Genomic DNA, 109,286 nt, shown 5'->3' with positions numbered 1-109,286 from the left:
CTGAAAATGTGTAGAATTAAGCACTGCTATATATTAGGGGTGTAACTAACGGCCAATATAGTTTTTGGTTAAGCGTATTCATTCATTCATTCCTAACCCCAACCCTAACCCTTTCTGAACCGCTTCATCCTCACAAGGGTTGTGGGGTGTGCTGGAGACTATCCCAGCTGACTTTGGGCCAGAGGCGGGGGCACCCGGAATCTGTGGCTAGCCGATCGCAAGGAGACAAACAACCATTCACACTCACACTCATACCTAGGGGCAATTTACAGTGTCCAATCAGCCTACCGTGCATGTTTTTAGAATGTTGGAGGAAACCGGAGTACCCGGAGAAAACCAACACAGGCCCAGGGAGAACATGCAAAATGTACACAGGTGAACCAACCTGGATTTGAACCCAGGACTCCAGAGCTGTGAAGCTGACGTACTAACCACTTGCTGTGTTGTTTAAGTTGTACAAGATATTTTTGTGTTCGCTTTATGGAAACAATCTTACATTCCATCTCTTCCTCTTGGCACCATACCATCTTTCTCACTATTCTGATCCCGCCCACTCAGAAACATATTCTTTTTTCCGCACCTTGCACACTCCGACTTAATTGTCCTTTCAGACACATCTGTGCTTTCCTCACCTCCTCCGCCTTCAGTAAATGAATCTAAAAATAAACTGTAACCACAGAAGCTCCTTTATTGCAGGACTGTGGACTTTCCAGTGCTGCTAAGCAAGGCATGTTCCTCTTTAGAAAACAGAATAAATCCAGAACATTTACCTCCACCATCATGAATTTGGTGACACTCGAGCGGTGTGGTCACTTCTGCACTATACTTGAGGCACAATAAGATATGTGTCTCATTCTGTGAGCTCCTCAACTTCGACACCCTTAATCTCCTCAATCCATCAGCAATGGGAGGTGGTGGAAAGTGCAGCAATCGATGCAAGTGTGTCATGCATGATATAGGATACACCCCCACAATAGTGCTCAAATGCCCTCAAATCAAAAAATCCATCACTGTAGGGGTTCTTCATCTTTAATCCAACGAGGTTTAGTACTCCCTGATTTTGAATTTTGTTTTTCATTGGGAGACCTCAAATCAACCAATTCTATTACCACATACAGAAGAACACATCATAAAATGTAATTTATACGGTGGTGTGCCGTGATGGTCATCAAGACCTTCTCTGCTGGCCTAAGAAATATCTGCATCACAGACTGATGTTAATTATATTTTGTCCATTAATACTTAGTAAATAATTCAAAATTGTCTATTAGCTTCCTTTCATTGCTTTTCCCACTGGTTGCACTGCTTCCAGGTGTGTTTTCATATTGAAGCATTTAACCAATCATATTTCAGCACAATCAGTTCTGCAGGCTTTAAACAAGCAATAAGACTGTTGCTTTAACCAATCCGAATTTGACTTGGTGACACTAAGGCCTTCTCGCAGGCGTAGGGATACGTCATTGCCTTCTTGCAAGCGTAGGGATACATCATCGCTTTCACCAACTATGATTGGCTAGTGATAGAGTGGACTAGCCAGAGCTACCAAACTGTATCTGAAGCGAGCTGCACAAGCAAACATATTGTTGTGTTGATTTAATAGCGGTTTTGTCGACCCGCAATGGGGGAAATTGATTTATTTGCAGATTTACTGTCTGTCGTTTTCAAGACAGACTCTTCAAGAAAAAAAAAAGCTGGACATCATTAAGAAAAGTCTGACAACTCTAAAGCAAGCAAGCCTATAACAACCGGGAACAAACATTATCATCACTAAATTGAATAAAAACGTATGTCAGATATACGACAGGATAGGTTCGACTTTCAGCATTAGCTTGGATGGCGATAGAAAAGAAGGAAGGAAGGAGGATGGATATTGTGTACAGTTAAGGAAATGCACGGACCGCCACTGAATTTATATGTTCTTAAAATACATAAGTCGACAAGCACCGATGCTGGCTATTTTTTTCTCCCGCTCTGAGCTGATAGAAAGGCAACAGTAACTTGGAGAATAACTTGTTATAAGATAACCAGAAGAGCATCTCTGCACTCAGAACATGTCAAATCTTGAGGAAGGTGGGGTACAGTAACAAAAGATCACACAAGGCATTTTTGACGACCTAAGTGACGTGTCTCTTTTTCAGACCATGAGCATTAAACCAAAGAGATGATTGTGCATGGCAATCCCAGGAGATTAGCAGTTTCCTAATTACTCAAACCAACCCGTTTGGCACCAGCAATCATTTTTGGATTGCACACCATCTTGACTATGGTTGACCTTTATACCATGTGATTGGCTGATTAGAAATTTCCAGCATCAAGCAGATGGAAAAATCTAATTGTTGCACATAAATATTCACAAAAGACAACAAAGATAATACTAATGAAATAAACCTCGCTTAATTTTACAGCATTGTGTTAATAGGGATGTTTTCAAGCTTTTGCTAATTTAAATTGATTTTGCCTAAACTATGCCAAACTTGGTATGCCAACTGGCTGAGGGAAAAATCAGGGAACTGATAATTGATAACATGATCTGACCTTTGTTGACAGTCTTTGCATCGTTTAAAATCAAGTTTTTTTTCATGGTTGGATTAATGCAAAACCCCGCGAGAGGAATTTACTCGAAAACTGCACCGAATATATTGTAATGAAAGAGTTGTGAAAATTTGCAATCATGTTGACCCAACAACAATTATGAATTTAATCAATGCTAAAGACTAGATTGAGCAACAACAATCTTAAAAAAAAATGTGACCTTGTGTGAGACATACATTTTATGTCCATGTGGGCACCCAGCAAACTCTGAGAAGACCTTATTTCGGCAGCAGAATGCCAATTTTTGTCACGTGACTTGCCACCCGATCCTACCAACTAATCCTGACTAAATCCCAGCAGGTCCCTGTGAACCACCATGGACAGGACACAAAGCCAGTGACACAGAAGGGAGCGCTTGTGTTGCTTCAGCTGCCTTGTCACAAGATGAAACTTGGACTTGAACTTGGAATTAATTAGAAAGTAATCCACTTAAAAATAACATTTAGAGAATGTCAATTCAGCAGGTATACAGTATCTCTAAGAAAAAAAAGTGAACATTGCTGTATAAATTTCTAGAAAATAACTACTAACATGTATTAGAGGTGTCAATTTCAAATTCCCTGAACATTTACCTTGATTTCTGTTCTGAATTACTATGAAAAAAAGGTTAAAATGCTGAGTAAATGATCAGTCCGTAACACAGTTTAATTCTTCGAGCTCAAAGATTTCTTGTTAGCCATAAGTTTAAGATAAATAATTAAAACCAAGTTAAATTATAAACTGTGACACAACATCAATTAGAGCTATAAACTAAGTGACAGCCAGATATACTATGTAACCTGAGTTTAAAAACCAATCTTGACTACCATTCAGCATTCTGTTCCTCATAAACGTACAGTGGCTCATTAGTAAATGAAATACACATTAAGAACAGGACCAAACAATTTCTCACTTTGATGCTTCCGGCTCCTTGTTCCAGTGTTTCCTTCCTTCGTACACCTCAATGCCTTGCGAGCGTCAAGCAGTTCCCTCTTCAGCATGCCCTTCCACCAACATACAAACAGCAAATCCACAAGAACTTACCCTTTGAGTCCAGAATGAGCATAAAACTCTGTATCTCTGCTCAGCCCATGACCTGTTCCTGTGCTCTCATTGCCCACCTAAACTTTGATTCCAGCTGTCTAAAGTTGCACTGGACTTTCCCTCCGCACCCCCAATAAAGGATAACTACCCCCCTCCTTTTCCGTCAAGACATGAGACACATTGCGACCTCTGCCGTCCTCCAATGGCTCATTCTGCTTTGACCCAAACTACGTACTTAGGACAGCCATCTTGTGAAACGTTACAGTGTGCAGTATGTCGCTGTACTTTGTAAAAGTACAGCTCTCTGCTGAATCTGCCGCTCACACAACATCATCTCCAATTACATCGGTTACCTCAACTTTGTGGAGTTCAGAACTTAAGATATTACATATTAGATCCCTGATCGATGTTACTGAAATGAACACATACGATTAAGTGAATAATTCTTCTGTCTAGAAGGAGAAATCCGAGCTAGTCAAAGGAACAGCGTCCTTTTATTCATAACGAGCTTGTGTAAAATGGCTCTCAATTACTAGTTAACTTAATTCATCAGCCAGCACTTGCTGATCAGCAAAATTCAATCCACTTCATCCAAATACTTCTAACTGACTTAATATGACCCAAACCAGAGCCTCTTTTTGAAGTAGAAATACAATTTGCTTGGTTAGGCCCCCTTAACACGTTTTAGATTAGCTATGGCCAGGGCCTTAGTCAACTTAACTTTCTTGCTTTAGGATTGGATATCTGTCTTATGCTCCCTGGGCTCGCACAGACCAAGCAGAGTTTTTTTGAGAACTGGATTGATGCAAAAAAAAAAAAAGTATTGGGAGGAACAAAGTAGACGTCAGGAGATGCTCTTCACCCACTGTGGCAATGTGTATCAATTTATCTGGCACCTCAACAACACACAACTGCAGGGGTGGCCAAGTCCAGTCCTTGAGAGCGCCTATCCAGTCTGTTTTCCATTTCTCCCTCATCTAAAACACCTGAATCAAATGATCAACTCATCAGCAAGCTGTCCAGAAGCCTCATACCAATCCCAATTATTAGATTCAGGTGTGTTGGTGGAGGGAGACATGGAAAACAGAATGGATAGGGGCTCTCTAGGACTGGAGTTTGCCATCCTTGCTCTATTGGATATAGAGTCTCTTGATTGGTTCTTAATAACAGAGAAAACATCAAGAGGAAGATCCAGCAACAGATCAGGAGGCCAAAAACCAACATATTTAAGTAATGCCAGACTTTCCTTTCAGTCTGCAAGCCCAATTATATTTTGGAAACAGTTGGACAACATACATCTCATCTCATCTCATGTCATTTACTGAACCACTTTATCCTTATTAGGGCCACTGAGGGTTCTGGAGCCTATCCCAGCTGATTAGAGCCAGAGGTGGGGGACACCCTGAATCGGTGGCCAGCCAATCGCAGGGCACAAGGAGACAGACAACCATGCACATTCACACTCATACATAGGGGAAAGTGTCCCATCAGCCTAACGTGTGTTTTTTTTGTATGTGGGAGGAAAGCAAAGTACCCAGAGGAAACCCACACAGGCATACAAACAGGAACCCAGAGCTAACCACTCGTCACACCGGGCCGCCCCCCAACATACATATAAAATGTAAAATTAATTAACCCATATATCTGTTTGTGTTTATCCTGATTAGATGATTTTTTTTTTATTGGAAGAAAATTGAGTTTTAGGTTGGCAAAAAAATTAAAAATAAAAGAGACACCCTATTTTGCACAAATAATTAAAATTATGCACAAAGTGAAAATTAAGGTCATGAGTAGCTTGCTAATTGAATCTGCTGCATAATTTTTGTTAAAGCTGTAAAAAGAAATAATAATAAAATAACTGAGGAAAACTACATACACTCAAAATTTAGTATAAAAAATAATTTTATATCCAAATGTTTTCCGATGTTGTGAATAAAAGTAGAACAACATTTCCTAAGTAGGGCTCAGTTATTTGAGTACTTTGCTATTACCCACCACTTCTTAAGATTTAAAGCGTTGCTGGTCTACTGCAAGAGCAGCCATTAAAATTCACCGCACACATAACAGACTCACATATAACTACACGTTTAGAGGCCCTTCACCTTGCTTTCAGGGCGCTGAACGTGATTGAGTGTGACAGCATCACTTCTTGACCGCGGGGATGCTATAATTATCTATGATGTCTGCTGGTGCAATTGGAGACGCATGCACACATCAGAGCTCTGAGACCCCCCAAGTCAGCAAAGCACATACCGTGCTGGAAATAACCCGGCAGAGAGGAGTGAAGGGCTGTTGAAAAAAAATGTATAAGCGATAATGGCAAAGTCAAAAATTAGGACTTGGATAAAACATTTTCTTTACAAAGAATGGATCTGATAAGCGAGTGTTATATTCAGATTTCATCAGCTCTCATGATCTCTCAGCAAGCCAGAAAACAGACTGTGAGCAGAGTGCACAAACCCAGGATCATTTATCTCTCACATGCTTGTGAATTCTCACCAACTAATTTTAGTGATTCAACTAGGCCACAGTCACACTCTTACAAGCACAAATTAAAACCTATAGACTCAATGTTAATGCTTTCATTGAGAAGAAAAACAATCAAGAGAAACTAGTATGTTGCAAACGTAAACACTGTTTGTAATTATTTCCTCCCTTTCTAAGGCACCTGGTCCAGCTGGAGGAAAACAAACCTAAAGCCTGATGTTTCTATCAACACACTTCCCTGAAGGTAGTGTTCTTTTGGCAATGAGCAGGATTATTTCCAAATTTATTCTATATTTTTTAAAGGAATACATTAAAAAATAAATAACAGTATTGGTCATTTGTCATGGAGCATGTTAAGATATGTATGTACATGTATCAACAAAAATATACAGTGGTACATCTACTGATGAAATTAATTCATCCTAGAAGTGGTTTCGTAACTTGGATTTTTCTTAAGTAGAGACATAATTTTACCAATTAGGCTTTTCATGAACTCAATGCTTCGTAGGTAGAGAGACATTCTTAAGCTATACGTACATACAAATCTTCAAAGCAGGCATGTCAAAACACTATCACCATTTAAGGTGTTAAAAAAGTTTCTTTTGAAATATTCCTCCTAGAGTCGGACAATGAGAGAGAAAAAGAAAAAAAATTACCTTCTCCAAGATCCATTATGGCAAGGACGGCACTGCAGCTGGCCTCTCCCAGTTCATTGGCAGCCACGCAGGTGTATAAACCAGCGTCCCGTGTTTGGCAGTCCCGTATCCACAATCCTCCCGGGTCCTTGGTTTCCGTGAGTGGCAATAGGATATGGTTATGGTACCAGGTGAGTGATGGCTTTGGAAAACCTGCCAATGACACTCTAAGGCGGATGTCACAGCCTGTTCCCACCGCAGCTTTGCGGAGTTTGCGAACAAATACTGGTGGCTTTGGATCCTGATCAGGATCAAGGTGGTCTTTCATGTTACAAAATGTAACCCTGTTTCGTGAGTGGTTTGGACTGGGACTGGATTCTGAACTTTCAGTCATCTTGATTTTTCCATATAAACTACGTCAGAAACTTTATATCTGGATGGCACTTACTGCAGGCCGCTTGCCAAAAACTCCTTCAGCGCTCATACCTTTGGACTGGCAAGGCACGATGATGACCCGGTAGGAGACTGAAACACATATGTTACTATTATACCTCACAGTCTAATATTTAAATGAACAGTTTTGTATTTTTACACCCCAGGAAATTCATGCTGAAGATTCCTTTTTAAAATTACAGCTGTGATAAATTCCAAATTTACAAAGGGGAAGTGTGGTGGGAGAAGGTTATGTATGTTTACTCCATTAAAAAATAAATAAAATGTACATACATAATGCAGTGTTTTACTTCCCCATGTAACACACAAAAGATTCTGTTCAAGCTGTCATTTGATCCCTTTCAAATATACCTGAATCTTAGCACTTGAGCATTAAAAGGAATTTCATGCACAATATTGCATAGTACGAATACCTATTAGTAGTTTTGATGTGAAAAAAAAAAACATTTTCCACAATTCTACACACCTGACTTTGCCTTCAAAGCCACGAGAAATTCTTTTGAGCATCCTCGCAAAGCCCGGGTTAAAGTAATGAGATCCATGGTGGGAAATAGTACATCTCTGCGTGTCCTTCTGCAGGTGTAAGTCCAGCCTGGATCATGGAGCATTAGCGGCCATCACCATGGTCCTTTTTCAAGACTTAGACTCCCCCCTCTGTCAGGTGACAGAGAGGGAGTGAGAGAATCCGAGCTGGAATGTTTGAGAACTGCAACCTCCTTTTTATGAAGAAAGCACCATTTGAAAACTTCTTGGAACCTCTAAGCTGAACGTTTCGTCCGCCTTCTCTGCTAGTCCCCTGTTTAAATGCTGAGCACTGGACCTACAGCTGCCACCCCCAATGAGTCACATACCTCCGCCTGCTGCCACACAAACACAGACACACACTCACACACGCGAATGCAGACACACATATAGCTCTTTAGATAATGTTATCTAGTGTTGAAAGTTTACATCAATTACTATGGATAGACAGTCTAAGAATAAAGGTGGCAGACAAAGAATACAGTACTGTGACTATAACAGTCAGGGGGGGTTGAGAATACTTTCTCAGGGCCCTGAAAATGTATGGGTCAGCGTCTTTGTGTGTGTGTGTGTGTGTACCTGAAAGATGCATTAACAAATGTGACCTAGGCCCTTCTGGAAGACTATGTGTGCTCATCATAGTAACTGCTCTCCTCACCAACGGCAGTCAGAACGATGCAGAAGATGATGAGCACCGTCAGCCAGATGTTCCCCACAAGGATGGAGTGGCTTGAAATCCAGGAAAGGGGTCAGGAAAGTCCAACTCACGGTAGGTAGCAAGGGAAAGAAGCATGGAGCTAAAGTGGCTTTTCAGGAGAAAACAAGTAATTTGTTAATGTTTTGGACATGTTTCAATTTACTAAAATATTCCCCATCCAATCTCATTACAACTGAGATTGTTTATAAATAAAGTTGTTTTGTTTGTATATGTATTGTTTGAATATTTCTGTTTATTGTACTTAAATGTTTGAACAAATTCTGAATATATAGACTATTCTCTTGTCATCAGTATTTATACATTTGCTATTCCTTGTCACATCTTTAAAGTTACAGCTATTTTGGTCTCAAATGAAACATGGGACGGATATTCATTTGCATTCTACATTAAAAATCCTACCTTTACTAATACATAGACTATTTAGTCATAAATTAACTGACATGCATGTTTAGGGAATCTGGAATGAAGCTGAAAAACCTGGAGAAAAATGACAAGCACAGGTAGAAAATTCTCCCCACTCAATAGCAATGGATAAAACTAACCTCAGAGCTGTCAGACAGTCTCATTGTACTCTGTAATTGAAACCCCGTTTATGGTTGCCAGGCAAATGCAGGGCACAATGAAACACACTCGCAATCACACCGAGTGGGAATGGAAGCCAGACTGCCTGCACCAAAGTCAGGCAGAAGAACCACTGCACAATCTGCACCAAAGTTTGGTTTGTGCAAATTATTTTGAGAAGTTTGCATTTTCATCCCAGCCATGCGTGGGTTTTCCCCAGTTAACCTTCCTCCCACATTTAAAAAAACATGCAGGGTAAGCTGGTTGAACACTCTAAATTGCCCCTAGGTATGAGTGAGAGTTTAAATTATTGTCCGTCTCCTCGTGCCCTGCGATTGGTTGGCCACCAATTTAGGGTATCACCCGCTTTGTGCTCGATGTCAGGTGGCATAAGCTCCAGCACCCCCCGCGATCCATGTGAGGATAAGGGGTTCAGAAAATGAACAAATGAATGAATAACATTTTCACCAAAATTACCTCCCATGCAGACCTTTGTTCACCGCGTGGGGGACATTGTCCTCTAACACCAAACATTCAGTTCCAATTTCAAACGTTAGATGGCGATGATGCTCTGTGAATTTCTTACCAACCACACGTTTAAAAAGATACCCACAAATAGGACAGGTCCATTTATTTTCTGTTCAAATATATTTACTCTCAAAAAATATCTACATCTAGAAAAAACACAATGTTTGCAGCGGCATTCTTTGTAATGTACCGTAAGTATTGAAAAGCAGAAGTGAGAAACAATGAAATATTTGTGAGATTCCATCTCATCTAACCAGTTACAAAAAAAACATTGAAATCCTCAATGAAACGCGAGAGTTAGCTGAGTCTTTGGTGATTTTGGATGTGAATATCTGTGTTGGAGCATGAACACAGAGCATACATGTTAGAGAAAGAAAAATCACATCTCACTCAAGAGGAATGTATTAAAGTAGAGTAATGTCGGCGCCACTGTTTTCTACACGGTTCATTGATATACAACTCAGCGGAGAGAGAAAAAACATTAAGTGGTCAATTTGAATTCAAGCCCTCAATGATTAAATGCCTCGTGTGAGTCCAGAAAGGTCCTCACAGTAAACAAAACGTTAAGAAATGTATTGAAAACAGTTTACAAAAGTTCCACAGAATAAAGAATTCAAGCATTTCCCAGGTCAACATTTGGCCCAAAAAAGGTAAGATACTGGCCTTGGAATCACAATACTTAGCACTGATTCAGAAACATCTACCCAAGATAACCTACAAAAAATCAAAACCCCAAAAAGTACCATTTCTTTTGTGAGCAGAAGAAAGAAAAATAACTTGGCCAAGCTCAAGTGGTAGAAACGGACACGGAATTAAGGATCAAAAAGCGACAGAGGAAGCAAGCCTGAACGAAAGTGAATCAATCTGCTTTGGGCACTTTGGCTGAACATGAACTGACGATGTGATGGCCATTAAAAGGTGAATCAGCTTTCCTTTTCATAGACATAATACTGAAGGGAACATTCTTTTTCTTTCACACTTAATCATGTTCACGCACACTTAGGCGCCAAACAATAATCGTCTCTCAGAGGTCCAACTGGTAAACAGACGCACACCTCCGCCCAAAATGATAAAGGCTGGTAGAAATGACGAGACCAAGTATCGTGCCAGGATTCAGGTTCAGGCGTGTATTCCTGAAAAAGGGGGGAAAATATTAAGTAAATTGCATGTAATTAAGACATTCAAACCAGATATGAGGTGTGCTGCCAAATACCTTTTGGGGTTTGCTTCTCTTGGGCAAAATTGAGGCGGTTCTGCTCAGCTGGCGTCTGCGCCACAGTGTGGACCTCGGGGCTGCTGCTACGTGAATGACCGCCCTCCTCTAAGTGGTTTGCCTGGTCCAGGTGCTGCTGGGCCAGCTTCAAGTGCTTACGCAATCGTTCTAGGTCATGGGACGCGTTGCCCCCGTGGCCAAAAGCATCCATGCCAGGGGTACCCCTTGGTGAGAGCGTCAAGTCCCCCTTGACACCTTTTTTCACAGCGGTGTGATACCCTGGTGGAGCGCAAGCTATGGCATGCAAAGAATTGGAGTGCGCATGCGATCTGAGCGAGGCCCGTTTGCGGAATGAGTCACGGATGCTGCCGATGCCCAAATGCCCCATTTCAAAGATGGTGAGGATCAGGCAGAGGAAAGACACCACGTACATGATCAGCAAGAAGATGGTCTTCTCAGTAGGCCGAGACACAAAGCAGTCCACCCTGTGCGGGCATGGTGAGCGACTGCACTCGTACGTGGGGATAACATCAAAGCCATACAGGATGTACTGGCCACAAAGGAAGGCCACTTCAAAGGCTGCGCGCCACAGCAGTTGAAGTATGTAGACTTTCATGAGACCGTCTCGCAAGATCCGACGCCGTCCGTCATGTTTTTTCTCTGGTAAGCCTGAAAAGAAGAACATATTTATTAAACCCAAAATACTAAAATCACTTGGATCGGTCACAAACTCCCCACACTGTATTTGCATGCCTCTGCTTTTTGTAAAAATAATAATAATAATAATAAATTGAAAAAAAATTAAAAAAATCGAACCCATGCTCTTTTACATCATTGCTGGTTTCCACAAATCTTGTGAGCGAGAGCTTTTTTTCTGTAACTAAGAAATTATACTTCCAACTCCAACTCGTTTGACGTGCTTGCTAACTTTTTCCTTTCGGAAAACAACGCAAACCGGATATTCGAGTAACTTTCAGTTACGGGGTATACATATTCATAAAGAGTATCTTATTTTGAATAGATTTATAATTTGTACTTGGTTAAGACAGGCTTGTCAATTATTTTAACCTCCACATATTACAAAAATGATAGCGGAACCCCAAAGCAATTTGAACATTGGGGGGTTGGTAATTCTTTCAATCAAGTTATAAAACATAAGTTGCGGTTATTCTCAACTACAGTACATTTCAAAGTCTGACAGGCGGACTTAATACTTTGACTTTTTAATGACGTGTTTCCTTAAGTAGAGCACACGTACGTTTTCCAGCTTGGAGAGCGAATGAGAGTCACAGTGCCGGCCAGCACTTTATTTGGTGCTCAAGAATGTTTTTCAGACCTTGAAAAGCCAACAACATATTACAACCCTCCAAGCAGGATTTGAGAAACCTCAGAGAGGCCAGGCTTTAAAATGGAATCATTTCACGCACATTACCAGATCTAAAAAAGCTATGCAATACAGAACTAACGAGTGATCTTTTCATTCATTTATCAGCCGTAATGCGTATCCTCACAAGGTTTGCTGGAGTCTATTTCAGCTGACTATGGGCAAAAAGTAGACTACTGGTCGTCAGTCAATCATCAAGCACACAGAGAGAGAGACAACCATCCATCCGCACTAGCAATCATATGGCCACCAAGTGGGAATTGCTCACATGCTTACCCTCGCTAAAGTCAGGCGAGTTAATGCCACATCATCTAGTGGCTAGGGTTTTGTTTCCAATAATAAATTCAACCCCAAATATTTTCAAGTTTCATTGTTACTAAAGAGAGACGTCGTGGATATGATGTATTTATACAAGATTGACAATTAAAAATGTTGCAATCCGCAAACCAACCTACAATGGTACCTCCACTTACGAATGCTTCAACATAAAAATGTATTAGGTTTGATGTGTAAATTATTCTTCTAAGATACTATTATCTGCCCAAGTTACAAAATATCAAATGAGGCATGAACAGAGCTGCAAAATATAGCAAGCACCATGTGTGGAATGAGGGAGAGAGCGAAAATAAGTGACCAAGAAAGAGAGAATTGAGATTTGAGCTAGATCAACCTTCAGCAATTAATTGCATGCCTCAACTGAGATGATTATGGTTTTGTCTTAGTTTGGTTTGGTAGTATGGCATAATTTGAAATGGCTAAATAAATAGATTTCTTATACTTTTGCTCTTTTTGCACACAGACATACATTTCCATACCCTTTTCATGCAAAATTGGTGTATTTTTATTCTTCTACAGGGTTTATAGTATGTAGTCTTCAAGACGGTGAAAGGGATTATTCTAATTTATTTTAAAATATGCCTTTTTTGCCTTTTTTATTTTGTACGTTGATGTTCTACTGTATAAAAAATCTGTTTGCCTACTTTTTTCTGCCTTGTCTGGATTCTCCTGTTCCATCTCCTCAGCAACCATAGGGTCTTCTTCACCGTTGTCCTCTGCCTCCTCATAATTCTGCATGGTACCGCGGGTAATGAGGGGCATTCTCTTCTTCTTGTGAAGCGGTCGATAGTCAGTGTCGTCCATGCGGGCAATCTTGTGTAGGGCGAATCCCAGGTAAATGATAGTTGGAGTGGTGATCATGATTACCTGCAGGAGACATGAATTCAGCTGATTCCCACGCTTAATCGTATGCTTATAGAAGAATTGGGCACTTACCTGAAAGATCCAAAATCGAACATGTGAGAGCGGTGCATAAGCATCGTAGCACACATTCTCACAACCCGGCTGGTTCGTGTTGCAGACAAACTTGCTCTGCTCATCGTAGTAGATGCTCTCCCCGCCAACGGCAGTTAGAACAATGCGGAAGATGATGAGCACTGTCAGCCAGATCTTCCCCACAAAGGTGGAGTGGTTTGAAATCTCATCCAGGAGACGGGTCAGGAAACTCCAACTCATGGTGACGAGGGAACCGTGGAGCTAAACAGGCTTTAGAGAAGATAACAATTCATTCATTAATGATTTGGACACATCTCAAGTTACTACAATCATCTCTATGTACCTCATTGCAGCTGATATTGTTTATAAATAAAGTTGTTCAGTTTGTATTATGTTGTTTCGTTTGTTTTTATACTTCGTTTTGAGTCTGATGTTCGATTTAAGTCTCAATTCACACTTCACTATTTTCTTGTCATCACCATTTATACATTTGAAATTTTTAACCTCATTAAAGTCACAGCTATTTTGGTCTAAAGGCAGGAAACGGGACTGGTAGCCAGTCAATCGGTTACATCAACATCCTACCTCTATAAATACCTAAGAACTATTTAGTCATAAATGAATCAAACACGCATGTTTTAGGAACCTGGAATGAAGCTGAAGTACATCGAGACAAATTACACAAGCACAGATAGAAAATGCTCCTCACTCTACAGCACAAAACTGTCAGAAAGAATGAACTATACATTTTTCTGTTGTTGCTATGAATCCAATTTATCCATCACCAACTGTACAACCTAATTTTGCTTTTAAAATTAAGTTTGGAGCCCAATTCAGTGTGTCCCCTGCCTGTGGCCCAAAGTCAGCTGGGATAGGCTCCAGCACCCTCCGAGCCTCCACGGCACTAGTCAGGATAAAACAGTTAATAAAATGAAATGAGAATTAAGTTTGGATTTTATACAAGTAGACTTTTTTTAAGCAAGTATATGATACTTGTTCCCCAAATTTATCTCCACAGCAGACATTTGCTAAAAAAAAAAAATATATATATATATTTTATGATTTTAATCCATTCAGGGTGACCTGGAAGGTGCCCCTTTTCTCCAAGAAATTTCTTTGTAGTACTTTTTTTTTTTAAATGATGATAAGAAGCAACAATGAAGTAGTATCAAAACGTTGCTGCTGGGTGACATCTGTTTTCACCCCACAATTACCAACCCTAAACTTAACAACAGCGCACAGCAGAAGTAGACAATGAGGGAACAATTTGAGAGCTGCTGTGGAATTGTGTGCTCAGAGCAGATGTATACACACACGCAGGAAACTGTCAATTTAAACGCTACTTAACAACTCTGATGCGATTTGCAGCTGTGACAGAAAGTCAAGACAAATTAAAAGCTGCTCGGTCCAGTGCCTCTTTGACAACCAATGCTCACAAAAAGTACTTTTTGATCTCACTGTTAATGACAAGCACCATTTGAACAATAATTCTAGAATATATTAGGTGGAGTATAAAGCACAGTATCATTAGAAACGTAAAAATATAAGAGAAATTTCAGCTTTGCTGTGTTAAAGTGTGAACCTGGTTGGATTTGCAGCTTTCCCTTGACCACCAATGCCAACAAAATATAGTTGTGGTCCCACTATAAACTACAAACACCATAAAAAATGTTGAAAATAATGAGGGAATGATACACATCAGTAGAATATATACAAAATAATTAAAAATAAAATAAACCTAAAAGTATTTTTGAGTTTCTCTTTTTTGGGGGCGGCATATCTTACTCTTTTACTAAAGATAAAAATGAAGTTTTAACTGGAAAGTGACTGATTTGAATAAAGGGAATAAACCAATCAAAGGACATGACAAAAGCTCAAAGAGATTTAGGTTTGATTTAAAAATTCAAAAATTAATTAATAAATTAAAAAAAGGATTAATTAAAGAAGACATTCAAACATGCATTAAGATGACCAGAATTACTCATTTTAAAACCCAGTGTTGCGATTAAGGAAAAGAAATGTTTGCCTTCTCTGGAAAGTAAGTGTAAGGAATTCGCACAAAGCAGTCGAGTTTTAGCAGAAAACTGGATTTTTTGGGGGATATAAGAGCTGACATGCAGGCCGTCGTCAAAGCCACAGTGGAAGATTATCTGCCTTTTAAATGGAAAATACTACGTTCAAAATGACAAGAATTTTAGTGGCGCACAAGAAGTCGACATTTGGCTCAATGCGCTCGGCCGGCTTTCGCTGATTAAAACGCAATCTGTCAAATTCCAAAGTCACCGTGTGAGAAGCGCAGATTTCTATTACCGTCTCACTTTATCTCCTCCACCAGCAAACCACCTTTCGGAATCCACTCGATGGATAAAAAGCACACTTTTAAAAGTCGACGTGCTGCACGAACAAGTAACTAAAGCTCCATTGGATCAGTGAAAAGTTAATGCGCCTCCAAACACACGCACTCACCTTGTGCGCTCCAAGCGCTTAATTGTGCCACCAGGTTTTCCTAATTAGCTTGCGGTCAAGTCGGCGTCTTTAACTACGTGTCCATTCAAGCCACCGTGACCCCCGCGTGTCGGGGTCCTCCAAACAAATTAAAAGTCGACTTCTGTAAGGAGATCCTGGCTCCTCTTCCTCCTCCTCTTCGTCTTATTGCGTAGTGACAAACGCTCACCTCCCACACATGAAATCTGAGAACAGTCCTGACACGTATTTACTTCATTTTTTGTCAAGGTTACAACACTGTTTGGTTGTTGTTGTTTTTTCTCCGTTTTTTTTCCGAGGTCGTTGCAATGACGTCATTAAACTGTCTGCTGCAATATTGCCAACGTGGCATTCTGGATTGATTTCATAGAAATAAAACTAACAAAATCAATCAAGGCTTTTAATGATTGTTGTGGCAGGATCAGGATCAGAAAAGACAATGGTTGGAGAAACTACTTTTAACTTAAAGAGTGCCAACAAGAGAAATAATATCACACACACAACATGGTGAATGCAATTTGTACCTTTGAGGCTTTGCCAGGCTTGTCTGTGATGCATTCAGATCCTTGACCTCTAAACATTTTTCCTTTGGTCAGATCATTAATGGTTTACATATTTTATGTTAAACTCTGTAGTCACTCTAATGAAGCCTACATTGGAGTTTTGTCTTTGAAACAAATCCAAATCAAATGCCTTTATTGTCATCATATACAGCTGCATATAACAATATTGGTGGTGCTGCTTCAAAAAGTGTGCTTTCCCAGTAAAGAAATAAATAAGTAATATAAAGATATAAAAAGTCACCACTGGGCAAGGTAAATTCTAAAATATTGCACAATCTAAGATATTATTGCACGCCCCAAAGTTATTGCACAGAAGGGATTGTGTGTTGCGCCAACGCCAGTTCAAAGCCTTGATGGCTGTGTGTGTGTGTGTGGGGGGGGGGGGGGGGGGGGACTGTTCTTAAGTCTATTTGTCCATGCTTTGTGAGACCTGTAACGTCTGCCAGATGGCAGGAGCTGGAACAGGTAGTGACCAGGGTGGTATGGGTCCCTAACAATGTTCCCGGCTCTGCTGAGGTAGCAAGGGCTGGAAATTTCATCCAGTGAGGGCAGAGAGTCGATGATTTTCAGGGCGGTGTTGATCACTCCCTGCATGGCTTTTCTGCCTGCTGCCATGCCTCCAGCGTACCACAATGTAAGGCAGTATGCCAGGATGCTCTCCACAGTGGCTCTATAGAAGGTTACCAGAAGCTAAGTGTCTAAATTGGTTCTCCTGAGTACCCTCAGGAAATTGAGTCATTTCTGAGCTTTCTTTACCACTGCTGTGGTGTTGGTAGACCAGGAGAACTTGTTCGTGACGTGGACCCCCAGGAATTTGAAGGACTGGACCTTGTCTACGCATACTCCATTTATGAGGGGTGGACATTCTGACACTTTTAATATACTTAACCTTTACAAATGTTGTCAAGGCCCTTTTTCTACCAAGAAGAGTTTGTCAGCCATTTACTTCAATACTCCAGTATTTTCAGGGAGCTACACCACTACCTTTCATCTCCCACAGGCAGACTGCCGTTTGTTAAATTATCAATTCAAAAACAATCAATTCTTAAATTTAGATATGGTGTTTTGGATTGTACAGGTTCAGCAGACGGTAATTTGTGTCTTTTACAATCATGTGCACAGCACATGTGGTGCACTGGTGGAAAGAAAAAATATTTACACAGTGGAGTTGGGTAGTGCAGTGTTCACAAGACTCACACAGGATGCATAACTTCATTGGAGCAGCATGTGGTCAAACAGGCTGCAAGTATCGAAAACAAACACGTCTATATAAAGTACATGGCTTTTCATACTAAATGCCAGGAGCCCTTTTTAAAAACCCATTGTCCATTTTTGGCGGCCACGTCATAGAATAAAAATAACAATTGACATGACGTATTATTTTCCTGTATTATATTTGGCAACTCTTACTTTCTACAGTGGGTGGCAAGGAAGGAGAAAGTATGGAAAAATATGCATTAGTGTTATCATGGCCGCCATTTTATTTCTGTGTCAGTGTAGTGCAGTGTTCTGATTTTTTTGACTATCTGGAGGGGAGACTGGCAACTCCTTTGCTTTGTTTTTGTACTTGGAAAGGATATTAACTAAAATTGATATTCCATACTTCATGGAGGTATAAAAATTATATTTCTTCGATTAATCATTAGACAGTATGCATGCTATTTAGTTGTTTTAGGTATGTCTCTGGGCTGTTGAAATGTTTAAGGCAGGGGTGGCCAAGTCCAGTCCTCGAGAGCCCCTATCCAGTCTGTTTTCTATGTCTCCCTCCACCGACAGACCTCAATCAAATAATCGGGATCGGTATGAAGCTTCTGGACAGCTTGCTGATGAGTTGCTCATTTGATTCAGGTGTGGTAGAGGAAAGAGATATGGGAAACAGACCCCAAAAAGTGTTGTGGAACATCAGGCTTTAGAGTGAAAAAACTACAATATAATTTGTTTAAGTAAAAAAAAGTATTCAGTATGTCTGTATTTAAATTATTTTAGGGGGTGTCAATAGCAGTGGTCTACTGTAATCAATAAAACCAATGAAGAGCAATTGTTGCAACTCCTTTACTATACACATTGTTAACAAACATGTTTGCTCTCTTAGAAAAAATAAAAAGGCAAGAGCAAAGCTATAAATTATTACTTCACTCAAAGCTGCAGGACGCTGGGACTCAAATGACCCGTTGTGGGGAAGAATTCCCACATACTGTATGCTTGATGACAGCTTTGCATGTTCGCGAGGACACGTTCATGCTGTGAATTTCACGACTCAATCGAGAAAAAAGAAGAAAAAAAAAAACTTTACAATTTTCCTCCCCAGCATAATTTTACCGAAAGACAAATTTCAGTGAACTCAACAATACAACCAGCAGATGGACTTCGGCCTATCTGACGCATTGGAGGTATATGATAGAAAACAATCACATTTCTCATCATTTGTTATGTTTCTTTGCCTTGCACAGTTGTGTGTAACCTGACGCCAAACATGGCCTCCCACTGTGTTCGGACCCATGCCAGCAGGTCCTGTAGTAGTTCTGAACTTTCTGAGCGTACTTGCCAGGTCTTCTCCTCCTTCTCCGTCTTTAAGGTGAAATTGAGAACCGTTTATCAACACGCTTGCAGTTAGAAAATGTAAAAATGAATGTGGCTCACCTCGTCGTACAGCTTGACATCCATCTGGCACTGCTCATTGGGCCATAGGTGGACTGAGCTTACGCAGCTGATGGACAGTGTTTCAAGAAGAGAGAAGCTACCGCTGCTCGGCTCCGGGTTGTCGTTGAGTGTCGTTGGGTTATTTGCTCCCTTCCTCCACTGGTGATCCTCGTTCAGCAGGTAAAGGGTCTCTCGGGTTGCCAGCACAGTCATCGGAACCCACACGTTTTCTGGGATAGAGAAATTAAATTTATTTTCCAGCATTTTTTTTCATTAATTTCATTTCAACAGTCAGATGGTGAAAGTCAAAAGCATGGACATGTCATTGTGGGCATTTTTCTTTAAGTTTCTACCACAATTTAAACATAATAATGGTGTTCAAAATGCTTATCCGAAAAAAATACCCTATATTTAGGGTCGCAGTATTAGTAAAACAGGAATTCCAAAATTGTTAATTCCTGGGTTAAAATACCTTGGACAGCAACAATATAGACTGCAACAGTTGTAGCCCTCAAGGTCTTTTAAATTGCCTTAAATGTCCCCCAAAAATGCTACTTATACTCCAGTGGCACTTATATGTCTTTTCCTTCTTCATTATGCATTTTTGGGCAAGTGCGATTTACGGTATTTCTTATTATGTACGGGGCTATGTCATAAATAAACATATCCAGTCATAATTGAGTGAAAGGTTGAACATCCGCTTAACAGATCTGTACATGCTGAAACAGTAGTATACCAAATTCCTGTGATAGGTGCATGTGTGCGTAAAATCCCCCGAGGAAGGTTTTAGACAGGGCGGCACCCCATGTTTCCAGGACACGGGAATGCCTCTTACTACACCTGTGATCTCAAACGCATCAACCTGTAGTTGGCACCTAACAGAGACTTATAAACATCATGTTGCATTTGTAATGATGAGTGAAGTGATATGGGTATCTAACCTTGCAGGAAAAAGGCCAGAACATAGCAAAACTGGAGTTGGCCATCCTCCATGTCTGTCTGGATCTCTTCGCACACAAGAGGCCTGTCAGAGGAAAAGAACACAACATAAACGGAACACGAAAATAACATCATACAAGTGTGTTCTATTTTTTTTAATTGACAGCAGCTTCTGCAAAGGTGTTTTATTGCTCTATTGGCATTCAATACAGTAATCCCTCGAATATTGCGGTTAATGTAGACCAGACATGCCCGCGATAATTGAAAAATCGCAAAGGAAGGTTCCCGTATTATAACAATTTTGTTTTTTTCGGTGCCAAGTCCTAGTACCAAGTGGAAGACAGGGGAGTGGCTTGCGCGTGTAATTTTCAGTGTAGATTTTCACATTTTATGAACTTAAAAAGAAAATAATAATAAATAGTAGAAAAAAATCGCGAAGACATGAATTTGTGAAGTCGCGATAATCGAGGGAAGACTGTATAAGTTTGAAATTTGCATCGGTGACTTTGGTGATCGATTTTTTGTACTGGAAATTGTAACTAAGTTAATTGTAAAACCCATAAAAAAAGATAACTTGAAAAAGTTGAACTACAATGTATTACGTTTAGCTGGGCAAGCCTGAAATAAAACTGTTTCAAATGATCCCATAAAATCACAATACAGCATTCAGTAATGTCATGCTTTCATGTTAAGTGTTCTATTCCAGAGTAGAGGTCTGCTAATGACTGCAGAAAATATCGAAATAAAAGGTGGATAACAAGAAATTTCACAAAGTCAGTGCAGGTCTTGCTAAATAATGCATGGTCCAAATTAAGGTGCGGTTTACCAGCTAATTTAAGAGCGACATACTAGATGAAAGTCTTTACCAAATAGTATGACTTAATTGAGAGATGTGAATCCAGTAAAAATGTGCACAACACTTGTCTCACTGCATATGTCTAAGTTAGTACCAGAGATGGTGTTGAGGATTAAGTCTGGTGGTTGAGATTGACCTCAGTTTGCTGTCAGACCGGTGTGCCATCTCACGTACAATTCCTAGGGAGAGATGACATGAAACCAAAGGGTCAAATATAGCAATATAACTTTCTGTAAAAAGGACCTGAGGAATTTTCAGTGAATACCATCTAACATAAGGCAAAACATGAAACCACTGAATGACAAGCTTGCAAAAAGATGCACCCAAACCTTCATGGAAAAAGAGGTCGGGAGTCAATTTGAGCCCATTGTTGCCACAGCCTGTCTCTGCTTTTAGGTGTACTGTTACAACATTATAGTGGGGATGGCTGAGAAAACTGTCAACAGTTATGCTGAATAGCAGAGTATCAGCCTACTTGTCAGCTATAGGAGGGGAGTTTCAGAAGTAAAGCTTCATCGTTTGAATGCACACACTTCACAGAGGCATTTAAACATGTACTAGTTGAAGGAGGAATTTTGTATTCCAATGATTTTTGGCCCCAAATTAAATATTGCAACGACAAATTTTCTTCTCAGCCAATGACCCTAGAGTATTGAATGGAAGGGGATTCATGCCCACGAGAAGAATCCGTTTCCTTGTATATGTCGTTTCCCCCTGAATGTGTTAAACTGAGTCTGTAATTAAGTGCAGACTTAGGTGGTGTTTATGTATGCCCATCAAAACGAGATGTTTTCCATCAGACTCAGAGAGGCTATAAATTATTCCATTCCATTATATGTCAGACTTTCCAGGGGCCTGATCAAGAGATTTTCCTCCTGGCTGCTGGTCAACATCAGCAGATGATACAGACTGGGACAGTAGAAAATAGTAGAATAGTTTTAGTGGGTTTCTGTGGCGAGAAGACCATGTTTTTCGGCTGAAGGGAGCCGAACTAGCGAGTGGCGGGGAAGGGTCATTGAGTTTCTTTCTCACACATAATGAGTTTTATTTTATATGTTTTTCCACATGTTTAACAGGAAGTCTTTTCTTTTTGTGTTTGGCCCAAACTTTTTCTTACCTGTCAGCAGGCCAAAGAAGCGTTTGCAGCGTAAACTGTCTCGCACCAGGAGGGTGTAAGCCACGCCACTTGCTGCCCTATCCTCAAATGCCATGTGAATGCTCTGAGAGCCAAATCCCACCTCCAGGTAACTGAGTGCTAATATCGGGTAAAAGTCACGCTTGTGGAGCCAATCAGAGAGTTGCCCTTTCCTGAGGGGAGGGAAACACAGAGGTGGTGGTTAGCACTGGCAAAAAATCCCCCAAAACATAGTTAAGAAATTAGACTTTAAAATATGAAGTACTTTGATACTGGCTTTTAACAGCACATTTAATAGTACAACACCTTTTCTAGCTATAACTTAACAATGGAATGATCCTAAGACACTCACCTCGCCCCAGTTGTCACATCTAAGATGTAGATTCTTTTGTCAGACACCACCACCAAAGATGGAAACTCTTGTGGCTCCCCAAATTTTACAAGAGATGTCTGAAAGCAAAATGGACATGTAATCATATAATAGAAATAGCGAGGTCCCAATCACATATTTTCGCATCTGACTCAGAGTTGCCAGCAGTCAAAATGGACTGAATGTCTGTCGCCACCAATGCCAGCTAATGAGTAAATACCTAAAAATGTAGTGCAATACATTAAAAAAATCCTAACTATTTTACTTGATTCTGATCCCCTGAAAAAGATGCAAATTTACGACAAATTCTAATCTATGGACAAATAGTCTTCAGGACAGTTTTCCCCACAGCCTTCAGGACTCTGAACTTGCGGTGGCACGACACACAATCCCTTCTGTGTCATAACTTTGGGGTGAGTAACATCAAGGAGGTTGGGTGGTGATCTGCCTCCTACTGGCTGACTGAAGTTAAGTGAGGAGACCGTGAGCGGTAAGTGATCCGTTTTTTTCTTTGTTGGCATCTACGAGGCAAACTTTTTCTGCAGTGGCCGGGATTTGGTTGCGCCACAGCAGAATGCCAACGAGTCTGAAATTATCACTTATTTGGGCCTTTTGCCGGTAAAGCGCACCTTGTGGAGAAGCACTATCAATTTCGTCATACGCAGTTGGGTATGATGACAATTAGGCTTTTGTCGAGTCACTGATGATGACAAAGCCTATGTCCGATTATGATTATTATACGATTCTTGATGGGGACATCCCAAAATAGAAATGTCAATAATCCAAACACAGGTTGCACACCTGTAGGAAACAACTGAGCTCCTCTTCTTCTTCAAAGACATCAACATCCAAGAAAAGCTTCAGCCGATGGTCCACTGCCTCAAAGGCCTCAGTCAGCAAGTCCAAGTTACCTTGGAAGGGGAGGGTTAGGGTCATGTTAGATAAATCTTAATAGATTTGATGATTGAAGCTTCTGTCTCATTAGAAATCCACACATTGAGAAATACTGACCTAAGCGAATCACCAATCAGCCATTTTTTAACGAACAAAAACGTACAAGCCATGAGGAGGCCAGTTTAAGTGATTTTCTGGTATACTATACTTGTCGGTTCTATATGCTAAAGCATCCCTTTTTAATTGTGCCTTAAGACTCTTCAAAAAAGCAAGAACACACCAGTTAAGTTTGCGCTTCCAAAAGGCTGGATACTGGGTGGTGTGGAGGTGTAGCTGTAACTGCCAGCCAGATCGTCTTTGCTTTGACTGTCCGGATTGTAAGACAGGGAGAACGAGTTTGTCCCGCCCTCGCCAATATGGAACGAGATGTCCGGTGTGTTGATGTCCTCAGTTGGTAAAGTAGTGGCAGCTTCTTCCAGACTACTGCTAATAGCAGGGATCATCTGGTGGAGAGTGTGGCATTGCAGTCAATGACGGTACTTTAGCAATTTTTATGTGTTACAAAAGACACAATTTTCCACTGATGAAGCAAACCTTTTTGTGTTCAATGCCTCTCTTTGTTGGGTATTGAATTGGTGTACTGCTGAGAGGAAATGACTGGCCTTGTAGCTGGATCAAGTGGTCACTCCCACATTCTGGACAGTTATCACAGCTTTCTGCAAGAAAATGTACAGATATGATCGGTCGGGTGCATGGGAATTTTAAACCAACCATTTCTTATCTTAATCGTTAGTGTACTGTGACAGAGACTGACACAAATAGGGACCCATTCTTACAAACACATGTAATTCTGGTCAAATGAGTCAACCCAATTTACATGACTTTGACTGTGGTAGGAAGCCACAATAACTGGAGAGAATCCAAAAGAGCGCAAAGAGAAGAAGTGAATTCCTTACAGAGTCTTGAAAGCAATTATGTTGGTGTAAAAGAAGTAAAACGGAAGAATCGTCTATTCCCTCTGTGACGTGCATTCTTCAGGTGTTTTTAATATAAAATATATTGCCTGGAAACAAGATTATTTTATCCACCCACTCTTGTCCATGGGTTCAAAAAAAAGAGCCAAACCCAGTTGACATTGGGCAAGATTTGCGTTACACCCTAAAATTGTACCCACGCAAGGTATACAAGGACAAACAACCATTTAAATTACTTCAGGCAGTAAATACTGTGTTTTTAAAAGAACTTGTCCTGGCTGGTGCTGAGCAATTTCAAAACAACCTAAGAACAAATTGAAGTCTGCGTGCCAGTGCAGGTCTTTTACGTCAGCCTCGGTCAAATCCCAGGAAGGTGGGTGCTTGCAGAATGTTATCCGACTTATGTTTGTTATAAACAAATGCCTACATCAAAACAAGAAGATTGAGGTTGAGGAGATAACTGGTAGTTGGGATCATGCATGTCTTTGTTAAAGGAAAAATATACCCTCAAATGTAGCACAACAGTGTCTTGAACAAACATGCCTTGATTTCCATCTTTTACTGGAACTACACGGGAGGAACAAGGTATTCATTTCGAAAGAACTTAAGGACGCTTTCAAGAGCCGAATCCCTGACTTAACGTGATCTAGCTTGCTCCTTTGCCCTTTCATCTCATTCACCTTTGTCCCCCTCGTCACATTCCATCATCTCTTTGCCATTTTGCTCATCTTGCCGCTCCGACAACTTCATAGGTTTTGTACTCTTGTGTCGAACTCCAGCCTGCATGAACTCTGATCCACAACGAAGGCATTGCAGATAGACACTGACTGGAAAGAGCCCAGTGTCACAATCGCGTTTGGCCTCCACCACAGCTGACAGCACATCAACAAGATCCTAGTCAAAAAAGTGATGGTAACACAAATCAAACATACTCTGGGTGAGGCCATATCTTAAATTGTTTGTAATAAATCCAATTAACCTTAAGTGCCTGTTGTGGATCATCATCCAAAAGGACATAGCATCTCCGCTTCTTTTCCTTCATGATATAGTCAAACTGGATTTCCACAGCTGGAAACATTGCTTTATTCTCCTGAGAAAAATAATTATTTTCTAGTGAAGAAATGCATCACAAAAGTAGAATCAAAACCATGTGTACTATGTACTATAATCTAACCTTTTGTGTCCAAGGTGCTTGTGTGGCATCAACCCTGGTCAGACAGTCTAGCCCGAGGCGACATCTCTCTTGGCCTGATTGCACGTCCACCTCAAGCAAATGGCCCTGTTTGACACGTAGAAACACCTCCTTGCTGCTCTCTTTCCAACTCTTTTCATCTTCCTCTTCCTTGTCAGATAACACCCCCACCAGAAGCGGCAGACACTGGTCCACTGGACTCGGAAAGAGTAAATAATGGCTTTTGATCACAACATAAAGCATGTTTCTAGTGTGTTGTTTTGTCATAACTACCTCCCAGGTCTTTGTCATCTTCTCCCTCTTTGAAATCTCCACTGACCTTTCTCGCCGAGTTGTGAGAGCCCAAATTCAGTTGGGATGAAGGGACCTGTGCGTCCACCTGGTCATCTACAGCAGTGTCTTCGAGAGTGGAATCAATGGGCTGAGAGGTCTGACTGGGCCACTGCAATGTGGAGTCTGTGTCTTGCTCTGCCTCGACCTCAGGGGTCTGCACCTTTGGCTCAGATGACGATAGTGGAGGTGGAAGAACCTCTGGGAAAAGGCTCAGGGAGGTGTCAAGGCTGTTGGCGAAGGTTTCCTGGCCTTGGACAATAATGACAGGTGGCTGTGCTGCTTCAGTGTCTAGATGGTGCTGGTACCGCAGCCAGTCTTCACCTAACTGATCCCTGAAACTTGACATGCGCTCGATTTCTTCTTTGTGTGGAAGAACAATGTCTAAAGAAAAAAACATTCTGCAGTCAACAATTCCTCAAAAATATCCACCTCCCTAGTTTCAAGTGCCCCTATCGCATGGGAGGATACTGTACAGATTTTTTTTGATAATTTGACTTTACTGAGTCACTACGGATAGTCATTTTCTTTTATCATATAAACCAAAAAAGGAACAAAAAAAAACAGTTTCAAAAGCATTTCACTATTGGCAAGAATACTACAGTACCACAACCGGATCACATAACCAGCAGGGGGCTCTTCGCAAATACATCCCCATCCATTCAGCTTCACTAATGCTGTGGCCAGCGTTTTAGTTGCCCCACACGCCACCTCCCATACGCCAAGAAATTCATTGGTTTTATCGGAAAATGGTTAAAAATTGTTGAGTAGGCGATATAAGCCTCTATTTTTATACTGGTGTTAGATAGTTAGCATCCAATGTTACGTATATTTTTTGTACAATTTTAATAGTTATGGCCTTGTGTGTCGTGATCGCTTATTCTTTAATAATCTGACAGAATTCTATCATTTAATCGGTGTGTAAAAATCTGTGAAAGTAGGACTTTAATAGACTTTAGTTTGATCGAGTAGAAGAAGAAAATAGTTGTCAAACAGATATTAATAACCTACCCTGTGATGAGGACACTGCTTGGTAGTCTGTATCACTGGGCTCAGAGATACTCGCGCGCCGCACTTTCACCTTTGTCTGCAAAGAATATTCAGTTCATGCGTACAACATATCGCAGCGTCAAACTCCACCACTGGATGAAAATCCTCCATCTTACCCTGGACTTCTTCTTCTGAATGCGTGAAGCTTTCACCTCCCCCACTGACAAGCTGTCGCTGAGATCTCCAGCTCCACTTGACAAATCTGCAAGACTTTGTTCTAACACCGTCGGAGGAGATAACTGGATCCGGACATTCATTTGTCCAGCTTTTGGAAGAGCCTGGAAAAGGAAAAAAGATTTTGCCTTTGTGGATCTTAAAAAACATTTTACACACTGAAGAAAACTTACGGATAACTCAGAGAAGGAGAGCCGGGTGCCATCAAGTTTAAGCTGTTAGAAACCAATACATATGTATGGGATTGAAAAGTTCTCAGTTATGTCACAAATATTTTTTTCACCCACTCTTTGTCCCACAGCTTTTGGCGACAGGTGTCGGACAGTGCATCTCCGGTGCGTCTTCTGGAAGTACAGCGGGTTGCCCTCCAGGTTCAACTTCATGAAATGACAAAGGTTTGCGTACATCACTTTCTGCTCCATGTATGCCACATGCATGCATCATCCTTACTATGTTAAGGCCATGAAGCATGGAGAGAGGAGCCAGTTGAGAATGCTCCAGTAGAAGATTGTAGGCCAAGTCCAAATGTTGGAGTGATGACAACTGCTCAACACCTGTTGAGGATTAACAAAAAAATGGGTCAACAGAAACACAGCTAAAGTGCACGAGCATGTAAATGTGAGTTTAGGTAGTACTTGTACTCTGCACCATTTATCGTCTCCAATTCATTGTTTCTCAGAATCAGCGTGAGCAGTTTCACCCTGGCGCTCAGGTTAAGTGTTGGCGCCCTCTGTAGGCAATTGTAGCCCAGATTCAAATGTTCCAATTCACTCAAAGGCTGTAAGGAAAGGGAAAATTACTGTTTAAAAAGCTCTCTAAATGCATCTTAGCAGCAAAAAGAGAAGAAACAAAAATATCCCACCATTAGAAATTCTGCACACTCCTGTATCTTGTTGTGGCTTAAATCCAAAGATTTGAGGACATTCAAAAGACTCTAAATGAGGAAAGATCATTTAGGCTTCTGTCAATCTAAAACTAAGATAAAAGGTTACATTTCCCCTCTGGCTTTTCCCACCAAAGACTGGTCAAGGCACAGGATGAAGTTGTAGCTGAAATTAAGGGTGTGCAGCTCTAGCCACGGCAGTGCAGAGCTGAGATCACCACCGCATAAGGAGAGCAGTTCCTGCATAAAGATGTCACACGCAGGCTATCACATGGGCTCGAATTATCAGCCGCAATGATAAAACACATTCAGTGCACCTCCAGGGAGCTGAGGCTCTTTGAGCAGATGAAGACCTCTAACTGGGAATAAACTCCTCTGAGCCCCTCAAGACAGTGTGGTGGGATATTCTTTAACTGCCAAGAGAAAAATATATATAAAGACATTTTAAAAAAATGTACAGAGTGAGAAATATATTATGTGAAATAGTACCTCTAAACACTTTAAAGATTTAAAAGGGAATATCTTGATGGCAGACTTCGGGCTTGTGCTTGATGCATTGATGAGCTGCGTAACACACCCGCATTTGCATTAATAATAATAAAAACAATCAGTTGGCATCTTAAAATTACAAATTTGGCTCCAAGGAAGATGGGAAATTATACAAACAATATGAAATGATGTGTAAGAGACACATTTCTGAATTCTTATCCAGAGTAAAACAGATGACAGTAGGACAATTGAAACTGAGAAAAATTAATAATTTTAAGGGTATTTTCTTTCCCTTGTGACAGCAACTCAAGGGCTACATTCACCACTGTGAGGCACCCCCTCTTCTTAAAACGTCTGTGATGGAGGAGACAGGTTTCTCAGGTTTAAAGATTGGAATGTGGTTCCATTATTATCAAATACGGGCCTCAACGGTTGCGTTTTAAACCACAGGCTAAAGTGACCTTATTCCAATTTGTTCACCTTCTGGTTTGTACCTTACCTTAAGAGAAATTGTCTTTTGTAGGACGTCAAAGAGGAACTGCAGCTGCAGCAAGGATGCAGTGTCAGCAGGATGGGATGGTAGGGCCAAGAAGCCATGTTGTTGACTCCTGGATAACAAGTGCTGCTCAAACAATCGGTTCAGCTGCTGCAAGCTTGTCGCTGACAGGGTCAATGTGCTGCTGCCTCCGAGCACTGACTCGCCTGAAGAAGGAGGAGGGTTCAATTCAGCTGTCAATAATACATAATGCATCAATCGGAATATAGTCTCCCCTGATCTTATTTTCTGAACTGCTTTATCCTCATTAGGTGTGTTGAAGCCTATCCCAGCTGACTCCAGGTTAGAGGCGAAGGACAGCCAATCACAGCGCACAAGGAGACAAACAACTATTCATGCTCACACTCATACCTAGAGGCAATTTAGAGAGTCCAATCAGCCTACTATGCATGTCTTTGGATTGTGGGAGAAAACCAGAGTACCTGGAGAAAACCCACGCAGGCCCAGGGAAAACATTCAAACTTCACACAGTTGGACCAAACTGGATTTGAACCCAGAACCACAGATTTGTGAGACCGACGCGCTAATCACTCGCCTCACTGGGCTGGCTATATATAGTGGAGTCATTATTATGGATATTATTTTATAAATGTAGAGGGTGTAAAAATATAGGGCTGGAAAAATAGAACAGTAGCGTGAAGAAAAGAAGTTGAAATATGATAATTATATATTCTAAATATGTATTTCTGTACAGGTTTTCAAGTGATCTTGTGGAACAGATGATATTTCTTACACTATTATCATTCATTTGAATACAACCGTTCGTCAATTTCTATTGAGTAGTAACAAAAATAAGGGCTCTTTAGCAATGGGTTTGGAATCGATGGGGATTAAAAACTCACCATTATTTCGGAGGAGTGTTGCCAGGCTATTGACAAGCGAAGACTGACCACTAGAAGTACGAGACATCTTTGGTCAGCGTTGGAAGCAACGAGATGCTTTAGACAATGATAAGCCTCCGGGTTTAAATACACAAACATTACAACCCCGACAAACAACAAGTCGTGTCATCGGAGACAGATAACCAAAACTGTCATTCCAGACGTCGCTGGAGTTAGCTAGCTAGCTAGTTAGCTAGCTAGACCCAGTCTCAACCCGGACATGGTGAAATACTGCGCAATTTCAATCAGGCCAGATGGCAATGAACATTATGCATTGTCTAAAAAATATCATAATTTTACGACATTTAACCAGTGTTATTCGTGTTGTTATTTCATAATTGTACGAGATTTTACTAGTGGTATTCGTGCTGTTATTGACGACAGTCACGTGAGGGGAGGGAGGGCGATGACAGTGGCTGTGACGTCAAACCATTTATATGTGTATTTATCATTATTTTTAAAGTTTGAAAATCATATTATTTAGAATTACTTCACACAGTGATTTTTTTTTATTTATAACGTCTATTTTTCATCTCTTCAAATGACAATATCACGTTTTAAAAACATTGCAAGATAATATATATATATTATTTATACATATATTGCAACTTAATAAATGCAATGTTCTTGCAAATCAAGGGTGTCCAGAGAGTGCAATATTTTATGAGGGAAAATATTTTCCCTTCATATTCTATTTACTCCCATCAGCACATGTAACAAATCGTCAACAATAGATGATTAGAAGTGAACTTAGAGTGCCAAAATGAATCCGGCTCTTTGCTTATCATCATATTTTGTATATATGTGGCTCTTTGCCTCCTCTGTTTCTCTTCTTCTTCTCTCTTGAAACACTCATACTCACCTGGGCCGATTAAAAACAAATAATAAGTAAGGGTAAGAAAGTGTTATGGTGAATAATATGGTTTCAAATGTGTTTTTGTGTGTGTCTGTCTGCTTTGGCAGGTGACCGCGTGGTGACTCTCACACTTTCCTCTTTTCCTTTTTGTGTCTAATCACTGGCTTATTGTATACACAATCGCAAAACTTTTTGGAACTGCAATTATAAATAGACCTGGCGATCCCATCCTCACTGACGGAATCCTAGAACTAATTTGAGCATTGTAGGACCCAGCAGACCACCATTCTCCCTTCTTCACCTGTTCGCTTGAGCGCCGCTCATGCCCACTCCCTCCCTCCCTCTTTTTTTTTAAACTTGGAAATGCATTTCTCCGGCCCCCGACAAAGACACAAACCTCAAGGCAATTAACAATGCTCAAGCTCCACTACCTGCTGCTCATCACCCTCGCCGGCGCCTCGCTCACGCTGGCCGAGATGGTGTTCCGTTGCCCGGCTTGCACGGCGGAGCACCAAGCTTTCTGCCCGCTCCTTAGCGAGCCTTGCGCGGAGATCGTCCGCGAGCCGGGCTGCGGGTGCTGCCCGGTGTGCGCCCGGCAGGAGGGCGAGACGTGCGGCGTGTATACCCCGAGGTGTGCAGCTGGCTTGCGATGCTACCCGACGCCCGGTTCGGAGATTCCTCTGGAACAACTGATGCAGGGCGATGGCCTGTGCCAACACACGGTCGACACTGACCCAACCAGCCTGGAGCCCCGGGAGCAGACCAGCGGTCAGTCCTTCCTTTGTCGGTCCATTCTCTCAGGGTTGTCTAAAATACCATAATAATCATCTTTAAAAAATATCAATTGAACTTTTTCTTCTTTTTCTTGTATTTAAAATACTTGTTCTGCTCTCTTTTAAGGAGAGTATTGATTCAATTTATGGTTTAAAAATATGAAAATTGTTCATTAGTAGCTCACACCGCCTTGTGGTGTAGAGGTTCACCTGCCTGACTTCGGTGTGGGCAGGCACGGGCTCAATTCCCTCTGGTTGGCAGTATGATTGGGAATGCAGATGGTTGTTTGTCACTCTGCGTGCCCTACGATTGACTGGCGGCCAATCTAGGGGGTAGTCTGCCTTTCGCCCTAAGACAGTTGGGTCAGGCTCCAGCAACCCCCGCAACTCTTTCGAGGATGGACGGTATGGAAGATGAATGAATAATTGGTAGCTCTTGTGACCCTAGTGAGAATAAAGCGGTTCAGAAAATGGAATTTTAAAAAATGGTAGCTGCCCTGCGATTTCCTGTCCACCAGTAGTCAGCTGAGATTGGCTCCAGCACCCTGCGTGACCATTTTGTGGATAAGCGGTTCAGAAAATGAATTAATAAATGATAGCCTTCCCTTTAACTTTTTTTCTGAATCATTTGTCGTGTGGTCCTTCCCTCATATACCTTGTTTAAGTGTTCATGGGGATGAAGAAGACAAAATAAAAAGTCCCTGCTCTCATTTTTTTTAAATCCGTGGAAATCTGCCTGGAAAGCAGCAAGATAAGGTGGCCAGAATTCTCACAGGCTGCACTCCTCAGACGGCATTAGAAAAAAAAAATCCCAATGTTGATGTTGACGATTCCTTAAGGGAGTGGAGAGAGTTGGGAGACAGCGGGAGGAATGTTGCATTGTTTGGAAAAGCTGGACTTTAGGCTTTGACCTGCAGTATGCATACACTGTGGTCTACCTAGAAACTGGGCCGACTGTGTGCGCAGGAGGACTCCTGTGAGGCTCATGTGCTTTGTGTTTGTACAAGGATGGGTCACAGTGAAGAGGAAAAGTAAACAATCACATTATTTGGCTGAATTTGAGGCCCTCATTGAAGCTGGTCGAGTATAGTCGTTTTGAACACTGCACCAAAATTAAAATGACATACGTGTTTTATTGTGGAGCTCGTGCACTGGAAGATTATTTGTTCTTTGTTATCCGCCATTCTCATGGTTCAGAGTATGCCACCTGAAACAAAAAACAGGATCAATGTTACTTGTATAAAGGTTTCACATTTGTCACTTCTGGTTGTTAGACATGAAAGTTACCATGGGATCTCTTTGGAGAATACTAGATCCCTGCTACTAATGATTTATGCTGTGCAAAATCCCAAATCCAATGATGTGTACATAAAACAGAATACAATGATTTGCACATCCATTTTATCAATAGAAAAAAGGGGAAATTCAAGGTGTCAAATGTTTTTTTTGCAAACACAGGACACACTGGCATGTTGGATTACTAGCCCAGACATTGTCATTTTTTTTATAATAGTGTTGACATAAAATTAAGCAGAATTTGTGTTTTTTTGTAAAGCCACCAGAGCTACAATGAGTGTGCCCATGATTGTTTGTCACTATTTGGCTGGCGACCATTAAAGAGTGTAGCAGTTTACAGGGATAGGCTCAACATCTACCGCACTATAGCCCTAATGTGGAAGAGTACTGTGTGTCTGGGAATAGACTACTAATGACTCTGAAACATTGTTTAAAATAATATAGGATGGCCAAATACTTATATCCTGCAGTGGTGTATTCACCTGACTTCGTTGAGGATGAGGTCCATTTCCACTCAGTGACGATGTGATTATGGGCATGAAAGGCTTTCTGTTCCTCTGTGTGCCTTACGACTGTGTGGCGAGATCTTTAGGTTGTGATTCCACTTTTTCTCAGAGGTGATCCGGGATAGGCTTCAGCATCCTTTATTGCTGACAAGGATAAGCAATGTTGAAAATGGATGGAAGTATTAATTGCCGAGGCAGCACAGTAAAATAAAGGTTAGCCAGTGCGCCCCATAGTTCTGAGATTGCGGGTTCAATCTCTGGTGTGTTCAGACTATCTTGTGTGGTTTTTGGTTGCAAGTTCTTCCCATGGCTTCCCGTGTTTTCTTCGAGTACTCTATCCTTACCCCTCATCCTTAAGACATGTTGGAAGTCCGAGTGATCACTCCAAATTGTCCCGACGAGTGTGTGCGTGTATGATTGGTTTTCTTGTGCCCTGTGATTGGTTGCCAACTAATTTAGGGTGTACCACGCCCCCATGCTCATTCTTGGCTGAGATAGGAAAATGAATGAATATTTTTATCCATACAAACAAATGAAGCAACATTTGGACTGTAACGGATGATCATTAAATGTCAGTATGCTTCACACAACATATAACACACACCCAAATTACACTTATTTGAATGGGGGAGGTAACAATGTCGAGTACATCAGATCTTATGGAAGTTAGAGCCAAAGAGGCATTCCTGTCCATTTGAAGCCTTCCAGACTGAAATAGCCTAGAGATAATCTCCCCCAACCATGCACACACACACACACACACACACACACACACACACACACACACACACACACATACACACAAATCCTCCAATCGACACAAGTGGACCTCCCCACTGTACTCCTCAAAATTTGCACACACCCACTGCCCCATCTTCTCCAACTCGGGGTCCCCCTTTTAATGTAGTTGTGTGTACTAACTAACATGTTTTAGTGCAACCAGTGAAGTGTTTTGTTTTTTCTTTAATGTGTTATTTAGGAGGCCAAAAATAATAACTTTCTGAGTGGCCACCGCACAAAATGCATTGCCTAAAATTCAATGACATTTACAAAGTTCTTGTTATGGTGAAAAAACATCTATCATTGACAACTACAATGGTGGAAAAATCGGTCGTGTTTATGGTACAGAGCCAACAGAGGCCCTGATATTACTTCAACAATTTAATATACATATTTGCTCTTCTTTTGCCCTTGTAAACATACATATATGTGCATATAGAGAATATATTATACACTGATGCATGATGCATTTATATGTGTGCACAAGATAGTAAAGAGACTGTGTGTCTGGGGGTGTAGGTGCAAGCGTGCCAGAACATGTCCAAACTGCTCTCAGATGAAAGTCTATAGACAACTGCCTCCTGCAATTGTTTTCAAAACCAGTTCCACATAGTCCTTAAAAATCAAAACAGAAAATTGTTTGTTTCTCATACGCTTGCTTAAATCCCAATTTGGGATTTAATATTATGATTGCACATTAATTTGGTTTGGTCTTTTTACAAGCCATTTTTGCATTAGCAGGCATCCGAATGTGACTAAAGACTATTTCTATCCATGCAGATGAGTGACTAAGCCAGCATTCATTCTGCTGACCCAAATCTTGACGTGACACCTCTGGCCTTTGTGTATTCTGGGAATCTGTCATGGATCAGATGTAGTAAGGAACTCATTGTGTGGGGCTTAATTCAAGCAGTAGACTGGACACATGTCCTGCTCCTCTCTTCAAACTGCTTATCCGAGCCCACTGAGGCCTAACTGCTGGTAAAGAGAAAGAGAACACTGGTGGGGTGGTCCTCATTGCTAGGGTGCATAGACATGCAGTTGAAAAGATTGTGGTCTTTGCCCTTTACAAATGCCGTGTTCATGTGTAGGGCTGCCTAGACTTTAGACTCATGTAGCTTTTATCAGGAGGAGTTGTAAAAATTAGGTAACGGGTCAAGTACAGTAAACAGTTTTAAGCATCAAACGGTTAAGAGTCTAAAACACAAACATTTAAAGAAAGTTTACAGTGTGTCATACATTTAATCCGTTATAATTTTATTCAACGACACTTTTTTCTTTCTGCAATTGCATTAATGGGGCTCATTTGTCTGTTTAAAAATTCACATAGAAATGGTGTTACTACTAGTACGGTAAAGTCCATTAAAATAACCTTATTTTCTTCAGTGTGGTTCTCTCAAATCTAACACAGAGTTGATCTCTAACTCCTAGTCCTCCTATAGGTGAAGTCATAGAACTGCTGTCCGATGTTAGCCTGAGTGATGTCCGCATTCCTAGTAAGGACACCACCTGGATGGGACCGAAGGTGAATGCTGTACGACAACATCGTCAAGATATGCTGACAAAGATGAAGACCAATAAGGTGGAAGAGCTCAAACCTACACGACCAAAACAGGTGGGGGTATATGCCTGGAAGTGATGTGTTGTTTCCGACCACGTTTGCCACAAGTTAATCTTAAATGTAAACAAGCAACTAAATTGTCGGTATTGTGAAAGAACACCTAAACACGCTGGAGTAACTTTAAAAACGGTAATGGACACCCTGAATTGATCACTAGCCAATTGCAGGGCACAAGGGTCTCCATTCACCCTCACACCCATACCTTGGGGGTATTTATAGTGTTCAACAAGCCTACGCTGCATGTTTTTGGGATGTGGGAGGAAACCGTACTACTCGGACAAAACCCACGCGATAACAAGCAATCTCCACACAGTGAGAACCGACTTTGCATCGAACACTCAACAGCCCACCTTTCACTATTTAGATATCTCCAATATACCATTACATTTCATTTATATTACCAAATTCTTATTTTAATATAACCTATTCAAAAAAGACCACAGCAGAGGAAGTATGAACCTTTTTTTTTTTCTTCCTGAAATAAACCATGCTCAGTCTTCTTTCCATTCAGTTGTCTGTTAAAATATTGGTGACAAAGTCAATTTCTATTTTTGCACTACATTTTATTTTAGAGTGTACTATTTTATCCTTTTTTTCATTCATTCATTCACTGGAACGCTTTATCCTCAATAGGGTCGCAGGAGGTTCTGGAGCCTATCCTAGCTGATTTTGAGACAGTGGCGGGGGACACCCTGAATTGGTGGCCAGCCAATCGCAGGGCACAAGCAGACAAACAACCATTCATGCACACAATCTTACCGAGGGGCAATTTAGAGTTTCCAATCAGCCTACCATGCATGTATTTGAAAAGTGGGAGAAAGCCGGTGTACTTGGAAAAAAAACCCATGCAGGCCCAGGGAGAACATGCAAACTCCACAAAGGTGGACCACCCTAGATTTGAACTCAGGACCCCAGAGCTGTGAGACCGACACGCTAACCACTCATAAACCGGGTCGCCTATATATAGTGGAGTCATTATTATTACACACATTTGGTGTGATTGGAAAAAAAGTGAGTAAATATATATAAAATAAAAAGTAGTGTATGACTTTGAGTCATATGTACCATAACTATCAATTATACATATGTTGCCCGAGTTGTCGCAAAGATGCAGTACTTTGCTGTTGAGCGATCAAGGGTTCAAGTTTCAATATGTGTATGTTTGCCAAAACTAAACCTCCAGCCAAAACCTGCTGACTGTGTGCCTTGTTTCGTGTATCAGACACCATGTCAGCAGGAGCTGGACCAGGTGCTGGAAAGGATCTCCAAGATGCCCTTCAGAGATAATCGAGGTCCTCTGGAGGACCTTTATGCCCTGCATATCCCCAACTGCGACAGGAGGGGACAGTATAATCTCAAACAAGTGAGCAAACCACTTCTTAATACAGTCATACCTCTACTTACGAGTGCTTCTAGGTACGGAATTTTCAGGTTACAAAATTCTTAATATGCAAATGACTGACTCGAGATAAGAAAAATATCCAAGTTACGAAATCCTCCATAAAGTAAATACATTTCCTAATCAGTTATTTTATTTCGAAAATATTGTCGCGGATGCATTGATTCTCACTTTAGAACATCGCTACCCTCTACTGGGCTCTCATTTCATTGCTCTCATTCTATCTCATATAATGACAATAAAAGCATTCAATTCAATTCAATTGGCTGTCTCACAACAACCACTGTCCATGTTTCAAGATTCTCTCTTACATACCTGTCCACCTCAGCTAAATGCTCCCCTAATTAATGATTAAAATTCCCCTTATTAAGCGATTAAATACCGTCCAAATCCAACGCAGCACATATTTTCACCCCCACACATGTACACACTCCCTCACACACACGAACACACACAAACACACACACACACACGCACGCACACGCACGCACACTCAGGCACACACACACACACACAACACTACAAAGTGGACTGCTTTTAGCCCTGGTAGAAGGGCTCTTGCCGCCATCTGGCGGAAAAACACTAGTATTACTTCTCCCAATATAATAGCTATGGAGGGAAATATTTCAGCGGTGGAGGGCACATTTTTCACAGGGATTATGGCCATTATATTCATTTTAAGACATTGATAAATCATTTCCTTATAATTTTCTCTCATTTTTGCGTGTTGCCTCACATCTTTCATACAAAATTGGGACACATTGACATAATTCAAAGGGTTCAGTTGCTAGTTGTGTGATGGAACGAATTAAATAATTTACATATAAAGTACACTTCTACTTACAAACATTTCAGGTTAGGAATAAAGTTCTGGAACCAATTTATTTCGTAAGTAGAGGTACAAATGTATTAATATTAATAATAATATTTTACCAATTTCCTCATACGCAGCTGGGTATGATGACAATTAGGTTTTTGTCGATTCAATGATTACGACAAAGCCCATGTTCGATTATTATCCGATTATTATGTAACCATGGTATTTTAGCAACATGGATGTGATTGACTATTGCTGACCTTAAATGATAACAAATCCCATCATTTTCAGAATTACAGAACAAGTTATGAAGGGAGGGGGCGGGGTTTCTACTTATCTCGAATGAATACTTAATATTGTTAAAATTGCTACTGACAAAAAAAAATACTTTTCAGTGCAAGATGTCGCTCTATGGCCAGAGGGGCGAGTGCTGGTGTGTAAGCCCCTACACTGGCAGACCCATCCCAGCAGCTCCCACTGTGCGGGGCAATCCCAACTGCAGCCAGTACCTTTCAGACCTGGAGCTGGACCTAGAGATAGCCAACATGGATCAGATATAATTGTTTATTTTTTTTTGTTTGTTTGTTTTTTTAAGGAACTGAATAGAGGATGAACAACAAGAATTAATAGGTTAGGTCAATTAGCAATATGGCACAGCCTTAGAGGAACAATATGTTACCGTTAACATGGTATTAAAAAAAGAGCTGTAGATGAAATTTGCTGTTTGATTTGTTTTGGCTGAAACCACTTTCACATCAAAATACACATCAGTAATCATCTTTCGCCGCTTTATGCCCGTTTTTGCATGGCAACACGCTCATTTCATAACATAAACAATTTAAATTAACTTGGATTATGATGCAGACACACTCAAAAATAAATGTTATCTAACCTTACACTAAACCTAATTCTAATTTTGTATTAAAGTTTGATACTTTTCTTCTCCCGGGTTGGCTCTATTTGCCCCGCCTCCACCCTGACTTTCACTATCGATGGGCTGTTTGCCTTTGTATTCCTTTCAAAATATTCCGAAAATGATGCACACAGATATCCTCACAATAGGATAACGCACGACCACTTGCCAACAAGAAATAATATATACTCCTCGTATTAGCGATCATTCCGCCATTTGCGCTGTGTGACGGGGAAAAAAAAACACTGAAAAAAATGCAACGTTCCGCCCAGTGCTCGTAGATATCTGTTATACACGAAATAAATGCGGCAAAAAAGACAGTCCCCTGAAGCCTCTAATGTCTTGACCACCTGGCTTTCATGTATCTCAAAATTTGTCTCATATCTAGAGATAATTTTTTTGCTCTAAATTTTACACGTATCTTGAATTGCTCATATGTCAGGGCGCTCTTATGTTGAGGTACCACCGTAATGGCTAGAAATATCGTGTGAAGAATTAAACCGTTTTTGCCACATTTTCTGCTCCTTGGTCATCTAAGGCTTGTATAAAGCAGACGCACAGGTATAGATGGAGCCAACCTATTATTTGCAGATTGTAAAGAATATGTCTGGGTATTGTTATACAATATTGCAATAGTACAAATGCCACAGCATCGTTCATGTTGCAAATTCAGTTTTCGAAGCACTTACGCTATTCTTTACCCTATATATTGGCAGAAAGATAAAACAGATTTATAAAGCAAATGATGCAAAACATAGATGCTTTAAAAATTCAGTGATTTCTCTTTTTTCTTTTTAAATTGAGCGTAAATTAGATAACAGTAACAGTAATTATCAAGTTTACTTTGATGAAGCGACCTTCTTTTTCAAATGTAATTATTGTATATATTGATGAGTTGTTTATATTTCCCGTTTAATAATGTTGTTTTTTCAACTTAAGGCTAATGAATATCATTTAATGGCTTTAAATGTTAGAAACAAGAGCTCAAATTCAACCAATAAATATCATTTAATGGCTTTAAATGTTAGAAACAAGAGCTCAAATTCAACCATTTAGTGCTTTTCCAAAGTATGGGATCTTTATTTAAATAATGATTGGTGTTACAAAAAACTGAGTACGATGCATGATAAATACTTTACGAGATTGTACACAACATAATCATTGTATTTTGAATCACAATCTGTCCTGGGAGAGTAACACGTTAATTAACCCAGTTTACTCACTTGTGTAACTTTGCTTTAAAATAAACAGGAAGATGGTCACGGTGGAAAAGGCGCTGATCAAAATTTTCAGAGGTTTTTTTAGCATCCACCTTGGACTCATCCACCAGTAGGACCATTCAAAAGCATGCAAATTGCAATTCAAATTGGCATTGGCCAAAGGCACTTGGATTTCTCTATGAAGTCATCAGCCATTCCTGTGCCAGCCAGTCACACTAGTGGATTATCCTGCACTCTGATAGATGAATATACTATGTCTTTACGTCGATTTTTTCGTTCAAGTCCCAAAAGATATGGGTAAGCTCTTCTGCAAGGGCATTGCATTGCACAAACAAACACACGCACACATACAGACTATGTTATCAGGTTCATGAACACATTCTGGACATGGAATTAATGGAAAGTTAAAAATGTATTCAATAACCTTTCAATCAACAATGACGTACATTAAACTATGGAGGGTTGTCGTTATAGGTAATTAATTTGGCATTTTCACTTGGCAATTGCATCTCTATATTTTATTGGGATTTTAGATGAAACTGCAATTCAGAATTACTTGGCAGTACTGAGCATAGTGTCAGCTCCCCTCCTGGGAACATATGAACAAGTACAATTAAAAAAAATTAGAATCCCAAAAATAACAACATAATGGAATCGGTCCCTCTTACCTTTTCTCATAGAAAACCCAGCAGTAGCTGCCCAATGCTCCCCCAGAATCACAAAAAAATATGCCACAAATACTCTCACAGGAGCAGAAGCTGCTATACTTAGTTCAACGTCAGATTTAAATTTGCTATATAAAACAAACTAAATGCCCAATATGTATTTGGTAGGTGTATCTCAATATATTTCAATAGGGCAGACATTTAAATTTTATATATGTTTTCAACCATTTCATTCTACAGTCTGCTGACACTTTCGGGTGAGACTGATATAATTCACCAGGAACCCTGGAAGGGTTGGACCCATCCAGCAGTTCCTAAATTACAAGAGCTGTTTAAATTACTTCGCTGTGCTTGGTTGCTCGGCAGAGTCACCAAAACTCGATCCCCTAGACTAGAGAATGTACTGCAGTAAGGGCAAGTTTAGTCACACCTTCGCTGAAGTCAGTTATCAAAATAACCCGTGATTCCATCAATAGCATATCGCCATAATTGCATTGTAGGCAGAAATACAGCATGTCTTTACTGTCTAAGCCCATTTTCTCCCCATGGAAACACTGGTTTCTGTCCTAGAATTTGGATTTTTGTCATATGTAAGCTTTATTTTCTGAGAGCAAACACAATCTTGAAAGAGAACAAATTTTAAAAATTTAATTAATAAAACAAGTCAATTTAGTTAATAAAACAATCTAATCTATTGAGATGTATCATAAAGCACTGGAGAGAAAATAGGGGACCACTGCGAATGACTGATTTCTGCGATGTTAGTATGTATGGGTAGGTTTGTGCAAAATAAAAATGTCGGGTGCGTTCCATAAACTACTGACAACACACCTACCCAATTATAAAAATAAAGTTGTCATTTCTTTGTAGAAAATCCAAAAAACAAAAAATGTCCAGTGGCCTTTTGGTGTTTTGTTTTTTCCAGAGCTAATATATGAAGATAATGTATAATCTATTTCATGTTAAAGGTGCTATGAAATAGGACAGCAAATTTATTGGGCACAATTCCATCCTAAAAAAAAAAAAGCTAAATAATAGGTTTAATAATGAAATGATCCAAACTAGTCTATTTTTTGCAGCTGCCTTAACCCAGACCACAAAAAAACACTCAAAACAGAATGATTTTAAGATTTTTACAATCCGCAGATGCACAATTTTGGATTGAGAACTAACCAACTACACTAACTAAAAATAGCTTTCAGTGCCAAATTAGTTTTTTCTATATGTAAGATTACAATAGTATATTTTCATTTATGACACGGCCACCATTTCATAGCACCTTTAAGTGAATGAACACAGCCCATTTAGAACTGTACAGTATAACCCTTGAGCAAGCATTTCAGCTTCCCTTTTAAAACTTTTTTTAGAACAGTTCACAATGAGCACATGGTGACAAATCAGACTACTGATCGGCACTCATCAAATACAGTATGAGTAATACCACTGGCGTAGTTTATGCCAGGAACCTTGGCACCAAAGCGATCCACACACCAGCAGATCCCCCTCCTTCGTCCACGTGATGGCTTGCACTGCAAGCGGAAAGGTGATGGGTTCAGCTTATTGTTTGCAGCATAAGTCATAAAATAAGAAGGGTGCCATTCTACCTGTTTGCGCTTGAAGAAACCTTTTTTGTCACAGTTAGGGATATACAAAGAGAGAGCCAAGACCCGGGATGTGTCCTTCATGCTCTGAATGAGTTGATCCAAGCGTCTCCGGCAAGGTCCCTAAATGCACACATAGGAGAAGACATGGTTGCTTTTTTTAGCAATCTTATTTATTCAAAATGTTGAAAAGTCTAAAGTCATTTTCCATTATTTCTTGCTGTTTGATTCATGAGATAAGTCATAAAGGATTGTGATCTATGTGGATTGTGACAGATATATACTGTAAAAAAAAAATGCTGTCCATATTTATGCGTTTGCCAAGGGTTATTATAATAATTTTGTCCCATGACAAATTTTTAGGAAATATTAATTTACTTGGAAGAACTAAAATTAAATAAGACGTTGCTCATTATTGCAAAGAAGGAGTCAAGACTTAATTGGAGCCCTCCATTGATTTAGCTTGAAAGTTGCTTACAATAATTCTTTATTGTGATTTAGTGTCTGTATTAACCAAAATTGATGTTATTTGAGAAGAAACAAAGCCTGAAGCATAGTGGTTAGTGTGTGCTGATCACATACAAGCTCCAATTTCTCCAGTCCGTGCAGAGGGAAGTCCAAATGGCTGCTGGGTCCGACCCTGGCAAGCTGCTTTTTGCGGTCCTTTGCCTGCTTCATCGCCTGCGCCTTTCGACTGCTAATGTGGTCCCGTCCGTATATGGGCACCTTAGTTAGGGGCATCATGCTGTCTGGTGGCAGGGAGAAAACCATCATCATTAGATCAAATGTCACAGTTGGATAGCAGCTCAGACTTTATAATAATACTATTAATCACTATGCATTTTACTTAGCAGGAAAAATGCAGACTGAATCGAAACTTCCAACACCAGACATGTCAGGCAATTGTAATAACCACAAGTCCACCATGACGTGAAACCAGATGAGATTCAGATTCACTTTTGCAGTCAATGAGAAAGCAAGCTAATGCGTGCATCAGAAGGGACAAACCCCCCACTGCTATCAAACGTGAGAAGTGACTCAGTCCCAGTCTCCTTTTCCATCCAATCTTCATAGCGCTGCATATGACATGGGTGGCTAAGAGCCTATAGAAACCAATGTCTCACTCCTTTAAGCCACTCCTGGCCCATTTCTCTTGCTATGTCATGCATCGTGGTTATTCCTCCATCTTAGTGGTACAGGGCCTGCGTGAGTGCACGCTAAGCTACTAAGCTAACAGGGTTGTAAAACAAGGTCAGCCATCGTAACTGTCCACCCCCTCCAAAGCTCCCACCCTGCCAATGCCATTAGTATAGATCACAGTCATGTTATCAATTACATATAATGAAGTCTTGGAAAACAGGTTTTCTGCTGACACATTAATTCTCTCTCCCAGGAAGAAAAAAAAGAGGCACGATCTGCATTATATCTATAAAGTCTTTGCTTGCTAATCCTCACTCAATCTGCTCGGTGCTGACTAATCATGTTCTTGCAAACTTTTATATGGAACTACTTGTATTTGAATTGACAAGGTTGGTTGCACATGATGTGTATGTACCTTCAATAGAGCAAAATGTTTCACATGCTACCTTTATTACCATACAGATCATCATTTTCACTTTGTATGGTAATTTCACATTTTCAGTTGAAATCAGGAAGTTGAAAGACTATATAATATCTATGCTGACAGTGCAGGCAAGTGCAGTTGTAGTGGAAAAAAAAGTGTAATGTCTGCAAGGTTACATTAAATACCTGGCATTGAATCCTGCAGAATATATTTCTGTGCTTCGAGCAAATTTTATCTCGCCATAGTGTAGGCCCTATACTATAGGGCCTATATGAAGGAAGCATGCTTGTTTAAAAAAAAACAAAGAAAATGGAGAAGCGTAATAGAGAACAGCAATACGTGATACGGATGGTAACATGTCGCAAAAAAGAGATGCCATACCAGGGAGAAAATAAAGGCAAGAAATTGTAGAAGGCAGGATAAAATATTACTTGAGACAATGTAGAGCAAGACAAAGCTTGAGAGGGTGCTCCCTGACAGAAAAAAATGACTCAAAGTATTGTCTCCAAGTCAGCTTGACAAGGTTCCACCTGTACTTTTCTCCTTTGTTTTGCCTTTTAGGTGTAAGATGAGAGATTGATTGGCAGCCATTGTCGAGTTCACTTGGCCTGAGCTTGTTAGCTGCAATAGGGGCAATTGTCTATTTAGAGCTTCTTAGTCATGTGCGCTGGTAATGATGTAAGACTATTTAAATTTTGATGAAGACTCAACTCGTCAGCCTCACTGGCTCCAAAAAGGTCAACTCAAATTTGTATCTTCGACTCACCTGAATACACTGAAAGCATAGATTAGGAACACCACAAGAAGCCATTACAACAGGATGTAGTATAAAAACCATAGGAGGAAGCTGAACAAGGCCAGGATAAGCTATTTGAATATTTTTTTTAAAATGCTTTTTGACAAAGAATACTAGCCACGGTGAATACTAAATCATTAGGCCATCTAAAATAAATTGGTCATAAATTACAAATGCATGTAAGTCAATGACAAGTACAACAATGCTCTTAAACTCAATTCCTTGTTCGTATTTTATTTTGTTTACTGTAAATGGATAACTCATCATCATGCTAGTCTCCATTTTTTTTAATCTGCAATCTTATTTGGATGAAACATGTGTAATTAAAAAAAAAAAATATATATATATATATATATATATATATTTTTTTTTTTATTATATATATATATATATATATATATATATATATATATATATATATATATATATATATATATATATATATATATATATATATATATATATATATATATATATATATATATATATATATATATATATATATATATATATATATATATATATATATATATATATATATATATATATATATATATATATATATGTATATGTATATATGTATATATCCAAGCATGCCTTTATTTGCTCAAGGAGCAACACATAATCTTAATGCGGCTTTTTGCTTTTTGACCTCCAAGACAAGACAGCGGGCCTACCTTTCGAAGGATGCGGCAGTTTGTACAACTTCTCATTTCTACACACCCCCCGACCGTGCAGGAGGGCGTGCAGGGGCTTCTCCTCGCCGCTCTTGGGAAGGCATCGCAGACCGCGCGCGCACGGTCCCGTGTACACGCCGCATGATTGTCCGTCCACAAAGGCGCATGTCAGGCAACAGCCGCAGCCGGGCTCCTTGACCGCCTGGCAGCCGACCGGCATCGGGGGGCACATGGAACGAGCCTTCTGGTCACACGGCTCGCAAGGCACGAAAGACGCAGCACAGCTGGTGACGCACAGCACGGGGACTAGCAAGAGGGGCAAGCTCAGTAGCATGATGCGCGAGATAATGATCAGCTGAAGAACCCTATGTGGAGCAAAGATTGGAGTCCAATCATCAAGCGGGTGTTTGCCGTATCCACAGGTGTGCCAAGGTGTCACCGCAACTGATGGACAACCACGGAAATTGAGCTTCTCGCACCTTCTTCTTAATTTTGCGGTTGGAAAATGGGGAATCTGCACGCATATATCCAGTCGTGGCGTGGCGTTTGACTCTCCTCCTCTTCGTCCTCCTCTCCTTAGTCCGCTTCTGCCAGTCGCCGATTACGCGTGATAGCTGTCGTCTGCGCAGGAGAACAGCAGTGTGTGTCCCCCCACCCCTTGAGTCGCTCCCCTCTTGCCTTCGTCCCTGCGTGCGTGAGAGCAGAATGTGTAATCTGCGGTTGACGTTGAGCTGGCCTTAAAAAATAAATAAATCCAGAGGCGAAGCCTGTAACGATGGGTATGTCAAACAAGGCACGGAGGGGGAGGCGCACTTGTCAAGCGTGCACACTCTGATGCTGATTCTGCAGGGCGGGTGTTGGCATGCCTTCAGATGGGAGACGGTGATGTGACTGAAGTCTACTCAGTGGGACCACTACACCCACTGACCAAGTTAAACAGGCAATGCAAATACTATGTTTAAGAAAAGGCTATTCGTTTTTTTTCTGCTGAATCACAATTCTTTTTTTCTTCTCCTTCGGGGCAGCCTTACACGACAATCCCATTAAAATCATCCATGTCCCACATTTTGCCGCCCCCATTGCACACGCACTAGCTATCTAATCTTCAAATCCAGTTATTTCCAGAATGGCTGGTGAGATATGAGCTTTTGGCGACTCCTTCGAAACAGAAAGTGACCTTTAAAGCTTTTATTCCTCAGCACATGCGGGTCAGGTTTCACATTGACACTAGCAGTCTCCCCATGTCATAGTTTTAACATTTGTAAAAGTGACGTAAGTGGGAAATAAGTTATTTCCAAGTTCATCATTTAAATCTTATATTTGATCATATGTAACACAAATTGCTTCATGAATCTATGGAACTTTTATAATAATACTATTATAGTAAAGTTAATGTGGATAATACACCTCAATGGCTATACAATAGTCATTGAGGTGTATTAGCTTTCCTACTTTATCAGTAGGGCTGTCACCTTGCTTCTCATCACAATACCAATTGGAAAAGTGAATCATGGCTTTTCTGATGAAGTAAATATGTGGGCCATTTGTAGAAATTGCATGACACTGCGGCAAACGAACAGTGCCCATCAATGTAATTAAAAAATGTATTGTGTTTGTTACCACAGGACTGCTCAGTCTGCAAGACTGCTTTGGTAGCATTATATGGGGAAAAAAGGAAGGGACTGCACTTAATCTAGACCCATTTCTGTCATAACATGTCTGTAAGGCTGGACCAAGTTTTCAAACTCAAAACCATGACCTTTTTAGTAAATGAACTTGAACAGAAGGGTGATGACAAAGGAAATCAAAGGGCACCATAGAAAACCAACAGAGCCTTCAAAATACCTCTCATGTCTTTCTTTCCCTTTATGCTCATTATATCTGTCACACTGTGTTTTTCAACCGCTAAGTTTTGTACCACAATGATTACAAAGGAAATCCAATTTCTTGAATTAACAGACATCTTTCAAGTACACCTGGAGTTATCCTTAAAGCCTTTACAATAAGGTTCTAGAAGCAATTTGTTCATACAGCTCTAACCGAGGATTTGCTACTATTGTTTGCTGTATCTATCTGCAGCTCAGCTTTCACATTCTGACCTACTTTACTACACGCCAAAGGACGCTGCAGCTGCAGAGGGTGGGTGCTTGTGGAGGAACTCCTCAAAAAAGGTGTAAGAATGATAAAGCGGGATGCTGAATTGTTCCGAGGGTTATGATCGGAAGGACTTTTCAAATCGCGAATGAGATCCTTCCATAGCTGAAACAAATGAAAGAGCACTGACCACACGCAATATTGATCTTGGCCTTTGCTATTGTTCAAAATATGTCATGGCCTAACATGGCCTTTGGCGTCCATAATGTGGTGCAGCATCCGCACGTCACATGGCCCAGCTTACTGTCAATGACGCAAAAGCCTTGCTGGATGCTTGATGAGTGTAATCAATGTGAAATCCAAGTTGGGTGTTAAGTGCAGATGGCTCATAAGCGATTGCTTCCCACAGAGCATGTTAGCATAAAATTCACAAGGAATCAAATAAACGTTGCACCTGCTTGGCATGACTAATGCTGGTTTAAGAGAGTTTTGCTCAGACTTTTCGTTCTGCAAAAAATAAAGCTTTGGATTTCCAAGAACAGCTGTGGCTATGTTTTGTGGGTGAAGTCCACACTGGTAATGATTCCAATAAAAAGAATGGCAAGATTGTAAATATGCTTTTGTGCTGTTGGCATTTAAGTCACATTCTTGCAGAGTGCTAGACACATTCCCAAATCTGCAGCAGACACCATGTAGAATGTCGGAAATCTTTTCTGCACATCTGCATTGACACAAGTGGCTTGTTAGATCCAGATGTCTCACAGTGTTTTTCAAACAAGCCATGGTAGCAAATGAATTTGAAGAATCACAATATACAGTATATCGACATATCTGAAAATCATTCCTCTAAGACAACTAACTCATTCCAATATGGAATAATTTGGCAGGGAGCTCATTCAGAGAAGATTATCCATAAGACATTTAAACGCAGTCTTTCTCACAGGCGATGGACCATGAACTTAAAAATCAGTGACATTTTGATGAATCTATGACTAATTGTCATAAAAAAATGTGCCCATCTTGAATATTCCTACTTAAGTCTTTTAAAAAATACCCTGATTGGTACTTGCATGGCAAGGCTAATAAGCAGTGTGGTCCTACAGACTGATACAGTTGGCAGGTACCCACTTCTTACCATTGAGATATTTGTGAGGTTAAAATGGGTATACGTAGATTTATCGTCCCAGTCTCGGTAGCCCATCCCACTACTACCACATAAATGTTTTTCCAATCCCTGTTTCACTCTGGGCGGCATAATGAAGTGGTTATCCAGTCCATCTCACAGTTCGGAAATCAGCGGTTCAATCCCGGGCCTTCCTGTGTGGAGTTTCCATGTACTCTCACTACCTACTTGTTTTTTTCTAGTTTTTTCACTATTTCTCCCATATCACAAAAAAACGACTTGTTCCTATGTCTGATGTTTGTCTCATTGTGCCTGTTACTTGTCGGTGTGTGGTTGGGACCCAAATGCAGGGAGGCATGGGGGTCTGAGGGTGGACTAACGTAACTTTAATAACACAAAAACAACAAAGCCGTAAATTCAAAAAAATGGGCAAACTGCCAAACTAACAACCAAGAGCAAAGAACCAAACCTTACAATGGAAAACACGGGGAATGAGGATCACTGGACGTGAACGTGGATCAGGTCCATGACCGAACAAAGCTGGGTAGAAACAGGGATGAACAGTAGACGATCTAACAAGAACTGACGAATACACAGGACTTAAATGGACAGAAAGGGATTCACGAGTCATTTACAAACACCTGGGTGGCACAAGAGACTCAAGGGCTAGGGAAACAACAGGTGAGCTCAATTGGAAATCACAAGGACTTGTCACAGGAGGAAAAACATTAAAAAAAATAGGACAAAACCAACACGTAAAAATGTCCTGTGATTAACTGGCAAACCCAGGTCCTTTCCTATAGTTAGCTAGGATAGATTCCTGACTGAATAGGTAGATGCTCAAACTCACACTGGGAATTCATTTCAGCACCACAAAATAGCCATTATTTTTCACCAGCCTGATCATGCTGTGTCAAATCGTGCCAGTGAATGCTTGCCCTCAACAACAAGTTAGACTGCTTGTTGATTGACTATTGGCAATTGTCTAACCTCCTCCTGTCTTCAGATTTGGGAGCAAACCTCCCATTCGTGAATTATTTGTGCACCCGCATCACAGATTCCCAACATTAGGAGACAAATTCTACAATGTTTCCAAATGTAACATGAGGAACAGTAGGCGATTTGGGAACAAGACCATATTAATTTGTAATTTGCAACAAAATTGATTAATAATGAAAATTAATGCCAATTAAATTTTCTTAGCAAAAAAACAACCATATATATATATATATATATATATATATATATATATATATATATATATATATATATATATATATATATATATATATATATATATATATATATATATATATATATATATATATATATATATATATATATATATATATATATATATATATATATATATATATATATATATATATATATATATATATATATATATATATATATATATATATATAATGCGTTAATATTAACCCGTTAATTAAAAAAAAAGCCCATAGAAATCATTACAACCAATTTGTCATTTCCTTATGGATTGTAACAAAAGTACTTTCAATCAAATGTAAGTCCTGCAATTTGTTTCTATTCTATGTACAAAACTGTGTTGAAAATGATTGAATGAAAATCTCAACTGAATAATGACATTAAAGTCAACGTACCTACTGAACTGTGATTTTAGTTTGTTACTAAATTCCAGCAGCCTAAAATGTGTACAGTGGCTTTCTAATAACAGCTTTGGAGCCTTTTTGGGCCTATGTGTAAACTAGTAAATCTAGGAATTTTTTTTCTGTCCCCCATGAAAAGTTATTTTCAAAATCTCTGTTTCTAATTATCCGCAGCATAATGTTTGGCCAACAAACAATCCCCAAGGAATGATTCCAATATTTTGCTGTGACCTTATTCTCGCCTGAAGTTTTCCTAACAAAATGTGCTGAGTGATGATTATGCTTTCCCACATTCCCGTTCCACCTGCAAATCACATGAGGAAGTGTAGTCGTCTTGAACTTTTCTTGGTAAAAAATGAACAAAGAAGTATTACACCACGTGACATGTTGCATTGCCTTGAAGAATTGTTTGTCAAAATTTGCTGACAAAGCAGAGTTGGCAGTGTGCAATGCGGCAACCACCAATTATATAGTCAATGTGTCAAGTCTGATGTCTGTAAAAGCACAATATGTTATTTAATCTCCTGGCACCTGGAACATACTTGACAATGCTCAGCAGAAGAAAATGTGTCTTAAATAGATACAATCTGAACCCTGCCATATCTGCATGCACTCAATCACCCCCAATTGCTTTGTCATTTTATCCCCCCAAGAAAAAGGAAATAGCCTTTAGAGGATTGGAAATAATATTCATCCCCATATGTGTGTGGCCTTGTCTGAAAACCGATCATTGTCATTTTACAATCTGATAACAATAACACATCTTTTGGTTGAAGACGAGTAAAGCTCATCTCAGTGATTGAGAGGTTCTTTTGACCAATTCGTCCTTGAGGCTCCAACGTATCAACACAAAACAAATGGCCATCATTTAGCTGCACGGGATTTTTTTTCCCTGAACGTTGCAGATCCTTGTTTTAGATCGTTGTTGCAGATCCTTATCAGATATGCTGAGCTTGTACGCTCCAGATTCTTGGAGGCAGCCATGCTGATATTCTGTACGCATGAGAATTTTCGTGATCTGTAAGGTGGACCGGGGCGCTTTTCCTTCTTGGCATTGAACCAGCGCTACTCCTCTCCCCTCAATTTGTCACATTTCAGATCCGATTCAGTTGGATGAAACAACGTATTCCTATACTATATACCAGTGATTTTCAACCACTGTGCCGTGGCACACTAGTGTGCCGTGAGAGATCGTCAGGTGTGCCGTGAGAAATTATCCAATATCATTTTTTTTTTTAAATTAACATTTATTAATAGTTTTCTGCAAATATGATGTCATTGTCCAGTGTCCGTGCTGTAGTAAATATACTATACAGAGTGTCATTTTGTAAAATTTTTGGTTAGTGGTGTGCCACAAATTTTTCCAATGTAAAAAATGTGCCGTGGCTCAAAAAAGGTTGAAAAACACTGCTATATACTACCAGCCAGAGCTATAATAGATGTTCCCAAGAAATACAATACCAAAACAAGAGCAAATCACCAGCTGGGGGTTATCAAAAAAGACATTAGAAGACACTATAACTCCATAGGCTGGTATGATCAGATTTTGAATAATGGTTCCTAGAACTGCCAGCCTCCAAAACGAAAGAAATTTCTCCAAGAGCTCAATTTAGTTTTTACATGGCAGGTGCTTAAAAGCTTTTACTTAAATGTCTGTGACACATTTGAACACCCACTACATGATTTAAGATCTCCCTGACTCACCAGGATGATGTTAAGGAAGGATAATGGACGCCCCTCAGAAGGATTCAACTTCTTGCTTTTTCAGAGAAGAAGAGACAAACGGATCGGCAGAGATGGCAAAAATATTTCCTGTGTACATAAGGAGATAATATTTAATGCAAAAACATTATTTGAAATAAGTTAAGTATGTTCTTAACATATCCAACTCTCAAGTTGATAGACAATATGAACAATTGTGCTACATTTTCTTTTATATTTCTTTTTTTCAAGTTAGAGAGATACAGGAAAGATGTTAAATAATTGGATGATGTTTTATATTAAGGAAAAATAAATAAACAAAAACTTGATATCCACTTGGGGTGTGACTATTATTCAGTGAAATGCTAAATAATGCCTGCAAATGATGTACTAAAAATAGTTATGCGTTATCTGTTTCATCACCATTAATCATTTTCCCATGTGTATAAAATCATCACGTGCATGCCAGATCATGTTAAGCACTGCTGCAATACTGTAAAAGTCTTTTGGCTGTATATAGTTTGGATAATATTTACATTATATTGTGAGTCTGGTGGTTTGTACAGTAAGTAGTGTAACATGAATCAAATGTCGTCTGAGTTGGTGCAAAGAAAACATCTGCCGTTAGTATTCAAGGTTTAATTTAATTAACAATCTTGTAAAAAAATAATAAAAATAAAAAACTTCATACAAAAATCAGGAAAAACTAACAAAGAGCAAAACAAAATAACTGGAGAGAACATGAGGGCACGAGGACAATACGGTGACAATAAACTGAGTCAACGTAAAAAGATTTAAATAGACAAAGAAGGGTTGACAAGACCATGAGGAACAGTTGAGAGGCAACGGGAGAGACACAAGGGGCGCGCAACAACAGGTGAAATCACTGGATAGTCACCCAGACAATTTAAACAAAGGCAAAATGATCAAAAACCCCGACAAGCCCCAAACGAACCTAACTCTAACATCTAGAACTAGAATCAATGGCATTTCTACAGAATGGAAGGTCTTCTCTTTCGAGGACCAGACTTGGCCACTTTTGATTTAAATGCATAAAACATTTTGAAGAGGGTTGATATGGGTGCGAAATTGGGAGGAGGCTGGTGGCCTTTTTCTTGGGAGAACAGCTGCAGCATTTAAGAGGCTGGTGGATGTCTGTCTCTTTCCTGCCCAACATGTGGATATTAGGACAAACTAAGTGTAGCGTTTCCACCACGCAATTAGCCACCAAAGCAACCGTGAAGAAATCCTCAGGAACAAGGATAGTAGATAAGCATTTGCCAGCAAATGTGATCGCTCGGAAAAACACAGTAAAATCAGTTTTGGAGTTATTTTTCTCTTTGCCACTAGCAATTTGATAGCATAAACACCACTCATGGTTGGTAGTACATTTTGTGTAACCTGCAGGTCTGAGTATAAAGAATGGACCGAGGAGGTTGTGTGCAAACCAAAACAAAGAGCTTGATTTTTCCATTTGATAAGAGCTGAGTGGGAACCTTCCTCTTTGTTTGAATATTTACAATACGGCAGCATGTTCAAGTGTGAGGTCAGCTTTTTCCAACATATGGGCAGGTCATAAGTTTCCACCTTGCAAGTTGTTTCAATGTGTTTCATTAGTTTTTTAAAAGATCATTAAAGATCACTGAAGGAATATATATATATATATATATATATATATATATATATATATATATATATATATATATATATATATATATATATATATATATATATATATATATATATATATATATATATATATATATATATATATATATATATATATATATATATATATATATATATATATATATATATATATATATATATATATATATATATATATATATATATATACATGTAAACTCCACGCAGAAAGGCGCATAACTGAGGCGCACATGTTAACCACTCTTCACTGTACCGCGGGCCTATAAATAGATTTCTCTCTCTCTATATATATATATATATATATATATATATATATATATATATATATATATATATATATATATATATATATATATATATATATATATATATATATATATATATATATATATATATATATATATATATATATATATATATATATATATATATATATATATATATATATATATATATATATATATATATATATATATATATATATATATATATATATATATATATATATATATATATATATATATATATACATATACATATACATATATATATATATATATATATATATATATATATATATATATATATATATATATATATATATATATATATATATATATATATATATATATATATATATATATATATATATATATATATATATATATATATATATATATATATATATATATATATATATATATATATATATATACATATACATATACATATATATATATATATATATATATATATAAATATATATATATATATATAAATATATATATATATATATATATATATATATATATATATATATATATATATATATATATATATATATATATATATATATATATATATACATATATATATATATATATATATACATATATACATATATATATACATATATATATATATATACACATATATATATATATATATATATACATATACACATATATATATATATATATATATACATATACACATATATATATATATATATATATATATATATATATATATATATATATATATATATATATACATATACACATATATATATATATATATATATATATATATATATATATATATATATATATATATATATATATATATATATATATATATATATATATATATATATATATATATATATATATATATATATATATATATATATATATATATATATATATATATATATATATATATATATATATATATATATATATATATATATATATATATATATACATATAAATATATATATACATTCCTTCAGTGATCTTTAATTATATATAAACCAGAATACCTGGAGAAAACCCATCCAGGCACGCGGAGAACATGTAAACTCCACGCAGAAAGGCGCATAACTGTGAGGCGCACATGTTAACCACTCTTCACTGTACCGCGGGCCTATAAATAGATTTCTCTACATCAGCATTTTTTTGGATTTGTTTTTTTTATTTGGTCTCCATGGATATAAGTGGTTAGTGGCTAAGCATACACACTTTGTACCTTGTTGTTGTCACAAAGGCTCACGTCACATCATTGTGATGTCACATAGATAGGTTGCAGATGTTTATTTTGTATTTTTTGCCTTACATGACTCTTAGAAAATTGTGAAATGTTGATATTTTAGTGTATATGTATATTTAACAAACAAAGCATCTTTGCTCCATCAAATGTCCAAGTGACTAACAGGTAAGCGTGGCCTTTTCGTGCAAATTCTTTCCAATGATGACTCGTTTCGGTTATTCCACCATAAACAGCCTCTACCTCCCCCGTCAATAACAAAAATGCAGCCTTTTACTTCTATCTGCTGTCATTGATTGTTTCTGTAGTCTGATAGCCTAACACACCTGGAACATTCTCCCACCTAACTAATGGAACTCTGAAACTTTTGACATCACTACTCATATCCTTAGCTTGTTTCATCTGATTAAACAGGCGTGTTATTGAAAAACGCTATAGCTTTAACTGTTTGATATTTTAATGACTGCCGTGTTGAAGACAAAAATTATTTACTTTATCGACCATAATAAATGCTTTTAATCTTGCAAAGTGACTTTTAAAGGCATGAATGGTGACCAAATATGCATTATCAAAAGGATTAGCATTGTTAGATGAGGCACCAGTGGATGCATGCAAAGACATGGAGTGGGCGTGTCATGACCTCTCAGTGTGAGGAAACAGAGGATGGAACACACCAACTTTCCAGTGACTCTGGAGTATCAGGTCTCCTCTCCCACCTGCAGCTACATATTGGAGGAACTTTTAGGGTCTGGGTCATTCGGCGAGGTGGTCCAGTGCAGGAAAGTGTCATCAGGCGAGACTGTGGCTTTGAAAGTGATCAGGGACAGTAGCAAGATTGATGACGCCCAGGATGAGGTGCATAAGTCGCATGTTTAGCTACACTTAAAAAAGACCCAGCAGGTGATTTTAGTTCTGTAAATTTCAGGAGCGCGTTTTGCTCGAGTTGAAGGAACACGGTTCGGACCGCTTCAATATTGTCTGCTGGAACGACTCATTCACCTTCCAGGGGCAGTTTTGTCTGGAGTTTGAGAAGCTCGACATGAGTCTTCATCAACTTCTCGAGTGCTGTCTACCGTTGTCACTGATGGAGATCCGGCCTGTTCTACAACAGGTTTGATGGTCACAGTAAACACAATCAGTAGTACAATCAAACACTAGCAGCTTGCCAACTTAATAAAAGGAGCAAAGAGACCGCTTTACTGCTCAGTTGGGTCACCTTTTTAAAAATTAAACAACAAAAATGAAAATAAAATAAATCGCCGTGTTCACCGCCTACAGCTTACTTATAATGGGCGGCGTCTAAGGGAGATTGCTGTGTTTTGAAACCAGCCTCAAATGGGATTCTCCAGTACTGCAGGTTATAAAACAATCCCATGGATTCATTTCCAGACTAGAAAAGTGTGAGCAGTGAAATCTGCGGCAGACACCACATCCAAAGAGCCAACTTTGTCAGTTTTTTTCTTTTTGTGCATATCATACTATTGATCTCAAATCATTAGTGTAGGTCAGGGGTGGCCAAGTCGAGTTCGTGAGAGCCCCTACCCAGTCTGTTTTCCATATCTACCTCCTCTACCACACCTGAATCAAATGATCAACTATTTGTTTCATGTGTGTTGGTGGAGGGAAAGCACATCCAGTCTATTTTCGATGTCTCCCTCAACCAACACACCTGAAACAAATCGTTGATCATTTGATTCAGGTGTAGTAGAGGAGGTAGATATGGAAAACAGACTGGATAGGGGCTCCCGAGGACGTAGGAAATATGGTGTAGGTAATATCATCTTTTTGTTAAAACATTTTTTTTTAAATAGTAGTCTCAAGAATGTCATGTCACAGCATTGTTGAATAATAGAATCAATGCTGAGAGGGCCCTCTGGTGGAAAGTTAAAGTTAAATGGAAATGTACAGCATCTCGTACAAATCCACCCCTGCTATAGGGAATGCTGTTCTCAACAAATGCACCATGAAAGCCCCTGAAGGATGCAGGCTACAATGATTCTGTATAGAGCACAATGATCATCCAGATCGGAACATCAGTAGCTTACTTTTGTTTCCTGCAGCAGAACAGTGATGAAATGATCCTCTTGCTTTACACCGTTAGGGTCCAGTGAATGTCAGCTTACATTTCTATCTGACAATTTATATGCTACATTATATACTTAAATATGATCTGTGATTTGTTCTTAAAGTTGGCGACTGCGTTGCATTTCCTGAAAAGTGTGGGGATCGTCCACTGCGATCTAAAGCCAGAAAACATTATGGTGGTGGACCATCGACAATTGCCCCTGAAGGTGAAAGTCATCGATTTTGGCTTGGCCCTGCATACTTGTGAGCTGTCGCGGGGTATGACCGTACAAAGCATGTGGTATCGGTAAGTGAACTTGAATATGTAAAAAGCGTGTGCACACAACAAGGAATTCCACCAAGAATGTACCTCAGGTCATTTACCCCTAGTATCCATCCGTGACTACCATGTCTTCCAAGTTGAATTCACTTTATTCAATTATAATCTGGGCCCCTTATCCTCAAGGGTCGCGGGGCTGTTGGAGCTAACTATGGGCAGTAGGGGGTTTGCACCCTGAATCAGGTGCCTGCCAATCATAGGGCAAATGACGTTAATTGTTAAGTCATTCTGTCTTGAAGTCATTAATTTATTCTAATAGATGTAGAGTGATCTAAAAATATTGGACACTGATCTGTCGCCAATTATGACAGTCTCTGACAAAGGTGAACTTTTCACTGTATCCTTGGTGTAAAATGGATTGTTTAAGAAATCAAGTTTTGCCAGTTTTGAAAAATGGCTCACAGACTTATTCTGCTGTGTTCTTGATTGATGCAAAATATATTTGATTAATTTTTTTTTTTTAAAAACTTACTTTTTGAGATTCCTGTGCCTGTTTCTACTCCCCAGGTGTCCTGAAGTGCTCCTGGGTCACCAGTGCACGGAGGCAATTGATGTGTGGTCGCTAGGTTGTGTCGCCGTGGAGCTTTTGCTTGGTCGCCCACTGTTTGATGGCTCTGATGAGTATAGCATGGTTAGTGACACGCTCTTGCGAGGAACTGCACTTAATTCTTACATTGATGTCACGACCACAGCTGTCACAGATCAGCACCACACTTGGAAAGTTGCCAGGCAGCCTTTTAGATGCCGGTATATTCACGTCGTGTTTCTTTCGCAAGAAAGGCAAGAAATGGAGGTTGAAGGTACCTGCACAATGATTTTACATTTTGAGCAAAAGAAAACTGGCAACTTTTTTCCATCAAGAACCGAGCCGAAATGATCACAACTTGCGATGGGACTCAGCCTTTAAACAAGCTTTCAGATCTACTTGAGGTATGTTTATCGCACTCAATTATTTGTGGCTTCCACACGAGAATAAGAGGTTTCTTTATGCCATCACGTAGGTTAATTTTGTTCGACCCATCATATGTAGCGATGAAGACTGGTGTGCCATGCAGTGCGACCTGGATATCTTTGTGAACCTAGTTGCTGGGATGCTCCAGTTGGAACCAAGCAACAGGTCCAGGCCACGCCAAATTCTGGAGCACCCATTTGTTTCCATGAGTCATTTAGATGGCAAATTCCCAGACAGTGTTTAGTAAGCTGACGCTCGTTCACCTCCTCTGCCGATCTGTACATCGAACACTGTTCGATTCAGCGATTGTTGCTCCTCTTCCAGTGTCAAACTCTGGCGCGACTGCATGGAAATGGGTCAAAACAGAGAGACATCCACCAGGCCAATTTGGAACACGTCCGGTTACGAATTTGGAGATCGCACTACTGGGCCCAGGATGTCAATCATCACTATCAATGTCAATTCAAGTGTCATGGAAAAGGCAACAAGATGAGCATGATGGCAAAAAGCCAAATCCTTTAGTATACTTATGGGGCAGCCAATAACAGACGCATAAGTCGTCTACAGGGCTTCAATTGACAGCTCGAGGAAAGGACAGAAAAGAAGACTTTGTTCAGTCTGACGCATATACAGCGGAAACGAGGTCAATAAGAGGATGCAAACATTTTGTTTATTGGACTCGGATTGTTGTGATGGCACAATCCAGTGGATGAATAATAATGCAAGGACAAAAGTACAAAATGTAAAAGAGCCTTGAAGGAAACCTGTAAATTTCTGCTACTTTAAATGCTCTTCCTCCCTCGGGTCCATTTCTCGATCACGTCCTCCTTTAAGTTCACTCATTATTTATTTATCTAGTATTTTTTTTAAAAAATCTATATAATGAAGTTTTATTTGTAAATGTCATGTTAATTCGGTTTTGTATAGGAATTTCAAGCTTTTTTGTATCAAACCACAATCCTAAATTGCTCAAACTATTCAAACTATATAACTAAAATAGATTATCCTGTTTGGAATAACCTGTGTATTCTTTCATAAACCCTTTTATCAAAGGAGAACTTGCTTTTTTCTTTCTAAATATCTATTCATGGCACTTCATGAAATGGTCATTTTGGACTTGTATCATGCATGGAAGTAGAAACAAAATTTGACGTATATGTACGTTTAAGACATTACCCTAAAGATGGGTGCATTTGAGTCCAATCTGAGCAGTTTCAGAACTCAGGAAGTTGAGAGAGTTTATCTGATCATACTAGTGTGAATCGTTTGATCGAAATTTTTGGCTGCCACCCATGAGAATAGAAGTTCGATCCATTTGAACTGGAAAGACTTGCAGTCCCTTCACATTCAAATGGAATGCACAACAACATTTTTGTCAAGACATGTAAGTAGGTCCAACTGCTGTCAAGTAATTTTGGAGCTAATTAATGTGAACAAAACCGACAAAGCAGAAAATCTGATATACTCATTGATGTTGACATAATTCTTATATTCCATGCAGAACATGTTGAAAAGTTTAATTTACACTCCATTAACAATCGCATGTTGAGGATGTGCAACTAGTTTGGACTGAATGTATTTCGGTATTCGATTATTGATGCCTTGATGCGTGTAACTCGACCAGCACTCCAAGTAAAAGGCAAACTATACCCTAGACCAAGGGTCCCCAAAACTGTCCTCGAGGGCTACTGTGTGTGCAGGTTTTAGTTCCAACCGATCCGGTCAAAATACATTTTGACCAATGAGATTTCTGCTGAAAACAAGAAGCACCTGACTGCAATCCACTGATTGCACTTGTAGATTGCAAACCGGATTGGAATGAAAACCCTCGCCCACTGCAGTCCTTTATGGAATAGTTTGGAGACCACTACCCTAGATCGTTCGCTAGTCAGTGTCCCAGATAGAGGCAGACAACAATTCACACTCGCAATCACACCACCACTGAGCGGAAATCAACCCCACGCTTGCCTTCAAGTGCGCTGAAATCAGGCAAGTGAATCACTACACCATCAGGTAGGCTGCGTGCTTGAAATATGTCCTTCCCAAGTTGTTGCAAGTTGATGTTTTCTGTTTTTGCAAAATGCCGAAACAGCTGAAACCCTATTGTATAGTATAGTACAATTGCCAAAAAATGACACACGTATGCAGACAGACAAATGTAACTGACTTGTATTGCTTTAATTTTTTTTCCTTAGGTAAGCCATAATGATAAAATGAAGATGATAAGCACAAACACCATCCAAGTTTTTTTTTTTTCACATTAATAGAGTTCAGAGAGTTTGGACGACTTAGCACACGTTCTAGTTTTTTGTTTGTTTGTTTTTTTAGAAAAACACTTTTTTTTGGACAGAAGCATGCTGCACTGCTCTGCTTCTATATAACACAATGGAACAAGATGTCCTTTGACAGATTAAAAAAATAATAATAAATCGTTGGTGTCCAAAAGGTTTGATGAGGAAGCCTTGAAGGAGCGTTTTGAATGTGGAATTCTTGTCGCTTCTTTGCTGCTCTGTCAAGTTAGTGCTTCATGTAGAGAAGAGACCCCCCCACTCCAGGCAAACATTTAAAAAGACGTCAATAATGTCTCAGTGCATAAATGTAAACCTCCTAGTGTAACATCTTTGCATGTAAAACGGAAGCGACACATAAAAAGCAGCTTGTGTGATTCTTTGGCAAAAATCATAACTCATGGGCACACACTGTTTTTGTATTGCATTTGAGCTTGGCCTCTTTTCCCCTTGTTTGATTTCTTTTTTTCTTTTCTTTTTTTTTTTTTTTAATCTGCAAACTTCTATCAACTACAATTTGTTCTAAGTATTTCCCACCAACAACCGCATTTCTTGCACTCTTCCGTTCATGCAACTCTGCTACACTGCTTTTGCCAAGTTGACAAACAAAATGAGCCAAAACAGATACATGTACAAAAAAATGTACACCCTATATTCAACATATTTCAAAATCCTCAGATTTTGAAATCATTAGCCAAAATAAGTATAGATTTTTTTTCTGAACCCATTTCTTTATCTAGACTGTACAATATATGCATAATGAGTACTCATGAGGGACCAAAGCAACAAAAATAAATACTTTTCGCTAAGTCACCTTTCAAAGTAGTTCATCTATGTACATATATAGCTATCCTCTTGTTGCAGAAACCTGCGTGGGTGCAATTGTGCACAGTGTGAATACTATGTTGTATTTTCTTTGCTAAAAGTATCTAAATGTGACAACACAGTGGAAACAGTGGAGACAGACATTCAAAAGTAAGTCCGTCCGCCTGACATCAAAATCAAAAGTAGAGCATATCACCATCATTTGACTACTTCAAAAATGGGTTGTCTACATCTTGAAGACTGAGGAGCATTAAAAAAATTCTACTTCATGCGGTCTTTTTGACAGGTCAAACAGCCTCAGTGTCTATGAAGGGCACACAGCAGAGAATGTTTTCAGTGAAAGCCACTACGAAGGAAGGAACAGCATGCAGAAAGAACAGTGCATAGGCCCAGGTTTAGCTTCCTGGAGGTGCTTTCCAGTGTCATTCCGTGACAAGTGCTCCCTGTTGCCAGCCTAACTGGGTGGCTCTACCCTGTGGACAATCTGCCAAAAGTCACCACTTGCTTGCAGCACAGTGTCTTGAGGGGAGACGGGTGATGAAAATGCACATGTGCACAAAGCTTGGCGTTTGTGTGGGATTTTTATTTTTTTTTCTCTCTCCGTGTCTGGTCTGCAATGTGTAGTTTAGATCAGTTGAGTCGTCATGTCACTGCAGAGCCCTTTCTAACACACAGCAGAACCAGTAAAGCCCAAACTTGGGGCTGAAAAAGGACTAGTGGAAAGTAGAACTTAGCTCAAAGATTAAGCTAACATGCAGAATGTCTTCAGACAATGTTTTGCTAAAAGCCATCAAGGCCAACTTTTTTTTTCTTTGTCAAGAAGAAAGTACTTTTCTGTTTGTGTGTTCATAGGTACATCTTTTTAAAGGAGGAAATGATAAGAATGGCTTAATCATTACGTCATTCTTGCACTTGTATTGCATCGACCTTTGGTAAATCAATCAAGGAAAACAAGAAAACACCCTGAAACATCCGAGCCTCGTATGTCCTCTCACACTTCCCAAATTTCCATCCCTTTTCGCCTTCACGCTTCAGTCCAGCCACTTCAATGTGAATCACATCCTGAAGCTCACAGTGTCACATCCTTAAGCCCACATTGGCACATCCTCTTGCAGGTTCACAACACCTTTTTGCAAGAAGGTCCTTGCAACACGCCAAACCAGCTAGGCAAAAAATATATATAAATTAAATCTTGAAAAAAAAAGAGATAGTCCAATCCCAGAGAGAAAAATACGCCAAAAAATGGATTAGGTAATAGTTGCCATCCTAGCGTCGGATTCACCGCCTCATCATTTTGGAGACAAAGCTGACTATAGTTGATGCCGGCTGGTCGGGTTCCAGCTCAGCAAACAGGTGGCAGACATTGTCCGTTGTGCTTCCTTGTTTCCTCGCCACAAAGCCAAATAGCCTAAAAGAAAACATATTAAACATAGTATTGATTAAATTATAATTATTATTGATATAAATGGTAAGTATTGATGCAATACACGTCCTTTGGAAAATACTCACCTAAGTGAGCCACCACTTTCTTGGCCCCACCTGTGCAAATAAACAATCTCATTAACCTTTTACAATGAAAAAAAAAGCTTCTGTCCATTTTGGGGTTAGCCATTTCCTTTAATAATGGACAGAACGTTTTGGGTTACCTTATATTGAAACAGTTTTATAATCTGTATTCAAAATGTTTCATTGAAAATATTACTTTTACTTTTTAGATTTTTGTGGAAGAAATAAGGTCCATGTTTCCATACTTTTGCTCCTTTTTGACACATACCTTCTGTCCTGGGGATCAGTGTCACAGTAGGTTATGGTGCTTAGTGGATAATGCCGCCTGAAAAAAATCCTAGAGAAAGCATGACAGTTAATCAAAATGATTTCCTTACTACTACAACAATTCTACAATAACATGTACTTTCTTTTACTGTATGTCTGTATACTGTACACTAAACATATATGTCCGTGAATAAGATTTTGTTTTGTGAGCTTGTGTAAAAATGCGCAAATTTTAACTTCATTAATAGATACTACTTTCACCGTTTTGCTGAATTGCTCCGGCAATCTGAACCTTTTATTCATTGCTGTGAGAAATTGACTTAACTTGACGACATAGATTTTGTTCCAAGTCTGTCACTTAAAAACAACAAGCTACTGAGTCAATGCAGGGTTGAGATCAAATCTTGGGAGTCCTTGCGTTATGAATCAATTTCATTGATATGCTTGTGAACAGAAAGTTTGACAGATTCTGACTGTTGCCGACATAGGTCTTGTGTCAACACAAAACTCCTTTTGGCGATAAGCTTATGTAAACTTTCATCTAATCGCAGAAATATTCTTTACAGATGTCTGTATATCTGTCTTTTCTTCATTCTTTTTACACCGGTGATCTTCATTTCCATTTTAATTTCTTCACTTTTGGAGTGGGCTCGGAGAACAAACTTTCTTATTTGAGTCCATAACGTGAAAAAAGGGGGAAGAGAACGGCAAAGATCTTCTCGGCGGACAAACACAGATAAGCACTGTGCACTGCTGTTTCCGTAACTATGGTTTACCAATGTCTGGATATATCTCTCCTTCTTTCTCTTTACGATGTTGTGCACAGACGTAAGAAAGCCGAAATGTTGTAGGTCGACGACATCATAACCCAAGGACTCCCTGTACATATATATTTGGACATCTGGTGATCTATCTACTTGATTGGATTTTTTTTGCTAAGTAAAATTACAGTTTATTTTCCAATTGCACAGAAGTATATTGGTGCTTATTAATTACAAACACCCAGGAACAGGCTGATGACTTGAAGCACTTACTTTCGGTGACTATCTGTTAGCATGATGCCTTGTGGGGACACTTTACAATTTACCACAGTGGCGGTGGGTAAAGGATTAGTCTCCAGTGTCTGACTGATGGCCTTGGCAATGGCTTGTGGGCCAGTCAACGACTCCATGTCCACAGAGTTAATATAGAGCACGTTGGACGCTGGGAATAAAAGAAAAAAAGAATTTTCCGTTAGGTATATGGTCATTGCAAAGAGAGTAATATGGAAGTCTGTCCAGAATTTACCATGACACTCCTCTGGAACTTTCTGAACTGTAAAGAAGAAGTGACAGCGTAAGGCAAAGTGGACAATCACAGTGTACAGATCAAGAACACTCTTGCCTGTCGAATTCAGCATACACCAGTAAGTTGGTTACCTGTTCCTTGCTTCAGAAGCTCCACTACAGGGTCCGTGGGTGTGGCCAGCTCCAGAGCCTCTTCATTTGGGTCTACGTAAAGCAATTGTAGATGTAATGCATCTCACACACAGTTTTTGAATTATTAGAGGCTCCCAGCCCATGCTGCATGCCATTTTACCTTTGGTGGGGATCATTAGCTTGCAGGGCAGAGCCAAAGGTGTCATGGAGTGCTGGTATACCAGTGCGGAGAGACAACCTGTGATGACATTCTAAGTGTGAGAAACGAATCCACAGATAGAAAGTAGACTCTGTTGGACTCACCAAAGTACGGTTCGTTGGGACAGCCCTTCAGGCGGACACCTTTGGGGCTTGTTTCAATCAGGAAATGTCTTACCAGCTCGTTGGTCAGATCGGCAACTAGGTGCATTATAACAGCATTTTAAATCAATGTTGTCTGTACAGTCTGTTTGTAGTATAGCAGTTATGTCTACTGTGAGAAGTGATTCAGTTATGATTTAGGATCTCCATATAAGTCTTTTTTACAAATTTCTACGTTTCTATTGCTCAACTAAAAAGGCTAAGGTTTTACACCAATGTCCTCCAATTCTGGAATGAACCACATATATTTGTGATCAAATTGAAGTACAATCTATTTCAGTATTCAAGTCCAAGAATCCAAATCTTACCTTTTTTGTTTTGCGGTGCTGTTGGAGGTGGGCATGCTACTTTCAAGGCAAGACCATAAGCCCCTCGGAAGGAGTGGCTGTCCCTGATGACAAAGGCACCAGGCTCCCTGTCCTTCAACACATTAATGGCTGAAAGGAAAGATAAGAGAAACATTTGCAAGCTGGCACTTACTGGAAAACATGCAGAACTTGTTATGTTACCTTGCTCTCGTGAGATGTCGGGCTTATACCAGAACTTGGAAGTGTCTTGGACAAACTTGACATTCATTTTAATGTCTGGATAACCATCTGTTGATTACACAATGAAATTATGTGTGTTTTTTATTTTTTGAGGGTGGGCGATTTTGGTTATTGAAATCAAATGCAAACAAACAAACTGGCACATCTTTTATTGTCTTACCATAGATGGACTTGGAGGTGTCTGGGTAAGTCCCAGGCAAGTTTGAGCCTCCAGCCTCAGCTGCCAGATTTTTGCCATCCATCCGTTCGGTGTCCCCACTGCCCACATGCCTGTTAACTGGCAGCTGGGGGGAGACGGGGAAGGCGGGCGTGGAAGGTGGCTGTGCCTGACGAGATGTGGCTCCTAGCTCATCGGGGGTACTGTGGCCGCCCCCTGCAACTTGCCGTCCCATCAAGGGGCTGCCAGGTGGCAAATTAACACTGCTGGTCTTGGGATTTCGGCCAATCAAGGGGCTGGAGGGCATGCTGTCCCTGCCGCCGCTGGCTGGAGGTGTGTGCCTGACTGGTGAGGGACTGGCTTGCCCTAGGCGCCTTTGGAGAGCAGGGCTTGGGGGAGTATTGGTGGCAACTGTGCGGTGTAGGGTGTTAGGGCTACCAGGGATAGTGTGGACACCCATGATGTTCACTTGAGAGCCATCTGGGGATGTGTGCGTGTGCGGGTAAAAGGGTGCTGGGCTGTGATCCAAAGACCCATGTCTCCTTTTGACAAAGAAATGTATAAAAACATGCAGTCATTTTCTGGTTTCTCTTAATTTGGCACCCTACAAAATAATTAATCTTGGAGTTTGCATGTTCTCCCCGGGCCTACGTGGGTTTTCCACGGGTACTCTGGTTTCCTCCCACATTCCGAAGACATGCACGGTAGGCTGATTGGACACTAAATTGGGACACTTGGAGTATGCTAATTACTAATACTTTTGTTGGGGCGTAATTTGGCCAGAGTACTTTGTAGGTCGATTATTTCCTATCAATGGGTGGGACATACAATGTCCTTTTACTGCATAATGCATGAATTAACATATTAAAAGTGAAACATAAGTGTCAGTGGTGCGCAGAGGCATACCCTTCAGGGCTGTGAACAGGACTGCTGGAGGTAAGAGGACCACTGAATTGTTGTGTTCTAAATTCCACAAATCCACGATTATCTGCATGAAAAAAATAAATACATGAATGAATCGGTATGGGTCCAATATAAAATATACTATAGATGTGGAAGAGATTTTATGAGCCAAATCTATAGATGAGAAAACAAACTTTCATCCAGTATGTTAGGATGTGTTACTTGGTTCTCCATGATTAGAAACAGAGTCTGAGCATGAGAAATATAAGCCCATATTAAGAGCAGAAGGCATGCACAAAATACAAGGAATTAAAGTGGGTCCGCTTGGGATACAGAGTAATTGTTGAAAGCAACGCATTTGACAACTTCACTGACCTGATGCAAATCTTTGATTAGGCTTCACCTCCGCTGGCGGCATCCAACCTGGCGGAGAGCGAGCTGCAAACAGATAATGACAGTTCAAAAGGTACCTGTGTTTTTACTCTAGTACTAATATCATGTATTTCGTTCATACATTTGCACACACCTGCTGTTTGTTATTTGTGGTGAGGTCATGCGCTTATATTTTTACATAATCTCAAGACCAGCCTATGCAAATCCTGTAAGGTAACTTGAACTGTACAGGATCTTAAAAGGCCACAGTGTGAAAGTGTGTGACTTAGGACTGATAAGATGACTGCAAAGGTGCTCGCATGTGCAAGTCTCCTTCTCCTACAGGGCTTCTCTGCCATTTTGGGAAAGTACGTCTACGTCAAGGAGGCTATGAAGTGGAATGAGGCCCAGAGTTACTGTCGTCGTTTTTATACAGATCTGGCTCCGGTTGGTAATGAAAAGGAACTAAAGGAACTCCGTAATATCAACGCTGAGGTCAGCGCATTCTGGACTGGACTGGTGAGAAATGAAACTGACAGTGAAAAATGGAGATGGTCAGGGGGTGGTGAAGCATCCACAAATCTCTGGGGACGATACCAGCCAAATGATTCCCTTTTGGAAGATGTTGGCATGATGATCAACAATGAAATTTACAGTACACATAAATACTATTGGCGGCCTTTCTTTTGCTTCAATGCCATTGTTGTGAGAGAGCGTGCAAACTGGGAGGAAGCGTTAGACCACTGCAGGGAGAGACACAGCGACTTGGCCAGTGTGACATCACTGACAGAGATGCTTTTGATCCACAGAGAGCTGGAAAAAAATCTCTCTACTGAGTACACCTGGCTTGGTTTGCGTTTCTTCCCAGTGGGCTGGCGCTGGGTGGACAAGGAGGACTTGAAATATGAGGTCTGGAGTCGTCACGAGAGGCCTATGTGTCCGGCAGCAAGACACAGGTGTGCAGCCTTAAAGGTGATGGGATGGACGCCAAATGCTACAAACATTGACGGATTTCCGGGAACCAATAACACAGTTAGTGCTTTGGTGGGGAAAGCGGACGTTTGGGAAGAATCCATGTGGGAGGCTTATGACTGTGAGCAGAGAAATTATTTTGTTTGCTACTGAACTTGTTAGTTCTTATTTCAATTACTTGTTTTTAACTTGGTTTATTTGTTAAAACTATTATATTGTCACGAAAATTTTAAGATGTATGTATTTTTTACTAATGATAAAACACATTTTATGATATTAGTGTTTTGATGTTTAAAGTATGCCAAGTCAGCTTTTAATTAAACTGTTGAAATAATAACATTGTTGTGTGTCGTTAAGTCAGGTTTTAACAAAGTAGTGATTGAGTTTCCATGCTTTTCCTTTTAACACTGCAGTGCTTCCTGTCTAAAAGGGAGTGGATGCCACATTAAAATCTTTTTTGATGCTTGTTTTGTGTTCTACTGTAAAACCAGTAACCCTTAAGAAACTGTGTTTGGGAGCAAAATTATTGTCATGTATCAGGCAGCATACACTGCATTTTTTGGTATTAGTTGCATGAGCCAAATAATATACAATGAAGAGGAAAACTATAGTATATATAAGTCAGAATGGAGTATAAGTCACATTTTTTACTTTTAGATTTATCAAACACCAACAACGAGCATACATTAAAGTAACGATAGTAAAATGGAGAACAATAAGCTAAACAATAGCCTCACCCAACCTACCGATATCATTGTCCTCAAATGCCTCCCGGTACGTGTGAACGATACCCTGAGACAAAAAAAGACAAACATAATTGATAAAACAATGACAATACTATATAATCATTGGTCATCGATTTATTTCCCCTCCTCTTAAGCTTTAAAGCAGTGATTTTCAAACTTTTTTGGCCACCGCCCCCTTCACCGCCGGGCCAAAATGCCAACGCCCCCCTCTTTACCCCTTTCCAACGAACGCTAGAACGACTATATTGCTAAATGTCACAAGAATTGGTTGATTCTTCAATCACAAACAGTTTGAAGACTAAAAAAAACAATTTTAATAAACAAAAATGGTTATCATTTATTCTTCAATTACAACACCTTGAACTGAACTTGAAATAAATTGTAAAACTGAACGAGTAACCATTAACAACTGTCCTGCCTAATGAGATGGGTGGGCTTGGTGCATTGCAATCGAGCAGACAACGTTTCTTGTTTCAATAAAGCTTGTTTTTTGTCGACTTTTTATTACAGACAATCAATTTTTCCGGTCTTTCTACAAACACCAACGTCACATTTTACTGTAATTGCTCCATCGCCCCCTTCACTATTTCAACGCCCCCCATTCGCCTGTTTATTCGTCAGCGCCCCCCTGAAAGTTCACACCACCCCCCGAGGGGCGGTACCGCCCACTTTGAAAACCACTGCTTTAAAGCGTTGTCGGTTAAAATACATTGGAAAAAAATACCAACCTCCCTGAGATTCCTTCTAGGGTTGTTGGGCAGACTGTTGCTGAAATCTGGTGAAGGGGCGTTAGGCCTGTTGTCTTGAGCGCTCTGGTAGTGACCCTCACTAGTGGTCCTACGCCGACCAGTCTCCTTGCTCACCTCCGGGGTCATCCCTCTGGATTGTACACCTGAACCACACACACGGCATCATACAATGTTGGAAATGAGAACCACTAAGTAAGGAATGCAAAGAATGCTTCATGAATGAAGTGTAAGAAATTAAAAGGGGAGCAACTAAAAGTGAGTGGAGGTGGACAAACCAGAAAAGGAATAGGAGCGATGGTGATCAGATTGTTGCGGTGTTACGCTGTCACAGAGACCCCGGATTCGAGCGTTGTACTCTGATGCCGGGGCAGGATATCAGAGTGGTGGGTAGTGAACGGGAAGAGGAAGAACAAGGTGAGAAGACGTGCAGAGGAAGAAGCAATGGTGGGAAGGAGTTGTCCAATCAGTGATGAATTGAACGGAAAAAGACAATATAGACAAACAACAATAAAAGGATGTGATACTAATGCAACTAACACTCTCAAAAAAGAAGCGCGGTATATACAATTAAGATCCATTGGGAGGCAGCATTGAGCTTCTGCTTAGTGTATCTAAATGTGAACTGGTGGAGGCTGGGGTTTCAATACCCTCCTGCTATTATTACCCCGCACTCCGAGACTTCACTTCATTTTAGCTGCAGAGCTAATTATATGCGCACAGCTCATACTGTTGGTGAGTAGGTAACAGGAACTGCGATATGCCTAACCATGTGTTGTTCAGTGGAACAGAGGGAGAGCTTGAGTTGAAACTTTACAGATTAAACTCTTGACGCCAGCGAGGCGGTTAATGCACTCTGCCTTGTCAGACACATCAATTACGCAATTACATTGCGGTATAGCACAGCCTTACCAGCAATGCGGTGAGCCACCAAGCCTTCTATATTCAATGCTGATTCCTCAGCATCTTGCTCTCGCGCCAAAGAGGAAGAGGAGGTCTCCTTAGGTTGAGGGGTGAGGGACGGGAGTGGAGAGGAGGACTCACTGTACCCTGTGTAGGGAGACGAGGCCTGAAGATCTGGAGAGTGGGAAGCCGTGCCAACCATGTACGAGTTCATGGACTTCAATGGTTGATGACCATTTGAAGAGGGGTCCGAGGAGAACTGGTGACGTGCATGTGTATATGGCTCTGGTGTGTGAGTTGGGGTGGTGTTTTGGTGTTGCAAAGTGGAGCCAATCTTTTTAGGACAGTGTACCGGAGACTCTAAAAGAGGGCTCTGGTTGGGGAAAGTTCTCCCAGTTGCACGGGGTGGCTGATGGAAGTTGCTGTTGAATGACCCGGAGGATGTGCTGTAGCCATGAATGGCCGAGTCGGCTTGGTACGATGGCCTTGTGAGTGTCTGGGAGAAGGGTACTGGTGAAGAATTGAGGCTATGTTCCCCTGGTGGAGCACTGTGCGACTTGGACATGTGGGAGTTGATCGGGTCCAGGTCAAGCATGAGCATATTCAGGGCTTCAATGGACTGCTCAATGTCCCTTTGAGAAGCTGAGGAGGGAAAATGTGGCAAGCTATGGGTGGATTGGAGTGGTGGGCCAAAAGGATCATCTGGGAGGCTGTACTGGTGCCATGTACTGAGACCCCTTTGAACAGCTTCTCGACTACTGGTACTCCTCTCAGGCGCCCTGGGCATTAGTTTAGGGTTGGATTCAGGACTGCTGGTAGGCGGGTTCCCAAAGGACTGTGACCGGTACATTCCACTCACATTCTGGAAGTGGTTATATCCCCCCAAAGGTGACACAGATGAACTGCACTCCTGCATTGCAGTGGCGGTTTGCAATCCGTGCACAGGCATTTCACTCAGCTTCTCGTTGAAATTAGCACTTTCAAGGTAGGGGCTGTCGTTTTGAATGCTGGCAGGGGTTTGTGACTGATAGTAGAGGTTAGCTGGTATTGCCTGGCCCTCTAGGGATGAAAGCGTGCCCAAACTTTCTACACTGTTGCCCTCTTGGCTATTGGGAAGCTCGTCATCAAGAATATCTGTCTCACGTTCCCCTGCGGTAGGGACACCACTTAGCCTGGTGTGGCCCCCGTTGACATGCACCTGAGCAGGGACAAGGTGCCGGACACCCCCTCCTGGACTTGTTGATGTCGACAAATAGACTTGCCGTTGGTGAACAGGTGCCTCAAGCCCACTCAGAAGCTGATCAAGTTCTCTCTTCTCTTGGGGGCTGAGGGTCTGGTGGATTGCTGCAGGGTTGCTGTGAATTGAGCCCCCATGCAGAGACTGACTGTGTTCCTCTGTACGGTCGGTCTTTATGGAAGCGGTGGAGTTTCCAGAGTCACTGCTTACAGATAGAGTGTGGTCGACAGCGGGAAGAGAGGCATGGCCAGTAACAGGAAGGGTATGTTCTGTTGTCTGAAGTGGGTGATTCGGGTGTTGCAATTGGTTCTCAGTTGCAGTCAAAGGGTCACCACGAACTGGGATGCCATTGATGGTAACCACTCCCTCCAAAGAGTCTTTCTTTCGGACCTGTGCGTACAGACTTCCATCAAGTGGACCTTGACTGTGAAGAACATCTGAAAGACAGATGAGAACGGATCAAACTGAAATCTTCCTGTGAAGTTCTATTCTTTTAAATAATCTAAAACCAAATGGAAAACCTGCACAAGACCAAATAACAATCCCAAACAAGCACAAAGGAGCTCTGAAAGTCTTTTTTTATACCTTGAGTTATTAGCCCAGCAGCCAGCAACACTGGCCCCATGCACTATTAATAGACAGTTTACAGGGGGAACAGCCCTGCCACCCATGCACCACTGACAACCCATTCAGTCTGACATGAATCAGGGTGGCTCATCACCAGCATGTAGTTTTTAAAGCAAATTTCATCTAAACCAAAAAAATTAAACATAACAGTTCTCTGCCTGTAAATAATATACGTATTGAACCTCTGGAAAAGACGCCCTACACAGTCAGGTATTGGCATACATTCTCCCAAAACAGCTGATATTTAAGATAGTGTACAGTGATGTGTGTATACACTACAAGAGGTTCAAAGTTGTCAACTGTTGTAGTTTTAAATGTCATGTCAACAGGATGGTAGAACACCTGTTAATATTGCAGCTTGTACTTGTTGTTTTGCTGGTTTGTTTGCATCTCATGACAAGAGGCCACAAGCTCGCACCTAAAGCCTTAAAAAATGGTCATAAAAATCCTTTACCTGTTTACGTGATATCTTGTCATCCTTCTCTCAAAATCAAAAATGAAAATGATCATTTAATTCCGTAAAAGTGAAAAGTAAGCCTTCTCCTGTTGCTCCCTTTGCTATATCCTTCCATCACCCAAATTGTGTTGGTAGCGAGTGAGGGGGGCTGCACCACCACTTGACTCTTCCGGGCAGCAGGGGTGTGGCTTTACAGAACTCCCATCTGTCAGTTTTCTGATGTCATTGGTCAGAGTTGGGGATCCCTTCACTCTTAGTCACTTTAAAAGCCATGGTTTTAACAAGAGATCACTGAAGCAGAACATTGAGTGTAAGAATTTATTCATTCATTTTCTAAATTGCGTATCCTCGCAAGTGTTGTGGGGGCTGCTGGAACCTATTTCAGTCAACTTCAGGCACCAGACGAGGGACACCCTGAATTGGTGGCCAGTCAATTGCTTGGCACAAGGAGATAGACAACTATTCATGCTCACACTCACCAGGCCTACCACTACGTGGGAGGATACTGTAATAAAATACAGCACTATTCATAGAAAAAATACTGGCGTGAGACAATAAAAACTCACTAGAAAATGACATTGGGGTTATAAAATACTGCAGAGCACTGTGAAACACTGCAAAAATAGTTTAACCGTTGTAAACAAATGGTAAATTATTCCTACTATACAACAACATGGGATAATCTGTTCTAGTAAGGGGATACGGTCCAATATGGTCAACATTCAGGAATGCAAGTATATCCTTCTTTTAGTCACTATTGCATTAATGGTTCTGCCAGCCCTGTCTACATTAAAAATCACATCTTGTATCAGGATATCATCCTCCAAATATTACAAGAGTTTTTAAAATCCATTTCTCAGGGCAACTTGGCATTGAAGATGGTCTACATTGTATCAATTCTAGCTATGGATAAGTACACATCTTTAATACATTCTGAAGAATTTCAATGATCGTCCAGGACTCGTTGCACATAGTGCTTCAAAAAAAAAAACACCAAAGTGCCCTAGTTGAGAATGTAAGCTTGAATGGGTTTCTGTTGCAATTGACCAGAGTTGAATGATTGGTCAAGAGTCAAAGAGACAATATATGCTCTCTTATTTTAGGTCAGCTGGGATCAACTCCAGCTTCACTGTGACCCTGAACAAAATAAGCAGTGTATAAAAAGGATGGATAACACAACAATGTGAGCTATGTAGCTTAAAGTAAAAGGTTCAGAGCAGCAATTTTTATGACTGAGAAATCCTATTGAAATATGAGCTCACGCTTTGCATCCAACTGTGACCACAAAAATATCAAATGGCACAGCCAGGCACCTAACGTGCACTTACCACTCGCATTAATGTGTAAGCACGTCATATAATAATGGCGAGACTCCAGCTGGGTATTAACTGTGGCGACAACAATTTTTAACAAACCTTACAGTATTCCACCTGTATGGAACACGCATCCTTGCTCTGGAAGAGCAGTGTCAAACCTCAAAATAAATCAGTTGAGTCACCTGGGCAGAGTGCCATGTACACCAAATGGTGATTCACATGCCTATTCACCTTCTGTATTGACTTTTTTTTTTTTTTTACTGAATCATGACAGTTCCGGCATATGCACACATAAGCAAACACAAGTGCAAGCTTTGGTGTCTCATTGGCACTTCCCGGAATTGGCAGCCATTAAAAGGCCATTTTCACAAATGTGGCTAATGGTTTATTATAAATAGAAGTAGTTGAGCACTGCATGCCACTGCTGTGTCAATAGACCTGCTTGGAATCAGACTACGTACTAGTGTAAACATGCAGTTAGATGCAGAAGAATTTGAACAGTGAGGTTGAGTTCTTAAAATCCTTTGCCATGGCGCATTAAAAATAAATTAAATAAATAAATACAAGTATATATATATATATATATATATATATATATATATAAATATATATATATATATATATATATATATATATATATATATATATATATATATATATATATATATATATATATATATATATATATATATATATATATATATATATATATATATATATATATATATATATATATATATATATATATATATATATATATATATATATATATATATATATATATATATATATATATATATATATATATATATATATATATATATATATATATATATATATATATATATATATATATATATATATATATATATATATATATATATATATATATATATATATATATATATATATATTTCTTATATAAAAGGGACACACACAATTAAGATTATTGATTTAAAATGGCTTGGGCAGGATCTGGAAAAACAGTGCACGAACACAGATCTGATCTTGAATTCTTCCATCTCAAAAGAAAATTTCTTCATAAATAAAGAAATGAAATAGGTCACTGCATTGTGACATGGATAATAGATGCATAGTTAAACAAAAATCTGTAAATACATAAAGATGAATGATGAAGTCACTCTGAGTGGGAATGATCAAGGTGGACATTTTCTTTCGGCATGACAACATCTTAATCCACACTTACAATTATACACAGTGACAAGTCGTGTTGGGAGTGTGAGGACATGCAGTGATGTCATTTCACAATGGGATGTAATACTTAACTTTGATATTGTGACGACAGCCAGCCTGCATGCCAGCAAACGGTGACTTGATTTGACTGAAAGCTGACGTACAGCAGGCTTTCAGTATGTTTGCGTCACATTTCTCTTTGAATAGTGAACATTTGTAGGCTGAAATATGGCGTGACAGCACATCACTATGTGTTACAGTTTGAGCATCAGTGATTGACAGTCTGATTTTGTATGAGAAATGTCTGCCTCCCACTTCATCCATCATTCACTTTTTAGAAGTAACGTAATGTGACCATGTTGGTGTCACCAACCAAGACGACTGTCAGGGTGATGTCATGTGTAAGACATCACATTACACCTCACGTCTGATTCAGATTTATCTCCATGCTGGCGATATGCGATCAGCAGCAGTTTGCCTCCAAAATAGCCATTCAGGGTAGAAATGAGGCATTAAAGGATGAGGAGAGTCGCAGCAGGGTTTCGAAGGCTACCGGGATGTGAACCTGCTGCTGCAACTCACAGTGCTGTCACCAGCATGTCCATCTCCCCCAATTTTGTTCTCGTGTGACACACAAGCATACATTTAAAATACTCTGCTGCTCTCCATTTCTGCAGGCTAAGTTGCCTCCATTATCAAACTTGGCAGAACAAGTTTATGCAATTTATTTCTCTTCCTCCAATCAGTCCTCGTAGGTCTAACAAAATGACTTGAGCTGCGCCACACATAAAACTGGAGGCGTCTACCTCACTCTACATATCCTTCCCCACCCCCTGTGTTCCTTTCTGTCACCATCCAGCTATTCCAGAAATGCTTCACGGCTCAGCCCGACCAAATAGGGGAGGGGTAGTAAACAAAGAGGACAGCTTCCCAGCCTTCTGAACTCACATACAAATGCCAATATGCCAAAAGGTATGGTATATCATATTCTCTCATTCTATTACCATTGCTATGTATTCAATACATTCCTTGAAAAGGTTTTCCTTTAAACCAGGAAATTGTGTGGTGGTCAAACAACATCATGTAACACTTTTAACGTTACTGTTACTTGTTTTGACCCAACTGGAGCCCACTCAGTCCAGCGACTTGGGCAACTGAGGGGCAACAAGGTTATTAGCAGACCTGACACACACACAGCTGCATTCTGATGTAAAAATTGCAAAGTACTCAACATGCTAATGAAATCAGGTGCGCACAGACACACATAGGTGGATGCTAACAAGGCGGCCTAACAATATACTGTAGTGCCAGGGGGCTTGTGAGTTACAACGTAAGCAACAGGCATCCTAATCTTGTACTCTTTGAAAGACAACATTCTTTTGCTGAGCTCTTTCAACTTCGTGTCCAAGGTCAGGGTTAAAAATGGCGCCAGGAGAGTAAAGTGACATGAGTTCGGACCTCAACACATGAACATTAGTACAAATAAACAAGTCTGGCTTTTGCAAATGACCCGCCATTAATGAGGGATGGATGTGCGGTGCTGAGAGAGGTGGAATCATCTTTTTCCATCCTGGAAAATTCCAACGCAGTAACTACATAATTAAAAAACATGAAAAAAACCCCACTTCAATTGGGTCACTTTTATCAAAAAGAAGCACCAATCTATTTATTTGAAGAGAATTTTAAAAGACAAAAAAAGTCTCCCGTTTTCCCTGAACTTGAACAAATTGCCGGAGAAGAGTCTCCCTACTGTGTGCAGGGTTTAACAAGATTACAAGTTGAAGTACGGGTGATTCCCGACTGACCTTCAGGAAACACTGCAATTACTACAATGCCCCTCTGAGGAACTCAATAACAGAAAATGGGTCTTTGCGACATAATAAAGTGAATGCGTCACCACTCTGACTGCTGTCAGTGTGATGACTACATTACTGATCCATGTTTGCGCCTACCATGCTGGTCATCAGCAGCTCCATCACAGCGGTGGATGAAGTTTTCATATGAGTCCCAACGGATCAAAGGATCTTGTGTGTTGTAATCCACACAGACGCTGGGCCCGTTCTCCAAATGGCTTAGTCCTGGAAAGTAAATTTCACAATGAGGACGTGGTTCACAAGCAAAGTAAAAATTACAAAAAAATCTATAGGCAGTTTATAAAAAAACATGCTACCTTTAATTTTCTGTGGAGCATACGAAAACACAAACTCCACCTTCCCATATTCAGGGAATCTGTCATCTGTAAACACAAACCACTTTGAAGGACCAGACAGTTTCTCCTACTCCTAAATTATAATACAAACAACAAAATACATTATAGCTTAGGGAATCTGCTTGGAAGCAGGATGCCACCAGATGGTGGTAGAGGAATGCATTTATACTGGAGATGTCTCACAAAGGTGTCATCGCACAGTATAGTTGGGAATGACTGGTCCAAAAAACAGAACATTTATCATCATTCATTCGTTTTCTTAACTGCTTTATCCTCAGTAGGGTCGCTGGGGGTGCCAGAGCCTATCCCGGCTGACTTCGGGCCAGAGGTGGGGGACACCCTGACTCGGTGGGCATGAGGAGACGGACAACAATTCACGCACACACTCACACCTTGGGGCAATTTAGAGTGTGCAATCAGCCTACCATGCATCTTTTTGGAATGTGGGAGGAAACCGGAGTACCCGGGGAAAACCCACGCAGGCCTGGAAAGAGCACGCAAACTCCACACAGGTGGACCAACCTGGATTTAAACCCAGCACCCCAGAGCTTTGAGGCCAACATGCTAACCAATCAAACTACACAGAAATCCAGCAAATTTTATTTCATTACCTTTGAATGTCTCATCCAATTCACGCTTTCCAAACACCACTCCAAGATCATGGATTGCACATGTGTGGAACTGCACCCTGAACACGACATCCCTGATGGAGTTTCTGAACCGCTTGTGGTAACACTTGAGCTGTGGTAGGTGAGTGTAGATAGATAGTGATGTGTATGTGGATAAAAGGTAACACCATAGAATGGAATGACAGAATGGCTTACCAAGATGTCGCCTTTTAGCAAAAGGCCGGGTTCAATGGTGATACAAATGCTGGTGTTGCCATCGCCCTGCACGTTGCTGTGTGAACAAAAACAACAGCATCACGTAAAAACAAATCAATTTAAAGTTGAGCGTAATTGACTAGCAAAGATTACGTACTATATTCCCGATGTATAGACTGGCTGCATGGCCTGGTAAATCTTTAGGAATGGACGGCAGCCTTGGCAGAACAAATGGGGAGGGGACATTTCACTTGATTTAATATCTTACTGTGCAAAACTATTCCCAAATATTCAAAGAGAAGATTCACACCTCCTTTGGACTCAAAGTTGGGAATCCCATGCATGATCACATGATGAAGGAACAGAGGCTTGTTGTTGATTTTTATTTGGCCAGACAAAAGGCCATTAAAATATTGCACGTACCTAAGAAGTGAAAAAAAAGCAGGTGAGTTAAAAAGAGCACACAAACAGAAACAGTCATACAGTTTTTGTATTTTCTGTATTTTTGGCCAATCAAATTTCAATGTAACGTTTGTCAGTAAATATCGCATAACAACATATGTTGGCCTGCATTGAAATTTTTTTTTTTTGCACGGTTTATCGTCAAGTGCGCTCAATGGTCAGGAAATTACAGTATTTCAAGTGCCATCCAAATAAATAAACTAAGTTTATTTTGGAATAAGGAATGTGAATAACTATTTCAGTTTAGCTTCCAATTGCTTACTTCCTGTAAAAAGGTCATGAGGAAAAGTAGTATTGAGAAAATATGAATTCACACTAATTTCAAAATTTGTATTTGCAACGATGTAAAAACTAGTATGCTACCACATTAAAACATAGTTTTACATGGGGTAAAAACTTGAATAATTCTCATTCAGCAATAAAGCCAATTTTATTTAAGGAATACTTGGAATAATCGCTTTGCTTACCCTAATAAATTACTTATATTGAGTTGAAAATTTGAATTTGCACTATTAAAAAACATTTACGTGACTGAAGCTACAATAGATTACTGCAGTGCATCCTGTTTTTCAGTGCAGGTGATTGAGATCAGAAATAATTATGTCCGAATTGGGAAAAATTAGCTTGGCCGAGGATGAGTCATCAGACTTATTTAGTCATTTCTTTGTTTATTCTCTGTCACCTTGTTCTTATCTACCCCCCTGTAATGTTCTTGGATTCCACCACATACTTAAAGACATCATTTCAGGCTAATCACACTGTTGGAAAACACGCTTAACTTCACTCTCTTGGGTACGCTCTTGGCATGAATGGAATCTTTCAAACAAACAGTGGAAGCTCCGACATTTTCACAGAATTATCTTAATTCAAACTAAATTGCAGGGGAGAAAAACCTTTTCCTGTTCACATTTGGACCAGTCATTGGACAATTTGATGCTTAGGGAAAAATACACACATTCAAACATTTAGAAAAAAGAACTGAGGTAGCAACTAACCTTCTTTGTGAAGGTTGACCCACAGGAAGTGCTTTGTCCTCATAGAAACGCCTCATTGCGAACCTGTCCAGTGCCTGGTCAGCACTGTAAATAAAGAGGAATATTATCTTTATGGTAATCTTTTAGAAAAACTACCCTGTAAAGTTTCAAAGTATCTCTAAACTTCTAATAACATCTGGCTACATTAAAGAATAATGACTCCCTGAGCTGTTTGCTCTCAGAGAAGCAGAACAATAAACCAGCCGGGATGGCTTGTTTTGCCGCATTAATCATACTGCAGTCTTACACACACCTTTAAATAGAAAAAAATTCAACAACGATAATCGAAAGAGAGAAAATGCCATTAAGGTGTTTGTTACCTTGCAGATATGCTGCTGTAATGCATGTAGGCAGCCACCACCACCCCTGTCCGACCTCGGTTACCCTGTAAAATCAAAGGGATCATATCGTAATTGTTGTCAAAGTCATCAATATCAATGGATATGTTTTATGTAACTTTACTTTGTTGTGAAGCACCACAACATTGTGTGGGTCGCCATTAAGCCATGTACCGATGGCCTTGCACATGCTGCAGATCTTGTCCAGTGGGGGTGCATGGTGGTCTGGCCATCCAAATTCCAGAACCTGCCGAAGTCAAATGAATGAGATGCTTCCGAAATAGTCTGTTGTACCCCATTTAATGTGATTATACCTTGGGATTCAATGTTGCTAGGTCATTCCTCAGTTCACTCAGGTTCAGGACCTACATTCAGAAAGGACAAATATACTAAATGCATTAAAACAGACAGGGATATTGTTACATTTATTAAAAGGGCAATCCCCCTCACCAGGTAGTGTTCCCCATGTTTTGAGCGGAGCATGGCCGCCACCTCCTTTAGATGAGCGATATAGTTGTGCTCCTCGGCAGTGGCAGGGAAAGAGAAGGAGATGATCCTCTCTGTGATGTAGACCAGATCCACTTCGTAGGTTTCCTCCATGCCTTGAACCATACTTTGACTCCTAGTGAGGGCACACACCAAGCAAATGACAGATATTTTCTCTTTTTTTGAATGTACTGTCAGATCAGCCATTTTAATCGCTTTGACAGGGAATTTAAAGTACTATATTTTCAACGTGAGCTGGAAGGTACACGAGCATATTTTACCTATTCTCAATGGACTGGTGATATGACTTCTCATTGATGAGATCAAAACACTTTGAAATGGAACTAAGAAATGTGAGGACATGTGCTTAAGGTAAAAATGGTCTTACCGTGACTGCTTTCTTTTTATTTCGGCACTCTTGCAGGACCTGGCTGACCCCTAAAGTGATAAGTCATGAGCAAAAAGATATTAGTAATTATGGTTCAAAATCAGTTTGATTATTTTTTTAATGGAATGAAAACAGAGACAAAAATGAAAAATGTGTCCTTGGGGCAGAGAAAACTATGTCATTAAGGACAAGTAGAGTTGAACAAGGATTCTAGCATGATGAAGTTTGAGTTTAAACCAATAGTCAGTGTGGATGTATTCACACAATGATATAACGCATATACTATAAGGGAGGCATTGAAGACTGCTAAAGAAGGGGCTCTGCGGTCACATCTCAACTGTATGCGTTCTTGTAGTCTTGCATCATTTGTGGAAGCTGGTATGACTACACATGATCACGAACCAATACTCAATTCAACAAAACGGTGAAGCTCGTAGCCTAGATGCTCCCATGAGAAACTGAAGAGAAGATTTCTGTCAGCTTTTCATAAAAAATATGAACCATAGCCGATGTGGACTAAAAAAGATGATAAAAACGTCTTGTGTGGGGAGGGTTGTGTGGTAAAATATACAAAAAAAAACAATTTATATTTTTCCTGATAGAAAAATTTGCACAGAGTTATAAAAATAAAGTCATATATTAAAAGTGTGGACTGGTAATACCTTGTTGATCAGGTGACCTGTGCTCCACCTCCAAATTAAACGCCGGGGGGCAAAATGACTCCGAAGAAAGCCTCCAAATGCCATAGCTGCTTTATTCAATGTCAAAATAATTAAGAAAACAAGATTGGGTGTGATATGTCCATGCCCGCTGAGATGTGCATTTCACTCCATGCTGGTTCCAATGATGGAAAAATACTACGTGATGCTGCTTTCGCCAACAGATGATGTTCTAGTCCCATTCCCCATAAGCTCTTTCCTTTGCAGCTACTCCTCCTACTGTCTCATTATCTATCATTATTCCCATCTCCTCTACCACAGTTTTTTTCCCTTTTCCCAAGCTGAGTGTTGATGTGCACTTCCTTCGCAGTGTAAACAGCCATTGCATACTTTAATGACCCTTCAGAATGGTGTTTCTGCGCTTAGAATTGGTACGAGAAACTTACATCGGCCTGGTGTTGCTGAACAAAAACTAAAACTGTCTCATTGTCCATACGGTTGATTTGTGGCAGTGGTTCTTAACCTTGTTGGAGCTACTGAACCCCACCAGTTTCATATGTGCATTCACCGTACCCTACATTAGTGGAAAATGAGTGGTAGTTTATTTTCAAATTCAAGATATTTTAATTCCTTGCAGAAATTAGTGGCCAAACAATGTCGCGTGATCATCTGCAGACAGTAATGTTCAAGCGGATCATGTTATCAAGTATAGACATAATGTGTCGATCTGTCTTGACCTCCGTGGTAGAGGCTCCACCGAACCCGAGATCGACTCACCGAACGCCTCGGGTTTGATCAAACCTAGGTTAAGAATCACTGTTGTAAGGTACGACGTATTGTGTCCGGTGGCAGAAAGTAAACCCAACAGTTCAGTTGCGCGGCCTGGACAATCCCACCATGATGTCAGTTATGGACGATGATTTGGATTATTTTCCCAACTTCACTGGAGTAAAAGACCCCTTTCCTTCCGTCACTTCAACCAGCAATAGATACCATGGAAACAATATGTATTGATTTGTTGTGCCCTTGTTATAGCTCATCTCATAGCGTAATTAACACCTAGAGATGACATGTTAAATATATAGTTAAAACCCTGCCCCAGTGACGTGCTTGTTGAGTCCAAAAAGAGTTTGGAGTGACAACATACAGTTAGTGGTAACTGTTTTTAAAACATGTGTTGAGAAATACTAAGACAAGCTACTTACAGGAGTATCTACATGCTTTAGTGGCAGCTGAGGAGTAGGGGGCTGTAGAGAGAATCCAGAGAAAAGACTGGTTAGTAATGAAATGCCATCTGTGGAGCATTACTCATATAGAAGAGAGACAATGAAATCAAAGAAACATTGAGTGTGCTCATGCACATATACTGTACAAAATTATATATATATATATATATATATATATATATATATATATATATATATATATATATATATATATATATATATATATATATATATATATATATATATATATATATATATATATATATATATATATATATATACATACAAAGAAAACCCTATACATTTGTGTCAAGTGCAATGTGTTTAGCTAAGCTCTGCAAACAAAACTTGAGATTGTAAAGCAAGTTGCTTTGGTCATTCAAGAAGGCCATCATCCAATGTAAATATGTACAAAGAAGTGAGTGCTTGGAATGTCCCTAATTTGTTCAGTTCTACAAATAAGAGAAAGCATCCAGCAACCAGCATCAAATTCATGAGGTGGTTCTAGATGTCGCGCTTCTGTGGTTGATGGAAAATGGACAATTGAATACTGTAAGGGAAAAGGCTTAAGCTGAAACTCAAGGCCTAAAGGCCAGATCACAGCCTGAGACATCAAATTCAGTGCCCCAATAAACCAAATCAAATACAAGTTTCCTCATTTTTCAGGCAAAAAGGTGACGAGATTACAAATTGTCTTTACTCTACTTTAAAGAATATTGGACTATTGCAAGATCTTTGGTAACAAGACCTCTTAAAATATATTTCTATTACATGAATATAATAATTAAAAGAGTTGAGAAACCACTAATTTAAAATAGTTTCATTTTAATTTCAGTTTTCTACAAATTGATTTTTTTGCAGTTTTTGCAATGAACCAAAGTCAGGCAAAAGAACCACTGCACCACAGTATACAGTGATAATAGGGTGAATGTATTACAATTTTAACACCCATAGCAGCCCTTTGAGGGAAAAGGTAACTACTATATGACCAACGAAGCGACAAATATGTGATAGAAACTTTAGCTTTGGAACCTTTTGCAACAGTTTTGCCTTCAATACAATTAAGGAATATTACATGACAAATGAGACCATTGGCATCAGTGGACTCTATGGCGTCAGTGAAGGTATTTATAAAGAAAAGCATGTTGAACTCACAAGCTCATAGTTGGTGCTGGTTTGACAGGCCGTGGTGACCTGTAATAGAAAGGACAAGGTTTGAAAGACTGGGTTTCTATTCTTCTGTATCATTTTTTGCAATAATAACAAGCAAGGAGATGTTTTCTCTCTCATCATAACATTGCTTCGGAATTAGAACAGGTTTCATTACATTTTCTGGTGGTGCATCTTTAAATAGGAAGGCCACCACCGCGTGGTCTCAGTATCCATGACAAGTGGCTCCTATTAGTCTGCATAACCATCTAGCAGCTACACATCACAGATTGGGACATAGCAAACGGAGAAGCTTTACGTATAAACACGATCCGTGGCAGGTTGGTGCGTAGTCAGATTGGCGAGCACTATCAGTAGCCAGCAGGCTCTGACGGGAAGGAAGCCACCATAATTAGTTTGCACAGTGAAAACAAAAGCCGGTTGGCATTTGCAAGGTTATCACGGAGAATCAGAATCCAGGAGGGAGAACAGTATTGTTAATATGCCACGTGATGTCAAAACTGGTCATTGATGAAAGTCACCATTTTGTTTTCATGCCAACACTTTGCCTCATTTCCTGCGGCCCAGACTGACATTAACATAACTGTCTTGGCACACAGTAGCCATATCCTTCAAGCATGCCACTTCATTTTGCAGCAGTACTCTATTATACAGCAGGGGTTCTCAACTTGGGTTACCCGAGGACTAACATTTTCCCGTAGTCATTAAATTGTGTGCTACTTTGATTGAAGACAAACTACATTATGTGAAATTGTTTGATTAGAAATGTCTTTGAAATCTAACAAAAATATTATATTAGTGAATTGCAATGCAGAACGCTATTAAGAAACGGGAGTTAATTACATTATTCTATTCAAGCTGAATGGAAGAATATTAATCAATGAACTACATTTGAATATGACAGCTTTAGAAATGTGCTCAGAATGACAAACAAACTTCATTTCAGAAACATAGACTCAAATATCTATAATAATTAATCATTGATTTCGATGATTAAGATTACATATTGAAAACCTAAACACTAGGTTTACAAAAAATTGGAGTTGCAAGTTTGAATTATTTGAACCAGTGTGAAAATCTCTAAAATAGTTTTCACTTCATCAATAGAATTTTTTTTTTAATTATTGTATTTTTTTTCTTAACGTTTGATATTTGAGCCCTTACTGCAAATGAAGTCATCTGGTCTTTCAAAAGAAGAGTTCAAATTATATATTTTTTTCCTATTGCTCTATAAAATCAATTAACAACTGTTCCATGGCCTGAGAATCACTGATTTGCAGTATGTTTGTTGACCCAGAGGTCCAAAGGCATCAGGAATCAGGGTAATGGGACTCAAGAGAGGCCTGACGACAGATCTTCACTGTTCAAATTCCTAACTGCCTCTACACTGACTGCATCCTTATTAGGCGACCAATGTGGGAAGATAGAAGGATCTTCTTGTTATTTTTCCTGCTTAGAAATAAAAAAAGGTAGAGAAATACCAAAGAAGCCCTGCCACGCAACTGAATTCTCAGGTAACTTGAACCATTTGGATTGCTGAACACAAGCACAACCTCAGATTTAATATCATTGCCAATCAATTAATTGCATTTCTACACTATCTGCTCAGTGTATATCAATTGCAATTGGTTTTAAAGTGCAGTACCTGTAGTCGAGCACCCACACTTGCAATTCCTTTAGCAATCCCTTTAGCAATCCTATGAGACCAGTACCAAATCAATGGCAGCTTTCCTAAGAAATTGAATTCCACGCTCACCAAGCAACAACCAAATAAGGACCGAAGTGCAAAAGGCGTCTTTGGATGGATATAAACACACTGGCTCTCTGTTTTCCTTGGAAAGGGAATAACTTCAAAAACCAATATAACCCTTAGTGAGCTTGTTCATCTGTGGTTTGACATTTTGACATTAGAGTGGAATGATCCAGCATATGATCGTTCAAGTTTACAAATGTGGTATTCAAGGGTAAAAAAAAGTTGTTATTTTTACTAAATATATAAATATGTACAATCTTTTTTGACGGGAACCTAAAAGTCACGAGGGACAGTTATAGCACAAAACTAGCTATTGACAATAGACTCAAAACGTTATGGATAAAGCGATCAAGATTCAGTTGACATTTATGCGATAACTTCCTATCACAGAATGCTGTTAAAATTGAGTTTATTATATTATTTTCTTCTTGCTTCAGAGAAGATGAAAAATATAGTTTTTACTCTTTAAACCACTTCTGGTTTCATTAAAATATATATAATATCAGCTGCCTAGACCACAGGGAACTGATATTTATAGTGGGAACTTGAAGCAGACCATCATTTAGCTCGCATCAGTCACAGTTGTTTAATGGCTTTGTGGTCCAAAAGAAACTTCATTCAAGGGATGCAAGATGTTGAAAACCATGGATGAGAAGAAAAAAAGCTGTTGGATAGCTATCAGGCCACAGTGAGTCGTCCAATCCTTAATCATAAATATGGTTCAAAATGAAGAACTGATGAAGAACAGGCTGGCACGGTGGAGCAAGTTGGCCTCACAGTTCTGGGGTCCTGGATTCAAATCCAGCTCATGTCTATCCGTGTGGAGTTTGCATGTTCTCTCCGGGCCTGCGTTGGTTTCCTCCGGGTACTCCGGTTTCCTCCCACATTACAAAAAACATGCATGGTAGGCTGAGTGGACACTCTAACATTTAGAGTCGAAATTGACCCTAGGTATGGGCGTGAGTGTGTTTTGGTTGTCCGTCTCCTTGTGCCCTGTGATCGGTTGGCCACCGATTCAAGGTGTCCACCGCCTATGGCCCAGAAACATCTGGGATTGGCTTTAGCTACCCCCACAAGCCTAATGAGGATAAAGCGGTTTCGAAAATGAGGTGAGATAAGATGAAGATCAGATGTGCAATTGCAATTCTCTTGAAACAAAGAAAAATTATTAAGAGCACATTAAACTGAGGGTTAGAAATGCAACGTGAAGGAACGTGAGTGTGTTTTTTTTAAATATATATATATTTATTTTAGCACGCAACCCAAAAAAAGGTAAACCACAATTTCATTAGTCATTCATTTTTCGGATTGGGAGTTAAAAACTATTGGGATGTACTATTTTTTGTTTCACATTTCCCTTGGGATTGCTCTCTAATAGATGAACAGGTAACCTTCCCAGAGGGGCATCATGTTTTATAAGAAGAGACAAACAGCTGTTCTTTAACATTGGTGTTCACCTCGCGATGCTCAAGGGAGACATGACTGAGGTTTTTGTAATGGGCAAGGTGTGGAAAAAAAATGATGGAATGTTTTCGTTACATGCTCAGAAGCAAATTAACTACATTGTGAGGTTGTGTCATACCTTACGGCGTCGCGATAAAACTGCATTCCTAATTTTTTCTCACCTGTCAAGTGGGATATGTACCTCAGTGACCTCTTCATCACTTATGTTTTGCTGGCTGAAGGTCATAGTAGAGTGACTGCCAACATTACTTTTCTTAACACTGACAATGAATAATGTGGGAAAAGGTAAAGTAAACCCCACATGTTTATTTATTCTACTCACGCACAGTTGTTGTAAACAGTAGTCAAATAATAGGATTATGGTGTTTTTAATAGAGGGAAAAATCTTATGATGCATTCCAAATATAATATGAACTTCTAATATTAATAAAACCGTCTTAAAAGCCAGCGATTTTTATTTCCCACCAGTTCTTAAAGCATGCAATTCCCTCAAAAAGCCTAAAACAACTCTTACCTGTATGTAGAGCTCTCTCTGCACCTGGATTTTTAAATCTGCATTTCTACAGGCTTCTCAACACAAACCAACCTAAACTCGCCCTAAGAGGACAGAGACAACAGCAGGAGCACCAAATACAGACTCTTTCAACCACCTCCTCGGCCAGAGACCCCCACCCCTTCACAGTCAAAACACCAGCCGTAATCCCGGACGCGTGCCAGAGAGCTACTGAAGTCAGCCACTGCACTGAACCAGGAGGCACTCTTCATGCTGCTAGCTGCGGCTCCTCTATCCACTGCCAAGTAGAATCTGAACACACTATATAAGGCCAAGAAAGCAGCTTGGGGATGCTTGCTGCCCAAAGCAAGACGGTAACTGTATGTTAATCTTTCTCTCTCAGAGTACTCTGTCTAATTCCCCTGTCCGCTCTCCTTCTGTCCTCACTTTCCTCAAAGCAGCTGCTGAAAGAGAATACCTATATCTCCAACAACCACACACTGATACATCATTAGACTTGGCAAAAACAGAATTGTTATACTCTCACCAGAAAATAAGTATACTTTTTTACAGTGCTTTATTCAGTTATTAGGGTTGCATGTGACCTTAAACTAATCCCAGATGATTTAAAAGGCAAGACCTACATCTACACATTGAAAAATAACCATTCATACCTCCCACCATGGGACTTTTTACTTTTTACTGAATTTAAACTAAAAGTATATTACTGAAATGTGAGAGAAATTCAGGCATTGGAAGAACATGCTCTCTCTTTCCCCTCTATTGAAGCCCATGGCCACAAGTTATTATAAATTGAGACTGAACAGAGAGAAGCTAACACAAGGAACATGACAGTTCACCTTAAAGTAATCACCCTCTTGCTACTGCCACAATGTAATTTCCCGAATACGGGACGAATAAAGTTATCCAATCCAATCCAATCCAAAGACATAAAAGTGTTCGAGGTCATTGACTAGAATTTTTTTAATGGTGGCATAACACCAATGGAAACATCCACTCCAATACTTATTACATCTGTTTATGTGAAGGCAACATTAAAGACTACTTATTCCCTTCCTTGGTGCCTACCTTAATTATTTGTTTATATCTTTTAAAAAAACACAATGGCACAACACTGAAAAGTTCAAAACAATGTTAAAAAGACAAACTCGAACTACAACAAATGTTTATACGAAAAAGTGACTTTGTACGGAATGTGCTGTTGACCAGAGGACTAATTAAAGGCCTCAAATCCACCCATGTTCAGCCTAAAACCCTTTTACAGTATTAAACGTTTCTCACTTGTGTGCCACTTTTAGATGACAAATTATTAAACAGTTTCACTCAGAATAATGAGTTATCAGAAAATATTTGTTTTAAATAATCATTATAAATGGATCCACAGTTTACCACAATTTTTCCACACTATCACACACACTTAAAATAACATGACAGTACAATTCAATTGAATATAATAGAAAACATGTAAAAAGAAATGCATATACAATAGACTAATCCATTCAAATGCTCAGACAGAATTCATTTAACAAACTCCAAGAGCTCCTCCAGTCATTCCAACTTTTCATGCATGACTGAGACCAATACTTTGTGTGCGTCTGTCCATAAAATATATTTAAGACTCCAAAACAATTTGTCTTCAGAGGGAAGTTTAGTTTTGGCAGAACACACGGTATTCTTTTGCAAAAACCTGGAAGGTTTATTTTAGGAAAAAAACCCTCCGTAGTGCAGTTATGCACTTTATCCATTATGGTAAAGAATATTCTAACATCCATTACTCTTTAAAAACGCACAAGGCCAAACCAGGGGGAAAAACATAAAAAAAGCAAAGATGTAGTAACTCATTTGCTTCATCAGTGATAACAAATTGACACAGGCTAACTCTGCTTGTTGATTTGAATATATTTAGTATTATATAGACGTCACAAGTTGCCAATATCAAACCTTCTTGACATCCTCATTCAATTCATTATGGGGCCAATTAAAACTGCATAAAATGTGAGAACACCAGCATTAAAGCATTCAAGCAAATACTTGTGTGGTTAATGGCGTAAAGAATGAGATGCTAAAGCCACTAATAACCATAAAAAAATTAATGCTTTTCATTGGTGACACCTTTACTATTACAAGGTCAGGATATGAACATAAAACCAGTTTCTACACATAAAGAAATAAATAAAGTCCTTCATTAAAACAGTTCCCACTCAAAATCGGTCAGACTTCTCCTGGTTAGTCTTTCTTTTCATATATATCTACATTTTTAGTATTATTTTTAACACATTGAGCATAAAGGCAGCCAATAAGAAAGTTTGATTTGAGAATCTAAGGAGTGATTAGAGTGATGGCAATTTTAAACCACGCTTCCAACTAACAAAAAACACTAAAAGTGGCCTTAAGTTCGACATTAGCTGTCTAACCATAACTTTGTCCTAACATAGTCATTTGTTGATTTCCATTGCACTTTGGGAATGTGTGTTGACATTAAAGAGTTGGAGCAAGAAAAACAGATAGACCCTGGAGGGCCTCCTGGAGGAAATGTGAGTTATATGCCATCTATTATAAGAAGTGACTTTTTTTTTACACATCGCTTCACATCACTGTATTTCTCTTGCGCACATAAAGTGGAGCGTAAAAGAAAATTAACTCTGGGGGTTTAATAGAAAAGTAAGAAATGCTGTCAATCTATAGGTTGTCTCTATTTGTTTGCTGTAGAATGTGTGCCCTGGTACTTTTTAGTGTAAATAACTGAAAGGAAAGTTTCACTCTCCGTCAGGGCTGCTCAATACATCCATTGCGATTTACCAGTAGATGGCTAACCTACTATAAGTAGATCACATGACAATAACAATTGATGCAGACTGTTTTTTCCCCGTTTATATTTATTCTTAATTTGACTTGTTGGCCACCAATCACTTTAGCCATGGCGACCCCTTGAGGGCATAAGCCAAAGGTCCACCAGCTCACAGGATGAAATCACTCTTATTGGTCAATCATATGCCAGGAAGCAATCAAACGCTTTATATTAGTGCCTCAGTCATGTTTGCTATGATGTGAAACATCCTCTTTTGCACCTGAACATGTAACAATGCATACATTTTTTTGGGGGGATTAATACTTTTTCAAACTTTACGATGCACTGGATCCACGAAACGTGAACCACGGATTATTGAGGGATCACTATGTTGGCTCATGTGCAATGATGCAATATATATAAACTTACATGACTGCTGAGGGAAAAAAGATAGATCCCAGTCCTTGAAAAGTAGACCTTGATTCCTAAAAGTTAGGCACCCCTGCTCTATGATGTAGTCCTTCTATGAAGTGTGTTCATAGACATTCAAAATGCACTCATATTATACAGTGACATTCTATATAGCACGTCAGCATCACAGCTCTATGTTCCCGGTAGGTCCACCTGCGTGTAGTTTGCATGTTCTCACCGGGCTTGCGTGGGTTTCCTCCGGGTACTCCGGTTTCCTCCCACGTTCCAAAAACATGCATGGTAGGCTGATTGGACACTCTAAATTGCCCCTAGCTTTTAATTGACATTACGTTCGTAAATTTATTTTCAACCTTGTCCATTCTGCAATACATTGCTGTCTTCAAATTTCTGTTTCCGCAAAGGCAAAACGCGAGAACACCTGCTGAATTTAGTAAAGTACAACAAATTTCCTTATTGGGACAACTTCTGACTTTCCAAAACACTAAGTACAAAGAAGAAGCTGAGATAGATAAAAAAAGGATTTCAAATCCAAAATCCTATGGCCAACTGTGAATTGCATAAGTGATGCTGGAACCCAAATGCAAAAGGCAAATCTTTATAAAACCAACAAGGAGCCTTACCTTCACTTCACATTTTTTGTGACAGGACAGCTGACAAGCTGCAAAGAGAAAAAGATAAATCATGTTACATAAGCATAAAATAAATGCAAACCCTGCTATGCTTTTCAATTCTATTTTATTTTACTTTTTTTTTTGTAAAGCTTGATCATAAATAATATTAAACTGGATGGAAAACTACAAGTTCTGTTTGCATTTAAGTATAATTCATACTGAGGTGCGGTGTTACCCTAAAATGGCAAATTAAGAAACTCCCACCATGTGTAAATCATTAGAAAGGATTTGGGTGATTTATAATTCACAATATTTGTTGACATTGGAGGGATTCAAAATTAATCATTCAAGTGTTACACACTGAAGAAATTAAAAGGTGCAAGGACCACTCTAATAACATTTATATTATCTCACAATCATGACAAATTGATTTTATATAAATATTGTATAGTATATGTCAGCCACCACTAATAATTGGAAAATAAAGGGGACCATCTTTGCGCTCGGAACACTTGCACCAATCAGAACGCAGTGTACGGAAGTACAAAAGAAGGATAAGGCAACTCATACGCTCTCGTCCACATTTCCCCATTTTCTCTCCCTGTTCAGCCTCTCTCTACCACCCCACTTTCCCTCTTATCTAGGCTAATTCAGCAGCAGCTGCAGTAGCCGAGCTAATTTTAACAGCAAATCCATAGCCAAAGCCCCAAACCACCCTGATCTGCTACTGCTGGGGCTTAGCGTTTGTCAGCTCGGCATAGTCTTCAGTTAGCGCAGAAATTTGCACTTCGACCACAAAAGAATAATAATGTATGTTCCCCCACCACCCAAAAAATAAAATAAAAAGGAATATAAAAACAATTGATGTGAGTGGAATCACAACTCGATATGTACAGGAATGGACCAAGATTTCCAGAACATTATCAGCCCACGTTCATTGAGGCATGATAATGTTTCTGGCAGGCACTCGCAATTTGTTGAACTAAACGGACAAAGTAGGTCGTCAGCTGCAGCAGCCATTTCCAGCGTGACGAAAAGGGAGTGGGATAGGTTGCCACCAGATACATCATCAATTGATTATGTCGGAAACTGGGAGAACACCTACAATAATTTCATAAATAATATAAAAGCCCCATTGAACATCAGCCATACAGTTTTAAATGGAACTCACCTTTGCAGATGAGACCCTCCTTTGTGATGGCCTGCTTGCATATATCACAGCTCTTGGCCTTCTTGAATGGCTTCAGCTTGAAGGAGTGTGTGTGGACCCCCTCTAGATCATCTGGCTGAGAAGGAACAAAAAAGATTGTCTTTAGTTGAAGTTGTTACTTACACATTTCTCCATTGTCATCTTAACAACATAGCAGTATTAGGAGCTGTTTACACAGAGACACTCCGATCCAATCCTTGGAAATTTTTCCATTCAAGATTTGCGGAAAACACCCGAGAACAATCGGTTTATCAAAAATTTCATGCTATACAAGACTGTTTTACTCGTTTGAACGTTAATGCAAATCCTCTATAATTCCATTATTTTTTTTAAAAAAGCAATTAATTATCGCCTGCAGAGTTTGGACTCAAGACAAGCTTGATTTAGAATCTGATAAATCACAAGTTGACTATGGACTGCATGTAATTACACGCAAATAAAAAAATTCCATCGCTTGACATCACGACCATATATTAGGAGTAGCCAGAGAAAACCCACACAGGCCCAAAGAGAACATGCAAACTCCATGCAGCCGCCTGCCGGACCGCTTTTATCATAACATTGTAAAAGAAAAATAATTGATTAATTTGATATCAAACTCTAAAAACAATATTCAAACTTAAATTAAGAAAGAAAAAATAAAATTAACAATTACTAACGAAAGAAAATCAATTTAAAGCTGCTTGTTGGAATAAGATGTCCAATATTGGAATGCAAACTTGATGTGACAAATCTAAATCTTTCATCATATAATATCAACACGTTTTACTTCGGAAGCCTCCCAGTTCCGGAGTCCTGAGTTTGAATCCAGGTCGGTCCTCCTGTGTGGAGTTTGCATGTTCTACCTGTGCTTGTATGGGTTTTCTCTGGAGAATTTCTCCACATTCCAAAAACAAGGTTGAAAACTCTAAATTTCACCTATGTAGTATGAGCATGAATGGTTGAATCACACACACCTGGCCACATAAGTGAAGGGGAGACCCGAGGGACAAAAGAGGAAAAAAGCACACAATATCACTCAGACAGCACACACAAGGAATAACACTCACAACTCTACCCAAAACATAACAACACTGTTTTTTTTTAACCAATCTATTGTCCTAAAAGTGCAATCAGTGGATGGCAGTCAGGTGCTTCTTGTTTACTGCAGAAATCTCACTTGGTAAACTGTCTGAGTACGGATGGAACAAAAAGCTACACACACAACGGCCCTTGAGGATGATTTTGCCCATCTCTGGGATAAGCAGTTCAGAAAATGAATGAAAGTTTTAGTACTCCCTTTTCAAGCAATGAAACTTATACAGAATTTGAGTGGATGTGCTCACAGTGTTTCCCTCCACTGAAATTGTTGTTTTTTATGATTAAAGTGAGGCTGAGCAAAAACTCTTGGGCGTAATGTTTTTCATCTCCTGAGCTGTCATTTTCCCATCATCGTCTCTCCCTAGACAACCTCTTCAACGAGCAATAGAATCAATACCATTTTCTGTCTGTTTTGTTTATAGTGCCTAAATGAGAAAGGATGAGGTGTGTCAAACTACAACATTTAGATTAAAAAAAAAACATGTTTACAATGGAAAGCACTGTATAAACAGCAATAGTTGGATGAAAACTTTTCTTTTTTATTTACACCAGTTTTCCTGCCGGTTGCTATAGCAACAAGTGTCAGTCTGTTCTGTTAATTTCTCAGTTGACGTAGGCAGTATCATGCAGCATTTCAAATGGAACACATTAAAACCTGCTAAGACTCCATCCATCTAATAAAATGCCCCACACCCCAAAACAACAACAACAACAACAGCTTTGTGTTGCGTGAGCCACCCTAAAGAAAATCTAAATCGAAAATTTGAGATTTTTTGGTGAGAGATAGAAAATGGATTTAGAAGGAGAAGTTAAAAAGCATGCATGAAAAGAAAGTTAATGGCCCACTACTCGAGGACAAAGACAAGGAGAGTAGGTGTTTCTTTTAAGCTTATACACAACTAGCCCAGTAAATCAAGCTTCGGTGCTCCTCTCCCTTAGGTGCACTTAGCTAATGAAAAGCAGTGCTACACTACCTCGACCTCACTTAGAGACGAGATTCACTACCACTAGTAAGGCGAGACTGAGGCTGTGAGGCGGGGCGACACACCCAAAGGCACTACTGTGTCCTTCAGCACTCCCTGAATACAAATTAGTGTTGTACTGTTAGAAAGGCAAAAATAAATATGTATGAATTCAATCAATCGGAAAGGATCACATTGGAGTACAGGAATCTGACAGCTGAACAATTGATGACAAAGTCTGCAACTGAGGAAAAGGTTAAAAATCAGAACAATAGGAGATGCTTAATTGTGTCTGCTGTTTATTGTTTGAGGAGTCAAACGTTTGCCCCTATTGTGTACCGTATTTTCACGACTCTAAGGCGCACTTAAAAGTCTTCCATCAAATAGCTCTTCCCCCACTGCAAGATTTTATACAAAAAAAAATCCAAAACATCATCAATGGCTGGCTTTAGAGGTGCATGTGTAGTGAGTGCTTCATACGTAGGAGGTCAATAGCAATTACCGTATTTTCACGACTATAAGGCACACTTAAAAGTCTTACATTTTCTCCAAAAATAGACAATGCGCCTTATAATACAGTGTGCCTTATAATACAGTGCGCCTTATAATACAGTGCGCCTTATAATACAGTGCGCCTTATAATACAGTGCGCCTTATAATACAGAGCGCCTTATAATACAGTGCACCTTATAATACAGTGTGCCTTATATATGGAAAAAATGTCATTCATTGGGGGTGCGACTTATAATGCTGTGCACATTATAGTCCTGAAAATACGGTAAATAAAATCTCCATGAGTATATAAACCTGATATTGGTGAAACTGGCGGCTGTAAGTGGAAAGAGCATTCTCATCATTTTCTATATTGATGGTAGATGAGAGGAGCATATGAACAACCAGGTGGCCCTTAAAAAAATGTCCGAATCAGCACCAAATCCAAAGTCACAACATTGCTTGGCATCATACAAAAACACAGTCAAGCCATCATGAGGAACTACAAACTCCAAAGAAACAAACACATCCTGAAGCAGATGAAGTTCAGCACAACCTTCAAGATTTTAAAAAAGGGAAAGTAGACACACCTGCTTTCAATTTCCACCAGACTGAAATTCTGCCTGGAACAAAGGGTGCTTTGTGAGACAAGGACCGAGCCAATGAATGGGGTAAACACTCCAGTCTGAAAATGATGGTGTCCGTATTGCATGAGGAGTGAAAATAATAGCCTGCAATCCCTTGCATGATATTGGTCAAATCCCTGTCACACGATTTAAGGGTGTCATGTTGTAAAATGTCAATGTAGATCATGTTGGCTGTATTCATTTTTTTGCCTGTTGAAAGTGTATTTTAGCTACATTAAGTATGGCTTTAGAATGTTCTTTTTTTCTACAGTGATGCATCATGGGAGTATAGATCAGTGTACAAGAACATAGATATGAGTTCATGATGTTTTATTAATAACAGCGAATACAGTAAATCCCAGTGGAATAACTCTCTAGGCCCGTGGCCAGATTGTAGCTGATCGTGCAGTGAAATGCTGCGTAGTGACAGCTTTGTGCTACCATGATACCATCAAATCTTACAAACTGAAATCAGGGTGCCACATGATCAATACTAGGGGCAGCAAACACACTGATCAATGAGCTGTGATCATGAAGTCACGGCCACTTATAGTTATTAGAGCAAACGCTTATATTCAGTGCTAATTAGGTGGTTGCTGGACGGGGGCATTGCTTTTAATTGGAGATATGACGGCACTTCTGTGGAGTACATTGTTATACATAATGGTTTGAATTTGCACAAGCCATACGAGGAGCCTAATGATGATTTCCAAGTATGCAGTGCAAATTCAGACGAATGTGCACCCTACCCACAGGCTACCTCTGACCTCTTTGGGCAAAGATCCGACAGATGCCATAAGAAGACGCTATGCAGCACGTAATGTTTATTTGGCGAGCGTGCCGTCCTCAGAGAAGTAGCAATACTCACAAAATCAACCGGCTTAGAAAGTGGAGACAGTTCAGAACACTGTTAATGTGTTAAGTGTCTGTTAATGTGAGCTGGAGGCAGACAACCTTATTATTAGTGTACAGTTGAGGCGATTACAGTTATTCAAGTTGTATAGACGGAATTTTCCACAGAAGGGCACAACTTTGACAATGTCTGGTTTGACCACAAAATGGCACCTTACCTTAATGTGTTTATGTGTTCTAAATGATTAGGCAAAAGCTGTATTGGAAAGTACTCTATAAGAGTGCTAAGCATGTCTGCTTTATAGTTCTAATAATCAGGGCTGTGGCTGTGTTCTGCTTGTATTTGCATGGATTTTCCCCCGTTAAGACAACCTAAATTACAGGAAACAAGACATAGAGTTAGGGTCCAGGGGTAAGAAGTTGTTGATGCAATTTAAAGAAAAAAAAAAAAAGATTGACTGAATACTCAAAATTATCAATAATGTGAAGCTCTGTGTGCATCTGACTAAAATAAGCGATTTAGAAAATGGATGGATTTCATTCATTCATCTTCTGAACCGTTTTTCCTCACAAGGCTCACAGGGGTGGATACTACCTCAGATAACAATGGGCAGGAGGCGGGGTAGACCTTGAACTGGTTGCCAGTAAATCGGAGGACACATTGACACACAATAATAGTGGACACCCTGAATCATTTAATTTCATTTCATACTCAAGCAAAATATTTCTTATCGCAATTGAGCCTGTCTGGCATTAAAACTGTTTTACTATAGGGGAAATGCCACATTTTATACCTAGGGCCAACTAAACATTTTTTTACACAAATGATGATCAAATAATTTGATGAATAGTGTTGGTAATAGACTCAGAAATACTGCACAAAAGCATAATTTTCAATGTTTTCTTCACTAAACTTATGATGCTTTGGAAGGTCCCAAAGGAGTGAGTTCTGACTGTTCTCTTCAAAAGGCTTGAGGGAACATTAAAGTAACTCTATCAGAACAAACCTGTTTTCTCTGAAAATCGGAAACAAATTAATTCAAAATACTGTCATCAATCTAGACATTTTGCAAGGTGTTGAATAATTTCATTCTGTTGATTTACCAAAGGATGTGAATGGCTGGCAACCAATCTGAGGTGTCCCACGTCTACTGCCTATATTGGCTTCAAAAGCGGAAAGGAAAATGAATGAATCTGTCGAATAATCCTCCTTTTCCGCCCCCTATATTTAATGACTTTGATATGTTCCTTATTATTCATGTGATTTTTACTTACATTTCTCTTTCTCTGCTTTCTCTCAAATGATATTCTTGCTTTAAATTATTTTGTGTCAATAGAAAGCTTAAGTTGTTGTCAGAAATTCTTGATGGGTGACTGATAAGGAGCACATTAGTCATTCAAGCACATCTTCAATAGGCCAGAGCTGTACACATCATATACAAACACAAGCAAATAAAACTGGAGGTGTTGCAAAACACTTAAAGTCCAATCAAAGCTTGATTGATTTTCACAGCTCCCCTGGGATTTGGTTAAGTCAATATGGGACTGTGTTGGACAGCTGACGACATGATAGATCCGGCATAAAGTCTCAACGATACAGCAAAGATGGGAACATTTCAGATACGAAAAGAAGAAAAAAATTACTTGCTAGCAATGTACACACACATGCTACTGTAGAACACTGCTTCTCTCAGCCTGCCACATATAATATTCACTCCCTGTGCATAGGCCTGATAAATCATTAATAGCATGTATTTGGGGAGCTTATTTAAAACCAGCATCTTGCACGTCATTCCTGTGTGTTACTCCTCTGGACTCTTCAGGGCCATCACAATGTCCATCCGTATTTCTTGTGAGCCTATTGACAACTAATGTTGGGTTTTGCCTGACAAAGTCTTTCTTAGCCTTCACACTGCATAGGACATTTTTCACTCTTGCATATGAGTGGCTCTCTCATTTTACTGCAAAGTAGGGCAGAAGGCTCACTGGCCAACTTACATACCTTGTGTGTGTGTGCACTACAAGATAAAAAGCAATGAAAATACTTAAATTGACACAACAAAAAATATTTGAAAGAGAAATGTAAGATGTTTGAAAGCCTAGGTCATGAAGATATTTGAAAGTCTAGGTAATGCGGCTAATTAGAACCAGTTCCAGAGAAGTACCATCACCAAGCATAAATGTGTAAATCATTGTGGTCAGACATGGGCAGACCTTTGTGTTCATGTAAGACATGAACAGTCATTGTGGTGCATGTCCTGCTTCCCATCATACACAGCCAGTCCCACATAGGAGCCAAAGCGAAGCAGATTAAATTATACAAGAGAGAACAGAAATAGCTTTCAGTGCAGCAGCTGCCTGGACACACCAGTGAGAGTCACCACCAAGCAACAACTGGATTAGCCTTTGTCAGAAGATTTTGGAATTCCAAGTTTTTGGAATAAACAATCAGGGCTGCAAATACTGAATAAAAATCTAGTATCAAAGTTGCCTTATCATCCAAATGAAAATCCTCTTCTTTCCACACTTTGACAAATTGATAAGATCATTAGCCTTTCTATCAGCAATCCTAAGCAATAAAAAACCCAAGGACCGAACGAAACGTCTTACCCAAAGCATGCATGAGAGACAGACCCATGTCTTAGCCCGTCCAGCCAGAGCAGAGGGGAGGGACAAAGAAAGGGACGGCATCCTGACCCAAGAAAACAGAGCTTCCCAGCTCACACAACAAATCCAGAATCTTCAGAGATATTCCCAGCGGTGTTTTTTTCGGATCCAATGGCAATTCAGATCCATGGCAGATGTGGGAAGCACAAATGGAATGGAACGATCAGTCAGTCTAGCAACGTAGGAGCCCCATCCTTCCCATGCTTCGCTCCTTCACTCTCCTTTTCTCAGCCACTTCTGCCATTCGCTTTGTCAACTGCAATTTTAGTCCGCAAAGGGAAAAAAGGGGAAAGTGGGCCAGGAGATGTTAGGTTTCTCCCTCCCTGATCTTATTAGAGTGTCTCAAGGTCCACTCCCCTCCTCCTCAACTACTCTAATCACCTCACCTTGCTCCATTCACAAACCAAAATGGAAAAAATTATTGTGGCAGTCAGATATTTAATTTACAAGCTCACATGATTTTCATCACCCGCACTAGGGTGTCGGCAATTAAACAGAGGTGACAAAAGTGCCAGCTTTTCTGCAACTAGACTTGAAACAAATGCATACAATTTTTGCAGACCAAACCTTGTACGCAAATATATTCTGCATTGAGCTACAACTTGAGTGCATGCATATGCTCCTATACTATGTCTAAATATATATGTAAAAAAAATCAAGTGTCTCTGTGAGGGCCCGTCTTCTGAATGTCAATAAAAAGCCAAGTAATGAATCAACATTGTATCAATAAGCAAATAACATCATAGAACAGTTAGATCCATAAAGGGCTGAGAGCCGATTCATTTTAAGAAAACACCGTCTATTGATCGCGGCTGCACTTCATCATTTGCACTGTAACAGTTACCTCGGTCCAGAGGTGAACCTGACACATAATCTGTGTGTATTTGTGTGAGGGTGTGCATGCCCAACTGTGTATTCAATACACTCCAAACATGATAGCAACTAAGAGGAAACCTTGTCAAAGCTAATGACGATGCGGAAATAAATAGGAGTTTACTTGCGATACTTGACAGCCATTAATGTTTTTTTTTTGAGCAAAACATTTTATTCTGGCTTGCTAGCAGCCTCTAGTGGCCTATAGCAAACTCTCAGAGGGTCTGTGCAGAGTGGTAAAACTGCCAGCACACAGCTGGATATTTTCCATACAAAATTTTACAATGCAACTATAACTTGTTTTGAAAAGGAATGACACTAAGTGTAAGATGGTTCAAAACTGGCAGAACCTTGAGACACAGATCTGCTTTAAAATGAACCTCTACAGCCTCACACAGCAAAAGCAACAGATTTCATGAAGGAAACTTACTTCAATGGCTGTCTTTGATCTTTCCTCAACTTGGTAGATCATGCTAATGACTTATGGGAGACTAAGGTGAAAACTACACAAATAAACAACATGCAGGGGTTGGCAGAAGGGCAAAAAAACCCATCAAATTTCTTTCAATGATAAAAAAGAGAAGGATTTGTGATCGCCTTGCAACCACTTCTTGATGAATCACTAAAATAGCATCCAGTAAAGTGCAACCTTAGAAGATCCCTTATCAAGTGACATTTTACATAAAGTTTAAAGTACTCCTGAGTAGTTATCAAGGGTAAATTTTTTCAAATTATTTTATTTAAACTAAACGTCCACCAATAAATGTTGATTCTTTTATAGAATAGAACTTGTTTGTACTTTGAAATTGTGCCATAAAAAACCCAAGAAAGAAAAAGGATCTGATTTCAAATAAAAATCTCAAACCCTAATGTTAGGCGGCCCACTTTGGCCTCACAGTTCTAGGGTCGTGGGTTCTATGCCAGGTCGGTCCTCACTGTATGGAGTATGCATGAGATCGTCGGGCTTGTGTGGGTTTTCTAAGGGCACTCCTGTTTCCTCCCACATCCCAAAAACATGCAGGGTAGGCTAGTGGAACACTCAAAATTGCCGCTAGGTATGAGTGTGAGTGTGACTGTTTGTCCATCTCGCCTGTGATTGGCTCGCCACCGATTTAGGATGTCCCGTATGCTGCCCATAAGTTAGCTGAGATATGCTCCAGCACCCCCATGACACCTGTGAGGACAGGTGATTCATAAAATGAATGAATAAATCCCAATGTTAGAGAAAGAAAACAAGATGATTTGAGGGTAGAAAAATGAACAGAAAGTACTCCAGAAGTATGCGCTACCATGGTGTCACTATAGCAACGGAAAAACCTCTGCACATCATCGGTCCTCCACCTACCCCCCCTGTCTCCCTGTTACGCCATCTCCTGCCATAACCCAGGCCTGGGACCGTGTGAGCTTGGTTGCCATGGAAACTGAACAGCTCACAGTAGTCCTCGGAGGGGAAGACACAGAGCCTTACCTCTCCACTTTCACCTCCCAGTCAGTCACATGATGAGCTCTGGCACTGCAGCTGGAGCCATCAAACTAGACTAGAGGGAGGGGGCTAGGAGTGTTACATCATTGCACCCAATTTTTATTGCACTCCCGAACAAATGAATTATATGAAAAGTGTAGCACTTTGAATATTCAGGTTTGATGAAATTGCGCAACTGCCTACCAATTTCAGCTAGCACACTTGTACAAGAGCTGCTCAACAAGCCAGCCAAGTCCTCATGCAAAACATTTATACAGACACACGAATACACACACACACACACACACACACACACACACACACACACACACACACACACACACACAGACGCGCTGGGATTGAGCACGGGTATAGAGATAAGGAGCTGCGGCAATTGAGTGTGGGGGGTGGGGGGACGGGTGGGGGATTGGGGAAGCTTGGATTTGGTGCTAGTAGGAGGGTGTTGGGGCTGGTTGTGATGGGCGGCTGCAGCAAAGCACACTACAGTCCATCACTCTGTATTTATAGTTATAATCTTACATATATTTAAAGTTGAAAATCTTTAGATTGAATAACATCAAACCATACTGCAAAATTAACCAGACAACTGAAATAGGGAGGGAATGAGGATCATTTATTCTCACAAAGGAAAACAAACATTTCTCTTTGTGATGCTTTTTCTGATAGAATTAGCTCAAAGTCAGGTAAGTCTGTGACTTTAAGTATGTGAACGACAAAAATGCTATTGGGCAACTAAACTTCAACATATTATCACCCTACGTCACACAAAAAGCCAAAAGGTTGTGCATGTTTAGAGCGTGCACACAGCCGAAACCATTCCATCAACTCCTTCCCGCCTTTATCACTCAAGCTGTAAGCATGTGTTCCATGGCAAAACATGAACTTCACGGTCTTCTGCCAGCAGCCTGACAGAAAATGCAGATGATAGGTGACTGCAATTTGTGATTGAAAGGTGACCCTGTTCATCGAGTTTGTCCATTTTTAAGTTGGTGACAATGAGTAGCAAACCCAGGTGGCAAATGCAAAATTTGAGCCTCTTTATGTGGAGCAGCAGCCTGGAGATCATGTTTAAAATGTAACACTGACCTTGAATCAGCACTCAGAGGGACCATCATAATCTGAGGTTCCTGCATGACAACCCCCCCGGCCCCAAACCGCTTTCAAATAATTTGCATGTTTTGGTCAAGCTTTGCCATATGCATTTAATGAAGTTTCATTAAGATAATGTCCTCATGTTTTCTGGATGGTTTATTGCCTTTTGGCAAGACGAGAATGGTGAATGATGATGAGCGGAAGCCGATGAGCAGTTTGCAAAGGAAAGGATCTTCTAATCATCCAATCCCTCAAATCCCTCCTCAGCCTTGGAGGAGTCTTACCTTGTCTTGCTTGAACCCCCGCAGTGGAAAGAAGCACGCGAAGAGGAACTTGCCCCAGCTGATGACGGCAGCTAGGCACCAGTTGAGGCGAGCCATGCCTGCGTTTGTACCTTCTGGTCTGCGAGCCCCTTATTTCCGGCTCGGCTCCAAAGAAGGATCCTGTAACCCTCCACGAAAAAGAACAATGTCAAAATGTATAAAATAATGCACACAAGCAGTACTTTTTTAGTCCAAGCCCAATATCCAAAATTATTATATGGTTTTCCATCTCATCAAATTTGGACTATCTGTCTCGTTGTGGGACTGCAAATTCCAGATCTGCCTTGGAAACAAGAGGGGGGGGTCTCTGTATAGCTACTAAAATTCCCAAAATCGACAGGATCCCTTGGTTTGTTGATTTGGAACAACCTGAAGCTGTAAAAAAAATGTCTTCCTGTCTGTCTCCCAAGCCAGTCAACATCTATCTAAATGCCATAAGCATCGGCGGCTGCATAATGCAAATAATCCACCGCTAATCGACTGCACTGTTATACACCTATATAAGCATGCCCCACACTCACTGTCTTCTCCCTCACACACACTGCATTCGCCTTGGGCAAAAGAAAAAAAATGCTGTCCTAGCACATACATCCACAGGCTGAAGAGCCCCCCTCTCATCGCACGGCTCCCCTCTAGGCTCAGGATTCCCGGTGCGTTTCGTTCTCACAGTTACACGTTGCTGCTCTCCCTCTCTTCTTTTCTCTCTTTCTCCCTCTAACACACACACCGACACACACACATGCAGTGATGCTGCAGCACTTACTCAGCTAGCAAGGGGAGGGGGTTGGATGGGAGCAAAAAAAGTGTGTATGGAAAATGGGGGTGTATTGGGAATCGAAGCATTGGTAGAAAAGGGGAAACAGATTGATGCAAAATGAGGAAAAATAAAGCAAGTGTTCACGGTGGATACCTTGTATTTGAGAGTGCATCTGAAGAGATGACGCACATGAAGGGGGTTGTACGTGAAGTAATGATGGAATGACAAGAAAGAGTGAAAGGATGAGTCAAGATGGAGGGGAGACATCAGGGCGGGAGGCATGACAAAAAAAACAGGCGGGAAGAGAAGGTTTGGAGAGCGGCGAGTACCGATGAAAACAGACATACGCCAATATGCGCAATGTGCACACAGACAGACGGTGAGTGCATGGTGGTGTCTGAGCCGAATTGGGTTGAATGGGAAGGAGTGAGAAGGGGCTGTTGAATTATTGTCTTGGTTGATTGTTCATTGTCTTGGTCGCTCTTTGAAACACTCACTCGCAAACTTTCAGTGGCACACACAAACACGCGCAACTAGAGGACTGCAGGTGGTGCACAGGCTCGTTGACTGGCGCTGCAGTCTCTCTACGCTTCAGTAGGAGCACATTTTCACTGCAGAACGCTTTTCTCACCCCCCTTTCCCAGCCCGACCCAGTGCACCACCGCCGGCGCCGCCACCACACCAACGCAATCACAACACATCAAAGCAGTGAGCAAGGCAGAAACAAAGGTGCATGGAGGACCACAACTAGCCTGCAGGGAGATGTGAAATGTGTGGGAGGCTTAGGTACTATGGGAAAAAGACCATATGGAAACAATGTGGCAATAAAACTATTTCTTGTCCTGGCATCAGGAAGACAGCTTGAACTAATGCGCATTCTGCCACTTAAAACAGGTCACAATAAAGGGACAATACTAAAAAAAAGTACATATTAAGCCTCTACGCTTTCCCCAAATTGTCCTTCTTACCAATGACATTTCTGGACCAGCCCACTTATTATTACTATAGCACACTTTGGCCTGTCCCGTGAGGGGTCGTCACAGCGAATGCATTTTTTTCCATTTCACCCTCTGTCCTTTGCATCATCGTCCGTTACACCAGCCATTTTCATGTCCTCCATAACTACGTCCCTGTATCTTCTCCTAGGTCGACTTCTAGCCTCATAGTCCAAACCATCGAAGTCTGGTCTCTATGATCTTGTCTCCAAAACATCTAACCTTCACTGTCCCTCCTACAGTATCACTTCTAATCCTCATCTCATCTGATCTCGATCTCTGCTACTTATACGTCCACCCCCTTGTTTTCTCAGAGTTACTGTCTCTAAGGCATACATCATGGCTGAAGACATTTCACTTCATCGCCGCTGACACTCTCCTATCACAGAACACACCCGATACTACACCAGTCTGCTTGGGAACGGTTATCTTCCATTCAACATTCTCCATCCGCTTGCACTGTTGACCCTAGATCAGGGGTAGGCAAACTATTCCAAATAGGGCCACAGTGGGTGCGGGTTTTCATTCCATACCATTGAGAGGGCACCTTTTCACCAATCTGGTGTCCTACAAGTCCAATCAGTGGATTGCAGTCAGGTGCTTCTTGTTTTCTGCAGAAATCTTATTGGGTAAACTGTCTGTGCTATATTAGTTGGAACAACAACCTGCACCCACAGCGGCCCTCGAGGACCGGTTTGCCCATCCCTGTCCTAGATACTTAAAGTCCTCTACCTTCTTGTACAAGGAGCTCTTCAACTTGATTCAGCAAAATTACTGCAGTGTTTCAAATGATGTCACTTGCCTTAAAATGTAACTTAAATAGCACTTTGTGGGCTGTAGAATAAGCAATTTCCTCCACAAATGTGTGAGTACAATGCCCGGTTGCTCTATCACTTTTGCCCTTGTAGGGTGTTACGATGATGATAAAATCAAAGGGTGATGAAGGCGATGAACAAATAAGTAACTTTTATGATTGTCCTTAAATTTATACGAACCAATGGAATATATATTACACCAAAATACTACTGCTGGACATCCTCAGAGACCAAATTGCCAAGGTACTCACCTCTCACTTGGCAATGTGCTGATCATTCTCATTAAGCAACAGCAACTTGGATAATCACTGCTGACTTCCAGTGAATGGCCTGTCATACTGTCCATCCATGAGTGGATAGAATGTGAAAAAAGGAAGGCTGACAAAAAGCTTTTTTTTTTAAATCAATAGCAACTTCAAAATTAACTCATTCTTCACTGGATTAATGTTTCAGACAATTGTTGGTGACTATTTGCTTTGCATTATTATTTTTAGATTCATCTGTTACTTGCAGTGCTGCCAGATTGGACAGAGTCCCACCCAACTGGGCTATCACAAAGATGCAGGGCGGGAGAGAATATCCATTGGGCAGGTTGATAACAATTGTGCTACTTTTGACGAAATTTGGGGGCATTGGAAAGAAACATATCAAATAGTTTTATAGTTGAACTTGTAAGTTTACATTTTGAAGTATAGTTATCTTGCCTGCTTACAGAAGCATCTTTGCTCAAGTTTTAAAAGACTACTCCAATCTCATCACGACATGTGAGCTTTAAATTTCATTTAATTTCTGATTTGTAAGTACAATATAATGTAAAATTACACAAAGTCATTTCTAAAAAAAAAAAAGACAATATTAAAAGGTGTTAGATCAGGGGTGGCCATGTCCAGTCCCGAGAGGCCCTATCCGGTCTGTTTTCTATATCTTCCTCCACCAACACACCTGAATCAAATAATCTGGATCGTTATCAAGCTTCTGGACAGCTTGCTGATGGGTTGATCATTTGATTCAGGTGTGGTAGAGGAGGCAGATATGTAAAAAAGACTGGAAAGGGTCTCTCGAGGACTGGAGTTGGCCACCCTTGAATATCCAATAAACCATCAGATGGTTTATTGGATATTCTGTAGCATTTTTTCATGACAGCGGGACTTGTTTCTGCTTAGGATCCGAATCTTAAACGCTCCTAACTTCCACTTTATGTGCTAGCCCTCCTTTAGAAATTCCATTGAGGAAACAAGGATATTGCCATAGAAGTTTGGCAGGAGGACTTTCATGTTTATAGAAATAATACTATCTTTTTTTTTTTTTAAATCCTCATCTAATTAAGCCGGCAACTATGGATGATGTCATATCATTGAATCGTGTCAAAATGGTCTCAAATCAATTGTCTGCGTTGTGCAATTATTACTTCACCCCGGCAAAAATGATCAATAATTTAACAGAACTGATACAGTAACCACAAAATATCAAGTTCATTCTTTATATCTCAACTCATCCCATTTTCTCAATGGCTTCATCCTCATTAGGGTCACAGGGGGTGCTGGAGCAAATCCCAGCTGTCTCTGGGCCAGAGGCGGGGCACAGCCAATCGCAGGGTTCAAGAAGACGGACAACCATGCACACTCACACCCATACCTAGGCGGAATTTAGCGTGTCCAATCATCCTACCATGCATGTTTTTGGAATGTGGGAGGAAACCGGAGTACTCGGAGGAAACCCACGAAGGCCCAGAGAGAACATGCACACTCCACACAGGTGGAGGTGACCTGGATTTGAACCCAGGACCCCTTAGCTGTGAGGCCTTCCATTTCGACATGTTTCTCAAAATCAGTGGTGCTCAAACTTTTTTGCTCAAAGATTTACTTTTCAAGGAGCCAACTTTACGCGATCTACCCTTTTTTTCCGGGCCAATGACAAAGCTCAGCAGTTCATATGTCTGCTGATGCCAGTAAAACCCCAAAGTAGCAATCCCAGGTAGTAATCATGCTTGGACACGCGATGGCCCTGTTTCCTAGCTCAAGTCCCATATCAAATTTGATTTATTATGATGCTTTGGCTTGATTGAATTGAACTGCTGAATTGCTTCTCATATAATATCTGTACATTTTGCTTGATTGATTTGAATTGCTGAACTTCTTCTGTATCATTGCTGTACATAATTACATACACGTTTGCTGTGCTATGTATGTAACTGAAAATTTCCGTTCTTATCTAACACATTTTTCAAAAGAGATTTTTTATAGTGCAACAGTCTTTTGCTTCTTGTTTTTTTACATTTCAACTGATATTAAGTTCATTTCAAATTTAATGAATGCTATGGCATAATTCTTGATGATCTCGATTGGTTGATTTCACCATCGAGGAACTACAGTACTTTCACTGAGGATACATCAGAGGGTTATCAATTTTAGATAGACCAAGATATGTACCTCTTTACTCCTCAATGAGTGTTTAATAGACTTGAAATGCTGCCTAATATTCTAAATTGACAATAACATTCAGGTTCACTTAAAAGTTTTGCTGAATGTTGCAAAATAAAACCTCGAGATAAACAATATTGAATTCTGACTGGCCCAGAGTCAGCTGGGATAGGCTCCAGCACCCCATGTGACCCTAGTGAGGATAAATCAGTTCAGATCATGCGAGATGAGTTTTACAGTGTGGCTGGGCTTTGAAATCAGGCACCTCTGGTTAATAGATTTTTATTTTCCCAAATAACTAGCTGGCCAATTCATGGTGTCACCTGCCTGATGCCCATTGTTGGTTGGGATATGCTTCAGCACCCTTTGTGAGGATAAACAGTTCAGAAAATGAATGAATGAAAATGTAACCGATACCAGTGGTAGTGCAGTGATATATCCAGGTATTTATGAGTAGAGAAAACACTCAATATTTTTGGAGTGTGATCTCCTGTCCTCTAACAAAGGATTGGCTAACACACAGGTTTCCAATTTGGTCCTTAAGGGCTGCAGTGAATGCAGATTTTCATTCCAATTGAAGAATAGGATACATTTCACTAATTTGGTGTCTTAAAAGTGTAATCAGTTGATTGGCGTCAGGTGCTACTAGTTCCAGAAGTGACCTCATTGGTTAAGATGTCTGTGCTAGATCAGTTGGAACAAAAACCACTGCTGCCCTTTGTGGAATAGTTTAGACACCCCTAGGCTAACACTGTGAAAGCCAGACCATTTGCTACCCACCCACACACCACTCCATTCCTGCTTTGGCATCCAATTCATATTCTGGGCACAGAGTGTGTACTATATGGAGCAGACACCAGATTAGGTCCCATCTCACACCTCATCATTCACTAATATGCTGACTCATCTGTTTTACACTGCTATCCCGCACATTCTGTCATTCTTTACTTTTTAAATTTCACTCCGACCTTTTCTTTGCTCTGTTTGTCCTTCTTTCTCTGCATCTTCCCTCCTCAGTTTAGACGTTGCCTGC

General features: G+C 39.9%; 7 protein-coding genes and 1 long non-coding RNA gene across 15 annotated transcripts; 3 read left to right on the top strand and 5 right to left on the bottom strand.

Moving 5' to 3' along the window:
- Positions 1–9,607: 9,607 nt before the first annotated feature.
- LOC144195694 (gap junction gamma-1 protein-like) lies at positions 9,608–16,135 on the bottom strand. Of its 2 annotated transcripts, none has more exons than XM_077715537.1 (5): positions 15,855–16,135; positions 13,389–13,658; positions 13,097–13,319; positions 10,733–11,401; positions 9,608–10,652 (listed from the first exon to the last, which is right to left on the bottom strand). In XM_077715537.1, the coding sequence occupies exons 2-5, from the start codon at positions 13,626–13,628 to the stop codon at positions 10,639–10,641; spliced, it is 1,146 nt and encodes a 381-aa protein (XP_077571663.1). In that variant the 5' UTR covers positions 13,629–13,658; positions 15,855–16,135; the 3' UTR covers positions 9,608–10,638. The 2 variants fall into 2 exon arrangements, with proteins under 2 accessions (XP_077571663.1, XP_077571739.1); XM_077715613.1 differs by lacking the exon at positions 15,855–16,135 and adding an exon at positions 15,699–15,848.
- Positions 16,136–18,468: 2,333 nt separating this feature from the next.
- On the bottom strand, positions 18,469–30,191 carry stk11ip (serine/threonine kinase 11 interacting protein). The gene is made up of 25 exons (XM_077713883.1): positions 29,760–30,191; positions 28,861–29,063; positions 28,362–28,436; positions 28,190–28,285; positions 28,005–28,112; positions 27,852–27,923; positions 27,638–27,767; positions 27,440–27,543; positions 27,277–27,366; positions 27,163–27,204; positions 26,932–27,093; positions 26,777–26,852; positions 25,709–26,149; positions 25,418–25,629; positions 25,223–25,333; positions 24,924–25,137; positions 23,864–23,985; positions 23,550–23,772; positions 23,177–23,286; positions 22,358–22,455; positions 21,988–22,178; positions 20,965–21,049; positions 20,017–20,099; positions 19,076–19,305; positions 18,469–19,003 (listed from the first exon to the last, which is right to left on the bottom strand). Exons 1-25 carry the CDS (start codon positions 29,824–29,826, stop codon positions 18,863–18,865), a joined length of 3,486 nt encoding a protein of 1,161 aa, XP_077570009.1. The 5' UTR covers positions 29,827–30,191; the 3' UTR covers positions 18,469–18,862.
- A 257-nt stretch (positions 30,192–30,448) lies between these two features.
- On the bottom strand, positions 30,449–32,353 carry LOC144194867 (uncharacterized). The gene is made up of 3 exons (XR_013326012.1): positions 32,083–32,353; positions 31,642–31,871; positions 30,449–31,461 (listed from the first exon to the last, which is right to left on the bottom strand). It is a non-coding gene; the product is annotated as an uncharacterized LOC144194867 (long non-coding RNA).
- igfbp2a (insulin-like growth factor binding protein 2a) lies at positions 30,949–38,562 on the top strand. Its single transcript, XM_077714004.1, has 4 exons — positions 30,949–31,422; positions 35,452–35,624; positions 36,853–36,993; positions 38,242–38,562. The coding sequence occupies exons 1-4, from the start codon at positions 31,068–31,070 to the stop codon at positions 38,404–38,406; spliced, it is 834 nt and encodes a 277-aa protein (XP_077570130.1). The 5' UTR covers positions 30,949–31,067; the 3' UTR covers positions 38,407–38,562.
- A 1,248-nt stretch (positions 38,563–39,810) lies between these two features.
- On the bottom strand, positions 39,811–46,374 carry LOC144194783 (insulin-like growth factor-binding protein 5). The gene is made up of 4 exons (XM_077714127.1): positions 45,283–46,374; positions 42,828–42,994; positions 42,249–42,368; positions 39,811–42,173 (listed from the first exon to the last, which is right to left on the bottom strand). Exons 1-4 carry the CDS (start codon positions 45,614–45,616, stop codon positions 42,042–42,044), a joined length of 753 nt encoding a protein of 250 aa, XP_077570253.1. The 5' UTR covers positions 45,617–46,374; the 3' UTR covers positions 39,811–42,041.
- Positions 46,375–55,067: 8,693 nt separating this feature from the next.
- On the top strand, positions 55,068–59,464 carry LOC144207415 (homeodomain-interacting protein kinase 2-like). 2 transcript variants are annotated; one of them, XM_077732886.1, is made up of 9 exons: positions 55,068–55,218; positions 55,626–55,905; positions 55,976–56,161; positions 57,240–57,421; positions 57,962–58,085; positions 58,147–58,254; positions 58,316–58,384; positions 58,456–58,649; positions 58,731–59,464. In XM_077732886.1, exons 2-9 carry the CDS (start codon positions 55,714–55,716, stop codon positions 58,897–58,899), a joined length of 1,224 nt encoding a protein of 407 aa, XP_077589012.1. In that variant the 5' UTR covers positions 55,068–55,218; positions 55,626–55,713; the 3' UTR covers positions 58,900–59,464. The 2 variants fall into 2 exon arrangements, with proteins under 2 accessions (XP_077589012.1, XP_077589019.1); XM_077732893.1 differs by lacking the exon at positions 58,731–59,464 and having other exon boundaries at positions 58,485–58,636.
- A 1,099-nt stretch (positions 59,465–60,563) lies between these two features.
- tns1a (tensin 1a) lies at positions 60,564–103,968 on the bottom strand. 6 transcript variants are annotated; one of them, XM_077738334.1, is made up of 34 exons: positions 103,856–103,968; positions 103,228–103,386; positions 92,778–92,892; positions 91,616–91,653; positions 84,030–84,068; positions 82,854–82,895; positions 80,990–81,039; positions 80,566–80,737; positions 80,430–80,480; positions 80,240–80,362; positions 80,098–80,162; positions 79,739–79,822; positions 78,592–78,704; positions 78,439–78,499; positions 78,282–78,357; positions 78,069–78,198; positions 77,419–77,484; positions 77,201–77,326; positions 70,427–72,091; positions 69,497–69,660; positions 68,769–68,814; positions 67,054–67,116; positions 66,682–66,763; positions 65,779–66,317; positions 65,580–65,666; positions 65,379–65,507; positions 65,014–65,109; positions 64,871–64,948; positions 64,711–64,782; positions 64,580–64,606; positions 64,327–64,495; positions 63,294–63,362; positions 63,029–63,058; positions 60,564–62,927 (listed from the first exon to the last, which is right to left on the bottom strand). In XM_077738334.1, the coding sequence occupies exons 2-34, from the start codon at positions 103,321–103,323 to the stop codon at positions 62,798–62,800; spliced, it is 4,893 nt and encodes a 1,630-aa protein (XP_077594460.1). In that variant the 5' UTR covers positions 103,324–103,386; positions 103,856–103,968; the 3' UTR covers positions 60,564–62,797. The 6 variants fall into 6 exon arrangements, with proteins under 6 accessions (XP_077594460.1, XP_077594371.1, XP_077594622.1 ...); XM_077738245.1 differs by having other exon boundaries at positions 103,228–103,394; positions 103,856–103,955; XM_077738496.1 differs by having other exon boundaries at positions 103,788–103,925.
- On the top strand, positions 67,118–68,175 carry LOC144199783 (putative C-type lectin domain family 20 member A). The gene has a single exon (XM_077721644.1). The coding sequence runs from the start codon at positions 67,351–67,353 to the stop codon at positions 68,173–68,175; it is 825 nt and encodes a 274-aa protein (XP_077577770.1). The 5' UTR covers positions 67,118–67,350.
- Positions 103,969–109,286: the final 5,318 nt, after the last annotated feature.

This window comes from Stigmatopora nigra, chromosome 1 (assembly GCF_051989575.1).
Source record: "Stigmatopora nigra isolate UIUO_SnigA chromosome 1, RoL_Snig_1.1, whole genome shotgun sequence".
NCBI lineage: Eukaryota > Metazoa > Chordata > Actinopteri > Syngnathiformes > Syngnathidae > Stigmatopora > Stigmatopora nigra.
The sequence above is the reverse complement of the archived record's forward strand: the minus strand, read 5'-3'. Positions and strand labels throughout refer to the sequence as shown.

What these genes read in the sequence shown, in the direction of transcription:
- igfbp2a (XM_077714004.1), top strand. Translation starts at nt 31,068, where the DNA reads ATGCTCAAGCTCCACTACCTGCTGCTCATCACCCTCGCCGGCGCCTCG. An exon ending in AACCTACACGACCAAAACAG is followed by an intron (nt 35,625 to 36,852) that starts GTGGGGGTATAT and finishes TTCGTGTATCAG; the next exon opens with ACACCATGTCAGCAGGAGCT. An exon ending in GACAGTATAATCTCAAACAA is followed by an intron (nt 36,994 to 38,241) that starts GTGAGCAAACCA and finishes AATACTTTTCAG; the next exon opens with TGCAAGATGTCGCTCTATGG.
- LOC144199783 (XM_077721644.1), top strand. Translation starts at nt 67,351, where the DNA reads ATGACTGCAAAGGTGCTCGCATGTGCAAGTCTCCTTCTCCTACAGGGC.
- stk11ip (XM_077713883.1), bottom strand. Translation starts at nt 29,826, where the DNA reads ATGTCTCGTACTTCTAGTGGTCAGTCTTCGCTTGTCAATAGCCTGGCA. An exon ending in AGTGTGCAGAATTTCTAATG is followed by an intron (nt 27,768 to 27,851) that starts GTGGGATATTTT and finishes CTTTCCTTACAG; the next exon opens with CCTTTGAGTGAATTGGAACA. An exon ending in TGAATTGGAGACGATAAATG is followed by an intron (nt 27,544 to 27,637) that starts GTGCAGAGTACA and finishes AATCCTCAACAG; the next exon opens with GTGTTGAGCAGTTGTCATCA.
- LOC144195694 (XM_077715537.1), bottom strand. Translation starts at nt 13,628, where the DNA reads ATGAGTTGGAGTTTCCTGACCCGTCTCCTGGATGAGATTTCAAACCAC. An exon ending in TTCGATTTTGGATCTTTCAG is followed by an intron (nt 13,320 to 13,388) that starts GTAAGTGCCCAA and finishes TGTCTCCTGCAG; the next exon opens with GTAATCATGATCACCACTCC. An exon ending in TCCAGACAAGGCAGAAAAAA is followed by an intron (nt 11,402 to 13,096) that starts GTAGGCAAACAG and finishes TCTTCTTTTCAG; the next exon opens with GCTTACCAGAGAAAAAACAT.
- tns1a (XM_077738334.1), bottom strand. Translation starts at nt 103,323, where the DNA reads ATGGCTCGCCTCAACTGGTGCCTAGCTGCCGTCATCAGCTGGGGCAAG. An exon ending in GGTCAACCTTCACAAAGAAG is followed by an intron (nt 78,705 to 79,738) that starts GTTAGTTGCTAC and finishes TTCACTTCTTAG; the next exon opens with GTACGTGCAATATTTTAATG. An exon ending in TAATCAAAGATTTGCATCAG is followed by an intron (nt 66,764 to 67,053) that starts GTCAGTGAAGTT and finishes TTTTTCATGCAG; the next exon opens with ATAATCGTGGATTTGTGGAA.
- LOC144194783 (XM_077714127.1), bottom strand. Translation starts at nt 45,616, where the DNA reads ATGCTACTGAGCTTGCCCCTCTTGCTAGTCCCCGTGCTGTGCGTCACC. An exon ending in GACTGGAGAAATTGGAGCTT is followed by an intron (nt 42,369 to 42,827) that starts GTATGTGATCAG and finishes GTGTGCATTTAG; the next exon opens with GGACCTTGCCGGAGACGCTT. An exon ending in GTTTCTTCAAGCGCAAACAG is followed by an intron (nt 42,174 to 42,248) that starts GTAGAATGGCAC and finishes TTCCGCTTGCAG; the next exon opens with TGCAAGCCATCACGTGGACG.
- LOC144207415 (XM_077732886.1), top strand. Translation starts at nt 55,714, where the DNA reads ATGGAACACACCAACTTTCCAGTGACTCTGGAGTATCAGGTCTCCTCT. An exon ending in GCTCTGATGAGTATAGCATG is followed by an intron (nt 58,086 to 58,146) that starts GTTAGTGACACG and finishes TCACGACCACAG; the next exon opens with CTGTCACAGATCAGCACCAC. An exon ending in AAATTCCCAGACAGTGTTTA is followed by an intron (nt 58,650 to 58,730) that starts GTAAGCTGACGC and finishes CTCCTCTTCCAG; the next exon opens with TGTCAAACTCTGGCGCGACT.